This window comes from Cupressus sempervirens, chromosome 11, assembly GCF_028749045.1.
Source record: "Cupressus sempervirens isolate cs-2001-9-10 chromosome 11, ASM2874904v1, whole genome shotgun sequence".
In the NCBI taxonomy this organism is placed as follows: domain Eukaryota; kingdom Viridiplantae; phylum Streptophyta; class Pinopsida; order Cupressales; family Cupressaceae; genus Cupressus; species Cupressus sempervirens.
The window spans coordinates 242,466,644-242,610,822 of NC_143128.1; the positions used below are offsets into that span (position 1 = coordinate 242,466,644).

Genomic DNA, 144,179 nt, shown 5'->3' on the forward strand with positions numbered 1-144,179 from the left:
TTGACCACGGTGTAACCCAGATATTATTTCCCACTCATGTTCTGTAGTATTTTCCTGAATGGCTCTGTTATCTTCCATCTCTGAATCAGTTGAAGGTTCATCATTTTGTGCATGTTCTTGCCTTTGGACATGCCAAGGATTATAGTTGAATGCGTCCCAATTTGCTACTATAGTATCATCATCATGACCAATGTCTCTGTCAACATTACGAAAAGGTTTGTATAGTATCAACTCAGACAAACAAAAGTCCACCCATTTATTAGAATCTCGCGAAGGAATAGTAAAATACCTAGGGAAAACTCTAACAATAGTTGCTTTCTTTCTTGAGTTCCATTTATTATCTCCTCTTCTTTTGGGATTATATATCCAAGACCTTGCTGCATCAATCAAACAAATACCTTCCATAGAAAGTGGTCTTATTTTATAACCATCAACAAAAGATTTTGTGAGTTCTTCCTCATTTCCATCATCATTGATTACGACAGGTTTGAAAACTTCACGTGAGACATTTAGATTAACAAACTTTCTGCTGCACTCCACCAATGGAAGTTGTAATAACATATGACACGTTTCTTGAGCTCCAATATCTCTTTCTATAACTGTCTTAGTTAAAAGCTTTCTATATGCCCGTGATGCTAAATCATCAGGATTTTCAAGATTTGAAAGACGCATCAACATTTGTTGATATGTTTCAGAACTTTTCTCTACTTTTGTTGCATACTTTGCAATATATTTGATAACTACATGTCTTGAAAGGACAGGTTGCCAATCAACATTGGCCCTCCACAATTGCAATATGTACCGATTGTGTGTATTAACTCTATCATCATTTCTTGCTGGTTCAAATTTTCTCTCACCCGAATCTGCATCTGTGTATAACTTTGACCCATCCAAATTTAATTTCCAAGGAGCATTATACCTAAAACATTGATGAATAGATATATTGTCAATCCAACTTGTTGAAAAAGGTGAAATAGATAATTTAGATATAAGTTTTTTTGAATTTGATTGACCTGCAAACCATGCATCCTCTTTTTTTACGAAGGCATGCTCCCTCCTTACATATCGTGTGTCTTTCAACACAATTGAGTATCTATTCATAATCTTGATCTATATCCATCTCAGCGAGTTGTGTTGTATTCTTCAGGCATGGATGCTGACCAAAATTCTGGAAGACCTAAAAATGATAATTTATATATTATTCTATTGGATAGAGGTGAGAAACATATAATAATATTTAATTGATTTATAATATGAAACTTACATGTATATTTCTTTGATGCGGATCATGTCTAGGATTCCATGCATGAATAATGGAGTCAAAATATCTTTCTGCACTTTTTCGTTCATCCTCATTTGACCAATTAATAGTGTCCATATTTGGTGCCCCTTCAAGCCATAAGAAGCCGTGAACATGAGGTGAACCACGATGTTGCCACTCATATCTACACCAAAAGTCCTTTACTTTCATACCTTTTTCAAGTATTTCTTTCCTAAACATTGTATTCCTTAAGTGCATGTAATAAGTGACTATATGTGGATAGTCAATGATATTCTTCCTTCTCCATTTTTGAGCCTCTCGTGGATCAGTAGGTGGTGTACCAGGCATTAGTGCATGTAAATCAGGCCATTGCATATCGGCTGCACTTAATGTAAAGAAAATCGTAGGTGTGCCAAGTTGGTCAAGCAAGTCAGTTAATTCTGCTTTATTTTTTGCCCAATATGACCTTGTTCCTCTTAGACTTGTTTCGAACTGCATTAGCCTATCTGCGAGATTATTAGATGGCATATTCTCCATATGTTCACGCAATTCATTAATGTATATGAGCAATGTTAGTATGCTAATAGAAACCAAATTTAAATAAAGCTTCTACAAACTAAACAAAATTTATAAACTTCAAGATAGACTAAGATGAACTCTCAATTGAGAATATGAGCCATTAATAGGCTCTCTCAATGAGAAGCTCTCTTGTTGAGTAGCTTTGTCTAAATAGATAGGATGTATGCTCAAGCTTATTCTTCAAAAAGGGCTTCAAATGGAGTTGGAATTTGGGTGTGAGTGTATGGTTTTGATGTAAAATGGCTTCTCAAAATGGCATTATGACTTTACTTCATGGATTGTGTTATTTTGCAAAGGGGAAGGATCCAATTTATAGGCAAGAGGCTTGATGGATTGAGGGCTAAGATGCAAGGATGGGAAAAAGCTCATGGAGGGCTCAGATTGCATGAGAAGAGAGCACATGGATTGTGCTTCCTTATAGCGAATCAAGGAGTGACACATGTCACATGGTGAGAGGATGGAGGAAAGGGGAAGGATGAGTCAACAAAGGAGGCTCAAGGGATAAAATCTTCATAAAGACCCTCATAATGACTTGTAAGAGCCATAAAAGGGCTTGTAAGAGTCATTTATGACCTAGTGGACTTCATAAAGTTTTATGGTTGAGATATTTTGAGGGTGATGAGAGCAATTTCGACTTGGACTTGATTAGGAGGGTTTTAAGCTTGCTTAGGCTTGTGCAAATGATTAGAGGATGGATTAGGATGGTTTAGGATTAGCTTAGGGATAGGCAAGTTGATGGCATTTAATGAGGGTGGGTGAAGGAGGAGATATTTGTTAACTTTGGCTTGGGTTAGTAATTCTTAACCCATGTTTAGGGAATGTGACAAGGTTAGGAGGGGATTAGGATTAGGGTTAAAGACATCTTCTAGAAGAGTCTAGACTTTGGATGAGGATAAAGACTTTCTAGAATAGTCTAGAATTTCCTAGGATGAGGATGAAGACTTTCTAGAAGAGTCTAGAACTTCTTAGGATGAGGACAAATTAGATTTTTAGGAAATAAATAAAGTTTTATTTATTTCAAGGGTTTGGGTTGAGGAGATATTTATTAAAACATGAGGATTAATATTTAATCTTAATTAAATATTTTGAGTTGGGATTAGGGGTAGGAAATGATGGGATTAGCCTTTAATTAAAATTAAAGAAGGATTAGAAGATTTTGGAAGAGGTTAGTGGTCTTAAGGAAATTGGCCAAGTTTTGGGCAAAAAATAATTTTTTTATTTATTTTGGATTTTTTGGTCAATTTATTAATTAAACAATTAATAAATAAGGAAATAATGTTTAAATAAGATTTAAACATTTTTGGGAGGGATTCCTTAATTAAATATTTTTAATTAAGATAAAGGGATTTAATGGCATAAAAATAAATAAATAAATTAAATAAATAATTAATTAATAAATGATGATGTCATCGAGACTTTTTCAGAAAATAAAAATACTTTATTTTCTAAAGGTTTTTAGGTGTCTACATGCAATTCATTAATAGTAATTGGCATTTCATGAAAGCTCCTTTTTACAAAAATAGATGCCGAACTTTGCGCGCGATGTCTTATTACCATGTTCTGTGCAAAATACCTAAACCGTGGATGTTTTCCAAAGCGGTGATCCCTGTATTTGATCAAATGCTTTACAAATTCATGCAAGTATACTCGTTTCATTCTAGGCTCTAACCAATCACAACTTCCATCTGGAAATAATGTTGGGAAAGCCATATCCAACAACCCAGCTGTGACATACTCATTGATAGGTGATGCACCTATAGATGGCCACTGAATTAAAGCAAAGGGAACGACATCAAGATTATTAACCCATGCATGAATTAATTCCATTTCCCTTTGAGCATTAGGTGGCCTTGAAGCCATAGAGTTTGTGTGCTCAATTATATTACCTTCATCTGTCTCCATGAGAGGACCTAGGAATACAACTTCATTTGCATCTGAATCAAACTCCATGTGCACCGCCTTTAATCTATGAAAAATATTCTCATCCGTATTTGTAGGCAAGTCATTAAGAGCACTTTCATCTATCCTGACATCTACATAGAATTTATCATTTTCAACTTTGTATTTCAATGCTGTATAAACACGATCCCTATTCACAGTAAAGTTATATTGTGTACCACGTTGATCCCTTCTTCGAACAATAATGATTGGTAAATGATCAATTGTGTGTGGCAAGACTTTTGATAGTTGTTCAACATGCTGGGGAAAACTAATGGTATGTCCTTTATACTTATACTGACCACCAGTTGCATGTGTAACTTGCAATATAGGGTTTACATGTGCAATCAACATCTCTTCAACCTGAGTTAAATTTGCAAGCTCTGGTGTTTGACATCCAAGATCCATATTATTTGCAGATGAAAACCTGTGAATTCCTGTCTCTTGATGACACCTATTGCATATTGGACCCTCACTGGTGCGATATACTTTCATTCCTACATACGACTCATGACAAACATAACACATATTTGGTGTTTTCAAACTATCTATCTGATATCTAAACTGCATTTGGAATCTTCTAAATTCGGACTGAAGCATACCATTTGGGTTGGGCATGTTTTTCGTATCATTTTGAAGCGTACCATTTGGGTTGGTCATGTTTTGTCTATCATTTTGCAACTCTAAATCAACATGTATGTGACTTCCATGTTGTGGTGTTTCTGGTACACATTCTATGGATGGTGAGTGTCCATTCTCAATATTTAGTTGATTATTTGTATTTGGAGGATGGTCATATATGTGGCTTGGTTCTGCTTGAGGATGTTGAACTTGGTAGCTTTGTGAATTTTCAGGAAGGACCCTCTTAGAAGTACATCGACGATGGTTTCTGTCTACATTTTGTAGATCTCAATTTTCAGTTTCCAGTTGTTCAACTGTTATTTCTGCACTTCTTCTGGCATATCTTCGCCTGCGCCCTTGATTTTCTATTACTCTTTGTTGTTCTCTTTCAAGTTCTGTTTGTTGTTGTTGTTGTTGATGTCTACGATATTCTCTACGATACTCTCTTTGATATTGTCTTTGGTATTCTCTCCTTTCCTCCTCCGTCTCAAAATTCAACCCAGGTCTCACCATAGCTAGTAGAAAAAAAACATTAATGAAGTAACATTTATTTATATATACATGAGAAATATTTAACCAATAAATATTATTAAATTTATCTAGGCATAAAAATTATATTGTAATGTTGGAAAATGGCGGCATTGCCTTCCACATTTCAAACATTAAAATTATTTATGGATAAAAATTACATTCTAATATTCTATGAAAAAATTAGATTATAATGTTTGAAAATGGCGGCATTGCCTTCCACATTTCAAACATTAAACTAATTTATGAATAAAATATATTTGAATAAAATAATTAGCAATATAATATAAGAAAAATGATGGGAGTGCCTTCCACTTTTGAAACATTATTTATGGATAAAAATTACATTGTAATATTGTACGAAAAAATTGCATTATAATATTCTACAAAAAAAATTACATTTTAATGTTTGAAAATGGCGGCATTGCCTTCCACATTTCAAACATTAAACTAATTTATGCATAAAATATATTTGAATAAAAGAGTTAAATAGAATTAATATGTAAACAGTAATGTAAATGAAAATACTATTGTAAATCTAAATATTATTAAAAATCTAAATAGTACTGTAAACAAAAGAACTATTATAAATGAAAATAATACATCCATTAACCGAGTGTTACACAATCTGTCATAAAACAATTTTCTTATTGATTTATGCTTTAGCTCTCTTCTAATCTTGATGATGGATTGCAAAGTATATGAATTATATTATAGGATGAACACATTAAATATTTTATTCAAATGGAATGTATACTATAAATATTAAAAACACATTAAATATTTTATTCAAATGCAATGTATACTATAAATATTAAAAACACATAAAATATTTTATTGAAATGAAATGTATACTATAAATTGATTAAAAACACATTAAATAGTTTATCCAACAATAGAAGCTAGGAACCTATAAAGTGATACCTTCTTTCTCACATGTAGAGGATGGAGGATAGATGCAGCCAAATGCATCACCCTAATTAGAATCTTGGTAACCTTATCAAATCTCTGTTGTAGGATCTCTTGTCTCTCTTCCAGTGTTAGTGACCCCCAACCCTTCAAGATTCTTCTAATTGTTAGTAGGAAGAAGTTGTGGGGGATCCTTGTTAAGTGCCTTAGCCGCAAGGGAGGTGAGAGTTTATTATTCTACTGAGTGAAAAAGACATGAGAGTTTCACCTTTCTAGCCCCCTGGCTTTTAAGTTAATTATGAAGATGACTTCCATTACTATTTAATAGATTAAGTTTATAAGTTTATAAAAAAAAATTGTTTATTTTAAATATTTTTGTCTACTAATAATTTGACATCACATTTTTGTAGTATAACACCAAATCTACTACTTACAACATGTGAGTTCATCATCTCTATTTAAGATGTTGACTTGTTACTTTGAATGTTCGTTCTTAAGATTGCACATCCAACATATTCAATTTGTTTCATTTGAGATCATCTATATTCATCCAACTTTAAGACTATGATATACTGACACAATTTATATTTGTATGTGGTTGGACATATTAAACTAATCAAGTAGTAAAAGACATCTCTTTATTATGTTTTATTGTTGACTTACATATGACAGTGAAGTTCTAAATTTTTTGGCAATTAGGGATTTTAGAACTTAGATTTTTTTAGGACTCCGCGTGAGCTTTTTCCTTATGCAATATTTTACATTTGAATGTCTAAATGAATACATAACAAAGGAGGCTGTGCCAAATGTTGCTCTATTAATGTCTTGTTCCTTCAAAAAAAGCAAATAGGATACAGATAAGATCACTGAGATTATCTATAATGGATAGATATACTCACTAACTTCCTTTTTAATCTAGTTCTTCCCATCATACACATCTACGTGTATACTTAAATGAAGATATTATAAATTTATGCAATTAACCAAATTTACATTAATAAAAATATTACTTCTTTAATTGTTAATTATCATTTAAAAATGATAAAATGTGTTTTAAATCATCTATTTTTATTCCACCCTACAATAAAATTATATAAAAAATAATTTGAATAATAACTTTCGTTTAGACAAATTATTATGATTAAAAACAGTTCAAAAAACTATTTTGAATATAATACTAAAATAAAACAAAAAACAAATATTAAAACTGTTTTTTCTCGCCTTTCTGGGAGCAGTTTAAGAAATCGATAATGTTGGTAATAATACATTTCAGAAACCTACAACCTTTCATGAAAATAAATTCGCTTCACTAAGAAGAAACACCGTAAACAATTAGAAGATTTTTAAAGTAGTTATAATTTGTACTAATCACAGCGGAAAAAATGACGATTGTATTTGAACGGAAATGGCTAAAATTTTAAACAATCCTTTTTAGGATAATATCAATCATAGTAAAGCTTTGTTCAGCGAAAGCAAGACAACTAGAATTTGGAGCAGATTTAGCTATTCTACAAAATCATATGAAAAAGAAAGGGATTGTTTGAAAATGCATTGAAGTTTGACACAATGACTATTCTCAATGAACGGGAAAAGGTTTTACCGAGTATATTTGTTAAATTGTACGAAGTCTTGAGATCTGACTCTTAAACTATAGCTAAACCAAAGGCTAAATGAATACAAAGTCCACACATAGACGATGGAGCCATAAAATTAACTATCCCTGGTTACGGAGAAAATAACCAAGACGAAGTGGTTATTGAAACTTTCTATGGAGCTGGAAATATACAGATTGAACGAGAAGTTTGTGCCAAGAAACATTATCGCAAAAATGAAACAGAAGGAAACATATTAAAATTAACAATGCCAAGACTCGACAATCCCTGAGTCAATGCTATGCAATCGAATTGGTTGTATCCTAAACTCCAGACGCGAATTGGCTGTATCCTAAACTCCAGACGCGTTTTTTCGATCTCTATGGGAAGCAGTGGATTATGGCAGAGCAGAAGTCGGATCTGCAACATATTTAAAGTATTGGAATGACTTTATGGCTTCCTGCCGCTAGAAGATTGTAAATCGATTTGCATTCCATCGGTTGGAAAGACAAAATGAAAACGCCAATCGAAATGAAACGCAAATGCATGTTTAAAAGTAACCGCTTCCATTTCTTTTTTGTTGACGGAGAATCCATTTTGACATATTCCTCTACTGGAATGTGTGCTGTGATTGTATAGAACGCCTCTCGACGTAAATATACACACATATATGTATATATACACATTATATATATGTATATAATATACACATATACATATGTATATATATAATATACACATATACATATGTATATATATACACATATACATGTGTGTATATATATATATACATATGTATATATATAAAAAATATAATATACACACACATATATATATACATATGTATATGTGTATATTATATATATATATAATATACACATATACATATGTGTATATATACATATATATGTATATATATATACATATATATATATATATACATATATATATATATGTATATATATATATATGTATATATATATATGTATATATATATACATATATATGTATATATACACACATATGTATATATACACACACACATATATATGTATATGTATATATACACACATATATATATGTATATGTATATATGCATATTTACAAACATGTATATGTGTTATATATACATATATACACACACACATATGTATATATACACACATATATATGTATATGTATATATGCATATTTACAAACATGTATGTGTATATATATACACATATATATGTACATGTATATATGTATGTATATATGTATATGTATATGTATATATGTATATGTATATACATATATACACACACACATACACATATATCTATATAACCTCTAAGAAAAGCTTACAAAAACAAGATCAAAATGAATAAACACAATTTAATTGAAAATCCTATTAAAGTGAAAAATTTCGAGGTCTTGCTTGATGTGAGTATAATAATTTATTAGATAGTCTAGTAAAATTAAAATTTAGATAATGTTTAATATAATATATTTTAATATTTTAATATTTGATTAATATGTAACATTTTTAAATAAAACTTTGTAAAATACACACACACATATATATTTGAACCCAAGATATCTTTAATGAGAGGTTCATAATTTGCCATTGTGTTGTAGACTCTAGCCTAGATATTAATGTAATGTTAGTGTTATAGCTTAGTTGTATTTAATATATGCATATTTTATTTTAATTTAAAAACTATTCAATAAATTTTAAAAATATTCAATAAATTTTATGCTGTTGCATATTTTAATTATTAGTTTTAGACATGATTGTTAAATAATTCTCTTAAAATATTGTCGCTAGTGATTCCTAGAAATCCGTCGGAGTTCACAAATATAATACATTGAAATTAATCAATGAATAAGCAGATGTGATGAAAAAACACCGTTGAGTTTTCTTAATTTTTTATTTTAATTAAAAAAATAAAGTACGGATTCAAAGAGGAAAAGATACGACAGATAACTCATCTAAAAAGCACGTTTTGACTGCCATAATATTCCACCGCGGGCTCTTCCCATCTTCAATGGCTGTGCATGCGCGCACAAATTCTTTCATCTCTCGCACAATCCTGGAAAACAATCAAAGCATACTAATACAAGTTCATCACAATGTCAGCCAATTCAGCCGAAGCTTACGTTTCGTTTTGCCAGCCCTTAGGAGAAAACATTCTTGCTGATTTTTCTGTAATTCCAGAGCTTGAAAATGCACCCATCCAAGACTTTGATACGCAGTTCTGCAATAACATGTCTGCATTCTGAAAATTTTCAATAATTTATTTCAGTGCATTGCTCATGCACTTAAATTTACTTCAGTTTTCGTCATTTTCTGACCAGCTCTAGGAAAATTTTGTGCAGTGGTGATAACAGACCTGCAAAAAAATCTCACAAGGCAGATAGAGAGAAGCTGAGAAGAGAAAAAATCAATGAACAATTTGCTGAGCTGGCTGCTGCACTCGGTGAGTTGAAGGTTCTTCTCTAATTGTTATAAAAATGTTTGCTTCAAGAGGGTTTGCGAGGATGGCTCAGTTCACGATTGGATAAAGAATTAGGGTTTTGTGAAAGTGGAAATAATTTTTCTCCCCTTTATTTGGGAAATCCTTGGCGAGGTTTTATGCAACCTTTATCGCCGTATGAGATGAGCTCACACCTTGTTCTTCAAATTTGTAAACCAGAGTCTCACTTGAATTATGATCTGGACCTCGTTCTTCAGATTTTGTAAAGCTTTCCTCTCATGAATGTATAGTTGGACCTAATTATGTTTATTTTTAATCTCGTTCTATATGTAGCCTGGAATTTATCCTCCAGATAGATAGCCCATGTAACACTCAATTATATCCTTTAATTATTGCAGACTAACCTTGCTCCACTGCAGTTATGGGCTACCTTATTGTGCCTAGTGGAATTTATATGACACTAGAATGTACCTCATAATCACTACTCCATAATCTTGTCACCTCTTTGCTGGAGTCGGTGTCTATCTTATTGCGCTAAAGGCAGCTTTTATCGCAGTGGGATCTACTTATAGTTATAATGTACTTCATAATCAGGTTTGTAGCATACTTGAATTATCTTATAGTCATAATGTAGAACACCCCACACCCTTGCCACATGTCCACTGGAGTTATATAGCATCGCAATGAGGGATTTGCATCACAATAGAATACCCAAATATTAAATAACCATTATTCCAAAAGCTGGACCACCTGTCTACAGAAGTTATAGGACGCTTTGTTATGATAAGGGTGATTTTGTTCAACAAAAACAAACTCCCATACTACTTTTGTATCTCATAATCAGTATATCTGTCATGGCCCCAAATCTAAAGGAACTAAGAAAATTGTCTTAATCTAAGACTTCATGATTTTCTGAAATAAGACCAGATGGCAATCAGTTTAGAAGCAGTAATTAATTTAAAGGCACAGGTGGCATCGAAATTTACTCAGTGATCCATTCACAAGTTAATGTGGTAGCGAAGAGATTAAGGATACATGTTCACGTTAACAACTATTGATTAGGTCGATCGCAGAAACAATTATTAATATTTGAGGAACAGCGATTAAAATCTGTCATGAACCCCTTTTGGGCAGCAACAATATTAAGAACAATTCCAGTAAAACAACAATATTTCTCTAGCAACAGTCTGCTTAAAAGTGATAGTTGAGAGCAGTTAGTTAAGGGAATAAAAGGTGAAAAGATGCCACTTTCAGGCTTTGTGCCTCGCTGGTTGGTAGCTCGCAGGCTTCGTGCCTCGCAGGTCTGAACCCTCCATCAAAAAAAACGACGCCACTCTCCAGACAGTCATAATCACAGTAAAGAACATGTGCCTTCTATTCCAATGAAGAAGACATAAAGACTTCTGAATTGACATTAAGGAGCATTATCAGCAGAAAATAGATACTCAGCATCGGCAATTGAATGCAGAAAAGAGCATTGGACATTATTGAGTAATTTGATAAGAATGGATTTCAAGAAAATACATATATTATTTCTGCAGTTTCTATAATTGTCCATTTCACTCATATGGTGTATGGTGTATATTGTAATGAATTGTATGTTAATTGCTGAACTTGCATCTGACCTTACTGCTGATAGACATATTATATGTTTTTAACTTGCTTTATCACTGCCGATGTATACTATGTCATATGTGGAGACCTCTTTAAAGATTCTCATCCATTGGGCTTTCGCATTTTGGAGTGGAGATATAGCACATACGAAGGATACAAGTAGCTAGGAAGGCTGATGCAGAGTGGTTGAGCAAAGAAGCAAATGATGGGTTTTACCACACTCCAAGGAGGAATATCCTCAAAACTTTAAAACTCAATTCCAAACAATTCACCTTGTCATGGATGTTAAGTTTGTAGCTTCAGTCAGATTGGTTATATTATGAGATACATAGTTGTTTGTTAAATCATCATTTAGATACATACTTATATATATTACATTATATAATATATTTATATTATATATAATATGTAATATATACAATATATATTATTTATAGGTGATCACAAACATTATTTTAATATATATTAACTAATGATGATTAACCGTAGAGACATGTCTCTTCATGAGACATTTTTCCTCTCATATTTATAAGAGATTCAAATCTGCATTTAGAACACACCAATAACACTTGCTAATCCATTTGCAAAAAGCGATCTATAAATATCAACATGGTATCAGAGCCAAACTGCAAGTGTACAAATACAAGGAAGCAACGCATTTGGATGACACAATAAGTAATGGGCGAGATTGCAAGACATCTGAGGATTGTTGTGGTCTACTGCCAAGAGAGCGGCAAGATTATAGACAAGAGCTACTCATTGTTACAAAGGGTATTTTCACTTCTTCCTTAGTTTATTCAAACAAACAATATTGGTATTCGAGCTATTCATCCTAGAAATGGGCATTTGTTTATCGGCAAACAATATATTTATTGCTGCAAAATATATCTATGGGTATTTGTCTATCGACAAACAATAATATATTGTCCATTCAAACTGGTATTTGAGCTAGTAATCTCTGTTAAATATATTCATTGTCAATTTATTTATGACAGCAAAAGGTTAATTGAGATTATTCGTGGTAGTTCTTATTACGAAGTAATTGGAAAATATTTGCTTGTTGTTATAGAGACCAAGAGGGGTATATACAAAAGAATGGAACGATGTTAGGAAGCAATCGTAAAGAATAGAAACTTTATATTCTAGCTAAGAGAAAACTAATAGTTAACTACAACTAACTAAAGAATAGAAACATTCTATTCTAGAAACAAAAAACTAAATAGAAAAAACATACTAATATTTACAAAAGATTACAATAGATAACCATTATACTCTAACCAAAGATAATAGAAACTATATATTATCGTAATACCCTCCCTTAATGGTTAATCTATCCAAAGCATGAAGCTGTCAAAAAGCGTAAAAGGAAGATCTTGTCTGCTCAAGGTGCTCCGCACTATTTGCTATGGGTTGCGAACCATATTGCTTAGATAGGGCTGCTAAGCGCTTCCGACATTCAACCTTCATGTGACCAAACTTGTGACAGTAGTTGCATTGAATGTTCTTCTTCCAGGAGCCTTCTGAATCTGGAGCAGAGGATGTTTGTTGATGGTACTTTGGATAACGATCCAAAACTTTGTAGATGAGCATAATCTCCAAAGCAAGCCGCAAAAATCCACGATTTTTAGGAGAAAATCAAAAAAATCAAACACGATTTATGGGTGAAAAATCAATCAAAACCCACCATGATTTTTGAGGTGAAAAATCAATCAAAACCCAACATGATTTTTGAGGTGAAAAAACAATCAAAACTTGACAATACAAAGCTTCAAATTTTATAGGAAAAAGGGTAAAACCCAACAGATAATTTTTGAGGAAAAAATTACAAAACCCAATAGAGGAATCCCACGCAACTTTGCGAATTACAGAATCAAAGATTTTTAAGGGAAAACTTATAGAAACCTAAAGAAATTTTTTTAGGGAAATGTTTTTTTGAAAACCCATCAAAGTTTTTTTTTAATGAAAACCCACCAGAATTTTTAAGGGAGACAAAACACAAGACTTTGCATGGTAAAGCAACATATACAACAAACATGCAAGTAAATGCAACCCTCAAAATGTAGAGACCCAAAAAATTTGAAGAGTGACCTAGAAGAGAGCTTGAAAAACCCAGAAAGAATATTTTGTTGATTTCTAGATCGTATGGCTCAACAACCAAGGCACCTAGAAAAACAAACAAAAACCCAACTGAGTTCTCAAAAAACCCATCAAGAGTCTGTAATTTTTTTGACCCAGTATAGAAAATTAGGGTTTTCAACAAAAACGACCTTGTTGCAAAAAAACCACAAAAAATGGTAGAAATGTGTAGAAAAAATAGACGGATCTAGACAAAAATGGATTGTAGAACCGAACAAGAAGTCAATAGTTTCCAATCTCACAAAATGGAAACCCTAGTTAGATTATAGAGAGAGTTGGAAGCAAATATGCATGTGAATAATTTCGAAAATAAAGGGCAGATAATTTCAACCATATAATTATTTTTGAAAAAATTTAGAGTATTGGCTTTGATACCATAGTATGAAGTAATTGGAAAATATTTGCTTGTTATTAATAGAGACCAAGAGTTCTATATATACAAAAGAATGGAACGATGTTTCTTTAGGAAACGATCTTAAAGAATAGAAAGTTTCTATTCTAGCTAAGAGAAAACTAACAGTTATCTACAGCTAACTAAAGAATAGAAACATTTGATTCTAGAATCAAAAAACTAAATATTAGAAACATTCTAATATTTACAGAAGATTACCTTAGATAACCATTAGATACTAAACAGAGATAATAGAAACTATTTATTATCGTAATATAATATAGAGCAACATATATGAAATTATGGTTGCTCTATGAGAGCCTCTGAGAACTACGATCCAGTCATGCAGCATGTAGGTAAGAACTGTCTGAAACAAATGGGGGATTTGGGACAGATTGTTCCAATGAAATTTTACCCACCATTATAGTGATTCGACGAATATCGTTGTGACTGTTAACATATGCTTCGTGGAAGAACCGCCTTATTATTTGCTTATCTCTGCAATCATACATCAATATTGAGTTAAGATGATAACATGATATTCACAAGAAAACATCACTATTTTATGTAATCCACAGAGTTCTCTAAGACAGGAAGAATAGCATGGAGGGACCATTATATTACTAGTTATGTATCAAGAGTTGCGATAATCTTGGTGGAAACTGAAAACTACAAGAGAGATAAGATTGGGCTAGACATAGTGGAAATCTACAAATATACTGTCACCCTCAAACAAATGATATACTCTTTTAACACAAACATAGTGCATGTTTCAGGAGATCGGTTCATCACCCATCATACAGGCATCTACAGAGAAGTAAGTCAAGGTTATAAATCACATCATCCTGAACGGGACATACAAGGCTTACGCTGGAGAATCAGTGCTTCTAATTATAATAATAAAAATGAAATCTGAGGAAATATTATTTCGTGTTGTTTCTAAAAAATCGTGATTGTTCTATTCTTTTCAGAAACTGAAGATAATGAGAGTGTTCAAAACTATGCGATGAATGTTAGACTCTGAATGAGCCTTCGCTGCAGTGGTATTTCTACAGTTGTTTGTTGAAGAACACACTATAATTCCTTAAATTATTCTCATTGACAATCGCTATAACTAAAGATGAATTTGACTTATTGATCACCTTATGCGAAAATTTGTACATGAAGCCAAGGATTATTACATACCTAGAAGTGCTGCAATATAATAAGGGGATAGGACTATTTGTATATTATCGAGAAAAGCATCTAAAATTGCAGTGAGAAAAGAGATGCAAAGAAGTCATATCCGTCTTTGGAATTTATAAGTCAGACTGATGACAGAGACGCAACCATTTATGTTCTCGAGAGCCAGTGAACTATACTTCATTAGAGCGAAAATTGATATTTTGAGCATCATTGAAAGGAGTACAAGATTATCATATTTTCAAATAAAGTCACTATCTATTCCAAGTATTGCAAAATTGTCCTGACCTGTGTATGTAGGGCAGAGATCGAATCAAGCCCTGCTGGCTGCCCAGTGAAATATAAGATGAAAATTATTCTCGGGTGAAAGTATCTGTTGTAGCCACATACATTTGAGAAGACAGAATGGGGAGAGGAAGATCATTATCGGTGAACGAAGAAAAGAACATAGAGTCTTACATGGGGAATAGAATGTAAACCAGAGGCAATCAGGAATACCCGCCCAGTCAGAAATTCATATCCTCGCTCGGAAATATCTGCTCATAATTGAGAAAAGGAAGGACGTCTGCAAGGTCATTCATTAGTTGGTAAAGAATTAAATTCAATGATTTGACCTAATCAGTACAACCGACTCTTATAGAGATAACCAATCAAATAATTACATTAAATGATATCATGAACTACACTTCACAATTTCCAATGGTTTTGTGCAAGTTAAGTATCAAGTGCCTCCAAGACGGGAACCTTGAAATTATTTACTGTCAGACTTCCCTGCATGTTTTGTTGTTGCAAGATGTTTCAATCTGAAAGGAGGTCAAGAGATAATTGGTGGAAACTTTATTACATATAATGTGCATATGTTTATGCTAAGGCAGTGAAATTATTCCCAATCAGAATTAAGAATTTTATAAGGCCAAAGTTGTCTGAATATACAAAGACGCACATAAGGTTCAATTGAAAGTTATGATGGAGAAGTTTATCTACACAATTGTTGGTTATTGTTGTAATTGGTTGCTGAGTTTCAACTTCATGTCAGTTACAAACTCTGAACTTTCCAACTGAGTCTACATATATTCTTTTTCATTCATTCTTTGGGAAGATGATTATATGTGAATATTTAAACATAATGCTGTTTGAGTGTGGATTGATATATATAAACACCTCTATGTTGAATGGTTTGAGTAAATGAAAAGAATATGATGAAGAGCTAAATAAATGTTGATAAAATTTTGTGAAAGAAAAGTTCTGAAAGATTAAAGGTTGATAAAATTTTGTGAAAGAAAAGTTCTGAAAGATTAAAGAGATTTTTTGAGGAAAGTTGGTGTAGAAGTTTGATTTGGAAAGATCATTATTTAAGCAGTTGCATTGTTAGATTCAAATATTAATGAGTGGAGAAGTTCTCAAATACATGACATCGATGATGAATATAAAGGGAAGCCACATCAGCATCAACTTCGTACATGGAAGGGAGAGAAACAAGTGAGATTTCAAGGTGTGAGAAAGAGGCTGAAATGAGGGAAATATGTGGCTAAAATTAAGAAAATCTAAAAACAAGTGAGATTTCAAGGTGTGAGAAAGAGGCTGAAATGAGGGAAATATGTGGCCAAAATTAAGAAAAATGCCGCACATATTGCTGGGGTCATTCTTCAGTGCCTGCTTTATGCTGCAGCTTGAGCTTATAACATCGCCCTCCTATGCCTACGAGGCTCTAACGCAACATCTTTAAATTTTCCAAGACTCCAAGTTCAACTTGGAGGGGGAATAAACGAGTGAGAATCTTACATTGTGGGGGGGAATAATAACAAATGTTCCATTCCCACTTGAACCATCTTTAGAAAGGAGATGTTCCAGTCTGAAATGTCTATTGATCCTCTTGTGTAGATAAGTATTCTTATGTTTTACATTTATCTACTCATTATGGTCTCTCTCTTATTTTGTACTATGAGTTATTTGCATGAATCTTTTCCTTTATTTTTGAAGATGTTCTTGTAGGAAAAGAAGGTTGACACTTTACACATGCTACCAAATATTGTGTAGACTCAATCTTATGAGAGTATCTCCAAAGAAGTTGTGATCTATATTTCATTAGTCATCTGGTGATCAAGTTGGATAAGTGGGGCTCTTGAAGCGAATATCCTCGTCGTTTGAAATGATGAGTATTCTTCCATTAAGAGGGAGTTTGACATTTCTTCAAAGGAAATGTAGGAGCTCAAAAGATTAATATTCAGAGGGACTTAAAAATACATGTGTGACTACATGATTTCGATGGGCCTACCCTTGTGTACATCATGAAGAAGTAACAGTTGTCACCAGAAAGTCGGAAGATTTATATCAGATCTAGAGGGAGTCCGACAGTATATTACAGGCATCCTTGGACAAAGAGAGCCTTTAAGGGAGTGGCTAGAGGATTTAACCTCCCGAGATTTTTTTTCATAGGGAGAATTTTGAGGAGCAATTCCTTGTTATTAAGTTCTTATCTACGGAAGAGAAGTTCAAAGTGGAATTCTTTGTAATTCATTCTTCTCTATGAGAGAGAAGTTTGGGTGAAAGTCCTTGTTCCACTCTCTAGGAGCAGCTATGATGAATCCACCCTTTGACTTGGTTCATGGTTGAAATCATGAGACTTACTATTTTACATATGTGGATTATGTCATGAAAGGTGACGATCTCTCATTGAGGGCCCGTTTGGTTGCTGGAATATGATTTGAGAATTAGCATTCAGAATTCTTGATTTGGGATTCTGGAACTTGAATTCTAGATTATGGTTTTGAGAATTTGATTTGGGACCGTTTGGTTCACCAAGAATTCATTATGAGAATACATATTTCCTCCATTTGGTTGCACATTTCTAGAATTAGAATACCAACGAGAATAAGCAATTTTTTTTACAAAAAAATTTAAAATGAATGAAATGTGTTTTTAATATATTGTTTTAGCATGATTTTAAATGTGATTAAAATGTACCTTACACATTACATGATTTTGAAGTGATTTAATTTAATGTCATTAAAACCGTGCTAGACATGGAAAATATTAACTCCCAAAAATAAACTACATTAATTTATAAATTACGGTGACATTAAAAAAATTTCGCCAAATGTTCATATACAAAATAAAAATGGACCAAGTTGCAAGGGAAGTATACGGGATACTGAATTATTTTTCACTCCAAGGAAATAGGAAGAGCACCGAGACAAGATGAAAATGGGCAAGCTTTGCATTCCTGGAAGCTTGAGGCATATTAAAGAGTTTTTCAAACAAAGAGTAAACATGGCACCGCAAAGTTAGGAATAATAGTAATAATTTCTGCATTGATAAAACAAAATCATCGCAAATGGGAATGGAGTGGCCTGATCAAATTTTAACAGGGATTTCATGAAAATCTATTTCGTGCCCAAGACTTGCACAATTCTTGCTATTTGTATTATCTTACAAATCTCTAAAATGGTCTGCAAAAATCAATCCATTGTCAGACTTGAGTTGATGATAGCTTGCTCATTAGAAGGAGAGCAACATCAAAATCACTATGTAAATGATACATGTTGGCGAAATGTCTGGAGTTAAAATAAGAATACCCTACATTTCTACTTTGATAAACCAAGATGCAAAAATAAATAGACTTCGAATAACAAACAGTCCATACATGCAGAGATGACAACGAGTAGAGAAAATATGAGCAGAGGGGGCAAATGCGAAAAAATCCCGTGTTGCGAAAGTGAGCGCCAAATCAAATTTCAAATAGCTGAATGAGCAGACATCAAAAAAACAATTTTATTTTAATAATTTGGAATGCTCGTTTTTGGAAAAATGGAATTAGAATGGGTATTTGGGCAATTCCACCTATTTAGATGGAAGACCGAATCCTGGTTTTGGGGGGTAAATGAGGATACCAGATTCTTTTTTTTTTGAATTCTCATTCTCATTTGAAAGACCCAAACAGTGGATTTGGAAATTTTGAGAATTCAGAATTCTAATTCCTGCTCAAATCCATGATCCAAACAGGCCCTGATGTATTTGTGAGGTCGCTATTATAAGGTGATGATCTTAACAATAGCTTGACCTATTATCATGATTGACTACTATAATTTATTGTCCCGAAATGTGCCAGAATTCATGATAACAATTGTGATCAAGATTGACTACATTAAGTTGTTGTCCTAGACTATGTTAGATATCTTGATTCTGGATTGTTGTGTTTAGCTGTTATCACTAAGTGTTGTCCTGAATTATGTTGGTGATTGTGATAACAACCGTATCATGATTGACTCCTTCAGTTGTCTCGGATTGTGCCAAATCTCATGATATTGAGATAGTTATTTCTTGATCTATTATCATGACAGACTACATTAGATTGTTGTCTTGAATTGTGTCGGAGGTCATGTTAACTTATGTATCAAGATGGACTATATATATTTCTAAGATTGTGATACCTATGATATTGAAGACTTTATTGTCATCTTGAAATCACGATTATTATCTGATAGACTTCATGTAGTTGTTGTCCCGAAGTGTGTTAGAGATAAGATAACTCATATCTTTCTAAGATATATAATAATACATTTGTTGATAAGTATCATGATGTTGATGCTAGTGGTTATATCAGAGGATATGTGATTGATAAGATTGCTCAAATTCAGGTCACCACTCTATGAGATGATCATATTGATCAAATCTCACCTCAAGATCATGGTACTCATCATGACATTAAGTTGTTATCCTTGCATCATGACATTAAGTTGTTATCCTTGAGATCATGACAATTATCTGATAGACTACATTCAGTTGTTGTCCTGAAGGGTTGGAGATTAGATAACACATATCCTTCTAAGATACAACATATTCTTTTGATAGGCATCAAGGATTTGATGCCAGTGCACATAAGAATATGAGTATGATGAATATCATATGATTGATTTTTTTGCTGAATCATACTTTAGATTATAGCATTTGAGTTGATGGATATATTTTGATATCCTTAAATATGCCATTCCAGGAATATCATATTAAGATGATATCCCTCCATATGCTTGAAAGTTTAATGTGTTTTATAACAATCCTTCCTAGCTAAGAGGGAGTGTTAAGTTTGTAGCTTCAATTGGACTGGTTATATTATGAGATACATAGTTGTTTGGAAAATCATCATTTAGATACATATTTTTATATATACTTACATATATATATATATATATTTGATTACATATATTATTTTAGTATATATAACCTAATGATAATTAACCGTAGAGACTTGTCTCTTCATGAGACTGTATAGTGAAAAATAGGGTTGATGAATAGGGTTTAGAATAATGCATATGATAGAGACCCTAAACCCACATTTTACACATACATATAGGTTCTTATGATATGTGATGTAAATATAAGAGACTAATATTGAAATGAAGAAAATATAAGGTACTTACCTCCGAAAAAGAATCTGCTAAAAACCTTGTCAAACGACCTAAAAAATTGTCGATTTTTGCGATCCTGAACTAAAATTGCAAGATCTTCAAAACCTAGAAATCTTTTTCTTTTCTGAGGGTAGGTCGACGTTGACCCAATTAGCGAGGCACAATTGTAGCTCGGGACACAATTGTGCCCCAAAAATTCGAGCTTGACTTGCACTGCTTCAATGAAATTTCTGTCCACAGATCTCGCAAGTTCGATGAAAAGGGTATCGAGATCTACACTCATATTCGCTGTTCCACACTTGTGCCTGCAAGAAAAATGGTTTTGTTTGTTGGATGGAGGGTTTGCCTTAGTCAAACCCCAGTCTGGAATTAACCTTGAAATATAATTGAAATAATATATGCATAAACAAAGTAAATAGAACTATTCACCTTGCTTTTGTGGAAATCCTTGTGGAGGATTGGAATCCTTGAATCCACAAGTACGGATGGTCCAAATGTATGTAGGATGTCTCAAATCAATTGCATTAGATTTTCAACACCAATCTTGAATGGATCTTGGATTAGGAAAAGGCTTGAATGGAAATGGATGAATCTTCAACAAGAGGGCTCCATAGAGCTTGAATCCTTCAATGGCTACTAATGGATCTCCTTGATGAATTAAATGCTTGAAGATGAATGCCTGCTTGAACTTGATAATGCTTGAATGCTTGATATAAAATCTCCTCAAAGCTTCATAGTAAGTGGATGTGCAAGATAACGGTTAGATAAAATGAGAGAGGAAGGCTTCCTTATATAGAGATCTAGGGCACAAACTTCTAGAGAAGGACGACATAGGAGCATTAAATCCCAATTAACCTTAATCCCTAGAAATGGACCTAGATTAAATGTAATTTAAGAGTGTACCATTTCGGAGACCAAAATAGCCGACCCAGAAGTGGAAAAACAACTCTTTCTAAAACTTGACATCTGGAAATCATGGAACCTTGAAATTTGAACTTGGGGTCAAGGACTAGGTCGAATTTGACCTTTTAGGGTCGAGTTTGTCCTTGACCTAGGTCAGGTTCGAGGTCATCCTTGACTTAGGTCAGGGTCAAGGTTGACCCTAACCCTAAGGTCATCCTTGACCTTGAGGTCATCCTTGACCCAAAAGTCAAGAATCTCAAGATTTCAGTCCAGAATGCCAGAAAAGTGCAGAAAGAAAGTGGAAAAGGTTGAAAACAGGGGAAAAAGCCAAATCCAAGCCAAAGACTCACTCAAGATGCTTGACATGATCCCAAACCACTTACTTGGATGGCTAAACACTTTTAACATAGAAGTGCTTCCATTTTAAGACGATACAGAGAGATGCCTCCTCTCATATTTATAAGAGATTTAAATCTGCATTTAGAACACACCAATAACACTGGCAATGTTAGTACATTTGCAGAAAGTGATCTATAAATCTCAACAATGGATGGCTACAAGGCATCTCTTCTTTTCCTCATTGAGTTTCTTCAACTCCTTTTAGAGATGAGAAACAAACAAGGATCACTCTTTCTTAGTGAATCCTATTACACAATCCTTCAAGACTTCATCTTGACCATGGTATGTGTACAAGTCATCAAACATGGGTCCCAGGGATTTTTTAGGGTTGAATGAACCCTGTTACCTCTATTCAAGACAACTCTGACCAATTACCAAAGTTCTGTTGGTCCTATCTTCAATATTGCAATTTTAGGCCAAATTGACTAGGCTTCCTAGTAGCCCTATCCTAGAGGATTTTTCCAATTAACTTTCATATCTTCCAAAGGATCCTATGAACCAATCCTACTTTCAGATACCCTTTTGGAAGACCTGGTAAAATCTAAAGTTTTAGGTTTTGACTCCAATATTTGACCCCATAAATAGGGAGTGATCAGCAAGGTCTAATTACCTAATTAGATCTGTTTTACAAAGGAACTACTCTTTAAAAGCCCCACAAAATCAAACTAACACTAGGGATACATGTGAATCGCCCTAGGAACATTGGATCAACCTTTGGTTTGAACCAATCCATCCCCTAACATTGACTGTACACCAATTTGCTAACTTGGGAACCAAGCACATGGGTCTTGCATGGCCTAGGGCTTGGTGAGAAAATTAGCTGCCCAACTCCAACAGGTCTGCAACTTGGCAGTTAAAGTACATCATCCCTACTTGCATTTTATCAATGGCCATGAAATTTTAATAGTGGAAATGAAAGTTAGGGATCCATTTTTGAGAAACCCTTATTGAATGAGGATTTGTGAGCAATCTGCACAAAAACAAGGATATCTTTCTCCAAATTATGTTGAGTAATTGGGATCGCTAAATGTAATAACATTGCCATTGTATTGATATGTTCCAAATGCAGATTTGATTCCTCATATAAATATGAGAGGAGATATGTCTCTATGGTTTAATCATCATTTAATTAATAATAATATATTAATAAAAATAATAATAACAATATATATATATATTATAGTATAATATATTTTATATATATATATATATATATATTATACAATAATATATAATATATAACATGAATAAGTATATATAAGAAATGATAATTTACTAGTAACAATAATGTATCTCAGATCAAATCAATCCGACTAAAGCTACAACCTTAACACTCCCTCTTAGCTAGGGAGGATTTATAGAACACATTATGCCCTCAAGCATATGGAGAGATATCATCTCAATATGATATTTCTGGAATGGCATATTTAGGGATATAACATATATCCATCAAATCAGATGTAACTCAACTAATGCTATTTCATCAATAGTCTCTCTTAGTGAGGTCCACATGGAACAAATGAACTCATCTGCTAGGGTTTCTAGCAATGGTGGTGTGATGGCTTCTGTATCTGGCAAGGACGCTGGTTATGAAAGTGAGAAAAATGGTGCTAGGGTTTCTGGCAATGGTGGTCAAATGGCTTCTGAATCTGGCAAGGATGCTAGCTGTGGAAGCAGGAAAATTGGTGCTAGGGTTTCTAGCAATGGTGGTGTGATGGCTTCTGTATCTGGCAAGGACGCTGGCTACAAAAGTGGGAAGAATGGTGCTAGGGTTTCTGGCAATGGTGGTTAGATGGCTTTTGAATCTGGCAAGGATGCTAGCTGCGGAAGTGGGAATATTTGGCAATGGTGGTGTGATGGCTTCTGTATCTAGCAAGGACGCTGGCTGCGGAAGCGGGAAAAATGGTGCTAGGGTTTCTAGTAATGGTGGTTTAATGGCTTCTGAATCTGGCAAGGATGCTAGCTGCGGAAGTAGGAAAATTGGTGCTAGGGTTTTTGGCAATGGTGGTGTGATGGCTTCTGTATATGGCAAGGACGCTGGCTGCGGAAGTGGGGAAAATGGTGCTAGGGTTTCTGGCAATGGTGGTCTGATGGCTTCTGAATCTGGCAAGGATGCTAGCTGTAGAAGCGGGAAATATGGCAATGGTGGTGTGATGGCTTCTAAATCTGGCAAGGATGTTGGCTGTGGAAGCAGATCTTTTGTATCCCCTTTGATCCCTACCTGTAAGCCAATTTCTCTTACTCTAGGGGATGAGTCACTTTTAGAAATTGAAGAATGTTCGAGGGATCTGTCCAAGGATTCTATTATTTGTCGCTTTAAAGGTTTTTGGCCCACTCTCTCGAAGCTCCATGCTTGGATTTCAAAGCATTGGGATCCATATATTACGGATTCTGTCGAGATTTTCCCTTTGGTCAAGGGTTTCTTCATTGTTACATTTGTTAATCCAAAGGACAAGAAAGCTATTCTATGTGATCAGGTCTTTTTTTGGGAGAACCGCTTTCCTTTAATGGTTAAACCATGGCATCTAGATTTTAATCCTCAAACGGAGTCTTTCAAAATCCCTACTTGGGTAAGGCTTCCTAATCGTCTTCATCATTTTTGGGTGAATTCTGTTTTTAGGGAAATCAGTGAGGCTTTAGGGGATTTCTGTATGGTTGATTCCCAATCTTTTGAGCATTTCCATTCTACTTATGCTAGGATTCTAGTGGATATTGATGTTTCTAAGGGTCTCCCAGCTGAGATTATTTTAAATCATTCAATGGGCTCTTGGACTCAGTTGCTTGATTATGAGTGCCTCCCTTTTAGGTGTAAAAAATGTTTCAATACTGGGCATATGGCTGCTAAGTGTGTGTATGAAAAAACTACAAACAAACGACCCTCCTCTTGGTGGAAGGGTGTATTGGACCAGCATTATACAATAGACAAATCTTCTTTTCCGGTGGAATAGGTTTCTGGATCTAAGATGGTGAATGCTTCTATTTCCAAGGTGGATGCCCAAGGTGTAAAATCTGGTACTCTTGGTGCAGATTTTGGCCAAGATAATGGTGTTGTGGGTCTTGGTGCAGAATCTGGTTGACATAATGGTGTTGAGGCTGCTGATTCTGGACATGGCAAGTTCCATTGTGCTACGACTATTTCTGATAAAGGTGTTAAATCTAGTACTCTTTGTACAGAATCTGGCGGAGGTAATGGTGCTGAGGCTGCTGATTCTGGACAAGGTAAGTTGCATGGCACTACATCTGTTGGAGCTGGTCATTGTATGTCTGCTGTTGGAATTGGTAATAATTCTACTAGTAGAAGTTCCATTCTGATGGAAGAAGGGATGTTAGCTAGTCCTTGTTATAAAGATGGGTGTCAGACTGTTGGTAATTGTTCCAATTTGATGGAAGAAGTGAAGGCAGATAGTCCTGGTCAAAAGGATGGGCTTCTTTTTGCTGCTGCTTCTAGAACTGGTAAACAAACTAATGGTATCAGATCTAGTATGTTGGATGCAGTGATGTCAGATGATCCTTGTCAAAATTTGGATGAGTTTCCCTGTATTTTGGATTCTCAAAATTGGCAGTCAAAGGTTGCGATGGTAGAGGAGGGGTGGATAACTGTGACTACGAAAAGGTCTAAAAAGACCCTACCTCAATTTGATATGAATTTGCGCTCTCACAAAAAGGGAGTGAAGTTGAATTCTTAGTCCCCTTGGCTGGTTAAGTACTTCTTGCTGGTTTCTTTTCTAATCTTTTTTATGCTGCTAGCCATAATGTTTTTCTGTTGCAGCATGCTTGTTGTTTAGATCCCTATGGGATGTTTGGGCTTTCTTTGAATATCTTTTGGGTCTTTGTTGTAAAGGGGTTTCGGGGTCCCCTCCCCTCAAAACCTGTTTTTACCTTAATCCAAAAACAGTCCCTCTTAGTGAGGGAGGATTTAAATAACACAACCATCTCACAAAATGGTGATCTGATTCAAAACAATCTTATTAATCTCACATCCTTGTGATATGAGCACTAACATAAACACCAAGATGCCTATCAACAATTATGTTATTCTATATCTGAGAAGGATATGAGTTATTTGATCTCCAACACACTGTGGGACAACAATTGAATATTGTCAATCAGATAACAACATGATCTTAGTGACACCAACCTAATATCGTCTCCATTATGACAAGTATCATGACTTCCGACATACACGGGGACATCACCTTAATGTAGTCTGTTATGATACACGTGTTATCATGATCTCCAACATATTCTAGGACACCAATGTAGTCTATCATGATAATAGAGCAAGAACACAAGAACTACACATGTAGAGAAGAAATGGGCATAATCATAAAGTATCAAATAGCTTGTGATATTAGTATGTGTAGGAAATCAAAGATATGCATATATGTATGTATATGTATACATATACATACATATATATGTGCAAACCTATTCCATATACTAATATCAGTTTTATCAAATTCATCCGAGGCTAATACTTTAACACTCCCTCTTAGAGAGGAAGGATATGATCAATTTGTCATTCTCAATAATCTCATATTCAAGTATGCATCAAAACGTTTATTCACAATTATATTTGTTTAAGAATATAGACTATTTGATTTCTAGCACATTTTGGGACAAAACAAAGTCTATAAGATAGTCAGTCTTGATCTCAAGTAAGAAGGATCATGATCTCCGGCTCATTTCAAGACTGAAGTAGTCTATCCTGATTTACTTATTGTTATGAATTCCGGCATAGTCCGGGACAACAAGTTAATATAGTCTATCATGACAATGGATCAAGAATACAACACAACCATGGTCTCATGATTTCCGACACATTCTGGGACAGCAAATTAATGTAGTTGATCATAATACATATTGTTAACATGATTTCCAACACATTTTGGGACAACAACTTAATGAAGTCTATCATGATAACATGGTTAAGCTATTGCTAAGATTGTCACCTTACAATAGCAACCTCACACGTGTGAAATGAAAGATTGTCACCTTTCATAAATCAGAACAACATCATGTAGTAACTCACATGATATCTTCCATGAACCAAGTTAGAGGGTGGACCTACCATAACTGCTCCTAGAGGTTGGAACAAGGGTTTTCACCTCAACCTTCTCTCTCAACGATTTTCACTTCAAACTTTTCTTTCATAGAGAATTCATTAAGAAGGAATCATACCTCAAAATTGTCCCTCTGAAACAACGATCTTGGGAAGTCAGGTCCTCTAATAGTTACTCCCTTAGAGGTTCTCTTTGCCCAAGGATGCCTGTCAGACTCCCTATCAATGTAGAAGAATACTTATAGTCTCAATCATCAAGGATATTTGCTTCATGAACCTCTTTTTTGAAGCTACTATCATAAGTTGCCTAATGTACTATTCTTCTTTTCCTGCAAGATCATCTTTAGATACAAAGGAAAAGATCAAGGAAAATAACTCATATAGGACATATAAATACAAATAATAGAGACTATAATGAGTAGATAAATGTAATACTTAAGGATAACAAATACTTATCTGTATGTCAACATCCTTGAAACTAATTGCTCCAATGAAGGTCCATATGCATCAATTTAGAAAAAAATGCCTCCAACGGGAATGAAACATTGGGTAATTATTCATCCCCCACAATGTAAAATTCCCACATACTTCATTTTTATAGAGTTTTCAATCAATATCAAGTCTAATGAGAGACAATCATCCATGAATGATATCAACCTCTATCTCTGTTAGTAACTTCTTCTTTCTAGTTTGGTCTTTTCATCCAATTAAGATCCAAACATTCATTAAGCTTATTAAGAGACAAATGAGTATTGACATTTTTCTAAACCCATCCACCATATACCAATATCTTGATTTAGAGTGTCCATGCCACAAGAATGAATCTATTACTCATACTTAGAGCTTTGTTCATCAAGGGGATAAAGATAGGTAGTTCAAAAGCTTTGGCAACCATAACCATATGATTTGGATAGTTTGCCCATGTTGTCCATCATATAACACATTCATGATACTGGAGCTTTCTTAGACATTGACATAGGCTTCTTGTCCTCGATCCTTACATCGTTGATAATAATCATAAACTCTTATTTAGTTCTCCAAAAATGAACAATATAATGAAACAAGGAAAGTTATTCTTTCATGCCTCGATGTTCATACACTTCAGATCATCTTTTAAGAATCTTCTTCAGAGTTTGTAAAGCATGTTTAAAAATGTAATTGTGTGTAAATCCTTCAGTAGATGCCATCAATACTGGCTCCTCCTTGCATATGATATTGTGGGTAGAGAAAAAAAACACCAATACCTCTTAGGGCATATATCTCACCTCATCTCTTGAGGATATTAATATCACTTCTCTTATTTAATAATAGCCTTGTCTGGTTTATCAATGGAGAATGTCTTTTAGAATTTGATTTAAGAATTTGATCTATGATCGCTTATAACAATCAGATTACTATTTCTGATATGTTCCTTTAATTGTGTGCAATGACTGATCGATGAGTTCTTTTAATACTTGATGTGTCTGATGTATGTATAGGAATCGCTAACAACAATGTGATCCTGTTTCAGATTGATAATGGAATGTTAGCTTGACAATGGATGAATTTTTGATACACAAATTTAATGTCTGCAATCCATTGATGTCGTTCCTGATCTATATTTAGATTACTTGCAACCGATATGTCACAATGCCCTTGCTCCTACAAAGCAGATCCAAATCTGAATAATAATGCTATTTTAAATTATAATGATAATGACTACCTTCTTATATCTTGTGTTGGGAATGATGAGGCATGGAGTTAAAAGACACCTCTCTTTAGCATCTCTCTTTCCTTAGTGCTAAATGCACCTCTCCATTACTAATTGATTCTTCACTTGTAATCGCTGCCAATGATTATTAATAAGCTCTTAACAATTGATTGTTATTAAGATCACGCCTCTTCATGGGATTGATGTGCTTGTCTTTATGACTTCAATAATGTCAAATCTTATTCATGATGATTTATGTCCATAACCTTAAGGTGTTTAATACTGTGATATTCTTAAAAGACTTAAACAGCAGTATCCCCTCTACTGCTTTGAATTTATTACTCATGAAAAAACTGTTCAAAAGATACATCCTTAATTAATTCACCTCTGCTTGTAATCTGTAGTTTGGTCCCGCCCTTGGCCTTTGTAATTTAGTGAGGATTCCAGAGGTCACCAATAATGGGTAGGAGCTGTATATTTTATTTCTCTTCCCTTCATTCAGCGAGTGTCTTTCCTTCTACTGGTTCGATGCTTCCAGCACTTCATACTGTCGAAACAATTCTACCTTCATTTTCCAGATTTAATAATGATTTAATCTTGTATGATGACTGCCTCAAGGAACCTGATGTGTGGAAACTTACTGTCTTCATCTAAATCCTATATCTCTGCAGAAATTCCTTGGTTGGTGCTTGCAACAAGTTAAATGTACTATCGCTAGTTATACTTTTCTGTGAATCTGTTTCTGCTTATGCTATATCCCTCCAACAATGATAGGGCTGCAGTTTTGATCTGAACTCCTTTATCATCTCATTTACTGATTAGACGTTCCTTAGCTGCCATTCGATGCCTGATGATCTTTGCTTTAACCGCAGCTATATTCAATTGGATGATGATTTCCCTTGTCCACTGGGCTCTCCATTCTTGTCTTTCCTTATTCATTCTATTCTTTTCTCTTTTATCCCTTGTTTGATGATTTGTTATCGCTATCTCTCTGCTTCCGTGGATCAGCTTCCAATAAGGTGATTTCCAATGTTCATGAATTTTGCTGACTTTAATGCTGAGTCAGAGACCTATGGTGATAACCCTCCTGTGTAATTACTTTAGGCTCCATGATGATGTAAGTCTGGTGTTGCTGAGTGTGATTATTTCTGTGCCAATGGTGATATAATTTAATATTCCCTTGCCGAGTCTGTGGCTTCTCCCTTACTTTCGATGATTATGGATTTGCAGTAGTCTTTTATGGTAATGTTCGATGATTTTTACTCCTTATTTCCCAATTCCAATTTAATTTTCTATCTTCCATTTCCGCATGGAATTTTTCTACCATGTCTTAGATTACTTTCTCACATTTACTGTTTGGCTTTGATACCATGTAACTGGGATCGCTTCTGCAAATGTAATAACATTGCCATCGTATTGATATGTTTTAAATGCAGATTTGAATCTCATATAAATATGAGAGGGGACATGTCTCTTGAAGAGACATGTCTCTATGGTTTAATCATCATTTAATTAATAATAATATATTAACAAAAATAATAGTATGCATTATAACATGAATAAATATATATAAGAAATGATGATTTACCAGTAACAATAATGTATCTCAGAAATTGAAGCTACAACCTTAACAAACTACACACAAACAGATCAAACCAATTGTATTGGATTCCTGATTCACTTCTCTGTCTGATCATGCCAAAATTTCAATACAACCAATCACAGGTGACACAGGAGAAGAAGGAAATTGTAGAGAAATGAAGTTGTTTATTGATAAAAAATGTCACCATTCGTACATATTGATGTGTCATCATTAAAGACACTTAAATAGCCTCTTAACATTCTCAACCCACTTTCAAACTTACATAACTGTTAGGAGGTTAGTTTTGCAAGTTTGCACTAAAAAGTCATCAAAGAAACTTCAACTTCTTTATGACTTTAAATTTGATCATTTGAGCCAAACACTAAAAACGTCAAATTTATCATTCCTACACCCCTTTGACCAAGTTTGACCATAGGGTTTATAAGTGCACCCTGTGACAAATGACCTTACAAATGGGGTCATATTATTACAAATGGGGTTATATAATTGCAAAAATGATCCAATGGATCAAGACTCATTTACTCCTAATCATGACTCAATGCATGTTGATCATGCTCCAATCATTTCATGGTGAGGGTGCCCCTGCACCAGCTACACCATTAGAGACCCATAAGTGGGGCTGGCAGGCTGGAAGAAGGTTGTTCATTCCGTGCTCTTGGGTTGGGTGGAATGGGTTGAGATGCCTTGTATGATCTCTCAATTGGTGCTCCATAATGACGATGAGTTTGCTGTATAGAACTTCAACGGAATCCCACATGCATATTTGCACTATTACGATAGTGAACTGAATTTGTGCAATGTTGGTTTATATGTTTTTTTATAATACTATCATGGTTGCATTGTTAAATTTTCTGATTATCTTTTCCTTATTGTTATAACCATTAGAGAAAGACATTCTTCCTTCATATATGTGCATGGTGCCTTGTCACCAAGGGACACCACTATTCATAATAATCATATTAAGGTATGATTATATATAATATATATGTATATTATAATATAATAATAATAATTAATTATAATACAATAATCATATAATTATTATTACTTCTAATATAATTATTAGTATTTTTATTAGAATAACCATATTATCAATTATATTAGCACAACCTCTATATTATCTATGTTGGCTTGAAGGAGACCGGCCATATCTACAATAACATCAACACTCCGTTTTAGCTAGGGAAGAATCCTTCTTGAGAACTTCTAGTTTGTTTTGTTGTCTTATCATTGTGATCCATTTATAAGAGATATATATACAAAAGAGTCATATAGAACAATTGATTTCAATTGATTAATTAATTAATGTTTCAGAAAATACTTCGTAGTACTTGAGACATCATTGCGAATCATATATGTGAGCCTTTTGAAGCTAATTTCAACACTCACTCTTTAGCTAGGGAGGCTTTCATATTAGGTGGAGACATGTTAGTAGATATCAACTTATGCAACATCGACCATAGTGGGTTTAAAAAATTACCATTATGGCAGGTTGTCGAGTATCACAATATGTGCTATCCACCATAAAGGATACAAAATACCTACCATTATGGCAGGTCGTTGAGTGCCACCACTTGCATTACCCACCATAATGGATTTAGGATTGCTACCATTATGGCATGTCTTCGGGTTCCACCACAAGTGTAACCCACCATAATGGATTTAGAGAATTACCTTTATGATATATCTGCGGATACTACCACATGCATTATTCACCATAAAGGATTTAAGATACCTACCATTATGGCATGTCGTTGGGTACCATCACATGCGTTACCCACCATAATGGATATAGGATATCTACCATTATGTAATGAATATTCATTGCTTAATGAGATATCAACCATCATTGTGAGATCGTCACCTTACAATGAAGGTAACTTTGTACAAGTGTCTTATCATTGTGAGATCCTCACCTCACAAAGATATTTACCACACAAGTACAAGAAAATTGCCATGGAATCTCTAACGTGGTGTTGTCATGATATCTACCATGAACAATAGCAAGGATAGAAGTAAAGGGCATATACCTTAAGTCTCTCTCAAAGAGAAACGCATTGACAAGGAACCTTGGATTTCTCCCTCACTGAGAAGAACTAATACTACATGTGAAGGAATCATTGATAGTGAGACTTCCTCGTAGCGAGAGCTTTGTCCTCCACAATATCAACCTTGTATCGAAAATGTACAAACTTAACTCTAGTAAGTAGCTTGGTGAGAATATCAGCCGTTTGATTCTTAGTGTTTATGTACTTCAAATGGATAGCATTCCTTGCACCATATCTCTATTAAAGTGATAGCTGGTTTGTTTTGTCATGAACATAGGGCTGGAGCTTGCATCACTCTTGGTGTTTCCCAAGCTCACCAAGGATCCATCGAAGAAAATCATGAACTAGGTGTCCACATAAAGGTCTTCCAGCCTTGGGACTCTATCACATTAATCATAGTCCTCTAATTGATCACTGGAGAAGCCAACTTGACATGATTTACTCCCTCTGAATCAATATGAACAAGATACTTAGATGTCAATTTAAGTAGATTCTCTAACTTCTCCCTTTGAAACTCCAATTACTAACATTGACCTCTTGACCTTCTCGTCCAAGGTTGCCACTATAGGTTTGTGAGACTCTTTCTCATAATAACCTTTTGACCTCCTCTTCCAAGGTTTCTTGTGATAGATTGTGAGCCTTCTTCTAAATGCAATATCTGATGCTTCTTGGTGCTCATTAAAAGCATTTTACTATTTAGAGATATCATTCATTGTTTATAGAATCAACCTATCCCGAAGAGAAGTACCAATGCTAGAAACATACATGACTTTCTAATTAATGAATTAACTACATAAAATTAATGATCAATAGTCAAAGATATAATCATAGAATACTTATCTCTTTTAGGCAAAGGATAATGCTCCCCAAGTAATACTTGCCCCTTGAGGAACAAAGCCTTCAATCCAAATCCTCTTTTTCTTTTGAATCAATTCATGGAGAGATCCTCCATTCATTAATATAATCATAAAGCACATTCCATGGGTGTCATCTATGTAGATTTTACTTTAACGTCTTTGTTATGGATCACTATCTTTTCATACTGATATATCCTTGGTATTAGTTTTATAATAACCTTCATCCTTAATGATGTTATTCAAGATTTTGATGATATTAATGATATCAATTCCTCAAATAGATAACATTTTCTATTCATAAGAATTTCTCTGTTATCTAGATCAAGTTTGCATCATCAATAATTGGAGATGTAGATTAAAGACTTTCATGGTTAATAATCACCTCCTCCTAGAACTTAGTCATTATTGACTAATTTCATGTGAATTCATTGAAACTTGTATGGAATCACACACTCCAACAAAGTTTAGAGGTTCATCCAAAACATATTATCGACATTTGCAATCCTTATTCCCATAACTTCTCTGTGTTTGTGGAATTAATTACTATGTACCATTGCATTAACAAGCTTTGATTACCCTCTAACCCTTACACATGATTATGTGAATGAATTATTTCCTTCTCAGATATTGCACAATTTTCACACAATTTCTTCATTGCAAATGGGGACTCCCTCTTTTTGGTTTAGTAGTAAGAGTTGTCGTAGGTGATTTTAGTTGGCAATATTTCTCAAGTCTCCAAGTCCAAGGGTGAGTTTGGGCAATTTTGGCTTGCTGGGAGGTAACATTTGATTGGGGTTTGTGTTAGAGTTTTGATGTCCTTTTGAGGTATTTTTATAGTCTAAGTCCTAGTGGAAGGATAGAGTTTTAGTCTAAGTGAGAAAGGCTTACATGCTTGGAAATGGGAGAAGGGTTGTGAGCAAATTCAAATGTTTGGTGGAAATCCTCGCTCTAGAGGATTCCCACCAGCTATCATTTCTCCCCAAAATATCAAGATTTCCCCTTAGGACAAGGTGATGTGCAAGCATAGTGAGGGATCCTCATTACAGTATCAAACTGATCAATGCAATGTTAAAACAATGAAGAAAAAGAACAATGGTAATTTTCTTAAGGATAATTGTCGCAATCATATTTGGTGGAAATCCTCTGACCAAAGGATTCCCACCTGTGTTCCACCCTTCTTGTCAACTCAAAATTGACAGAAGATCATGCTAAGGCATAGCAACTTGAAAATAAATGAAAGAATTAGCTTAAGGGTGTGAGCTAACAAGTGTTTTGGGAGTCTAAGTGGCAAAACCATGTTTGGTGGAAAACCTCTCCGCAGAGGGTTCCCACAGGTGGAAACCCTTTGAGCTTAGGATTTCCACCACATTAATCCTCCAGAACCCAAAATTCCACCACCCTCAAGGCATTCAAAATCCAATTAATGACATGAAGGCAACATCACGAGTAAAGATAGAGCAAGAGATTGCCAAGGAATGATGAAATGGGGTAAGTTCTGAGAAAATCATATTTGGTGGAAATCCTCTAACCAGAGCATTCCCACCAGTAGAAATCCTCTCTCCAGAGGATTCTCACCACCCTTAATCCTCTCAAACCAAAATTTCCCCCTTTTTTACTTTGTGCCAAAATTGATTCCAAGCAAGCATTTGAGGTAAAGGAGGAGATAAAGCTAAATTGATGAGAAACAACGAAGTTTTGGAAGGATGGAAGGAAATGAAGTGTTAAGTAAATTTGGTGGAAATCCTCTAAGCTTAGGATTTCTACCAAGAGAATCCTCCAATGTCAAAAATTCCACCACTCCATTTTTTTAAGTCTAAACAAAGGTTGAGGATGGGGGATGCCGCTTAGGGAGAGGTTTAGTGATAGCGAGAGAAAAGTTTGAAATAAATGTGGAAATAGGTAAAATCTTTTCTGGTGGAAATCCTCTTTCTAGAGGATTCCCACCACAATAATCCTCCCAACTGAAACAAATTTACATAAGGTTCTTGTCAAGTAGGTAGATCATCTGAGCGTGCTCGCTAATCACCTGTAAAGATTTGGGAATCCACTTTTCCCTTTCATGTGACCGAGGCTCTCATGCCCATCTTGTCACCATAATGTTTCAAGGAAAAACTCAAGTCAAACAGAAATTACATCTATAAATAAGCATTAATAGTTTCAGTTTTGCAAGTGTGCTTACTCCATAGTGGAGCACAAATTGTGATGAATGGTCTTGTCGTCATTTAATCATCATTACAAAAGATCATCACTTTCAAGATAAAAAGAATTCTCAAAATCATGGTTCACAATTTTGTAGTTCAAGCCCAAAATTGATTAACAATATATTAACTACCATTCATATTAACTACAAGATTCTGAAAGAGGTTGATGAACCTGATGGCATTGATGTATTCTATGATTCAAATCTTTGGGATCTTGGTGACTCTAAACATGACAATGTTTATATCAGAGTGGCATGGCAAAAGTTTCTTGACAGTGTGACGCAACGAAGGTTTGATGCTGATTCACTTATACCCTCTAGTGGTTTGGTTTGGGACCTTGGAGCTGACAGCCTTTCGTTTGATTACAAATTGCTTGAGGGCAAGTAATCTTTGGGCGGCGAGGATTTGTGATGTCCCCTATTTTAATGTAATTAACTAATTTGTCTCTTAAGTATAATAAAGGACCTTTAATTAATTAATAAACACGAGACCCAAATTAATAAAATAATAGATATTGTCGGTTTGTGCTCATAAATCTCTAGATGCTTCTTTGAGGTATTTATAAGACAATGGCTGGGCATTACATTTTATCATGGATTTGATTTGACTTTTCTTTGTATTTCCGGAGGCTAAAGGCTAAGGGATTGCTGTGCGTAGTTTTGGAGGTGGAAGATCCACCCTATTCTGCTGTTACAGTTTCAGTGGTCTAGCGCCACCCTATTATGTTGTTGGAGATATCATTCAGATATCTCACTATGTGTGCCATATCTACTAATCGTCATTTGACGTCTTTTTTATGTGATCGATGTATGTACTATCATTATTTGAAGATTGATGAAATTGTGTCGCTAGCATTTCAATGACTATCTCTGTAGTTCTATGCCTTTGGCATCATATTATTATGATCATCTTCTATCATGTGACCCAAAAAACGATGTCATAGATCTGGTATTTTTGGAGCAATATTTAGTGACACCCACATTAAGCATAACACAGTTTCTAGATTTCACCATGCAGTTCGCACTTGTCCACATTATGAATCTATAGTTTTAGTCACAAACTTTAGCAATGTATGACCTTGACTCCTTTTCCGTGCGACCTCTACATACTCCATACATTCACTGGCATAAGGTAGCACGTACAACAGACATACCGTATGACCACCCATTACCTACCATACAACATTACCAAGGAGTGTCACTTGTATAGCTCCAACAATATTATCCATAGTGTACACTGTATGAACCATATTGCTAGCACTAAAGACTTTGACAACGAGCCGACCACCATACATATCTCTTCATCACATCCTCTATGATCGTGCAGTTATCTCCCCCCTTGTTGCATGGACACCTCAAACACGCATTGAAGAGGCTCACATCCGTTTGACTACTTGAGAAGGTGTTGTAGGAAGGAACAAATTTAGTTGGGTGATCGTAAGTTAGAACATTATAATGGTATTAGAGTTGGTGATCTTGCCAGCCCTTCTAATCATGACTTTCACGGCGTTGAGTGATGGTTTGGTTGATGCACTGAGAGAGCTAAGTAGTAGTCAAGAAAGGCTCCACAAACGGACAAAGGAAACAACAGTCAACCTCTTGGTGGGCACAAGGTCGTTGATGATGACTTTCACTCTTAGGATCAAGCGTTAGGAATTACAAACACCCGCTTTGGTTGAGTCATTGAAGAAAATCAAACAATATTGGATGATGGGTGAATGGGAGAAGAATATATCTCTGAAAGATTACATAGAATTGCGAATGAAGTACCCATCATTTTAGCATAATATACTCTTTAACAATGAAGTGAAGTGGGAGATTTATAAGTGGCTACGAGATGAAGTTATATCGACACCAGAAGATATGGACAAGCAAAAGACTCTAATTGCTCCATCGAATGGGGAACAAAAACCTCAAGACAACCAGAAGGTTGAAATTGGGGAAATCATTGATGCCAAAGAGAAGAAAGAGGAAAATGACAATATAGATCATGACAACTGAGCCAGTGTTGAAGTGAACTCTCATAAGGTTATCAATGTGCATAACAAGAGCATGACTGTGAATTTTTGAGAGTATGGAAGATGGTCTGGAGACACATAAATGGTATCATAAACCTAGAGCATGGGTAGAGGTTGTTTGTAGGAACAATTGCTATGACTGATGGATTCTAGAATCCTTCGATGGTGCTCATAGCGTGCATAACTTCAATCTTTCCATGTGAGGGACTTCCTTGCGACAGCAATAGGGCCTGCCTATGCTACAAGGTTCGAAAGAGGTCGATGAACCTGATGGCATTGATGGTATTCTATGATTGGTATCTTTGGGATCTTGGTGACTCCGAACACGACAATGTTTATATCAAAGTGGTGTAGTGGAGTTTTGTCGATAGTGTGACATTACGAAGGTTAGATGCTGATTCACTTATACCCTCTATGCGTTTGGTTTGGGACCTTGGAGTTGATAGCCTTTCGTTTGATGACAGATTGCTTGAGGGCAAGCAATCTTTGGGCGGCGAGGATTTGTGATGTCCCTAATTTTAATGTAATTAAATAATTTGTTTCGTAATTAAATAAAATAATAAAGGACCTTTAATTAATTAATAAACATGGGACCCGAATTAATAAAATTATGAAATAATTGATATTGTCGGCCTATACTCATAAATCTCTAGATGCTTCTTTGAGGCCTTTATAAGGCAATGGCTAGGAATTGCATTTTATCATGGACTGGATTTGACTTTGCTTTGTATTTTCGGAGGCTGAAGGATCCTTGTGCGTTGTTTTGGAGGTGGAAGATCCTCCCTATTCTGCCGTTATAGTTTCGGTGGTCCAGCGCCACCCTATTCTGTTGTTGGATATATCATTCGGATATCTCACTGTGTGTGCTAGATTTGCTAATCATCATTTGACGACTTCTTTATGTGACCGATGCATGTACTATCATTTTTTGAAGATTGATGCAATTGTGTCATTGGCATTTTAATGACTATCTTTGGAGTTCTATATTTTTAGCATCATATTAGTACTATGATCATCTTCTGACATGTTATAATCTTGGAATTTCATGTGATACCCAAATAAAAATGTCATAGATTTGGTTTTTTTTGGAGTAGTATCTTTTGACGTCCACATTTAGCATGATAAATTTTCCAGATATCACCGTGTAGTTTGCACCTTTGTCCACTTTACGAAGTCTATAGTTTCAGTCACAAACTTCCCTTAGCATTGTACGACCTTGACTCCTCTTCCGTGTGACCTCTGCATACTCCATACATCCACTAACATAAGGTAGCACATACGACATACAAACCGTATGACCACCCACTACTTATTGCACAACATTACCAAGGAGTGTCACTTGTACAGCTCCAACCACCTCTCCATTGTACACAATATTATCTGCAACGTACACTGTACAAACCATATTGCTAGCACCAAAGACTTTGAGAACGAGCCAACCACCGTTCACATCTCTTCAACGCATTTAGTTGGGTTACAAGATGCAAACTTGTTTAAGATCACCCAACCATGGTATCTTTATATCTCATACTAAGTACCTTAAGAAGTTGTTGGTAAGATTTGACATGGAAAATTGCAAACCAGTTGGAACACTTATGGTTACAGAATGCAAGTTGACTAATAATGATGATTCACCTAGTACTATGCAAACAGCATAAAGATCAATGATTGGTGGTTTACAAATTTTGACTCATACAAGGCCAGGTATTGCTAGTATAGTTGGAATTTTAGCAAGGTATTGAGCATATCCTATGGAGATACATCTTGCAACAATAAAATGGATTTTCAGATATTTGAAAGGAACATTGGGATTTGGCTTATGGTATGACAGAGCTAATGATTTTACATTGTATGCATATACTTATGGTGATTGGACAAGAAATGTAGATGACAGGAAAAATACAACTGGAGGAGCATTTTTCCTTGGAGGAAGGTTAGTATCTTGGTTGAGCAAGAAGCAAGATTGTATTTCTCAATCTACAATAGAATCAAAATATGTAGCAACAATAAACAATTGTAATCATATAATGTGAATGAAACATATGCTAAAGGATATTGGTATTACATTTTTTGAACCTACTATCATGCATTGTGACAATACAAGTACAATTAATATGTCTAAGAATCTAGTTTTACATTCTAAGACTAAAATATTGCAATTATCATTTTTTGAGAGAGGCCACTGAGAATGAAATCAAATTGGAATATGTGAGTACAAAAGAGCATGTAGCAAATATATTTATTAAACCATTTGCTAAGACATCTTTGAGTATCTCAGAGGTATGTTAGGGGTGATTTCCCCACCCAGTGCAAAGTAATTGATGTAGATATGCATCAGTCCAGTATATTTAGAGCATATCTATTCATTTAGATGTGATGCTTGGTACTGCTCCTTAAGGGGAGTGGTCGCATTGAGCAGAGTTAACTCCAGATCTCTTATGTAATGTTTTTGGCATAATAGTGTTTGTTGGCACTTGACATGCTTTTGGTTGTAGATTGGCTAGATTCAATATAGATCTTTGATGAAGATCATCGTCAATGGGGGAGAATTTCAGAAGATTAGTTGATATTTGGCATATTGACACCTTTGCCATTAATGTTAAAGGGGGAGGTAATTGTTCAGTGGAAAACCTAAGTGAACCAAAGTAAAAAGAGGGAGTAGTAGATCATAGAAAAGATTCGTGCAAGAATGTATCAGAGTTGAAGGCTGTATATGTTGAGGGTATTCAAAAAATTGTATTAAGTTGTCAACAGGTTATAGGATACTTCTTGAATTAATGGTTTTTCACCATATGTTGCCATTAATGCCAAAGGGGGATATAGTTAGGAATTGAGGTCTTTGTTGGTATTTGAATATATTGCTTTGATGTTGTATTGATGGCTAGTTTGTCATTGATGACAGCATATGTTTGTGTGATCATCAGAGACATAGATTTTGTATATTGAAGGTTGATTTTTAGTGCAACGAAGTTGGTATATGATAGGATATGTTACATGAGCTCAGATTTGTGTAGCAAAATGAGTATAGATACCATGTCTATGTTTGTTGAGTTACAATTTGTTTGGTGAAGATTGGTAGCAAACCAATGTACATGAAATAATGTCAGAGACAATTGATTGTATTTTTGCTATATCTTATTGGTGAGTGGGAACTAATGTCAGTGAGCTTGGGATATGATAGAAGACTTGTTCGTGCACCTATGTTGGAGAGTGAGAAGCATTTGGGTTTTTCTAGAAAGGTCGTTGTTGTGTAACGTGCAGTATATTTTACTGACCATGGATAGTGTTGAGGATACATATTATTTATCATTGTAAAATGTAATATCTCTATTGTAACTAGTGGGAACTTTATTGTAATATTTGTAATGATGCTTATGAAGGCGTGTATGCCTTAGCATGGACCCATGTAATTGAATATATATTGGGGGAGCTCTAACAAGCCGATCTAATTAATAATTTGTAAGGGTATAAAGGAAAGTCATTTTCCTTGGTTGATAGTCGTCATGTATGCTATATTTGTGATCAATTATGTGGATGTGAGCATGTATGTTGGCTGATCAGAGCAGAGCAGTGGTTATGTTGGATGATTGAGGTGAGTTTCAAAGGAACTGTTTAGGCAAGTAAGTTGCAGATTAGTTATTTCATGATTTTGGATATGTTATCCTGAAGGTTTATCTTTTACACTTGTTGGAGCATTTGGGCAGTGACTCTATTTGTTCCCTATCAACCTTTAACAGGGTTGGAACCTTCTAGCAAGGGTTTAAGGTCTCCTAACAAGGATTTGTCCCCTAACAAGATTTTTTGTACCAAATGCATTGTATTCGATTCCTAATAGGGTCACATCCTTTCACAAGGAACTCATATATTAGTACACTATCTTGTGGGTGCCATCCCCACTAGGGTTTTCCCTTTGATCAATGGTTTCCCTAGTCAATAAATCATTTTGTTATGGTGTATGGTTTCTTATTATTGTGCATCATTGTTTTAATTGTAAGAGATTAGTTTTGTAAGTTTGGTTATAATTATATTTGGTTACAACCATAGTAACGAGACTCGCTGCAGTCGGGCGATTCGTCCGAGTTAGCAAGTCAAGTCACCTAAGCCAGGTCAAAATAACCTGTGACCTTGGCTCGGCGGGTCAACTGAGTTGACTCGGCTGATTTTTAATTTTTTTGCCTTTGTAGTTTTGTAATCGATGTATGTTATGTATGTGATCAAATTACCTTCTATTTTATGATGTTATTGTGTCTTTAATCTTTATTCAGTAATGAGTGCATGGAATTAATTAAAATCCAAAAAAATCTCTAAATTTCAAGGGTTTTATCACTTTGCGAGTCACAAGCAAGTCCAAGCTGGGTCACGAGTCGAGTTAACCTAGCTGGGTCCGATTCTTGTTACTTTGGTTACAACTGATTCACCCCCTACTCTCACTTGTGTGTGGACTTCTTAGTAATTGGTATATGAGCTTGGTCACAGGTTCAAATCTCCTCAGGTAACATTGAGGGAGGGATTGTTGGATTAACTGCTAACATTCGCCTTCGGGATTCGTGACATGGCTTAATTGTTTCCTGAGTTCTATAAGTCTAGTGGTTGTATCGGGCATTAATAGGTCAATCTTTTGGTGCAATGGCAACCCTAGCTTGTAATAGGCACAACCTCAATCTACTAGTCAGAATATTGCAACAGGGGATACTAGTGCAAGGGCTTGAAAGTTAGTCTTAGAAATTAGTCAAAGTTGTCTTTTTGGTTTTAATTTGTATATTTGGTAAACTTTTTTTTGGTTTTGGTTAGGATCTAACTTTTCTTTGGTTAAGGTTAGGATCCATTTAAATGTGTGTCCTTTTGATTGTCAACTATGTTTAAGGACACAGAGAAAGACTGAGTCCCCTTTGGCAAATTTGTGCTTAGAATGATGTTGATGTGTTTGCTGTTTCGAATGGGTTTGAGAAAGGTTTACATACCTGGAGAATTCTTGTAGGTTTTTTAACCCAGTGAGCAGCTCGTGAATTTACTTGTGCTTGTAAGATAAAGGAAATTCACTTGCAACTCATGCCTAAATCTCCAAGAATTTTCTGCGAACTAGGAAAAAACTCACGAGGTACTTGCCAGAAAATTTGTGCGGTCCAAATACGGAAAACAAATATGGTAAATACATGGTTTTTATGCCATTTTTCTCCAAAATAGTTGACGCACCAAAAACAACACAAAGTGGCAGACAAATAAATCTGCAGTTCCATGATGTTTTTTTTACTCGCCAAAATTATTGCAAGCATAATATTTTCCCGGGTCAGTAACAAAATGGACAGCTTGATGCCTGTAATGCTGAAAACCTTGTATGAAACCTGCCCACAGTTGGAGGACAACGAGCACTAAGAGTGGGGATAGGCGGTGGGGCAGGGTGGGGTGAAATAGTGCTATACAAAATCAACTTTAAAATGACCTTGTTGACTTGCTTATGAAACTGAATGAAGCAAAGGACTGAAATGGAACAGCAACAAGTGAATTATGCAGTTTGACACATAAAATTTCATGAGTGGGAAACCCTGTTGGGGAATAAAACCACTTGTAAAGTTGTCTCAATGGCTTATGTGAAAATCTTGAAGATTACAATGCCTCACAGGCTGATTAATCTCATTGACAATACTATCTCACTGATAGATTTATTTTGCCTCACTGTCAATGTACTTATTATCTCAAGTATCTGTAATTATATAGAGTATCATTTCTGTTTCACTCCTCAATATCTTCTGCTCATATCATTTGAGATTCAGCAACACATATCTTAGTTCACATATACCATATCATTGTAGGTGATGGAGCCCTAAATTTCTGCCTCCATTTGTGACATTGGAGACTGGAAAGAAGATAATAATTGATGTCAAAGATTTATAGAGTAGCAAATCATCATTTACCAAGTTAGTGATCTGCATTTTTAATCAATATCCATATCGTAGAAAGACTTCCCAAACCATCAGACTAAGGAGGTATCTGCAATCGAGTATGCTGTATAGTCTCAAAGACAAAGTTCAATATGATTTAGTCAGAGAAGTGATTGCAAAATAAGGCAATACAACAGTTATTTACAAAGATCACCGAAAATATCAGAAATCTATATCATGAACCTTGTTAGAGAAAATCAACATATCAAGTTCTGAATATATTGCTGAAGATGATTATTTAAACCACTGATAATACAAGATGATGAAAGTGATAGCAAAAAGATGCCATTGACATACAACAGCGATAGTAAATTACTTGGTATTTAGGGACTATACAGTGTCTAAATTCCATATGATGTGCACAGTAGTTCATAAAGGCACCCAAAGACTTGCAGAAATGACAGGAGGGATAAAGATTCTGATGTAACGTAAAGAGTCTTCACTGATGTTGGGAGATTGCTTTCAGGAGAAATTGTCCCATGTGCGCCCAGACCACCTGAGCCTACTATTCACGACATTACCTTTGGAGGAATGGATTTATTGTTGGTGACGGTCCTTTGTGGAGGTTTTGATAATCTAGAAAATGGAGTATTCCTGAAAAGCATATAGCGGTCTGAATGTGCAAAGTAGCTAATGTGCAAAGTAGTTAGGAACTGTTCGAATCATTAGAGGAAAAGAGCAGAATATACAAAGGCTAATTGAACTTACAAAAAACAAGGAGTTGTGATGCCATGATGTAAATGCAGAACCAGAACAAGAGAAGATACTTTTGGAAACATTTTTATTTGAATGCGAAACTTCACATGGAATATATGATTTATGGCAACAAATATCATATTGTAAAGTCTTGAATATCTGTGCATGTAAGAAAGACCCGACTAAGCAATTGAAAATAATTAAGGTTTGAAGGACTCCAAGATTGGATGACTTAAAAATCATGCAATTACAATGGCTTTGAAAATTATTTGAACGGAGAATCAATGAACCAGAGTCTATGTGTGATGTTCAGTCAACTAAATGCTTTTATAGAATCGTTCATCTAATGCCCGATTAAAATAGATATCGTATCAGAAAAATTTGATGGCAAACAAGTAAAGTACAGGTCATCACCATCATTGAAAAGTAGCGTTGATGTTCATTCCTCACATATGAGTGATTTATGATGTGCCCACAAAAAGCTGCAATGTCCTGGAAGCGAGTTTCGGCAATAACAGGAAAACATGTTTTGAAGAAGAGTTCCCAACTCTGTGATGGATTGAAACCAGTTTCCTTATTCGATAATGGCCAGATATGAATCAGGAATGAATGCAAAGCATGTTCGATGACCATCGAGGAAACAAAACAATAGGTTTGTGTTGATGCGAGTTTTGTATCACTTACGTAACATATTAGTAATTGGATATCCGATACGGAGTATCAAACATACAATTCCTCTCTTGAAAAGCTATTGCTCATGGGATATGAGAATAACTCCAATGTTCCTTACACTTGTGGATACTCGCTCAGTTTTATCAATGTGATTTGCTGGTAATCACATAGGCGGCCTTACGTTGTTCATTCAAAGATGACTTGGACTTTGGTGGAATGATGGTGATGGTGATGGGTTTGTGAAATATGCGAGTGGTAGATAACGTTGATGGTGGTGATGATGTACGATGTGTCTGCCAATGATGATGTTGATGGGAAAGCGATGGTGGTGGAGGGTGAATGGGTGTGTTCTGATACTTGACTTACTTCTCTAACTTCCTTCTCTAAACTTCGACTACCTAGCTACTCACTATTCTACTCCTACTCTTATGAATGGAAGGTTAGCAAATGGACAGGGATCGAATCTAATGAAGGTTAACCAGCGGCCCCACCTCCATAGATGCAATGATTCAAAGGAAAATGAACTAGTTTACCACACAAGGCTTCCCAACCAGCTGCTAAGATGCTAGTGGCCTAGTATTAATCCCTATCAAACATCCACTAATGCTACCATACAGCTATCCATCTACTTTACTCTTGCTTAAACAACTTGAAATGCAACCAACTTTAACAATTTGAAAAGAAATCTAACTATGTGGAAGTAGAAACCATGCAATAACACCCAATGTTCTTAATCACCATGCAAGTCACAACAATGAAAAAAAGAGAGCGATTTTGGTATTATCTTAGCAACAATTTCTCCGACGCTTTACAAATGAGAGCAAATGGCCTTATATAGGGGCCAAAAATACAACGGACAGTGGAGATCAAAACAAGATCAACGATCCAGATTGGATCCTCAAAACCCTAATTAGGGTTGCCACCCCATCGGCCAATGAGAAGTTGCCACCTCGTCAATGGACCAATGGAAAAAGTCTAAAAGTGGCAACAATGAGAAGGCACCAAAATGGTGGCCAATCAAAAATAGACACTTGTCCTATTCTAAAAGAAAGAGAAATTGCCACCTGGGCTTACATAAAATGATCTTCTAATATAAATCTTCCCTTTTCTTTCATTTTCTTAGCTAAGACAATGAACTTAGCTAGCCTTTTATTAACTTCTTCCATAGGAGGACAAGGTGTGTGCTTCGCCTTGAGTTCCGCTGACTTCACCACGCTGCTTGCTGCTTGTAGTATCTTTTCATGATCCTTCTCATATTCTTTCGCAAATCCAATAAAAACATTGAGAGAGGAAAGGGTGCCCAAATGCTTTTTTTTGATAGTAACCTTTACTAACTTAGCCAACCTCGATCCAAAATTCGTCTCATTGATATCTCCTCTGATGTCTTCAAAATCAAGCGCCACCCCAACGTTGCTCATCATGGTTGATATGGAAGTGTTGATGCTTGTGTTGCGATGTACCATCGCCCTCTGTATCTTCTTTGCCAAGGGGGATTGTCCTTCCTTTAGTCTGTGCATCCGTATCATGTCTACTGTACCGATATTGGTGTCGGTTATTCGCTTCATTTTTGAGAAGAAAGGTGTTTTGGGCATCATATCCTCTTTGTCTTTCTTAGTGTTTGTTCGCTTGGGATTCTTACTTGCACTAACATCCTCCAACTCGTTGCCCTATTACGGGATGGTAGAGTGGTGGACCAGAAGGCTAACAAAACCAAAGGAAGCAATCCTTAGACTAGAACGAAAGAAGGATGTCAGCTTAAGGACCCCTTTCAACTCTAAATGATTAACATTCACCTTAACCAATAGCCGGATAGTGACTTTTCAGAATTTAGGATCAGACCTCAAGAACTTCAAATCCAATTGCAAATCAGAAATTTATCATGTAATTCACCTTCAAATAAAATTGCCCAACCTAGGGCAAAAAATTGCAGCTCCTTGCAAAAAATCAGAATTTGCAAAAAATTGCCAACACCATGAAAAATTTGCCTTTCAACCAAAAATCACCCAAGACAAGGGCCAAATCTGCCCTCGAGAAAAATAGCCCAAAAGCAAGGAGGAGAAGATGAGAAGTGAGGAAAGAAGAGGAAGGAGTTTCCTCTTATAGCCAACTCCACAAACCCTCCCTAGCTGGCCGACTTGGACCCTGGGAGAAAGAAAAACAAATAATTAATGCAAAATTATGGCCCACAATTAAATACTTAACCAAAATTAATTTTGCCATGATGAAAATTAACTTTTTAAATTGCCAATTGGACCAAAATTGCAAAAGAAAATAAATAATGCCCTGGAGGTGTTAAATATTTCCATTTAATGAAGATTTAGTAATTAATACGTCATTAAAATTGGATTTTGGCTAGCCAAAAGCCATTTTTCAATATTAAATTACTAATTTCATTAAAGACTTAGGAGTTTTCAAGGCAATATTAATCCATTAAAGCCAATTTTTGCAATTCATATCCAAATCAATTTTGCTATGCCAATAAATTTTTTTGACAAAAATAAAATTACCTTCAGAGTCTAAAATCAATTTTGCATTTTGATTTCACCATCACAAAATTAATCCTTTTCACCAAAAATAATTAAGATTTTCCAAAAGACCAAATTTAACAAAAAAATTATTTTTTGAAAATTATCCAAATTTACACAATTATATCCAAATTTTCAAAAGAAAAAGTCTAAGTACAAAATTTACAATTTTATCCTGCCAAATTAGGATTAACTTTGAAATTTGTTCGGCCTAAGGATAGAATTGGTGGCTCTGGAAAATCAAGATAAAAAGACTGGGTGAAAATAAACCTAACCTTCTCCCCACTGGCCCTGAACGTGTCCAAGGCTTAAAGTTTTCAAAAAATCAAATCAAATTTTTTTGGACAACTTCGAAAAAATTTGCCAAGGCGATTAAAAAGGGGGTCCCCAAATTTTTGGGGCGATGGTGTGAAAACCTCACAACAGTTTGCCGGACAAATCATAAAATCAAGGACATGGAACGATGAGCCAAATAAAGTTTTATGGAAATCATAAAATATTGAATAGGGCCCATCGGGAGCGATGAAGCTCCAAAATAATTAAAATTGTAATCAAGATTAATTAAAACTATATTAGAGGTGCGATTTGTAGGATATTTCATTTGAAAAGTCATAAGTTTAAAATAAGGAGATATAAATAATAAGTGAGGAGAAAAATAAAAAAACATTCGAAAAACACATTCCAAAGAAGAAATATTCTATTTTTATTTGTAAGGAGGGATAAGGTGCTTATATTATGACTTTATAATGTAAATTCGAATGTTTTATTTTGATAATAAAATAAAATATCCTTTGTTTATTTTTATTAAAGGCATGGAGATTTAAACCGCAGTTGATTCATCCTTTATAATTATTTTTAAAATCTCATAAATAATTTATGTTAGATAAGTGGACTTGGTCATCTATGGCATTTTAAATTCAATCATCACAGTTATTGTGAAATATTTTATCGTTTCCGAATCTATGTCTAGTCTATCTCCCCGACCTAGGAGTTAAAGCGCAATTTGGACTAGTTTATAATTGTGTATATATATTTGATCCGTTGCATCTTGATCATTAAATTGATTATAGTGCATGTGCATAGAACATCATAAAGTTGTACGTCACAATCTTCATTGTAGTTGACTTTGTTGCCTGAATAAGCTAAAGCATTGGTCTTTATCATTGAAGTATTGGATTTATATTTGAAGTTAGAAAATCTATAATTCCCTTCTTACAAACCTCAAATCCATTGTTAAAACCTTATACAAAACATACAGTTCAAACATTCAATACTCAATTTCATATTAATCGAGTTCAAAGACCTTGCCAGCCAAAGAACTCTAAAGCTTAAATTCGCTATAGAAAAGCCTTGAACCAGGCAGTTGACATTTGAGGTGAAGGTCTACCCGCCTAGGTGTAGCGGACCCTGAAGTGCAAGGGAATTGTAGGGTCCCTTGTAGATAGTATAAGTTCTATAAGATAGATACTTGAATCCTTTTGCTTAATTCCTTTGATAACTCAATATTTTAAGAGTGAATAGTCAATATTACTATAAGAATGGAATTATGATAAAAATGTACTCTTAAAGAAGAAGAGACTATTTAGGATTAATCCTTTTCTGTTTCAGATATGTAATTCACAATATTAGATGTCCCTAATTTGACGGGGTAAGTTCTTACAACTGTGAGATTGTCATAAGAGATCTTTAAGACTTATGCTACAGCCAGGATTCTTGTAGACTCTGAGATACTTCAATATTATACAAGCGGTCTGATAATGTTGTGCCAATTGGATACCTCAACAATATGGAAGTGGTTGAGTAGTGTCAGTCTGATTTTTAATCTACTTAGGTTTGTGCCCTCTTGATATGGAGTGTATCTTCAGTCACATTATCTGGAACTCATGCGTTATATTCGGAATTTGTTCTAAGTAGACTTATGTGGGACTTCCTATTCAGACTATGATCTTTGTTTAGGGGCTCTCCATGGTATATTTCTCAAAGACCGCTGATGTATGTGTTCACTGGTCAGCAATGAGCCGATTCCTCGTCTAGTGTGAACGCAAGAGTAAATATAAAGGCTCGATCATCTCCCTAACTTCAACCTTCACTTGTTGATTCTTATAAACTCTATGACTGGAGACTTTGTGTGCGCTGAGTTGGAATTGAATATGTCTTATAATTGATATTGATAGTAGATGAGTTACGCACTGTGAATTATATGGGTCTGTCATGATCGCTTCTGCCATGAATGCTTCATATATGTCTCCTGTATTGTTTCCTCTCCGCTATGACTGGGATATGTTGTTTGCTGCAGATTGTACTTGTTTATTCCTCTGACTGTTCGTGGGCTCTCCTTCTCTATCCCCTTGCAATTGGCCTTTAAATGAATTCATCTGCTCTTGTATTTGGACTGTATGGTCTTTGTTTGTTTGCTTCTTATAAACTGTTTCCCTATTTGATATATTCAATTTTCCTTGTCTATGTTCATTGAAATTATATATAGAGGATGTAATAATAAGAATGTATTGTTTCCTCTCCGCTATGACTAGGATATGTTGTTTGCTGCAGATTGTACTTGTTTATTCCTCTGACTGTTCGTGGGCTTTCCTTCTCTATACCCTTGCAATTGGCCTTTAAATGAATTCGTCTGCTCTTGTATTTGGACTGTATGGTCTTTGTTTGTTTGCTTCTTATAAACTGTTTCCCTATTTGATATATTCAATTTTCCCTGTCTATGTTCATTGAAATTATCCATAGAGGATGTAATAATAAGAATGTATTCTGTCCTTCCTTATATATGTGTGGACCAAAGGTCATGACCATTCATATATTGGTTTGGTTTATATTACAATATTTGATTAATATAATTTTAGTGAAAATATGTAATTGAGATAGTTAGTAAATGTACATAATCATGAATTATATGAATCATATTAATTATATATCTTTACAATAAAAATATATTTTTAATAATAATAATAGGTTTATTATTAATTATATATTTATTCAAGAATTCATCTATATTGTATTCAATGGGTATAACATTATATTACATCAATTTGATAAAAATGATAGATTATGTTATAATACTTATTTATTATTTATTGTTAATTATTAAATTCAATCTTAGAAATAGAAATTATTATTTATTTAACTTTATCGAATGCAATTATAATTATATTATATTTATTTATTCCTTATATCAACTCTAGTATTAAAATTGATCTGGGAAATTGGGACATTATAGGAATCGAGGTGATTCTCATTTGTTGGCCAGAACAGATTGCAGAATCCTATTGGGGAAGTGGCAGGCTCTTGGATTTCCAATCTGTGGTTTGGGAACCAACATATTGGCGACTCTATTGGGGAGAGTTGCTCACAATTTATATTGTTGAGTTACTTAGAGTTTCAAATTTCGTAGACCACAATAAGAAAGTAGTTGTATTAGTTTTGTTTGGAAGTGTACTCTACTGGAAGTGAGAATCCGAAAGATCAACAAATCAATACATTCCTCAAAAGAGTTGGCGACTCTATTTAAAAGGATTTTAGTTGGTAGCTCTGCGGAGGGAGAAAACTCAGAAGGAGATGGTGGATAGTTTTTTCAAATGTATCGATCATTTCATAAAAAGCCTTTTATTCTAGATGGCATCAGTCCATTGGATTTCAGCAATTTTGATTATGAACCTAGTAAGTTATCCCCAAAGCATTCACAACTTCTACCAAAGTTTCATGGAGAATGGAATGAATCGGCAATTCGGCATTTGGATGTGTTTTGTACATTCATAGAGGACTATGAGGTTTGCATAGAGGATTTGGTGATGAAGTTGTTTGTTAGAACATTGAAGGACAATGCGAGACATGCGTATGAATCATTACCTACCACAATGGTTCCTATGTGAATTTCATGATGGTAGTGTGGAGTATAACATGCATTATGAACTAGGGGAAGACCAATATTGCAACATGGAAGAGGATCTTGACACATCTCCACTTGATGCCTTTAGTTTAGAGAGATTTGAAGGGGAGTCTTCGGTGCATTTGTACATGAGGATGACAAACATTTATCATGAGATACCATTAGACATCATGCCCCCATACGTGGAATTTATAAAGAATTTCTTTGAGTTGGGAGTCTCACCAAGGGACCTTGATTTGAAGCTTCTTTTTCAGATATTGGAAGAAGGTGATGGAGATAAAGAAAGATATACCAAAGTGCTATAAGAACATAACGATCTTTCAGATTTGAATGGAGAAGAAGTTTTTGGTCAGTCTGAAGGAGAATCTGATTATGATGATATTTGTATGACAACGAATGATAGTGAATGTAAAATTGAGGAAGAAGATTCTCTCAGTGTGGAAGAAATTTCAGCATTCTTAGATTTAGAATATCAGAAACATGTTGAAAGAAATAGTCCAGTTTTTTTCTCAATTTACCACGGTGAGCAAGTTGACAGATTAGTGCATTCTCAAGGGGTACTTGAGGAAGGAGATGATAATTTTTAGGAATCAAGTCGTGAAGATGAAATAGAACTGCATACAGTGTATGAACAGGAGGAAGTTTCAAGAGACAATGTCAATGAAGATATTAGTCTTATTGATGAAACACTTGGTGATCCAGATGAAAGCTCTCATGAAGATATGCCTAAGTTCTCTATGTTCTTGAACCCATTGTTTGAAGAGGAAGCAGATAAAGGTATGTTTGAGTTCTCTATCTTCTCTAATCCATTATTTGAAGAGGACTTTTCATACAATCAAGTCCATCAGCATCATGTAGCAGGCCCAATGATGATTTTGAAGTTGATGAAGCTCAGGATGTTCAGAAGATGAGACATGCATTAATGAGCAGGAGTTGTTTCAAACATGCAAAGGAGATATGGAATCAAATAGGTGTAATGAAGAAGTGCATTGGAGATTAGTTCTGAAAACTTTCCAAGTGTCTTATCTAATCAAACTCCTCTCGATGAAAGAGAAACTATAGTTCCAAAGTGTGAGATATCTTTGAAACCATCTTGTAAAGAGAAACAACATTTAGCGTGTGAAAATGCAGCACATTGCGTGCAAGGAGACATTCAAAACCTTAATCTAGATGTTTGTATAGCTGATCAAATGCGTGGAGATCCTTCATTCGGCACAAGTCATGGTGCAACTGACAACCTCTTGAAGGCTAAACAAAAGTTGGATACCAAACCCAACATTGATGAAGCAGAACAAATAAGTGTTGTCCATAAGGATGATGCACCTAATTCAGCGAGGAAGTTATTGCATGATCAAAATCGGGAGTTCGATAGAGGGAAGAATAAATGTTCATTTAATGGGGGGCCTAGGGCCACCCAATTCACCTTGCATCATTGTTAAGCATGGATGCTCGGTCTGCTTCTCCAGAGATAGCTGGAATCTCATTCTGCCCACAAGGGGCATATGTCCCCAACGAGAGCCATTGATGAAGCCCTAAATTTTTGCCTCCATTTTTGATATTGGAGATTGGAAAGAAGATAATAATTAATGTCAAAGATTTATAAAGTAGAAAATCATCATTTACCAAGTTAGTGATCTGCATTTTTAATCAGTATCCATATTGTAGAAAGACTTCACAAACGATCAGACTAAGGAGGTATCTGCAATCGAGTATGCTGTATAGTCTCAAAGACAAAGTTCAATATGATTTAGTCAGAGAAGTGACTGCAAAATAAGGCAATACAACAGTAACTTACAAAGATCACTGAAAATATCAGAAGTCTATATCATTAAGCTTGTCAGAGAAAATCGACATATCAAGTTTAGAATATATTGTTGAAGGTGATTATTCAAACCATTGATAATACAAGATGATGAAAACGATAGCAAGAAGATGCCATTGATATACACCAACGATAATAAATTACTTGGTATTTAGGGATTGTACAGTATCTAAATTCCATATGATGTGCACAGTAGTTCATCAAGGCACTTGAAGATTTGTAGAAATGATAGGAGCAATAACGATAGTGATGTAACGTAAAGAGTCTTCACTGATGTTGTGACATTGCTTTAAGAAGAAATTGTCCCATTTGCGCCCATACCACCCAAGCCTACTATTCACGACATTACCTTTGGAGGAATGGATTTATTGTTGGTGATGGTCCTTTGTGGAGGTTTTGATGATCTAGAAAATGGATTATTCTTGAAAAGCAGTAAGTGGTCTGAATGTCCAAAGGAGTTGGGAACTATTTGAATCATTAGAGGAAAAGAGCGAAATATACAAAGGTGAATTGAACTTATAAAAAAAAGGAGTTTTGATGCCATGATGTAAATGCAAAATCAGAACAAGAGAAGATACATTTGGAAACATTTTTATTTGAATGCGAAACTTCACATTGAATATATGATTTATGGAAACAAATATCATATTGTAAAGTCTTGAATATCTGTGCATGTATGAAAGACCCGATCAAGGAATTGAAAATAATTAAGGTTCGAAGGACTCCGAGATTGGATTACTTAAAAATCATGCAATTACGATGGCTTTGAAAATTATTTGAATGGAGAATCAATGAACCAGAGTCTGTGTGATGTTCAGTCAATGAAATGCTTGTACATAATCGTTCATCTAATGCCCGATCAAAATAGATATCATGTTAGTATAATTTGATGACAAACAAGTAAAGTAAAGGTCACCACCATCATTGAGCGGTAGTGTTGATGTTCATTCTTCGCATATGAATGATTTACTATGTGCCCACAAAAAGCTGCAACGTCATGGAAGCGAGTTTTGGCAATAACAAAAATACATGTTGTGAAGAAGAGTTCCCAAATCTGTGATGGATTGAAACCAGTTTCCTTATTTGATAATGGCCAGATATGAATTAGGAATGAATGCAACGCATACTCGATGATCGCTGAGGAAACAAAACAATAGGTTTGCCCAACAAATCATAAAATCAAGGACATGGGATGACGAGTCAATTAAAGTTTTATGGAAATCATAAAGTATTGAATAGAGCCCATTGGGAGCGATGAAGTTCCAAAATAATTAAAACTGTAATCAATATTAATTAAAACTATGTTAGAGGTACGATTTATAGGATATTTCATTTGAAAAGTCATAACTAATAAATTAGGAGATATAAATATGTAATGTCCCCTTTTTGGGACATTAGAAAAATTAAAGAACACATTCATATGATATTAAAATTGACTATGAAAGTGTGGACTCATTCTAAAAGGTCATTTTAATATTCAAATTGGGCTAAAGATGACAAGGAGAGATAAGACAAAAAGCCAAGAGAGGAGTCGAAGAGTCACAACTGTGAGGATAAAAGAAGGGACTCTTTCATTCGGTATGCTTAGTTTATGATTCAGATTTCAGTTTCTCTCTTGCGAGAGTTATTTGGAAAGCTTCAGCTCTCAGCCAGTGTGAGGACGTAGCCCCTCGTGTCGGCAAACAGTGGACACAGACCCATTGTCCGTGGGGACGTCACTTCAGGTGTCTTGTATGCGCTTACAAATTTTTCTCTTAGTGTTCCAATCTGACTATAAAATTGTGGCTAAGATTGGATTTGAATGCTGGTTATTGTATTGCTGTTGTATAATGCAATAACATGTTTTTGAGGAATTTTATGAGAGTTTACTGGTCTTATACTGTTAATTTGTGACGCATTTCCATATGCTTGAATCCTGAATATTATTTTGAGAAAGAACAGGTTAATATCTATTGGAGTATCTACTGGTTTCTATTGTTGTTTCGTAATACATTTGCCTATGTTTAAGATCTGAATATATTTTGAGGAAGAAATCGGGTCAATATCCGTTTGGGATATTTCAGTGGTATCAGAGTTGTGTATTTTGCCAACCTGTGTGGGTTTTGGAAATTGTTTATCAAAGATTTCATTAGAATTTTTTTACGAAAGGTTTAATTTGAATGGTTTAAATTTTTTGATAAATGTTTTGAAGTTGTATTCTTTTGGAGGTGGAAGAGTATTTCTTTGTGAGAAATAATGTGAAGCTTATTCAAAAAATTTAATTAGAGTTGCCAACTTGCGGATTTTAATCAGGAATTCCATTAATAGAAGCTCTATCAATAAAAAAGTTGCAGACTTATTGCTGTGGAGTCCAACGTATGGTATTTTATGTGAGAAAATTCGAAATTTATAAGCCCGTTGTGGATCATTTGATATTTGGGTAATATTCTAATGTGCTGAGAGATTCTACAAGTCTTGAAATAATATTTTTCTTCATGGAAGCCAATGTTTGTAAATTTGTTCAGTGATTGTTCATCAAGCCTAAGCTAAACAATACAAATACCAAGGGAGCATTTGGGACCCCGACAAAGAAGAGTTGAATATTTGTTGCAAAGTTTTGATTCAAACATGAGCGGGAGTCTCTTGGCTAACCAACTGGAACCTCTATTTTATTTCACAATGGGATATTGCAAGAAGATTTTGTAAGAGTTTTCCTAGAACGAACTTGGAGAGTTCTGTTGCAGAAGATGCTCTTTGAAACAAATTTTGAGTTCTAAAACTATTTTGGAGGATAGGCATCTCAACACTCGAGTTACAGAGGTAGCCCTTGCATTAAAAATAAGTGTTACACTAGTACTGGTTTAGCCGTAGTGGTGGATCCTCCTAAACTCAGAGTCAACTGTAGTGTTATGTTGGAGTCGGAAGCAATCAGTCAACACCATTCTCAATAGACAGTAAATCCCACACGGGAGTTCCTACAGATCAGATTTTGTTAGACAGTGATGAGGGTGAGACTTGAGCACAACGTCACCATAGATAGTGAGCGACTCACAATGAAGTAACAGGGTCCTCTCATGACAACAACGAGGATTTTATCTCGTCAACCAACAACAACTGCTTACAACCCATGAAGAATATCATCTAATTTTAAGACTTAAAACAAAGTTATATTCGTCATGTAATTCAGGAGGTTCTTGATTTATGTTAAACGGTTCAAAGCAAATATAAAGTCCAAGAAGCATGATAATTATATTCTGGGTGACTACATGTTTTAGGGAATGAGGGATTAATTAAAACATTGAAAGTTTTAATATTCAGTTGGAAAATTATTGGGCCCCATCGAGCAAGCTATTATTTTTTGACTTAAAATTTCTTAGTAGAAGACCCTCTAATGAAGTGATTTCGTTCCATGGTTGGAAAACTAGGCAAAATTTGAAATTTTAAACTATCGGTTTGTATTACAGGAAATACATGGTAGTATCAAATTATTGATTGCAGGCACTTGAGTTGGATACGAGTGCAAAGTAACATGTTGGTTCTTGGCGGTAGACGTTACTCACCAGATTCAACTATCATTTCAAACCAAGTAGACGGGTGTCGGGCTTCAGTCATACTAAACCACACAAACCAAGAACTGTTTGGGCCACCGTTATTGCCAATAGATTACGTCCATGGAAATCTTAAGAGCAATGTGCAGGGTGGTGTAAAGACACTGAATGCAAAGATTGGTGGAAGAATACGGTGAAAGTATTCAACCTCGCATATTTTTTTAGAACTGGAAGATGCTTTTTGAGTGGCTTAGGCTGTAAGAAATTGCAGAGACGTCTAATTGGTTTGGTTGTTGTGTGGGTAGGACCTCTGCTAAGATAGTCACTATATTCGGTATTGAGAGAACACCCCTTATAGTTAATAGACTTGGTAGAGTATGTAGAAGTTGGTCATAATACAAGATTGGAGCAGCTCGCATAGACTTATCGGCAAAAGGGAGGAGGAACTAGCAGTTGCAAATACTAATTCACTACCAGGTATTGGTAATCGACGATATGGCAGGTAGGAAGGGTCTTAGAGTCGGTGGTCTTGAGAATATCTTAACAAGACCAAGAGAGAGTCTAGTTATAGAAAATGCAGAGGGTCCACAAGATGATTGCGTACCTTTTAATTTGGATGAGTACATACATCATGATAGTTCATTTTTTGCATCCACGAAAAGCATATCCATGAGCTCTAACTTGACTAGTTACACAAATAGTAATGCGTCTGGCAGAAAAACTGTCTGGTAGAAAAACTGAATTTGGTAAGAATTCTTCAAAAAGTAAATAAGTATACCTTGATAATGCACCCATTGGTGCTAATCCAGGAGCATCTACTAGTAGTTATAATTTTTGAAGGTCTTTTGAAAGTGAGTACAGCCAAAAGTCAACACTTGAAGTCTCTCAAGCAACCTCCAAGAGCAAGAGTGAACAATTCAATTCGCAGCAGGAGGATGGTGCTGTGGGCTTTCCTCTTGAGCCTCCAAGGGCAATGAATCTTTTAACTAAAGCTTGTGGTAATGCTCAAACCCACATCTTGCAAAATGGAATCCGCTCTTCTGACTCAATGTCAAATCCAAGAGAAAGTGTTTTGCTGCAGACAAAGAATCAAAATGAGGATGATGCTTGGATGGACTCTATGTGGGCACCAAGTAGGTCTACAAAGTCATTAACCAAACATGAGCCAAAATTGCAGAGTGCACATGGATCACTGGCAAGAGAAAATTTGTCAAATATTTCAATTTCATTGGCAGCCACAAATGTCACAGATGCATTTACTCACAAAGATGGCAGAAGTTTGCAGCAATGTGATAATGGTGATAAAACAGGGAAGGTAGGAAAAGAAAAGCATCAACTATCACAACTTCCTAAGCATTCAACGATAAAGGAATTGGTTCCTTTTCAGCCACCAGTGTCAGATTATTTGAATGAATTTCTCTTGCAAGACGTCTCTATGAGTAATTACAAAAGGGATGAAAGGCAAGTCAGTAGGCAACCCTTCATGGGTTATAGCAATCCTGAAGAAAGAGTTGAATATTCTAGACCATTGGTGCCACAATTAGCAAATATAAGAACATAAATACTCAACATTTATAGAGAGTATAAAAAACTTCCTACCCGAGTTCAGAATGACATACCGTTCAGTGATTACATGGATTTTCATCCAGAGCAAAAAAATAAGACTGATATGGCAAAATGAAGTATTTGGAATTGGTTCATGATTTCCTTGCAAAGGACTACGACAAAAATGTGTATGAAGAATTTCTAGCAGACCAAAATCATCGAATAGAGGGTCTTGAAAAAGAAGAGTAGTCAACTACCATTGATTTGTAGCCTTCTAGCGATCATGTAAAAGATGTTACATAGGGTGCAAGTTTTTGCGTTGGTGAATTGGAGGTTAGTTTTGACAAGCAAGTTGATGAGGTTGGTTGCGCACGAGGTAATAGTAGGTTGGGGTCCTTGTATGATGAGCCATATATTTCTGATACCCATGACATGAATATAGAAGAACAATCCAAGATGACTCTATAAGATGATGAACTACTTCAATATGACAATAATGAAGTGCATACCTTAAAGAACTAGCTGAAGTTTAGTAAAGACATGGTTGTGGCATCTTTGGTACGTTATGACAGCATTCACAAGATGGTTGATGAGGTCGATTGGGCACGGGGTAATAGTAGGTTGGGGTCCTTGTATGATAAGCCATATATTTTTGATACCATGACATGAATATAGAAGAACAATCCAAGATGACTCTACAAGATGATGAACTGCTTTAACATGACAATAATGAAGTGCATACCTTAAAGAACTAGCTAAAGTTTAGTAAAGACATGGTTGTGACATCTTTGGTACGTTATGATAGCACTCACAAGATGGTCGATGAGGTCGGTTGCGCACGGGGTAATAGTAGGTTGGGGTCTTTGTATGATAAGCCATATATTTCTGATACCATGACATGAATATAGAAGAACAATCCAAGATGACACTGCAAGATGATGAACCGCTTTAACATGACAATAATGAATTGCATACCTTAAAGAACTAGCTGAAGTTTAGTAAAGACATGGTTGTGGCATCTTTGGTACGTTATGATAGCACTCACAAGATGGTTGAGGATCTCTATAGGAAGGCTCAAAGGGAAGTGGAAGGAGATTGGCTTGTTGCTGATTTGCAGGTAGTTAAAACAGCCCTTGAATCTATGAAATCAGATTACTTATGTTTGCTTTCCGTCAGGGATTATACTCGTAAGATGGCTGAAATGTATGTTGATCAGTTGAATAAAGAGAGGAATGAGGTTAAGGAGCTCAACAGGGAGTTTAAGTATGCTCGTGAGGTATTAGATGATGCTCGGATTTCTCTTCAGGAAGCAGGAAATCAGATTAGGATCACGAATCACTCTCGAGAACATGAGGGTAATGAGGTAGGAGTTTTTCCAAGAAGTAATTGATGAACTTTATAGCATTTAGCAAACATATGACTTGGATAGCTGCCCCAAATGATCAATTACTAAAACTTTAGATTACATTCAGCTTGTAGACAACACTTTGTTTGAAGTAGATGCTGATTGGACTTTCGATAATCCCCTTTTTGAGATAAACGAGTGAACTCCTTTTGATTGTCATGAAGAAGATGATTTTGATTTCAGAATATTGAATCCGGGTACCGTTCCTAGCACTGAATCTTGGTCACAGGGTGGGAGTAGCGAATTGACTACTGTCGCTTGTCATTGGATCAGTCCAAATATGGTTTCCGATTTCACCCCATACAGGAGTTGGATGCATTTTTTACATCAGCCATTGAATAGGTCTTGGTGGAGTATTGATGAGAGCTATGTTTCACTCATAGCGAATGGCTTTTTAGCTTCATGCTTACTCATAGCACCTATGAACTTGGGGGTTCTGTAAAGTAATGACGATGGTATGGATTTTGTTGTGCTTGTGGTGTTAGTTTTGAACTTTTGAGCAGCTCGTTTCTTACATCATCTTTTTAGGTCTGGTCATCACTATCTATTGGGTTATACATAGCCCCTTGATACATTTCTACCTCATCATATCAGCCGGTCATGACAATAGGGGGTGGGATCCAAGTGTTGATCGTATGTATCTATGGCTTGTTGAAGATTTTGTTGTAGTTCTACTCAGTTTGAGGCTAGATGCGATGATGATTAGAGTTGTACAGTTTATAGGTACAACGTTATATCATAGATTTATATGGGATCTAGGAATCCGGTTGATGGATGGATTGCAGAGTGACATCTTGCTTCGTAGTATGGCCGGATTTGTTTTCAGATTGGGCTGCAGAGCTACCTGTAGATTCATATGGGATCCTGGTACTAATTGCTTGAGGACAAACAATTTCAAGGAGGGGAGATTTGTAATGTCTCCTTTTTGGGACATTATAAAAATTAAAGGACACATTCATATGATATTAAAATTGACTATGAAAGCACGAACTCATGTTTTAAAAGGTCAATTTAATATTCAATGTGGTCTAAAGATGACAAGGAGAGATAAGACAAAAAGGCAGGAGAGGAGTCGAAGAGTCACAACCATGAGGATAAAAGGAGAAGAGACTTTTTCATTTGGTATGCTTAGTTTATGATTCAAATTTTAGTTTCTCTCTTGTGAGAGTTATTCAGAAAGCTTCAGCTTCAGCTAGTGTGAGGACGTAGCCCCTTGTGTTGGCAGACAGTGGACACAAACCCATTGTCCGTGGAGACGTCACTTCAGCTGTCTCGTATGCGCTTACAACTTTTTCTCTTACTGTAAAACTGTGTTTAAGATTGGATTTTGAATGCTGGTTATTGTATTGCTATTGTATAATGCAATAACATGTTTTTGAAGAATTTTATGAGAGTTTACTGGTCTTATACTGTTAGTTTGTGACGCATTTCCATATGCTTGAATCCTGAATATTATTTTGAGAAAGAATGGGTTAATATCTATTGGAGTATCTACTAGTTTCTATTGTTGTTTTGTAATACATTTGCCTATGTTTAAGATCTGAATATATTTTGAGGAAGAAATCGGGTCAATATCCATTTGGGATATTTCAAAATAATAAGTGAGGAGAAAAATAAAAATACATTTGAAAAACACATTCCAAAGAAGAAATATTCTATTTTTATTTGTAAGGAGGGATAAGGTGCTAATAATATGGCTTTATAATGTAAATTCAAATAATTTATTTTGATAATAAAATAAAATGTCCTTTTTTTTTATTAAAGGCACGGAGATTTAAACTGTAGTTGATTCGTCCTTAATTATTTTAAAAATTCCATAAATAATTTATGTGAGATAAGTGGATACGTTCATCTATGGGATTTTAAACTCGATCATTGCAAATATTGTGAAATATTTTATTGTTTCCGAATTTGTGTCTAGTCTATCTCCCCGACCTAGGAGTTAAAGTGCAATTTGGACCAGTTTGGAATTGAGTATAAATATTTGATCAGTTGCGTCTTGATCATTTAACAGTTTATAGTTTATGTGCATAGAATATTATAAAGTTGTATGTTATAATCTTCATTGTAGTTGACTTTGTTGCCTGAATAAGCTAAAACACTGGTCTTTATCATTGAAGTATTGGATTTATATTTGAGGTCAACAAATCTATAACTCCCTTCTTACAAACCTCAAATCCATTGTTAAAACCTTATACAAAACATTCAGTTCAAACATTCAATATTCAATTTCATATTAACCGAGTTCAAATACCTTGCCAGCCAGAGAACTCTAAAGCTTAAATTCGCTATAGAAAAGCCTTGAACCAGGTAGTCGGCGTTTGAGGTGAAGGTCTACCTACCTAGGTGTAGCTGAGCTTGAAGTGCAGGGGAATCAAGGTGAATCTCATTCGTTGGCCAGAACTGATTGCGGAATCCTATTGGGGAAGTGACAGGCTCTTGGATTTCTGATCTACGGTTTTGGGAACCAACAGTACATATGCATAAGATACACACAATGATATAGTATAGTGATACAGTGTAATTAAAATGCTGCTATAAAATCAGAATGATTATACAGTAGAATCACTGTACATCAATATCTCTGCTGCAGAGTATAGTCAAGAAAGATATATCCTTCTGATACAATTATTCACTCTTATCTTGAATGCCTTCAATAATTTACATTTGTAGCGCTCTTTATTGGTAAACTGAAACACAATTGTCATGATAACTGATGGTAACGGAATATACAAAATGTAACCTTGGATGTCTTCACAAATAATAAACTTCTTTAAACTGTTCTCATTGGTTTTGACAAGTAAATTCAATATCAATTGCTCTAAGTAGGTTCAACCAAATGTATGTTAAGCAAACTAAAAATCCCATACCTGTACTACACAAGGGTTTACCCCTTACAAGAACCTTAACAAGAAAAGACCTGAGCAGGGGTTACACAAGATTAGATTCAACAAGCCCTAACAAGGGTTATGAAAAAATAAAGAAATCAACACCTTAAACCAAAACCAGTTATCCTTTTTCCATTTGTAGAAAAGAAAGACCTGCACTAGAGTTAATATCCAAAATAATAAAATTTGAATGTGTCCGAAAACTAAACATTTGAAGCTTCATACCCTAGCCAGGACTAAGAGAAATATAAACTGAAACTGGAAACAACGTAATAAAATGAATCTTCTAACCAATCCTCCTTATTGCTTAACAAAACTGAGATATGGAAGTGAAGAAAAGAAAATTCTGCTAACCCAGGCAAAACATAAAGATCTTTTCAAGATTTGATAAGAAAAAATGATTAAGTATACGAAACACCTGTTTGTCCTTCATTTCTCATTCATCTCTCTCCAATTATATCGAGTTGGCATAGCTGCACAAAGCCACAACTTTTGAAACCATGCCTCAACTCAGTATGAGGGCTTTCACAACTCAATCAAAAAAATAATGAAAAGAATAAACTTTGTAATCCCTTTACATATCCTTTTCATTTATGACTAATGTCAGTAAACTCTACAAACTTCAATGCGAGATGGATTTTTATCCCTCTCATTTTATTTCACGTTTGCAAAATGCTGATATCCATTTCCTTTATCACAGGCTTTGGTAATATGAATAACTGTCAATCGTTATGTTTATTGAGTAACCAAAGACTTTATGAAATGCTCATATACTTTGAAATAAATCTATAGGTGACATGCTTCCTTCAATAGATCACTTTGATATAGTAATGGATTCCATTACAAACCTTGTGATCAAACTTCAACACTTTATACACACAAGACCAAAGTATGATTCAGACTTCATAATCTTGTATTCAAGTCAAGCAACTAAAAATATTGCAATGGAGTTACTCATGAGGATAGACTTGAGATATAACCATGAGCACTATAGCATCTTACGTTTGACACTAATGCCAACTCATGACGGGATTACAATACCCTCCAAACAGGAGCAATCTGCTGTTCAATACCTCCCAGCAGGTGTGAAAACTCTCCATCTTCTGTCTAAACCCTTGCCCCATTTCTTTAGAGTTTTCCAATGATAATGCATTGTAAGAATCCTTGCTAATTCTCAGTCCAAACTTCATTACAAGCACAAGCTACATTCTTCAGAGGCATAACATCAAACACTTGTCGTAGTTCCTTTAGACCACAAAGAACCCTTGCTAAACTGAACCAGATTCCACAGCACAAATCACAATTGTATAGAACAGGCATTTGATCAAACACTTGGTTGAATATAACAATTAGAGCCTATTTTTAAGTGCCAGAGTAGTTCTGTCAAATATTTTGGTACCTGCCAACTAAACATAGTTTTTGCTTGTAGCTGATGGTTACTTTCAGATGGCAGGCCACAATCAAATGATAAATATTATAACTGTTATCAAACTCCAATTCATAGACAGATTACCAAATACAATGTCTTTTATTACCATTGGAACATACAAGGAAGTAGAAATGACGTATAGCAGCAGAGAATATAGTGACAATGTTTGCACCTGGAAGCTGCAATTTCTTTACCTTGATCATACAATTCCAAAATCTGCCTTATCAGATGGAATAGATGTTCAGAGATCTACTTGCATTGTCCAAGTAATGCTGTGCCACCTTTCCAGGTTCCTTGCCATAGGAGTCTACGGATAGTGCCATCTTATGCCAGGCAGCGATAATACTATTATGCAAGAGTCTTCAACATTGGTTGGGTGCAATCACATTCCAGAACATTCCATGATCTGTATTTTCTTGCTGAACGGCTCGTGTATATAATATATGCCTCATGTAAAGAATACTAAAGCTCAGCATATCGAAAAGTGCAATCGGATAAGAGTGAATCTAATGAGGGTCTGGTGTATTCAGTTCTTGCTCCATGGGTTTCCTGTTGTCAAACTCTTATTGAACAAGACTCATACACATACCATCAAAACAATATTCAACCCATACTTGACTTATGCCTCTGTACATTCCATGAGATGGTGGCTTAATTGGTCATTCATATGTAACTATTGAACTGCATTATGGTTCTTATTTCATTCAGGACTTTCTGCAGATAAGCCCAGTAGTGAATAGTGAATGATTCCACCTCACAATGAAGATTAGGTTTCCAAAGGGGTTTTGTCCTCTGAATTGGCTGTCACTTTCAAATAGCAACTATGAAGAAATATGAAAATGCAAGAAATCACATAAAATGCCCATGGAGAAGGTAGGCTCTTCAAAAAGACTTGTTAAGTCATCGGTGAACCTCCCTGCTGAATGTGGGATAAAAACTCACTTTACTTTTTATTTCTCCTTATAAAGTAATAATGTTATGTAATAACATAAAGTAGCTTTAATAATCTTAATCCCCATAAATCAATATTCTATTTTCTTTATTTCTCCACCAAAATAAATGATGTGATCAGCTAATCGTCCCCTTTGTCTCCTGATTGGCCTATCAGGATGTTCATAATACACTAATCAATAATCTCATGTGTTCACTGAAAAGAAGGTGACATTATGTTGGTAAACAGATTTGTCACGTTTAAAAATTCTTAATATCAACCCAATGGAATATATATGACAAATTGCTTCACAATAGTTGGATAGGCCTTTGATATGTGATCTTCCTTTGCTTTTGGAGGGGCAGCTCCCTTGTATGATATAATTTTTGATTTTTCAAATAAAGGTCCACAAACTTACAAAGATTTAATTAAAGCCACTGACAGTGAATACACAAACAACTTTCAGGAACTTTGGTGTGTTTGCTTAAACTATGAATGAAAACGTTCAAGATCTATGTTTAAAAGCCATCATCAGCATAAACTTGATTCAATATTTAAAGAACATTCACACAATACTATGAGAATATGCATCACAATAAGAATCAATATCTTGACAATTGATATTTATGAAAAAGAGCTAAAAATTGTATTTCTTCTCATATCCTCGTACCAAGAATACAATAGATGTACTTGATTACAAGAGCAAGATTCATAACTGCTTTCCAAAAATTGCTTTGTAGCTGATTATGAAGCTATAACTAAGTGTTCTCTAATTTAATAAGTGTCAAAAGTCCCTTTACATGACTGTATTTCTATCCATTTCTTTAATTTCTCTAAGGTTACCAACAATTTCTTTCCAAATAGTTGTTACTCCTTAATAATTTCCAGCTCTTTTTGTATTCCCTGTTCTGGTTGAGTCCCCATTACATACATGTGTTTCATATCATTAAACCAATTAGATGCCTGTTCATTCATATGGGTGATCCAATCATCCACCATCTTACCATAGGTTTGGCATTTTTGAATATTCTCGGTGGTACCTTTGTCCAACATCCCTTTAGGATCAACAATTTCTCCTATAGAAGATGACTCGAGAGCTGGAAGCGCATCACCTACCACTGATTGTAGACATAAAGATAGAACTTGGACTTGATGCTTGAGTTGGTCTTTGTTTCACTGTTCAATAAGAATTGCTGAAGACACTTGAAAATTATGAATTTTGCCTTCATGTGTAATGCGACCTAGATCCACTTGAGCTATACCGAAATCAGATTCACTTACCTCATTAACATTCTTCTCTAAAATGGGTTGTGCAATTTCAACCATTAAGTTACATGTAGTTGGGTTCACTTAGCACTGTCAACCTAGAATCTACTTTAGTCATTTTCTCTTTTGCACCTTTATGCATCCTAAGTTGCCATATTAGCTCAATCACCCGTGAATTCAAAATTTGATTCGCTTTGAATTCTGGTGTGGTGCGAATTTGTCTGAAAGTCGGCGACAGTTTGTAAAAGTCGGGTCAAATTCCCCAAGCAGGACCCTGGACGATTGTGGCACAAATTCAATCAAATTTGTTTTTGGTCACGTGAGACAAAAATGAATGTTGATGAGTGCCAACTGAATTTTGGTTTTGTTGACTTCTCAACGATCTTTTTAAACTTTTTTTTGGCCATGTCAGCCATCGAACGAGAGCTTTAGACCCAGTTTTTGCAATTTAATAAACAATTGCTTATCCACGAGCTTTCCACCCAGTGTCGGCTGAGGTTTTAGCATTTGGCTGGGGCTGCGGTTTGTGTTTGAAAACAATAAACACAGGAATTGCAGAGGAACAACGGGACACAACAGAGGCATACTCATGAAGCAAATCCATTGACGTGCATTTAATTAAGAGTTTAAGATTCCACGAATGTTGAGAGCCGAAACAAACAGTAGCAGGAAAGGAGCCTTGCAGAAATGATCTTCATCACACCCTAAATCCATTCGTTCATGACCTGAATTTATTTATTCACGTCGTGCGATGAAAATGAATTCCTTAGTGCCCATGGTGTAGACAAAGTCTTTTTAATAATAGTTTTGAACATATGTTTCTTATAATTTTTGTAGATATATTATTACATGTTTAAAGTTAATAATATTGTTATATTTTCCATACATTATAATTTAATGAGTATAATATTTTTATAATAATCTGATTTTAATTTACTTTAATGGAAAATAAATTTGATTATTTTATGTGGTAATATTATTTGATTTTGAATTTGTTTTGTAGTATTAAATTATATAGATAATATTATGGATTTATTATATATATATATTTTTGCCTTCATCAAACTTCTAAATTTTATTATTGACGAGCTCCAGTTCCAACTTGAACCTTGTGACTTAGCTCATGACGTTCACTCCATTCACACTCAATAAATATATCTCTAACTAATTTAAAGTTTTTAAACAAAATGTCTCTAAATTTTGCTACTAGACAACTCATCTAAGAGACAGTCCTCAAACCCGAAGTGTTTGTGTCTTCTTATGCTTTCTTGTGGCCCCCTGGGAAAGTAATTATCTAGGTTGTGAGAATGTTTGGTCTATGGAAAGTATATATATCTGTGTGTGTGTGTCTTTGGTCTATGGAAAGCATATATATATGGATGAACCCAAAACGAACCCGAACCCGAACCCAATTCAAAAAAAATTAGGACGAATTTCGAACCCAAATCTCGAACCTGCATCCGTATCAGAATCCGAACTGGCAACTTAGTATGCATCAAATCAGCAACTGCATCACTGCATGGTATCTCCAACCGAATAACCCTCTTTTTCTTCCTCTGTAAACTTTGTTGCAGCTAAAAGCTTGGAAAAGTTACTAATGATTCCATTACTACAGGAGCATTGAAAACCATAGGTGAGAGTACCTGTTGAGCTGTATTGTCCACAGCTGGAATTTCATGATTAGCAGTGGGGTGCCTGTAGGAGAAGTCAAAGAGTGAATTATCTCATCCGCGAATGATGATGGCAAGCTGTTCATTTCATGGGCTTCATCTATCATCTCTTGTATGGGATTAAGGGTCTTTTCTTTAGGCTTGGACCTCTTCTTTCTAGTTACGGAATTAAGTTCACATGTTGAAATTAAATCCACTCTTTTGTTGGGATCTTCATCATCACCCCCTCCTCATGCATTTTATTGTGAACTGACAGTAGCAGGTGAGACATGTGAGCTGGCTGTCCTAGATGTGTCTTCTTGTGAATTACCGTTCTTCGCAGAACTACCCTTCCCTGCTGGCTTAGTAACTCTGGCCTCTCTGATTTTTCCTTTTAACTGTTTCTCTGTTCTTTGGATGACATTGAAAGTCCTTTCTTTTAGATTCTTCGTTTGTGGTAGAGACAACTGATATAAGGCGACTCCAGCAACTGTATCCTTTCAAAATAGAAAGGATCAGTTAAATCTGATCCATCTTCCTTTCTTTTAGATTCTTCGTTTCTGGTAGAGACAACTGATATAAGGCGACCAGCAACTGTATCCTTTCAAAATAGAAAGGATCAGTTAAATCTGATCCATCTTCCTGCATACTTGTCACATCTCATCCCATTTTATAATCAATGACCTGTTGGACAGTGAACTGCATCCAGTCTCTTTTTCTTACCTCAAAGTCATCTTCACAATCCTCCCAATAGTCTTGTATTGTTAGGAAATGAAGGTATCCTATTCTTGATGCCAAATTATTCTTAACATATCCTTTGCTATCAAATGGGAAGTGACTCTCAGAAGAGTAAAGAGTCAGTCTGACAATGGACTTTACAATATTTTGTGCATCCCATGAAGAATTGCAGCTATAGTGTCCTATGCCGATCTGGAAAGGAATAAGATTCACTCCCTTGTTCTTAAAATTTTTATTCGCTTGACCAATTTGCCTGCAAATTTCTGTAAATACCAACTTGTCATCAAAAAAGTGAGGTAGCATAAGGGGACATTTCTGAAAGCCTCTAAACCGGGAATAGATGAAAGTAGGAAATTGTATGAAATAACTCCCACATGTATTGACAAGACTGACTGCTTCAGGAGATATTCAGAGCTCTATTTTTTTGTGAAATTCTCTGGCTGTGAGCATGGCAAAGGCATCATTCACCCTGCGAAGATGTACAGTACTTTGTTTTAATTGCATTTTGGGGGTAGTAATTTTAGATCTGAGTAGTTTCATTATATTCTCCATGAGGACCGAGACCTGACCAAGCTTTCATGTTGACAATCACATACACGAGGAAAGAAAGTCAACTGGATATGAAGACCATCACTGATTATCTCTCCCCAATTAATAAACTGCTTGCCACTATTTATTGTGTTGATGTATAAAAACAGCCAATCTTGAAAATATTTGACATTCATTTCCAATCAACCTGTTAAGAAGATCAACCATATCAGAGATGTCCTCAGTTGAAATTGTCCTGCAAAGTGTTTTGGGAAATTATGATTGTCCTTTCCTTGGTGGATCTGACAAACTCTTGGCTCAAATGCTGCTTCTTGTTTTGATAATAATAATCTTGAGCACTTTCCTTGTAGATATTTTTAAACTCTTCTCTGATTGGCGACCTGAATGAAATGGAAATTAAAATTTGGGTCAAGCCTTGCTATCACATTGCCTTCTGATGTCTTAACGGCTCTGGTATCCGGATCATAGGCTTTCATACATTCTGTAATTAACTCAGGACATTGAACTGCTAAGGTGTGACCGGCTGCGCGTACTAACCCATTGTCTAATATCCGCTGTGCCAATGGTGTTCTGTCTTCCTTGCTTATTGCTTGCAAAAAATCTTTGATATCAATGTGTCCCAATTTTGTGTCTACAATTTTGGGAAGTGTGCATTTTAGTATTGAGGGTGGTTCTTGATCTTGAAAATTGTATTTCATTGTGTTTGACTTTCGATTACTTCTTTTTGGAAATCAAAAAAATCAGTTCAAAACTGAATCACTGATGAAAAAAGAGAAAATGAAAATATTGCTGCTTGTACAGAAGTCACTGCATCGTTCGATAAACAAGCCCTAAGTATGCTCTGATGGATGCTCATTCGCCATCCAAAATGGTAGATGCTGATAAAGTTTGTAACAATTTGGTTTTGTATCTGCTGATTGCATTTACATGAGAATTTTCAAAACTTCTTTAACAACTCTATTCAATGAACATTGTGCAATAATTGCGTTGTATGTTCATGAAGTGTCCTTACGGTATGACACTGTCAAACAGTTACCATGAATAATCTATTTAGAATTACCTGCAAATGCTCAAGTTGTTTGTTCAAACATTTAGTGCTTTGTCCTGTTTGACTTTCACCTCATTTTGATTGAGATTATGTAATACTATCCTGCCATACAATTTCGTTCATTCTTTCGAAACCATTTCACATGTCATCATGCCGTCACCTCTCTGCAAACTCAAATTTGTCTCAAATTCGTCATTTTTGGAATTCACTGAAAATATCAGCATAAAATCTATCTTTAAACCACCCGGGTGCATTCATTTAAAGGTTCCCTTTTACATGGGCAATAAGGTGGAGCATCTGGTACTATGCTATTTGCAAACTACCTTTTCTTGAATTTTTCCTTGACTCCTTTCAACATGCCCATTCAGCACTTACTGTGGAATTTCCTTTCATGAATTCTGTCAAAAAATTCAATGCTTTGGCTATGCTTCCACATCTTGAACCTATGCATTGACAAGAGCATCTTCCTACTAGAAATATAGTTTCTAGGAGATGGGTCATTTTTGAGAGGTTCTGCAAACAATTTGGGTTAGTGTATATGAATCTGCATTTTGCATGCATGAATATCTAGAGGAGCATTCATGACGACACAATCTCGCAATAAACTTTATATGTAGATGTTTTGTACAAGCATCATAATTTGTTTCAAAGCTTTTAATTTGTGCACAGCTTAGAAATATGTTTCCAGAAGTTGCAGAAGTTGTCTCTATCATTGGCAGGCGACATTCTGTCAAACAGTTTGCGTGCTTTGTCAACGCTTCGGTTTTTTGCAAGCATGTAAACCAACGGCATTCCCAATATGAATTTGGTGTCTGTGTGACCCCATGCTCCAACTTGCCCTGAACCTTTATACCTACTGGTGGCTTTTCTAGTTTGACATTTTGTCAAAACATGTGGCATGCGTATTGTATAACTGTCATACTTCAAATTTTGGTGCTTTAAATCCATGGTTTGACATTTTGTGTGAATGTTTGGTAGTATAGTGATTACTGTCACACCACGATGCTTAACTCTGCTGTTAACATGTTATTGACGGGTATTAGAGAAGACACTCCACAAAGTGAGATCTTCTTGATGCAATATGCCGAACTGTGTTCTGCATGTCGAGTAGAACATAATCCCCATATATTCCATTTAACATTAGCTTACAAAGACAGTTTATCAAACAATTAGCGTGTCCTTCATACGATTCTCCTTTGGCATTGACCAGAAGAGACAAAGTTCTTAATGCATGTGCACAAAGTTGCCATATCAGCAGCACTATGAACATATGAGGTTTGACTTCATAAGGATTAATTAAACTTTCCTTTAATAATAAAACAATTTTCCTCGGATGAAGAAGCATCGTTATGTCATATGCATAGACTTGATCATGCATTTGTTTGTAGCATTTGACTAACCAATTCAATCTCTATCAAAAACCCCAAATCTTCTGTCAAATGGGCTGTTACAGGCTCCATTGAGGGCAAGATTTTTCTTGTATTACCATATAATTCCCTCTGTTATTCCTTAATGCTGGTGTCTCTGTTTCAACAACCTATTTCTCCATCACTGTGTTCTGTCAACTACTTCAAATGCATTAATTGACTTTTAGCATGCAGATAACTAACAGTGCCATCAAAATTATTTAAGAACTATATTACTCCTAGGCAGCGTTTTCAATTGTGTGCATTTCTCCATCATTTGTGGGTGGCAAGTATGTTGGGAAGAATTATAGATTTACCTTTGTAATAATTGCTGCTTCAAATGTATCAAGATCCACCAACAAGCTGATGCATATTTCCTTTGTCTTTTGCCCAAATCATGGAAGTATGTATATAAGGTAATTCACTGTTTTCCACTTCTAGAGGATAATCTAAAAGTAGTTATGCAAAGTTGGAGTTGGGGTTTGGATTCTTGAAATTTCACCAGGTTAGGATTAGGGCACAAATTTGGCCAGAGTTGAGAATCTAACCCTTAACTTATTAAAAGTTAAGGTTTGGGAAAAAGTTGAGATGTTGACCGAGATAAAATTTTGACTCTTTTCAACCTTTGGGCTTTTTTGCTTTTTCACAATTCAAATCCCAACCACTAACCGTTAACCTTATCTTAAAAGTTAAGGTTTGTGATCAGGTTGCGATGCTGGCCGGAAAGAATGAAATGTTGACCCTTAACCATTAACTTTTGTCAAAGTTGAGATTTTATTTTTCTTGAATTTTAATTCTAAATTTTAAATGAATTTAAAATTAGAACACAACCTTCAAGATAGCATAACTTTTGACTTGCAGCTCCAATTTGAGAAATTCAAAGACACGATGCTGACAACAAGCTGGAGAGTTTGGAGACACAAAACCACCCGGAATCCCATGAATTACCATTCTTTTTGAAGCTCAAAATGTAACATATTCTTGATCATTTATGACCCCAAAATAATAAAATTTGAAAATTTGATTTAAAGACCATGGAAAAGCATATGCAAACACACAGATACATTGACCCCAAAAACAACTGTGTGTATGACTGACAAAATTTTGAAATTTTGGGCCTATGAAGAAATCACAGTGACGACTGGCACTATCTGGGGACAAGGACTGTGAAGGACGCAGAACAAACCTAGATTCAATAGGGACAATGCTTTATCAAAAGGGCCATAAAGTCACTTGAAATGGACTTGCTTCAAAAACAAGAGCAATCACACCAAATTGGAAGGACCACCCATTTGCTAAAACAATACAGAAAAACTCCTAGCTAAACTATGTACAAAGGGGGTGGACCACTCACCTTACTGATGATAATGCTTTAAATGCTGCCCATTGTAGTGTAAAGGCAACTATGTACCATCCAAATAAAAAAGAATAAAGGCTTCTTTAGCACAAACCTCTTTGATTTGGAAGGAGCCCCTCCACAAGGAATCAAACTTGCCATGCAAACCCTTTGGTTCTCGATGCTTATCCCAAAGAAGAACCAGGTCACCTTCCTGTAATACCCTTCTTTTAGCCTTCTTGTCAAACAACTCCTTTACATGGGCCTGGTGTTCCTGAATTCTATCCATAACCATTTCTCTTTCTTCCTCTAACTTGGTTAAATGTGATATTTGCTTCTCGAGAGCTTTGTTGAACTTCAATTGCATCTTGCAATTTCAGAGCAGAGAGCTCGAGAGGAAGAGGCAACTTAGCTTCTGCATCGTATAGGATCTCAAATGGGGATAGACCCGTAGCTCTCTTCTTGGTTGTATGATCTGCCTATAATGCTTTGTATAGATGCTTGTGCGAGGATCTCTGATTTTCATTGATCAACTTCCACTGGATAGACACAATGTTTTTATTACTCGCCTCTTCTTGACTGTTCCCATGCTGATAGTAATCTGAAGAATGGGACAGTATAATTCCATACTTATGACAGAAAGCTGATATCGCTCAAGATGGAAAGTTTAAGGCATTCTCAGCAACTATTTTGGTGGGGACCCCAAATCTGACCAAGATATTTTGTTTCATGAAATCACACACTACTGTCGAAGTTGTCTGCTTGACAGGGATGGCTTCTAGCCACTTAGTGAAGTGGTCAGTTGCTATTAATATGTGTGTCCTGCACTTGAGTCATTCACCCTGATCCTTAAAATACCAGAAAGTTGCATTCAAGAAGATTCACTCGCAGGAAACTGAGTTTTCTTGTTGGTTATGATTTATCATTATCTGAAGGCATGGACTAGGGATGTTAGTGCAGGGCAGAGTGTGCCGCAGAGGATAGGGATTGAGTGGAGTTAGTTTAAGAGTTGGGTTTTTATGATTTCTGGAAGTTTTTAGAGCCCTTCAAAACTTCCAGCAATGTTCCTGGAAATGCTCTTGAAAAAACTTGTCAACATTTTTCAGAAACACTTCCCTAATGTTTCTGTACTTGTTTTCTACCTGCAGTTTACCTATACTTTAAAGTGAGTGGTTTTCAAAGTTCCAAAGAATTTATCAAAATACTCTCTGAATAGATCTTTTACTAAAAAAGCAAAGAAACCAAAAGAAATCTAGGAAAGTCCAGAGTGAAAAATATTACTCTTTGTATATTTGCATATCATATATCTTTGAATTTGAGTATGGATCCAGGGCAAGGCAGGTATCTGTTCTTGGCCTTCAAGCCCTCACTTTTGACCCTTGCATCCCCCAGACAGCAGGATGGCAGGAGATATCTCTGGATGAACCTATTCACCAGGTTGGGGATGCCATCCCTTTATTGGTGTCTATGTTGGTCTAACATCCCCAAAGATTCTAGGGTTTCCCAAGACTCTTGTGTCATTTAAATGCCCCCCCACCGCTCTACAAATTGTTTTCAACAAAAAAATAAAAATGCTCGCAATTGTAGAAAGGTTGAATGGCTACAGACTAAGTTACCGATGCGTTGGCCCATGAGGAGGGTGCGGATGCGCACTGGTGTGTGGATGCATCCAGAGGCGTGGTGGATGCTGCCAGGAAGCGGCGTTGTTTCCTGCGGATGTGCGCGGGGTGCTCTGGAGAGCATCTAGAGAGCATTTGACTGTTTCTAGCGTCCAATCACTTAAGTGACTTAAAAAGCATGTGCTCAAAATGATTTTTTAGTGTTTTTTTTTTCTTCCTTCTATTTGCCTCACAACCCTAAAATGGCCCTAAAAGAGGCCATTCATTGTCCATTCTTCCCATTTTGTTTTCAGCTGGGCTCTCTTCTCTTTTGGTCTCCATTGTGGAAATCTGAAAGCAAGGTCATTAGTTTAGAGGATCATTTGTAAGGTGTCTATTGAGCTTTCACAAAGGACGAATAAGAATCTAAGGTAAGCATTTGATCCATTTTATGAGTTTTTAAAGTGATTTTTTTAGTACTTCATGAATTTTTCAAGTTCTAGAAGAAAATTTTCAAGATTTATATACTTTTTTTGTAAAGAAATGGAGTAAGTTTTTTAAAAACATTTTTAAGTTATTTTTTTCTATTTTCTTATTAGATTCATAGTTTCTATTGTGCAAGAATGGCCACTACTGATAGTCAAAGTTCAATAGCAGGGCAAGAATGAAGTGATAACTTTAATTTTGATGTGGCATCTCCATTATGGAGACACACCACAAGATCATCACAGGTTTTCAGAGGTGGGTCATGCATTTGGAGATGCAATATATGTCATAGTAAACCATTCAACAACTCATATTCTCGGGTCAAAGCTCATTTTATGGGCCCTACTGGTAAAGGAATAGCATTGTGCAAGGGAAGTAAATATGGAAAAAGGTTGAGTGATGCACAGTTAGCTGGATTCATAAAAGAACAAGAGGCTGCTGATCATTTAGTGAGCAAATGTACAAACCTTCATCTACAAAGAGCAAAGTGAATGTACCCATTGATCATGTTGCATCCTCCAAACATCCATTCTTGGAAGTGGGAGAGGAGGATGATGAAGTAGAAGTTATTACCCGCAAAAGACGTCCGTTGGATCAAGCGTTCAAAATGGAGGCAAGAGAGATTGCTGATGAAGCAATTGCACGTTGCCTTTATTGCAATGCTCTTCATTTCAATTTGGTAAGATTGCCATATTGGAGAGAAATGGTTACAACCATCCTTAGAGCCCTAGCTTATTACATTAGCCCCGGGCATGAAAAGGTGTGTACTACTATTTTGCAAAAAGAAAAGATTTCTATAAACAAAGCTCTTCAATCAATTAGGACATCTTGGACAACTTCTAGCATAACTATTGTATCTGATGGATGGAAAGACACAAGAAATCGACCACTGATAAATGTGATTGCAATGTCCCCCAAAGGGGCAATGTTTATGAGGGCTATTGATTGTGAAGGACAAGTTAAGGATTTAGAATTCATTTCTACAATTCTCATCGAAGCAATAGAGATGGTGGGTAGTGAGTATGTGGTCCAGGTGGTCATAGGTAATGCTACGAATTGTAGGGGTGTAGGTGCTTTGGTTGAGTCTTGATACGACCATATTTTTTGGACACCACGCACCATACATTCTCTCAACTTGGTGATGCAACAAATTGGCACCCAAATAGATTGGGTGAAGCAAATATACCAAGAGGGAGAGGAGATACAAATGTTTGTGACAAACCACCACATGTCACAATCTATATTCAGATCATTCTCCAAGTTGGTTGTTGAAGGTAGATTTAAAATTGTAATTATTTAGTTTCATTTATTTATTTATTTTGAATAAGTTTTATATTCATGTTCAATATCAAATTTCTTGTTTATAACTTCATTTTATATTTGATGTCATATTGTCAACTTGCTTATAGGTAGCTGAGACTAGATTTGCATCTCATACTGTTGTTCTAAAACAACTCCTCAAGGGGAAATCAGCATTGGGCTAAACAGTTATTTGTATCCAATGGGCTATATGGAAGGCTTAAAATTCAGAGAGAGCCTTGAAGGTCAGGGGTATGATCTTGGATGAGCATTGGTGGGCTCGTGTGCAATTTGTATTGGATTTCACTGAGCCTATCATGACTATGCTATGCTTTGCCGATACAGATGCACCTTGCTTGGGGGGATGTGTACAATGGCATGGACACCATGGTAGAAAAGGTAAAGCTTTCCATACAAGCACATGAGACTAACCCCACAAAATGTGAAGCCTTGTGCAAAAGGTGGAGGATATCATTCATCATTGTTGGGAGAGGATGACTACCCCATTGCACCTTCTTGCATATGCCTTATCTCCAAGGTACTATAGCTAGGAAATACTTGCTATGCCGGATAGAATTGCACCATATGTGGATGAAGAAGTTGCTACTGGGTGCTACACTGCATTTGCAAGACTCTTCCCAGATGATGAAATACACAAAAAGGTGAGGCAAGAATTTGGCTTATTTGCTTCAGGATCAAAACTTACTCCATATTATTAGGGACCAAAATGACATGGGAGCTATCACATGGTGGTACATGTATGGTCAGCCATTCAAGCATCTACAACCGCTTGCAATCAAGATCCTCTCACAAGTAAGTTTTCATTCATTTATTTATTTAGCAATTGCATTCTACACTTTAGTGTTTAACATTCTCTAATTTGTTTTTCATTTGTATGTTTAATTTTAAATTTTTAAATTTTTCTGAACACTATTTAGGTTGTAGGTTCTTCTTCGGCTGAATGGAATTGGAGTACATACTCCTATATCCATTTAGTGAAGCGCAACCAGTTTGGCTCAAAGAAAGCTGACTTGGTTTATATACATACCAACTTGCATCTTTTGTCACGCAAGGAGGATGGATACAAGAAAGGGTCAACCAAGCTTTGGGATGTAGCCCCTGAATCTGCATACTTGGATGCAACACTTCAAGATTTTACTGTGATGACAAATGATGATGTTGATAACATCATAGCATGTGCATCTAGCACAATTGGATAATGAATTTGCAAGTGTTGCAGTAGGAGGAGATGATGAGAATGTTATGATTCTGAATGACTAAATGTGATTTGTGAATTATGAGCCTTGACTCTTGATTGATCAACATTGAGCCATGAACTATTTTTGATTTTGTAATTCAAATTGCATTGGAATCTTGATGTTTTGATTATTGTTATTTCAATTTGATGATGATAATGATTCAATGAATGGTTTATTTTTGTATATTTGATATTTGTTGTATTTCTTTGCATACATTGTCATAAATTATAGTTGACAAATATATATATATATATATATATATATATATATATATATATATATATATATATATATATATATATATATATGGATGCCCTCGCATCCAAAATCCCCCCCAAAAAATCCACGCATCAGCACCCCGTACCCGCATCAGCATCAGAACTAGAATTGGTAACTTAGGCTACATAGAGCTATAGAAAGGTATCATTGACTGCATAGAAACTTAGAATGAAAGTGTGGTGACATCATACATTTCTTACTATTCTCATCAATAGGAAATTTCTGTACTTAATACAACTATGGATTTTTCTTTTTTACAGCTGTTGCATGACTGGATACAGCTATGGAATGAAAAATGTACTCCTATTGAATAGCAACCTACAGTCATTACCATAGTAAAACGGAGATGAGTCCCCCCCCTTTCTGCCCCACATCTTAGAGACGGGGATGCATTGGGGACTCTGTCCTCTCATCTCCAACGGTGCCACCAAATTCCACCACCTCTGTTGAGGACGGGGGGACATCCTGGTGTTAACTATTTGCTGATTCAACTATTTATGTTCAATGTTCGATGTTCCAATTCAATGCAATGTTCAAGTATTTACTCTTTTACATCTTTATATCTTATATTGCAATCCATCTCTTCATAACTAGCATTTAAGTGCCATATGTATATTATATATAACCCCCCTGTTTCCTGCCATCATCCCCCCGCTGTACCCAAATTAAGGCCCCTTTGTCACCCTATCCCAGAAAATTGTCCCGCCGTCCCTCTGTCCCCAAGGATGGTGTAACTATGGTCGTTACACTTTCCTACAAATATGAATTCTATGACTGCATGCATCAGTAGGGGAGCAAACAAATTTAAAATAGAAGAATACTAGAAAGGAGCAAAGCATCGTCATCTATAGTTGTACAGTGAAATTGTGCTGGGCACAGTGGTGTAGGAAATGTATGTTGATATTACACCTTCATTTATGATTTTAACATTAGGGCTTTCTGTCATAATGGAAACAGTGGAGAATGAAATCACAAATTTATAACTTTTATTGCTGCTATACCTGAGTCAATGAACATATTATATTAAAAAGGAAATTTGTTTTGAGGCTTTTGTTGTAATGAAAACTTTAAAGAATGATATCATTTTTTTTCATAAAAAAATCGCTGCTATACTAAAATCAATGAACATATTACATTGCATATTGAATTAGATACATTATATGAATATCGAAACTTGAACTTTAAGGTAATGTATAACTTCTAAAACCATTTGTTTCTGAATATGTGCATATGTTGCACTGGTCCTGGTGCTCCGCATACATGTATCCAAAGGTTTGATTCAGAGGATCCATAAAATGATTGTTTCCCATATTTATATCCAATTTTGTTTTTAAAAAACTTACATGTGTTCAATTGTTAATGATAGTCTTCAAAATTTGTTTTTGACAGATCCTGATCGGCCAAAGAATGACAAGGCATCGATACTCATTGAAAGCACACAAGTTGTGAAGGAGCTTAGAGCTGAGCTGAAGCGGCTGCAACAAGAGCATTCTTCACTCCTGAATGAATCTCGTGAAGTGGGTAGAAGAAATGCCGATCCTTGATTGCATTTGTTGATAACTTAATCACTTGCTTTAGAAGTAATTAACTTGCACACAAAAGCATCACAGAAATGTTTGGTAAAAAATGTCAATTATTTGATTAAATCCTTATTATATTACTGTTCTTTAGCCTATTTTTTTTATTAAAATGATATCTGTTGAAGCAGTTAACTGAAGAGAAAAATGAGATAAGAGAGGAGAAGGTAATTTTAAAGAATGAAACAGAGAAGCTACAAGATCAGTTACAGCGACAATTACAGAGTCTCTCACCATGGATGATGATGGACCCTGCAGTTATGATGACTGCTACATCTTTTCCTTATCCTGTGCCTGTTCCTCAGGCAGCAACTGTGCCTTCATCAAACTGTCAGCAGCCATTTGCATCGAGTCAAGCTCAAGTGCCACTTGTTGCACCATCTGCGTATGTTCCTCTGGGAACTGTAGGTACTTTCCCAGTGCATCCTGTACTGCATGCATATGCTTTTCCAACCTATGGTCCATCCCTGAATGGTCATTCCCATGTTGAAAGGCCATATGCTCAGTACCCTTCTCAATTGCATCCCATTCCTCCATATCTTTCCCAGATGCAGCCCCAACAAGAGCCCCAACCTGCAGTTTCATCATCGGGTCCAGCAGTTTGTCAACCCTTCACATCTGTTGCACCCAGTTCTCCTTTAGAAAATATAACCCAGCCAAATATTGTGAATTCATCGAATCTGCAGATTGAAGAAGTTGGGAAACATGCAATTTCCCCTGCTGATGTTGCTGCTGCAGAGCATAGAGCACCAAGTGTAAGTGCAGTTAGCTGCAGTTCTACGCCTTTGTCAAAAGATGTAAATAAGGAATTTCTATCTTCACCATCATCTTCCTCTACAGATGTACATTGTGGATCTAAGGCACAGGTTAGTGCCTAATTTATCATATGGTACATTTTCTGATTTTCTGTGACTCTAATAGTTCTCTACAGCATCTTTTGTTAGTGTCTAACTTATCATATGGTACATATTCTGAGTTTCAGTAACTCTAATATAGTAGTCTACAGCATCTTTAAAACTGATCATAGACAACTATCTTAATTGGAAATTGTTATAAAAAATGACCGCTCCATTTTACTTGACCAAAAAGCTAGGAATGTCATCCATTTTTCAGGTTTCTGATTTTGAAGGAGAAGACAGGCTATCTATTGAGCTAGGATCTACAGAACAAGTACATGTAGTAACTTCCGAACAGGGAATACAGGAAGCTGAAGTGGATAAACCAAAAGAGCACAGGGTGGATCATGCCTTCTCTTCTCCTGCTGTTTAATGAGGCTTATATGATACTAGGTACTTCGGTGAATGTGTGAAGGTCTATATTTCTGGAGGATTATAGGTGAACAATCTTGTTTGTAGCTTCAATGTACTTTCAAATATGGCAATATACGGTTCACTATTAGTGTCAAAACATTTGCAAATATTCACATATATATTTATTTTTAAATAACTAATGATTACTAGGAGCAGTTTATTATTAGATTGGAAAAGTTTGGAAACATTCATTTGTATGTGTACTGTCTTGTAAAGCTAAATTATTATAAGAAGATTGCTTCTGGAAAAACGTTTGATTGCAGTTAGGCATTGGATTGATCTATTGTTCAGTTAATGAACACCAATCTATACATTGTATTTTACTTCTATTCCTAGAAATCTAGTATGGTTTCTGAAATTTGATGAATTTGAAATTTTGTTTTATATCTATATGATTTCTTGAAGGAAAGAGTAACAAAGATTAAAATGCAGTATTCAGGTGTGGGGTGGAAAAATAGAGAAAATGTACATGTTGCAGTCATTTGCAACCACTTGAGTATTTTATAATATTAATCAAGAAAACTGATTCATGTTTATCATTTTTTGAAGGCAACATCAGCAAACAAAATAATGCAACATTACTCAGGTACGTAGTGTACAAGCAAAGCAAGTTGATTAATGTTTTGGACACTCTCAACCATACGAGTGTTTAATAAATATCTGGGTGTAGAGGGGACTGTAGCTGTCATAGTCAGCAGAATAAGATCATATTGCATATTTGTATTTGTTAGGCATTTCCATATTTGATGCAAATTTCAATGGTTTAAGAAATATTGTATTCACACTTGAGCATCATCTCTCGAGTATTCCTATACATGCATGTGAATTGAAGGAATTGCTTGCTGTGTAGAACTTTTGAAGTGCATATGATGGTACAAATGGAGGTTAATTTTGTTTTTTGTGAAGTGGGAAAACATTCAGGAATGAGATGTAGGATAAGTAATATAACATACACGAATGGGAGATTTGGACATTCCATATAAAGTAGGGTAAGTAAATCAATGGTTTATAGGGGTGAATATTCAACAAATAGTGTTTAAGCAGTCGATATTGAATGTATACAATTTATTCACATGAAACAGGTGGTTTAATGGGGACATTATTAGTATGGTAAGCACAGCTTTTCTTCTTTGGCTCATTTATATGGACTAGAGCTTGTGGCAGTTATGAAGTGTCCAATCAGTAAGCTTTGTTCATCTCTTTGGAACAAGTGTTTGAACATTCTCTGTCTCTAAACAACCTATGCTGTCTAACCAGGCAGAATCTTACGAATCTTATCCCTTTATTGAATCATGATGCTGAACAAGGATCAAATTTGTTGTTTACTGGATTTGAATGTAAAAAATAGATTTTCCCATTGGAGGTGGGAATAAATGGAACATTCTCATATGTATAAAGAACACCGGGGGATAGCTACTGCAATGAATTTTAGCAGTAGTCTGTCTCAATCATTCTATACAGAAACAATGTACGCAATTTAGAAAATACCAAATTTAACCAATCCAGCAGAACAGCAGAGCTGTTTAGTTCTCTCTTTTATTAATTGGAGGGATGGAGCATTTACCCATGGATAATCTAGGGACTATTAGTGAATCAAGAGTATGAGCATAGTGCCTCCCATGTTTGCATTTTGCCATTTGCTTATTCTTTTGATTTGAGCAAGACTATATATGGTTTTATCATCTGACTGTTTGTATGTTATTCTTTTGTATTGGCATTATCATGTGACTCTTTGTAATATGTATATTATTCTTTTGTATTGGCATTATCATGTGACTGTTTGTAATATGTATGTTATTCTTTTGTATTGGCATTCTTGTGACACATTCAGTTGTTGTTATATTCTTTTGTTCATATCGTATAATTGTTGATGTGGATAAGATTATACTTGTGATTTCAGTGAAGATCATATATGCTTGATGACTTTGGGATGATGTGGCATGATGTTATATGATGCTGTTTGGAATCTGGATACATTTACATACGTAGATGATATTTTGGTCTTTTTCAAGTAGCTAATAATTTCATGACAAGTATTAATGTTATGGCAATGATTTGATTTGATGTTTCATTATGATCATGTTTTGTTAGTAATTCGGTTGAGGGATCTATTAAATAATATTCATTTTTGCTGTTAATTGATATTTAGTATAATTTAATGATAATTACTGATGGTTGAGGTTAATTAATGATTATCGTTCTATTTAACTTAGATGAAATTGTTAATGTAGTGTTTAGATGATTATATCTGAAAAGGAGTGTTGTAACAATCAAATACTTAATAATTGATTATGTCGTTAAAGCTCCCTTTTCATGTTTAATGATACTTGATTATTTTGTGTTTCAAATATATATACATATATGTATCTATAGGCACACTCAGACTTGGGTTGCGAGGTGAAGCTAAAGCCCAACTTGCCATCACTCTAACATCCACACATCAAGTGTATAGTACACTTGACACATGGATGTTAGAGCGATGGCGAGTATTAGGCATTAGCTTCACCTAGCAACACAAGTCGGAGTGTGCCTATAATATCCCCGATAGTGGTTAATTGGTGTTAATCATATGACCAATTCATGCTGTCCAACCTGAGTGTCATTCATAGTCTTTACAAGGGGGCTGGAAGGCGTTATACTCTTTACAAAACAAGTGCAGGAACGCAGAATTATGGGATTGGACGACCATGAAAACTCTGTTTGGTTTGCTGGTCACTCCGGTTATTCTATACGGATGTGAAGTGTGGGGCGGTAGTATGTCCAAACAAAAATGGCGGCAAGTAGAAAGAATTCAAAAACACTTTATCACATGCAATCTTAAAGTCAAGACCACAGTTCCGTATGAAATCCTTTCGGCGGAGGTGGGTTCCTTTCCATTAGAAGCCGTCGCATTGATCCAAATGCCAAGCTATTTAAAGAAAACCCAAGGTCTAGAAACACATCGTTGGCCCAAGTTGGTAATAGAGGAAAAACTTGTGAGGCAGAAAAGCACATGGATGAAACAAAATGACAAATGGATGCAAAAATGGGATATCAATATCCAAGCTTGCCCGGATAACATTAAAGAAATAAAAAAGTTTGTCAATGAAAAATTTCGCAATATTCTGTGGACAAGATACATAGGGAGGAAAAAATCTTATTACATTAAAGAATTTAATCCCACTTCTAGTCATGATGAAAAGGCCTATATAAGGGCACCTATTAACTAGAAAGCAAAAATGTTGATGGCACAAATTAGAACTAGTTCACATCAGCTGCGATGTGAAACTAGTAGATGGCAAGTTCCAAAGGAAGAGTGGGCAGACAAAACATGTTTATTCTGCAATATGGGAACAGTGGAGACAGAGCAACACTTTGTCATGGAATGCTTGGCTTACAACGACATTAGATCTGATTATACAAAAATTCTACAGAACAAGGACTTCAACTATTTATTTGAGGAAGATCAAGTGAAGAGAACAACGGATTTGATTATCAAAATTCAAAGAAGAAGAGACAAGTTAACCAAAACTTTGCAACTGACTAGTTTGGCTCCTGACTCGGGAGAGCGATTGCATGGGTCCCATAGACTACTTTAGTCTCGTGGACGTCATTAAAATCTATCATATCATATCAGTCTTGGATGACAGTTGTTTTGTTGTGTATATGCACTTGTCTGGTTTCCACGTGGTAATGTTTAATCACTTTTGCATATGGTGAGAGACCAATAATGAGTGAATTATTAGTTGCACACAGATGTCACATTTGAAGTGTTTAAAATAAAATAATAATTAAAATTAATTGTGTGGTACTTTTTTGTTTATTGACAAATACGAGGGCCATCATTTAAGCTTTATTTATAATTTATAAATTAGGAATTTATAATTTAAGCTTTTGGAAGTGCTAATCATTCGATATGGAAGCCATGAATGATAGTCTTCATATTGTAAGTTTTTGAACAAGAACTTGATTTCAATTGCTAAATTTAATAAATCCAACGTTTTATAAAGCTTTTTAGTTTTCTCTTTTATTAATTAGAGAGATCGAGCTGTTACCCTCCAGTAATATGTTGTTTTCTCTTTTATTAATTAGACAGTTAGCATTTGCGCATGGGTAATTTATGGACTATTAGTCCTCTATACGTGGGGTACGAGTGATATACATGGCAATGTCCCACGTCAATTACCTTGCTATATGAGATTACATATGCTACAATTATTGAACACGCCTTAAGTCTTGTGAGGAGGGGGATAGTGGGTTGAATTAGTCTTAATAAATTCTTAAACCTTTTCTATCACAAATACATATCAATTGTCTTATCCAATTAACTATCAATGAAAGATGTTGTAATGAAAATAGAAACACATGAACAGTGTAATCTATGTGGAAAACCTAATGTGGGAAAAACAATGGTGAGAATTACGCTCATTACATGAATAATAGATTACAAAGATTTAGACCATAGGCTAAAGAGCACATTACTTTTGAGAAGAACTTGTAGGATAAGGCACACATCCTCTGAGAGAGATACAAGGGTTTGCAATGCTAAGTAGCACGATCCTATGACAAGATATATGTCTATAAAAGTTGTCAAAAGAACTCATTGAATTCTAGCAATCACATGGAATAATTAATTGAAAAGATGTGGGATCTTTTGATTAGTCATCGCAACAAATTGTTGTAGAGCATTATTTTTCACATTTTAATTTTTAGTATCTCATTTGTTTTATTTTCGAACTTGTTAGACATTTTTTTTTGGTTAAACTCCTAGTAGTTATTCGGATAAGTTGGGTAATTGTTGATAATTTGGTTTTGGTCTTTAAAAGATTAAATAGTTTTTCAAAAAGGGAGAGGAAAGGGGCCATGTATGAGTTGATACCATTGACTGAGAAAACCCTCCAATTGTATGTAGTGAGGGTCAGATCAATAAGTTAGAGGGTTGACATAGCTTTGAGGAGAAATCACAAAAAGACTAAACAAACCATTTGCCTTTTTTTTGTAGAATAAGAAGAATATTAAGTTCTTCCCCTTTTTTTATAAGTTTAGTTTTACGTGGGTCCCAATTTTAAGAAGACAAACCTTATCTAAAGACTCAAACTCACATTTTAAGTCCTATACATGGAAGGTTATTTTCCATGTTCTGTGTGTGTACGCAAAGTGTCAACATCCTCTTAAGGAGGATAAACTAATATTCTTTAATAAGGAAAAATAAAAGAAATTGCTTGTTTTAACAATGCACAAGAGGATGAAACACGTGTAAGAATTTCAAAGAAATATCCCCAACAAATACAAGAGGAGTAAAATCAAACATGGTAGATGTAATAATAACTAGTTCCAAAATTGATCATGTTGTGAAGATAAGTCACTTTGTTCATCACTAGGGTTAACATATAATTGTTGTGTGAACATAGCTAGCAAACCATGATTAATATCAATAAGTCTCATATACATATCATCTGAATAGCTCATATGAAAACCATCATTAATTGTATTAAGAACATTTAAAATATTATAATAAAGAGTATCTTCTTCATCCAAATTAAATTTAGTAGAATTTAACATACAAAGAAAATTATCACCTTTGTTCAATTTCATCTTCTTCAAGTTAATTTCCTCCTTTGGGTCATGTATAGGTTGATCAAATGGAATCAAAGCAATATCCCCAATAAATACAAAAGGGGTAACTTTTACCTAGGGGGTTTCTTAAAGTTATCATTGGTTGAAAATATCAATTAAAGAGATAACATTCAATTAAAATATTGGTGCTATTTCTAGAGATCACTACCACTTGACATAAATGGACAACATACACGAGGAAAGGGGAAGAAATGTGTAAATGGATAAATCACTTGTCCTTTCCATGAACTGCACATTTCAGAAGGAAGATGTCCCACTAAGTTTAAGAGGAGACTCAAAATGCTAAGTAGGACAATGATCACTTGAAAATATGTCAACAAAAAAATGATGTAATGTAGATGATTAACTAGACAAGTTACCAACAAACACAAAAAATAACAAAACGATATATATTGTCAAAGAGCATAAATGTTTAGAATATAAAACTAGAGCACAAATATGTTATAAATCACCCTTTACCCAAGTAAAGGATGCCAATAGTATTATGTACTTGCTAATTTTAGCTAATTATTTTTGGGGCATTCTAACTATATTTGATCCTTTTTCATATTTCATTCAATGAATACGTAATCCACGTTTCTAGATAGAAAAATAGGGAAAATTGTTTGAAGGGGTTTTCCTTGGTCAGACCCTTATTTAGGAATCGACCTTGAAAATGGAATGAAATTGCATAAATGAAATTTGTAAAAAAGGTAAAAATTAGATTCACCCTTCTTAAACCTCCATGGACAGATGCAGGAATGATTGATGGATACCCATGAAGATGCTTGAGTTGACTTGGAATCAAGAAGATGACCTTGAAATGTAATGTAGAATAAAGGATTCTCTCACAAATGCATAGATATATGAATGCCACTCTTAGATTTGAATGCAAATATGTTTGATAATCACTTGCAATGAAAGAGAAAAAATGTAAATGCAAGGAATAATCTTCTTGTTTGATTGAGGATTCCTCTACTTGGCCATCATGAGAGACAAAATTGCTTCAATTGAAGAAGATTGATATTAATTTGAATTAACCTTGAGGAATTAGAGACTTGAAGAAAATTGAGCTTCGATGCTTGCCTTCCAATCTTAAATCCAATCACTCAATTGCTCTTGATTGTATGAAAATCTTGATTGTTCCATTATTTTGGGATTTAAAAATTATCCAGGTTGTTCACAAGATTAGATTTCTAAAAAACACCCCAACATAGGGCCTTGAGCCAAATGTGAGCTCAAATCCTTGGGAATAGGATGCCACTTGCATTTTGTCCAAAGGATAAGGCTCTAATGACATTCTATACCTTGGAGAATGGGCTAAATTTTAGAAGGGATATCAAGATAGGTGAAAAGATGCAGGGTAAAGAAGAAAATATTGCCAAGATCAAGCATATCAAGCATAGCAAGCATTTAGACCTCAAAATCTGTAAAATGGTGTCTAGTAGGTCCTTATAAAGCATCTAATTATGGGTGCTAACTTTTTAGAATGGTACATCTAGTCCCCACCTCAACGAGAGTATGGGATAAACCCATGCTCAAGGTAAAGTAGATCAAGGCATAATAAATGTCTTATTAAGGTTAAGGAGACAAAGAAACATTAAGGCTCAAAGTGGCTTAAGTCCTCATCAAACCCAAAACCAAGATAAAAGAGTCATCAACTGAAAGGGGAGCGAAGAGAAAGAGGGATAAAGAGAGAGGTATGCCAACTAGCCTAGTAAGGTATTGCCTTACTATGCATCATACAAAGAGCAAAGTGCTACAAAAGATGATATTAAAAGTACATAATTTTTTTTATGTTAGTCAACCAATCAAAGAAGATCAATCCTTGAGGAAATTATTTTCCATACCATGGGATCCAAAAGGAGTGACCGGTCCTAAGAAAGCATTGTCTCCAAAGGGATCAATGAAAGGAAGATCAAATTTTAAGGAAAATATTGTTTCCATTAAGGGATCTAGAAAAGGATAGTCAGACATAAGAACAACATGGTTTCCAAAGGGATCCAAGGAAAGGAAGATCATTCCTTAAGGATAAGATTGTCTCCATTAAGGGATCTAAAAAAGGTGGTCCAACCCAAGGAAAGCATTGTCTCTAAAGGGATCTAATGAAGAGATGAACACAAGAAAATCATTGTCTCCAAAGGGATCTAATGAAAATATGAATACAAGAAAATCATTGTGTTATTGACCATTTGTAACAGAGATTTTGCTGGATTATTATGTATGCGTGTGAAATATGAAACAAAGAGCAAAGTTTATGCCCCTAAAGTGATTATAAACATCTTAAGAAGAGCAATGAATTTAACAAAGCATACATGCACCCATAAGAAATGTCTCCACCATCAGAATCCTAGAGGAAATGACATAACCAGAAAATTGAATACATGAAAAAAAGACACAAAGGGATCTACTATCTCAAGAATCCATGTGATCACCAAGATCATTATCATCATCTCACTAAGTAGAAATATAAGAAGGGCATGTAAGAATCACATAGAAGAGTCTTTTTATGCCATCACAATAGAGACCAAAAAAAAAAGGTAGCTAATACATCATTCCTAATTAGACAACAAAGCCGCATGTATGAATATTGGCACATGCAAGACATAACATGTAACAACATATAGAATAAATTAGACAAAAATAGAGGAATATTATAGAAGATCAATTCATTTATCACCTTGCACCAACAAAGAAACAAGGGTCATCTGAGGAAATGTAAACAACACACATACCAAGAAATATGTCAAAGGGGAACGCATTTCAAAAACAACACAAAGAATCCATTGTACAAGAGGATCGAGTCCAACATATTGCCTTCCCCCCTTATAGGTCTCTACCATTTAGGGAAAGTGGGAAACATACAAGAGGAGTAACATCAAACATGGTAGATGTAATAATAGCTAGTTCCAAAATTGACCATGTTGTGAAGATAAGTCACTTTGTTCATCACTAGGGTTAACATATAATTGTTGTGCGAACATAGCTAGTAAACCATGATTAACATCAAAAAGTCTCATATACATATCATTTGAATCTCTCATATGAATACCATCATTAATTGTATTAAGAACATTTAAAATATTATCATAAAGAGTATCTTCTTCATCCAAATTTATTTTACTAGAATTTATCATACAGAGAAAATTATCATGTTTGTTCAATTTCATCTTCTTCAAGTTAATTTCCTCCTTTGGGTCATGTATAGGTTGATCAAATGGAATCAAAGCATTTGTTTATGTTTTAGGAGAAGAGAGGTTTTGAGAAACATGTTCATTGACTCTAGCATGCCATTTATGAAAATGATCATGAATACAAGGGTTGCATTTGATTTTGCTAGAGATTTGGTTTGGTTAAGATCAATCAACATCAAACCCTTTTCAAAAACATCAAACCCTTTTCTTCTTTAGAAGGAATAATATAAGAAACTACAAAAAATTGAGATATACATTTGACAACATTTACAAGATATAAGAGGTGAAATTGAAGGATATAGAGGAGGTGTAGGGAGAAGTTTGGGTTCAGGACAAGGAGTTCGAACACCCTCAAGATTGCTTTTGGATTTTTTTGGTATGATCAAAAGAGATCATCTTTGTAGGATTGAGCTGGTTGAGGTATAAAAGGACAAAATAAATCAAGGTCAAAAAATTCTCAAGACTCTAAAGGATGGTAGAGATTATGATTAATATCCTTTGTGAGGAAACTTCAAACATTGATGGATAGGAGAGGGTATGACTTTCATGGAAGTAATCCATGAAAGACCAAGTTTAACTTGAAACTAATTGGAAGTTGAGATGACAAAGTGACATTTAAATTTTTATCACCAACTTTTATAGTAAATGAAATAGAACCATGTGAATGATAAATGAAACTATTGCAAGTCTAGATCATTACATTAGATTATCACAGAAATCACATTGCATTTGTCTATTGCTAATATGTTTTTCAGTCATAAATTTACATGCAAGTAGGATCAATAAGGACATCACAAGATATAGATCATCAACATTTGAAACAATATAAAGACAACCATCGTGTTCTTTAATTGTCTCACTAGGACCAAGGGGAATATATGTTCAAATTCTGGTTGGGATTGATAAATGAGATTGAAAAAAATATTGACTTTAATACACTTATTGCCATAGTCAACAATTTAAGTTCGAGAAGAAGATATTGATTGGGTAGATTTAACAGTATTAGTCAAATGTGATAACTAAAGATTGGTATAGATTTGTAAGTTTTGATTGGAAGGTTCTACATATTTTTTCCTTGACCATTAACACCATCAACAAATATAGTACTAGAATCAATGAGGTCTTGAATAACACATTTTAAATGAAATATCTCTTAGAATCATGATCAAGCTGACAATGCTATTGACAAAAGCTTTGCGATCAAAGGATTTAAACAAATATTTTGATGTGTTGGTTGGTTTATCTCTACTGGCTTTTTGTAAATTAGAAATGAAAATACCTTGTATATTAATATCCAACACATGATAATAAAATTGAGCATGCAAATGCTTAAATCCACTAGGGAAATCAATCACTTTTATTTAACACGTTGTTTACAATGCATCCAATCTATCAAAAAAATATTAATACTAATATTATTTTGAAAATTTTGGATGAAAGCATTAACAAAATTTTGAAAGGAGTGAATAAAATAAGGAGGCAAAGAATAATAGCATTGCAAGGATTTATCTCAAAAGGTTATAGTAAACAATATTTTCATGAACTTATGATCATGAGAGGAATCAATACATAATGTTTGAAATCTTTTGACATGGATCAAAGAATCACCTTTACCATTATAAACCTCTAGGTGAGGAATCTCCATGTATTGAGGAATATTGACACAAATGAAATTGAAGGAATACGTACTAGAAATATCACAAGTAATAATACTGAACAAAAATGGGGTTATGGAAGAAATTTTTTATTTCAAGGATGCCACAATTTGGGCCAAGGTACAAATATTAGAATTGGTAGAAAGAGTGGTAAGGGATATGTGTGAAATGTTTGGACCATAATGAGAAACATAAGGGATCACCGAATATGAAGAAAACCTATTATAAGTGGACATTGACAAATGTAATGAAATGCACAAAATAATTGAAGGAACAATGATAACAATAGGATTAGGAATGCTAACGTGTGTAGGATTGATATTCTTAATGAAATTAATGATAATGGGTAGAGCATAAGTGGACACATTGGGAATGGAGCTAGAAATGGGCATGCATGTCTTAACATTAGTGGTAGGTGGAATGAAATCAAGCTCTTGAGAACAACCTCTAATAGGAATGACATTATTACTAATGAGATGAGAGATACTATGCAAGATATTAATACTGCATTCATCACTATGAATGATTTTCCTCAAATCCTCTACAACAAATATGACCTCAAAATTAGAGTTTTCATTTCCTAAGCATTTCTAAGTTTGTAAAAAGTCATGAGAGTTTTTGAAATTGAATATAATGGACCGTTGAGGCTTCATCTTCATCATGGGAAGAGAAGAAAGAGTTGTTTCTAATAATAGAAGGAATTTCATTAGTAGGCATGTTGGTCTCATTAACAATTGTACTAAAAGTAGAAGACTCAAGATCCAAAGAATCTATAAGTCTACGGATTCTTCTATCTAGAATGCTATATGTAGGAATAAAGGTAATAAATTTAATGCATAAGAGAATGAAATAACAATAGATCAAATGCAAATACATTTTTTGAAAGAGATATACAATTTAACTAAGAAAATCAGAAAATTTTAATGAAAAAATCATCTAACCATAAAGTAACAAAAGATATAATGTAGAAAATGCACAATCAATCTAGATATACAAAGAGGATATAAATATCAAAATTAGAAGTATGTGAGAAGAGTCAGGTTCACTAGAAATATACAATAGGTGAACTGATATATCTAAATGCATATAATGTAATAAAGGTACAATCTAATGCAATGCATACAAGGATATCTAGACATCAAATCAAAATTGAAATGTTATGAGTCAGACTCATGAAAACTATATAGAAAAGAAAGGGAAGCAATGCATAAATTGGTAGATCAATTCTCCTTTTTATGAATTGCACATTTCAAAAGGAAGATGCTCCACTAGGTTCAAGAGGAGACTCAAAGTCTAAGTGACAATGAACCTTATCAAAAATATGTAATGATAAAATGATATAATGTAGATGATTAATTAAACAAGTTACTAAAGAATAGGAAATGAGAGGCTAATATACATTGATAGAGAGAGAAAATGTTTAAAAATGAAAACTAGAGCATAGATCTAATTTGTGGGTGAACTATAAGTTGAAATGTAGGGACAGGAAGGAGATAACCTTGTACATGGGTACAAGATAGCAATACTATTTTGTAAAGGAGTATGTGTAGGATCATGGTATGTTAAAAAATGGCGATGTGGAAAAAATCCTCTTTTCACTCATCCAAAAATGTACAAAAAAGTCTGCTGACTTTTTAGTAGGCCTAGGTGTTAGTACACATGGCCAAAGGTAATTAGAATGCATAAGCCTAATCGAGTATCCCATACACAATTAGATACTTGATAATATAGGATAATTTAATATTATCAAATATCTAATTTTGTATCAAATGCCCAATATTTGTGACTTACAAAAAAAAAAACCCTATGGCCAATGTATCTCATTTTTCATTCAAAGAAGCATGTCTGAATAATCCAGGATGAAAAAGGAAAGATCCTTACACTGTTCATGTCCTAGTTCAATTCTCTTACTTAATACTGGGAAATCTTACCATCCCAAGATACTTAGACCTTGGAAGCCCTTTGGTGGAGGTTATCATTAAAGGAGTTAGAGTAAGAAATTCTTTAGTAGACTTGGCGCTATTGGAATCTAATGGGAAAGTAAGATATTGAGGGGGGGGGGATGAATCAAGATCTTCAAAAATTTTACCACATCTAACATAAACCATGCTTAACATCTTCACTATAAACTTTATAAACCTTAACCTTGAATGCAATTAATTGTGCACTGTAATTTAATACTAGGTCTAACATTTACATGCATGACTACAACACATAACACATAATAAACACATAAGACAAGATTTGATAACAAAAAACCCTCCAAGGTGATTGTAAAACCGTGATGGGGATATCTCCCACAAAATATTCACTACTACAACAATAATGTGTGCTTGTTAGGCTACAAGTTTTGGTCACTTCTGATGATCTACGTTGTGAGGGGTCTTCCCTACTAAGAGATTACAAGGCTATTAAGTCTACCTTTATTAAAGGATCTAAAATACACAATAGTGAGAACTTTGTTAAGAGATTTACATAGGCATGTTAGGACCATTTTGTTAAGAGATTTTCCCTAATACACATGTTAGAATGTAACAGTACCTTGATCCTTCAATTTGCAATTGATTGCTGATGACAAATCACCTCTATCCAAACAATAATCACCTCTATGTGATTGATATATAATAGTTTCTCTCTACACTTGCTTGGTCGCCTTACTTCACAACTTGCTAATTCACCTTTATCTTTGCACACATGCAATCCCTCAAATCTCAAGAATAAAATTCTGGCTTAGAATCATGCTTAAATACAAATCTTAGAAGTTTATATATCTCAAGAAATGATCTAGATTCATCCTTTTTTTCCGATAAGTCCTTCCAATGTTATGATTGGTTGATCTAATTGTATAGGGATTAATGATGCATAACTACATTCACAATTACCTCCTTGATTAACTCAATAATAAAAACATGTTTTCAACTTGGAAAAAATGGTTTACATAAGAATTTGTGCCATTCCAAACATTTATATAGAAACTATAGTATCGACGCATATACCTTGTAGTGCTCGATCATGCTTTTTCTTTATGTTGTCCCTTGATGCACACCATTCTCAGCTTCTACAATATTGCTTAGCTTCTATAATATTGAACTCATGTTTTTCTTCCTATATAACTCAAAAATCATGGTACACTTGGTGATAATTGATTTTCTCAGTGGTCACTACTTCTTGGAAACTACTAAATGTATACACTTTTTCTTTACATAGCTCAACCTATGTAGAGTAACTTGGTTGCAGTGTTGACCGACCAACTTTGCCTTGTAAATGACTAAGTGTGTTGCACCAATTGCCAATACTACGATTTCCTTTAGAGTCAACAATCTCCTCCTTTGGTGTCAGTGGTAAAAACACTCAGTATGGTTAAAACTTGGGATACCAAAAACTTCAAAAATATGTACTCCCCTTAGAATGTACACTATACCTATAGCTCAGTCTACATATTTTTCTATAACTTGTATTTTCAAAATCTTTTCCAATTTTGTTTTTGTTTCCCAACATAAAACATAAATATCTTATTTCTCCATTCCTTTTGAGTAAAAAAAATACATAACAAAATATGTATACATTATTTATTTCCCTTTACATGCTTGTACTTACTTGATCATAAAATTTCTCCTTATTTTTGGCACTACTGCCTAGGAGTGATATTCAATTGTGGCTCAGGGAATATACCAAAATCTTTCAAAAATGGATGGTGCAATATGATAATTGTAGCCATTGTGTTGTCCCAATTAGTCTTCAAATTTTCAAGGACATGCTTCTAAATTTCTATCTTGGCCACTAGATTCACCATGTTAGCTGCAATAGATAAGTGCTGGTTCTGTACAAGATCCTTGGTAGTCTATAAATGCCTTTGCATTACTTCCATATGAGGTAGTAACCACGCTTGAATAGATTTTACCTCATTTCTAATGTGAAATTCTTCATGTAAAAACTTTGGCTTCTTACCTAGCAAGAATTTGATCTATGTTAAATATACTAAGTTGGAACTTGGACCCATGCTCAATGTTTTGCTATCCTTCTAAAGATCAAAATCAATCTTATCCATTCTCTCCCTTATTGACTTGCAATATGAGGGGATATAATTACACAACTTGAAAAATAATGTATTTGTATTTGTAACTAATTGTTCCAAATTATTGATGAGAGAAGATAGCTCAACATTTTTTATTGCTATCTCTTTTGATACCTTCTCTAACACCCTATTTTTAAATTTCCTTTTTGACCACTGCATAAGTTTCTCTTAAGTATCAATGTTAGGGTCATTGAATCTCTCCACTATCTTAGTCAATTGCTCAATTATAGGAGCTTTCTCATTTAAGTCATCAATAACAACTATATCAAGAAATGTCTTTGATGTCATATAATACCTATTTACGTTGATGCTCTCTCCTCATTTCTACTTTTATTGGCCTTCCTTGCCAACAAATCACTTATTATTATCATTTTCTCTTCACTCAGATTGGAAGTATCCTAGTTAGGAATTACAATCTCCTCATCCAATGTAATATTTTTACCTTTGATTATTGATGGAGACTTCATTTTCTTCTTCAATCCAAAGATTACTTTAGTGGTGAATCTTCACCATTTGGCAATCCCATCTCATGGGTTGATCATCATTTAGCAAATAGTGCATGCAATGTAGGTCAACCACGTCACCAGATATTTATCAGATTTGGGTTCAATACTTGTGGTATTCACCCATTAGTTGTCACATGATTGGTCAAAAATATCGGTCCAATCGCCAATGGAATATACATTTTGGATACATTTATTTTAAACATTTCGCCATCCTTTGCATGTTGTTTCTTATTGGCCCACATTCTTTTTCCATTACTACAACCAAATAATTTTCCATTGGGTTGGGCATTGCCTACCATTTTCCTATTGTGTGTTGACCACTAACCCCATTTAGCCAAATGTTTCCTATTGTGGGCTTGCATAGGAAGGTGTATTTTTCTTACATTTGACATTCCCACTTGTTAATCCTACATAATTTTCCAACCTGGATTGGACTATAAGATATTATTATTCTACACAATTCGCTCTTTTATGGTCTAGAGACTGGCATTTCTTATTGCTGCCAAAGTTTCAGAGTGCTGAGTGCATTGCCCATTGACTCGTGGACTGTGGTTTTTGTAAAAGGAAAGTGGTTTTTAATTTATTTTTTATGTTGATAGTGGTACTAGTTATTTTGTTAGGATTACTATCTAGTGTCCACTGGTGACTGGACATCTCACATGCTAAGATAGCCTATAGGTTTGCGAATTATATTGGGTAGTACTGTAGACTATAGTATCATAGCAATAGTACCCTTTTTTTGAAAATGAATCATATTATTGTTATTATATGTAGTCTAAGTAGTCTACTATCATTGTTCACAATCTTTGATTCATCACTATTTGAGTCTTTTGTTCAACAACTAAGTTGATTTATTTTTTGTAGCCTTTATTGGTTTTCAATGTCAAACAAGAGGGGTAACAAGGGTTCCAATAGGATCCTTGAAATCCAAGAGAGGCCACCATTACCAAAACATAGAACCATGTCGACATATTTTGGTGGTGGAAATGTTGGCAACCTAAAAGATTGATAAATTAGATCTCCAGTGCTTATTGAAAAAGGAGATTCATCACAAATTGGAGACTTAGACTGTATTAAAGAAGTTCAAGTTGGTGAACCTAATATCTCAATCTAGGACAAAATTGAACATGATTTGGAGGCACTTCCCCTGAGTAGGGAGTCACAAATTGATATTATAGACTTGGAGTCAGTTCTAGACCAGTCAGGTGAGAAAATCAAAAGTGATTCCATAAATCATGTTCTTGCACAAAAGGGGAAAAGAAAATTGGAATCAAAGAAAGATCAATCTCACTGGGATCTTTTCAAAAGGAATTTTCAATTAGAATGGGTGGAAAAGTACTGGTTCATTGAACCAATGGCCAATCTAATTGATGGTGAGCCTCCTATAGAATGCAGATGTAAGATTTGCACAGAGATAACAAAGAAGGAGAAGAGGTTGCAGCTTAAATTTGATACCATAGAAAAGAATTTCGGAAAATTTTACAAAAAGGAAACTATAGATGGAGTTGAAAAATACATACTAACTTGGAAAAAAAAGGACAAATGTTTGTATATTAGGAATGCCCAAATATATGAGTTACACTAGCAATTACGGGAGAAGCGTTCTACAATAAAAGGTTCCATTGAAGATTTCATTGGGAAAGCAATGGAAGTGAAAAATATGGGAAAAGTAGTTCAATTAAGTGTGGTCTTTTATATTTTGAGTAGAGGATGTCTTATGACAAACCACCCTTCAATTACTACCTAATTGCATTTTTTCAAAATTTGAAACTATTTGAATAGTCACTAGTCAGTACACAACGGGTGGGAATGGGCTAGATGTCTTACACATGTTAAAAAAGAAGATATGAAGGAAAAAATAAAACACTCAAATTTCATTGCATTGTCTCTAGATGAAGTTACAACAATCGATAATACTTCCTGGGTGTGCATGCATGTTTATACTGTAAACGATCTTTGTCATCAACCCTTTCTACTATTTGTTGCTAAATTTAATTGTAGTGCCATAGCTAAAAATTTATATGATTTATTAAAGAGTACTCTAATTGAATGTGGAGGTTCAGATAACATGGAGATTGCCAAAAGGTTGGTGTGTGTTGGAGCGGATGGAGCTTCGGTTATGCAAGGTCATAAAGGCAGTCTTTGCAAAAAGATCAAGAATGATTTGGCACCCTACGCTATTTCCATTCATTGCATGGCCCATCGAATGAATCTAGCTTTTTGAATTGTCAGTGATTTTGGTTGTGTAAGTAAATTGAAATCTCTAATCAAAGAGATTTAACAATACTTTTTTTGAAGTCCAAAATGAGTCCGGGAATTTCAACACTTTTCTCAAGGACTTACTGATGGGAGGAAGCTTCTTAAAGACAATGATACTATATGGATCTCTTTGGATGGACTAGCACATTGAGTATTCTCTGAATATCTATCATTGCTTGGACTAATCCACTCTGTGCAAGATAGATTCTCTCGGCTATATTCAAGTCTAACTAATGTTAAGATACTCTTAACTTTAGCAACTATTCTCCCCATGTTGTAGGACATGAGAAATATTATAAAAAAAGGTTCAACAAAGAGCTATGTACATTGTAAAACATAATAAGCTAAGTAAAATGACATGTAATAGCCTGGATACTCTGTATCGATTACTACCATTAGATGAATCAAAGTTTGCAAAGTGGATAGAGATTATAGATTTGAACAATCCTAAGAAATTTTTACATATTGGTGCAAACGATGAGGTATGAGCCAAGGTACGTGAAGTTGAAAAACCAATGTAGTACTATGCCCGTGTCAACCTCGACTTGAACCCCAATGAAGTAGGAAGTGAAGTAGAATCAAAACCAGAGAAGGTACTTTCACATTTTACAAGTGAAGACTTCAAGAAGATCAAAGACTCTATGCTTGACTCTGTCAAGCGAGTTTGCTACTATTGGTCAAATAAATAGTATTGAAAAATGAGTGTCAACACACTTAAACCATTTTCACTATGTATGCCAAGTACACAATAGATGCTGAGCCAGGAATTTCAATAGGTGCCAAGTCACAGTTAGTGCCGAGTAGATTACAGTATAGTATGTGTTGAGTGATCTAGGAATTGTTCATGTGCCAAGTAACAATCATTTAGATGCCAAGCTACTCAAAACAACTTATGTTGAGTGATACATGATACAATAGGTACCGAGCAAACTAGGAAATGTAGTTGATGCCAAGCAATCCAGAAACAGTATGTGCCGATCATCAGTAATACTTCATGTGCCGAGCAATGCAAGATCAACATAAGAGTTTGTACTTGCACAAACTAAGATGTAAACCATTTTTGGAGCCAACTTAGTGAAATTTTGAAGGAGAAAAAGGATAAGAATGAGTCATTTGCATTCCCTATGAAATCTGCATGCAACCAATCAGAAAAATGGTGAAGGCATGCAACCAATAAGAAAAATACAAAGTATGAGCGAGAATTTGAGATTCAATTTGGATTGTATATCCATACCCAACCATAAGTCTTCGTATTCTTTATAAGGAGGAAAAATGAACCATTTTATGTATGGAAGAAAAGAAACAAAAAGGGAGATTATAGTGAAATTTTAGTGTGAAGAGAAAAGACCTAGTGGAAGGGATAACATTTATCTAGTTGATTAGAACAGAACAGGGGACATATTTAGAGATAAGATGAAGCAAGGATCAGAAGAGAAAGAGCAGATCAAGTGCTTGAACCCAACAATTCAAGATTGCATTCAATCAGGTCAAATATTCTAATACTCTCTCACAATTGTATTAGAGGTTGAAATCCTATGGTGTTAGGTTAGCTTAACAGCTAGGTAGGAGAGCCTTTGGAGAAGGTCAAGAAAATCCTATGTATTAGGTAGGTTTAATAGCCTTTATGTAAATCCTTTAATAGGGTGACACTTCATGTAAAGTGTTTGTAAATCCTTTCAACATGTCACATTTAGCAGTGTGTTGTAGCCTTTAATAGGGTAGGCCTTTAACAGGGAAAACCATCAGAAGTGGTTGAATTCATTGCTGCAGTAATTTTTCTGGGTGTCATCCTCACCGCAATTTTACCTTCTTATTCCTGGAGGGTTTCTGGGTCACCAAAATCTCTTGTGTTGTGATGCATGCTTTGATTTTATGATTGTTTACATATATAACTTGCATGCATGTTAATTTTAGTTATATGTTATTAAGGGTAGTAAAGGATAAAAACTGGTTACTTTTGATTCAACCCCCCCCCCCCAGAAGTACTCTTCCCATTTGAACATTCCAACAATTGGTATCAGAGAACTGGTTCTCATAAGGAGAAGCCTAACAACTTTGAGAAAAAGATCAGAAGATGGAAGTTTTCAAACTTGGGAAGATCATTGACAATTAGGTGATTGATGTGCAACTAGCTCTACACAAAGTAGAGGAAGCCAGGGAGGAACTGAGAAAATCTTTGAAAAGAATAAAGGAGATAACCATAGCTGAAAATGACATACATTACAAAGAGATTGACACCACACATGTATTTTCCAATGAAGAGTCCAAGGAATTTGATGCAAAAATAGCAAAATTAATGGAGAAAAATAGAGCACAAGTTGAAGAAATTAGATTACTCAAGCTTTAACAAGAATCACAAGCCATATTGCTTTGTGAAGTAACTGAACAAAAGAAAAGAGCTATTAAAGACAAGGCCATGATAGAATATGACAAGAGAAATCTCATCAATAGATTGGAAGAGAAGACAATTGAATTTGAAAAGATTTCAAATATGCAGTTAGATACTTTGAGCCAGATGATGAATGCTCATCATGAGTTAAACATAAAGGATATTGAGATCTCCACCTTGAAGATAGAGAATGAGAAATTGTAGAATGAATTGAAGAGAGAAAAGGAAATAGTAGAAAGTTACAATAAACCCAATGAGGCCATCAAGTATTTTGAACAATTGCTGAAATCACCAAGGGCAAGTAATGACACTACAGGACTTGGATATATCAGCACTGAACAAGGAGAATCATTCAAGGCTACAGAAGAAAGAAGCAACAAAGGTAAGAACACTAAACCTACTTGTCATTTTTGTGGTAAAAAAGGACATACCTCTAATATATGCAGAATCAAGACTAGTCATCAGCATGATAAGCCTAAAAATGCAAACTTTTGTCATAAGTGGAAAAAATAAGGACATTTAGCACAAGACTGTAGAACCAAGACCATGAGGACACCAAAATTTGAGGGTCACTGCTACAAATTTAAAAAAAAGTGGACATAGAGCATTTGAATGAAGATCAAAGCCTATGTGGACACCCAATCAGCCTACAAGAGGAATCAATCATGCACATCACTACAATTGGGATTACAACACTAGGTATAGTTGTCACTATTGCCAAGAATATGGACACATTCCTAAAAATTGCATAAGGACACATTTTAAGGGAAACTACAGTAGATGGTTAAATCAAACTACTTGTTTTAGTTGCTTGAAGATTGGTCATATTAGCAGGAACTGTCCAACAAAGGCCAAGGCACCCGAGACTAAAGTTAACAAGGGCAAAGAAAAAGTTAATGTGGAACATATCAGGGAAGATATGAAGAAGACATGGCAGAAGAAAGGTGAATGCAACACATTGAATGGAGAGATCACTTCACCCAAGAGGTCAAGTAATCATACCTCATCAAATTAAGCACTAGAAAGGCACATGGGGCTGATACATATAAAGATGTATCATACATCAGCCCAAAAGAACATAGGAACATTGCAAAGAAGAAATTTGCATAAGTTAAGATCCCAGGATAAAAGTTGGAAGATGATGCAGAGCTACCTTTGGTTGCCTAGTTAAACTCTAGTACAAGCTGAGTTGAACAGTCTAGTAGCTGTCGAGTAAGACTTGATAGTGACTATTGAGCAATTAGCAAGATCAATAGATGCTGAATGGAATGAGATAGTAGTTGCCAAGTGAGTGAAATACAGTTGATGCCAAGTTGGAAAAACCTTTTGAAGCCGAGTGATAGCTGTAAGCACAAAAGCAATAAATGCTAGGTTCGAGCCTTATAAAAGTGAAAATCACTTATTTTTTGGTCATTCAAACAAAGAGCAAAGATGAGCGGAGCGATTAAGCAATTTTCCAGTGATCAAAAGGTGATTTACATCAATTCAACAACAACCCAACTCTATTTCATCAATCTACTAGGTATTTCATTCAAGTGTCGAGTTATGTAGTTTGAAAAATTTGTAAACAGTAAACCCTAGTTTGGCTAAAGATGGCATCTAGTTCTAAATCTGAAAAAGAAAAGGAAGGGTTGGAAATTCAACTAGTTAGCAATGAAGTTAGACAACCAGAGTTCAGACCCATCCCTGAAGTTGCTTACAAAAATGATCCCGCTAGTGCCCTATCCATGATTCCTGATAAAGTAGTATGGTTCAGGATGTATGCAAATGCTACAACTATAAGATAGGAGCCATAGGAGATTTGGAGATTTTCAATGCATTTGATAAGCTCTGTGAAAATGGAAAACTTAAGGACGAATTCTCCATAGCTGAAAAGAAGGGTCTAACCAAAAATCCAGTTTTTCCTATTGTCTTTAAAAAAAAATGGATACACATTGTTCTGAGCAGAATCCATGATGGATTTTTTTGGCTAGAAACTGGGCCAGTAAAGTTCACAAAGAAAACTATACATAAGGTCACTGGTATCCCAACCCTAGATCGACCCAAAACCCTAAGGAGTGATAAGAGGGAGGCAATTGAGAAAAACACTAGTGCCAAGTGGAACAATAGGGGTATGACAATTGACACCATCAAAGACCCCCTACTAGATTTTGTTGTCAAGATCATATCTCACAAATTTTATCAATCTAGCAGGTTGAATAGTGTACCCTGCATAGCTATAGATGTTGCCTACAAGCTAGTGAAAAAGGATCACACTTATGATCTTGAATAATTGATGATGCAACAAATCAATGAGAACTTGGGAGCCATAAGGAAATCCAAAGGGGCTCAATGCAAATTTGGTGCAGTATTGATCTGCATGTTCTTCTATATTATGAAATAATTCCCCTCAATAGGCAAGGTGAGATGGGATCTAGATAAGATTATTGTTGATCAAATAAATAGATTCATTGAGCAGATGGGTGAGAATTTTGATGCCCAAATGACTAGTTATTTTGAAGATTTCAAACAATCCATGAAATAGAGAATGAGAATTCCAGTCTTATTAGTGGAGCAACATGAAAAAGATATTTGTTTTCTAGTGGATATTGACTATACCTACATACAAGAAGTCATCCCTAGAGTCAGATGGATTAGACCACTGGGCTATGAACTTGATGTGGATTAGGCTTCAACAGTTATTATAGCATTACTTACAAAGGGAATTGATAAAACTATAAAGCACTTTGGAACATATGACATTGTCAAATCAAGAGTGGTTATAGACCTCAAGACATTAAAAATAGTCAAGAAGAAGGACAAGCTTGTAAAGAAGATAAAAAATAAATTAGGTGTTGAAGAGGTAGGCACAACAAAGAATTAGATGACAATGAGGATGAGCTAGAGCAAGGGCCACTTCAGTTAACGCAAGGCCTAGGTGAAGATGAGGATGAGAGTGACAAGGAAGAACAAGCCAAGGAATCATCCACCCAAACCAAGGTCACCAAAAGAAAGGAAAAAGCACCACCTACTCTTCAGTCCAAGACAAAGAAAGTGGCAAAGCCTACACCTAAGAAGCCTACTACTAGAGCTACTAGAAGGGCTACTACACAAAAGGAAAAGGAAGAGGCAACAAAGAGGAAGGAATCCACTAAGAAGACTGAAGAAGAGCCAAAGAAAAGAAGAAAATTTTTGGCTCAAACTGATTCAGATGAAGAGAGGATGAAATCAGAAGACCACAGTCAGTTTAAAGTGGTAAGTCATCCACCTAAGTCTTCTATTGACAAATTATGTGCTAAGATTAGGAATGGTGACTTGAATGATTTGAAGAATGTAAATTTTAATAAGCTCACAAAGGATGAGTAGAATAAAATAGAGAAGTCTGTCTATAATATGATGGTAGAATATAAACATACACCTCTTAAACTAGATAGTTCCTTGCCAGAGGAATTATATAAGATTGTAGAGGAAAAATGGCATTTTTGTCTATAAAATGAGAAAGAAATAAGGGAGTCTACCTTAGCAAGGATGTTGCCTGATTTGACTAAAAGTCAAATAAAAAATGCAGTCAAAAGGCACAAAAGTAGATTTACTCCCAAATATAGGGCATTTAGTATTCTACAAAATAAAATTGAAGAGGTTGTGAGCAAAACCACAAAAGTGTGGAAGATTATTTACAAGAAAAGTGATGATGTATTTGATGAAGAATACAAGGCAGAAGCAAGTGCCAAAACAAAAGAGATAAAGGAAGCAAGAAGGAAGAAAGTAGAAGAGAAGAAAGTGGAAGAAGAAAAAGATGAAGAAGAAAAGAAGGAGGAAATAAGTAAAGAAGAGGAAAAGGGGATAGGTGAGCAACAAGAATAGAGTGTGCAGGACACACAACTACCACCTCCTAGCCCTCCTCATTCTACCATCACACCAGTAGAGACAATCAAAATAAAGGATTTCATTGACACTTCTGGTCAAAACATCAATCCATCAACTGCAAAGGATCTAGCAAAGATCATTGACCAATCAACACAAGCAGCTAGGCTATGTTCAAGCCCAATATTGGTCAGTGTTGATGAACTCCAAAAGGTAGTAGTGAAATTAAAGGAAGTCAAGGTACAAACATAAGAACCACCTATGACCACACAATCTACTAGACTTCTACTTCTTCCACCACCATCTCCACCAAAAGAAGTCACAGTTGCACTTTAGGAGCTGAGTGTAGTAGCAGGGGGTAATAAAGTCAAATCAATACAGTCATCAGGTACACCCCCAACCAGAATGAAAACAAAAGAGAATCAAAATGAAGAGAACAAAGAGACAAAAGACAAGGAGAAATCTGCAATACAAACTTTGGTTGAACTACCCAAAATAGGTACTCCTATAAAAACTCTTCAACAACTGAGCACTCGAAATCTAGAATTGTAAATTAGAACACCAGGCTCGAGCTCCACTAGGGTAGCTAGGACAATTCATTATGGAATTCCTGAGCTTGATGAAGAAATAAAGATACCCTATTATGAATCTAGTACTCTCACTAAGGAGAAGATGAATGAAATTCAGAGTGCATTGGATAGAAGAAGGAGACAGGAGGCACTTAGAAAGGACTACAAATATAGGCAAGAATTGAATGAAATCAAGGACATATTCATGGATGCTTTCAGCCTAAAATCTCTAGATGAATCAAGACCAATTATAGAGCAACTATCAGATATAGTTGATTAGGTAACAAATGAGGACCATGACACCAATGCAAAACAAATGGAATGGTCAAAGAAGAAGTTCCAAGGTAAGGTCAATAAGAAGATATCAAATGATATCATTTTGGGACAAGTTGACCTGGCTAAGAAAATAGATAGAGTCAAAATTGTACTAGGGAATATATTCTCCCTTTACAATAAACTGTGTGATTTTTCAAACTTCACACATGAGACTAGCCAGAAAATAATGATCTTGGAAAGAAATCTAAAGATTTCTAGTATGCAATTCCCAACCAATCCAGCTCAAAGTGAGAAGCATTTTGCTTAGACGCTTCACACTCAAAGGGAAATAGTTGTATTATCAGCAGAGGAGGCTAATATAAAAGCTAAGTTAATGCAAATTCAATCCTCCATCACCCCTCACTTGGAAGTACTCCACAAGGAGCAACTATATGTAGAGATAGTCCTGAAGAAAGATCCCAATCTTTCTACACATGAAGGACTTGTAGACCTATCAGCAAAGCTTGCAATCCAACACAAGTTATTGGATACTACATTAAAGAATTGGGATGTAGCTTTGAAGATACTCCTGGAGGTTTATAGCTCATTTTTGGCTAAACATGGTATTACTCCATAAAACCCTTTGACATCATTGTCAAAAAAGGGGGAGACATATATATTATAGGGGGAGAAATAAGTAAAGGAGGAGATATGTAACAAGTAAAGGAGGAGACATGTAGATACTATGGGTAATTAAATTACCAAATCTTGAAAAATTTTGATCATTCATTCATTTTGAGAATAAAGTGGAATGATTGTAAATAGCCAAAAAGTGGAGACAAGGAATAAAGGAGTGAACAAGAGATGTAAAATTTTGATAATCATATGCAATACAGGGACATCACATAGATCAGATACAACATACAGGCTCAGAATGCAGAAACAAGTCAAAGAGCAGAAAGGATCAGGCATATTGGCACATAATTTTAATTTCAAAGGGATAATCAACTTAGGGGGAGTCATAAGGTATATTGCTACTCACAATTTTTTTGAAATTTTGCATGTAAGTTGAGTGAGTAAAGAATGTACTCAATAAGGTTAGGATTATCAATGCTTAGTTAAGTGTTTTTGAAACTTATGTCAAAGGGGGAGATTGTTGGTCAAATAAATAGTATTGACAAATGAGTGTCAACACACTTAACCATTTTTAGTATGTATGCCGAGTACACAATAGATGCCGAGCCAAGAATTTCAATAGGTGCAGAGTCACAGTTAGCACCGAGAAAATTACAATATAGTATGTGCCGAGTGATCTAGGAATTGTTCATGTGCCAAGTAACATAATCATTCAGATGCCAAGCTACTCAGAACAACTTATGCCGAGTGATATAGGATACAATAGGTGTCGAGAAAACTAGGAAACATAGTTGATGTCAAGCAATCCAGAAATAGTATGTGCCGAGCATCAGTAATACTTCATGTGCCGAGCAACGTAGGATCAACATAAGAGTTTGTACTTGTACAAACTAAGATGTAAACCATTTTTGGAGTTGACTTAGTGAAATTTTGAAGGAGAAAAAGGATAAGGACAAGTCATTTGCATTCCCTATGAAATTTGCATGCAACCAATAAGAAAAATGCAAAGTATGAGCAAGAATTTGAGATTAAATTTGGATCGTAGGTCCATACCTAATCCTATCTCTTCACATTCTTTATAAGGAGGAAAAATGCACCATTGTATGTATGGAAGAAAAGCAACAAAAGGGGAGATTATAGTGAAATTTTAGTGTGAAGAGAAAAGACACAGTGGAAGGGATATCGTTTATCCAGTTGATCAGAATAGAATAGGGGACATATTCAAAGATTAGATCAAGTAAGGATTAGAAGAGAAAGAGAAAATCAAGTGCATGAACCCAACAATTCAAGATTGCATTTAATCAGGTCAAATGTTCTAATACTCTCTCACAATTGTATTAGAGGTTGAAATCCTATGGTGATAGGTTAGCTTAGCAACTAGGTAGGAGAGCCTTTGGAGAAGGTCAAGAAAATCCTACGTATTAGGTAAGTTTAACAACCTTTATGTAAATCCTTTAATAGGGTAGAACTTCATGTAAGGTGTTTGTAAATCCTTTCAACAGGTCACATTCAATAGTGTGCTGTAGCCTTTAATAGGGAAAACCATTAGAAGTGGTTGAATTTATTGCTGCAATAATTTTTGTGGGTGTCATCCCCACCCCAGTTTTACCTTCTTATTCCTGGAGGGTTTTTGGGTCACCAAAATCTCTTATGTTGTGATGCATGCTTTCATTTTATGATTGTTTATGTATATAACTTGCATGCATGTTAATTTTAGTTATATGTTATTAAGGGTAGAAAAGGATAAAAATTGGTTACTTCTGATTCACCCCCACTCTCAGAAGTACTCTTCCCATTTGAACATTCCAATAGCTACAATCTTTCATCAGGAATTAGATTCAGATTCCCTCAAGAGGAACTGCTTGAAGCAATGTCAATTGTTTTTCCCCAATATTGGTCTCTAAACTGTCCAACTGATTTTCGAAGAAAGATGACGACTTTGATTCAACATTTTTGCAAACTTAAAGTAATCAATGAAGTAACTATAAATGGAATTGTAGATGAATATTGACTGAGAGATCAACCATATTCTTTTGCAAACATAATGAGGGAACAATATGTTCTTATGGAGAATCCAAATGAAAAGGGAGCGGTAATAAAGCTTTGGAAAAACCTTGGTGAGAGAAATTAGTTGAGAGAGTCAATACCAAAATATTTCAAGCTTACCTATTTATGTTTGACAATGATATTGGGTTCAGTGGAGGATGAGAGAGTTTTCAATATTTTGGGCTTCTTGAAGTCAAAGGTTAGAAACAAATTAGACAAAAATTTGGATAATTATTTGAGGCTCTATAATTCTAGCTATGAGGTAGATAGTTTCCCTTATGTCAGGGCTCTCAACATTTGGAGAAACCAATTTCAAAGAAGAAGGATGGCCAACATTTCAAACCCAAGTGGCAATGGTAGTGGTTCATGTCCTAATATTGGAAGCAATGAAGATGATGTTGACTTTGGCATGCATATTGACACTGACAGTGAATCTAAAGAAAACACAATGAACAATGAAATGTTATATGAAATAAATGAGGATGATTTTGATGATAGTGATGCTGAGCCAGTCCAGGCCGAGTGGCAACTGTAGGAACTTCTCAACTTCAAGTTCTAACTTCTGTGTGAGTCAAGTAGTAGGTTAGTAGCTCTGATCCAAGAGTCTATCTACTAATTAATTATGTTTGTATAAGTTAATTTATATCCTTCATTCACTGTCCTTTTATAGATGCTTAAGTTATTTTAAAACATGTTGATGTTACAAACTTACATGTTGAGATTTTCATTGAAACTAGTTTTTACTTTTAGAGTCTACACATGTTGAGATTTTCATTGATTGTATTTTTTAAACATGTTGAGATTTTTATTGATCCTAGTTTTAATATGATAGTACATGTTGAACTTGAGATTTTCATTCATTCTAGTTTTTAGATATTTTTATTTTTAGATTTTCATTGATTCTAGTTTTCAAAAAATTGTAACATAATGCATTTAACATAATAAGCTCTATTTTAAAAAATTGTATTATAATTAATAATTATAAATGAGCTTGTAACATAATACATTTAACAATTACAAACAATTACAACCCTTTGCAAATGACTCAATGTCAAATTGAAATGACCCTGAATTCCCTTTTGCAGATACAAGGGAGCAACAATAGCTATAGGTCAGTTTGTAATTGTATATATAATCAGATTATTACTACATAATACATTATGTGTGTACTTGATCACATTGCCAATTTTCCATCTTGTCAATTGTACAATTTTTTCAAGTAGGAGTAGGGAAATTTTTTTCATCTGCTCTATGTAGTAATAGTATGCCAGTGCCTGGTTGTCCAACTATCCTGATATGCTGGCTCTTAATTCCTGTAACAGTTAACATTAAAAAAAGTTGAAGTTAAATCTAAAATTTGAAATTAAAGAGTAACAAGTAACAAAATTATTATAGTACTGTCACTTACTAAGTTGTTACTTCTTAGTACTATCAACTATGACTTCCAGTAACAATAATAGTAACAGTTTGAGAAGATGATCTAGCTCCAATGAAGTTCTTTAGGGTGCTTCATTTTGCATCATTTGAAAGCTCTAGTTGTTTGAGGTTGTAGCTAAATAGTTGTAACCTCGTCAACAATAAATACTTCACAGAGATAGTTTTATATGAATCGAAGAATTTATCTATAACTGCATTCATTGTTGATAGTGGTTTGATGCAACTTGCAATTCTTTCTGGAGTGGTTTCCTTAGGCAAGTTGCCTAAATCAGAATTCATGGTGTTTTGCAACTTTTTCATCTAATCTTCTTTTTCAATGAATTTTCTGTTTGAGTAAGCTAGATCTAGTAATCCAACATTTAGCAAGTTCAGTATGTTGTGATTCATCTTCATCAAGTCTTTGGAAATAGATTTGAGAGCTTCATCTATTTCCATTACTTGTTCACAATTCTAACAAACAACAAATGCCATTATAGAGGCATCCAAGCGATTGTTTATTCCATGGTTTGCCAAATTTCTATCACTGGATCTCCGTACTTTATTCAAAAATTTGTTTAGCAAGCTTTTTTTAAGGAATTGGTGAAGATTCCTCTTTTACCCTCAACATCTTTTTTTACATTTTCAAAGATAGGTCTGAGATTGCTATTTAAATCAAGCCATTCAAACAAACTATCACTATTCCTCATTATTTTATCCTAATTTTCTTGTTTGATAAGCTTAACCGTGTTTATTATAGTATCCTTGACATGATGGTCTTCGAAAGATGTTGTTCTATTTTGTGCAATTACATTCTCCATCTTTTTCTTCATTTCAGACATCTCTATTTCACTCTTTTTCTATATTTCCTCTAGTTTTCTTTGCCAATTAGTTTCTCTCTTCCTCTCATCCTCCAATTTCTTCTTCAAATCTTGGATTTTCTTTGCAACAGTTACCTCTTTTTTCTTCTCATCCCCAAGTTCCCTTTTCAAATCATGGATTGTCTTCGTAGTGGACTCCTCCCTTTTCTTTGCATTGTCCAATTCCTTCTTCAAATCATGGAGTGTTTGAGAAGACTCCTTGATCCACCTCATAATAGGTGTATCATAGTCATGCTCTAGGCCATGCTTAGGAATAATATATTCAAACTAAGGACTATTTTTCTTGCTATGAGGTGCATTTAATCTTATCAACCCAGAGCTGTACACTTGAAATGGTCAACACAGTATGTGCACTAGGTCTCTTAATGAGTCACTAAGCTTATGCTGTAGGAAAGTAAAATGCAAGGAAAAGAAGTTACACTATTGCTATAGGAAACTAACACACTTAACTCTATGAATATTGGGAATAAAATGAAAGGATAACAAATATTCTAACTTGGTTCATCCACAATAACTGTTCTCACATATACTGTAGGAACATTGACAAATAGCGATGCTATAGGAAGGAATGTACAACTTCTACTTACAAAACTAAGAATTCTTGGAAATAAATCTATTCTATCCTAATCTAATCCACCTTCCAAGTGGGCCCCCTTGGTCAGCTTCACTAAACTACTAACACAAGATAAAAGCCAAAAACTATTTCATTAGATTTCAGAAATTCATTACATAACACAAAACTAGAAAAACACAACTGTAAAAGTCAACAGTGTATTCTCATAAACTATTTCTTCTATTTGGTTAAAAACTTAACACACTTGGGTCGATTCCTATATATATAGGAAATCAACACTTATTCTATAATAGAAAAGTAAATGCCCTAGCTTTAAATCCATACGAGAGAAAATAGGAAGATAACAACTGAAGGTAGGAAGAAGGTATAATGGCTTGAGGTGGGATTAATAAAGTTTGAACATCCCCTCGCCATAGAATAAATGCAAAGAAGGGAATAAGTCTTCATAGCTCCTCCTTACTCATTGCTGTGTCTTCTGGAATCATTGCAACTTCCCTCCGCTGTTGCTGCTCCTTAGCATTCTCTTCTCCTTGAATGTTGTTGGCACTCAACTTTTGAATTCCTCCAATCATCTTTCAATCTTCATTAATAGGTTAGTTTTAATACAAAGACATTTTTGCAAGTAAACATTTATCAAATTAAATTGAAATATAAGAATGCACATTTTGATAACTATATGAAATACTGCATACTATGTATAATACTAGCAAAAAGGTGGCATAGTTTCTACCCATAGGTCCACAAATGTTTTGACAAAGATAAAATAGAGTATCAACAAAGTATCTTAAAACTATTATGAAATAAAGGAAAATTTTGGTCTCATCATCTGCCCCCTGCTAAACTAATGCTTGTCCTAAAGCATTGCACTTCCTTGTCAATGACTTGAATTCTGCAATTTTTGTCCTTCCTATAACTTGTCAATTTTATCAACATTAACGTCATATAACAACCACAGAAGCATTGGAGGCTGCATGGTTAGGGGATACCACAACTTTGGTATGATCTACTTCCCTAACTCTAAATATTTTGGAACCTTGTTAAGTGCTTCTTCCAAGTTAATGTGACTGTGTGGTTCTGACTTTTTAAGAGATTCAGGTACTCTAGCTCATCTACTCTTAACACCAGTCATAACTCTCTGAAGAGCAAAGTAGGGTAGATTTTTGTAATCAGCATAAACTTTAGCTCTAACAACAAAGATCCTATCCCTTACTTCTGGATTCTTCTTTCCATAGGTTAATGTGAACCAATGCTTAAGAACTTCATTTGGTTTGCTACTCTTTGCTCTTAAAGGCAAAGGTTTTGTCCTCTCCTCATCCCTGTAATTATTTAGTTGCATGTCATAATTTTCTTCATTGGAAATCCAGGACATGAGGGCTCTTAAGTGTATTTCTCCTATGTAAAGCAAGGGATTCCATTGAGTCTTTGAAGGGATAACAAAATTATGAACATATAATTCACAAAGTAAATTCTACTACCAAGGTGGTAGAGTCTGATATAGTCCATATAATTCTTGTGCTGATTTGAACTCTGCATTAACATTCTTAAGAGTTAACATTAATTGAAACAAAAGAAATTGCTCTTTCAAATAGAGAGCATAAAATCTTGGTGGTGGTCTACAAGCAAGGGCCTGATCAACTAGCTTGAGGGCATGGTCCATTTTTCACTTTTGGCTTGCTAACTGTTCCTTTAAATTTGCAATTTCTTGACCTTGAGATACTATAACCTTATTCATCTTTTTCTTCTCTTCTTTCCACAAGGCTTTAACAAATAGATGCTGTGCATACAATTGAAAAAGGAGATTCTATAGTGTGATAGAACCACTATCTTCTTCATGATCTCTTTTCCTTTTTCTCTGTTCTAGCCATAAATGTTCTACAATAGCTGCAATCCATGTTGACTTATGGGGAACAATAGTAGTGTTTGGATCAACATATTTAGGAACTGGTTCATCCCTACAGCTAGAAGTATTTGGTAGGTCTGTTGAGGCATTATCTAGACTTTCTTCAACTCCATCCCCTCATTTCTCAGTAGGATTTTAGGGAATACTTGTAATCTCAGGATGGGGAGGAGAGTGGTCTAAAAAAATTTGCATAGGGGATTCCCTAGTAGATGTTTTAGATAGAGTGGAATCTTTAGAAACTTTCCCTCTCATGCCAGGGCTTCTCCTTACGGGGGTTTCTTCTTGCAACACAACCTTTTGCCTACTTTTCACTTTGGGTGTCTTTGCTACATGACTTTTCTTTGTTCTCTTTTGTCTTACAATTGTAGGGTTCAACTCTTCCTTTTCCTGAATAGATGTTTCTTTTGTCAGTTTTCATTTCCTCTTAGCTTTGCTAGTAGTAGGTTTTGGGGCCTCTGCATAGGTGAAGGCACATTTTCTTGAGTAGAGATAGTTTCTTGTAGATTTTCTTGAATCTTTTCGGCTTCAACCTCTTGGGTATTTTGTTCAGTAGGCTCACTAGTGGGGGCTAGATTTTTCTCACTAGGCTGTTCGCTAGGGGTTGCAAAGTTTTGGCTTGCACAAATTCGTCCCATGTCATGGGAGACACATCCCTAAGTGACCTCTCTATCAGTAATTTTATTAAAGCACGATAAGTAATAGAATCATCTTTTCCTTTCTAAGTCTCTTTTGCACTAATACAAAGCATATTATATAGGAAATTTGGAATATTTACTACAAGATTATGCCTTACACAACTAAGTAATTTGAAATGGTGTGCATGCAAGTATGAGAATTTTCCTCCGCATGTAAAATACCTGATTATGTCCATAGCTAATTCATTGTATGGTGGTGATAGTGACATTATCTTGCAACCTTGCTTTGTAATGTCCATTTGAGGATCATGTAGTCTAGTAAATTGAGCTCTTGCTGACCTCACATCATGTGTGCTGGGGTAATGTTCTCCAACTGTAGGCAACCCAGTCACTTTAGCAACGTGTTCCTCTGTTGCAATCACCTTTAAACCCCAAATGAAATCTTCACCCTCGTCAAATATCCTTGTAAATTTTGTGGCTGCTTCCTCATCAAATGTGGTCAAACTCAGAAAATACCCTAGCCATATGCATGCATTAAACCTTCTCACAACTTCTATGTCCGAAAGTAACATAGTGTGTTCCACTAGTTCTCTCCTCTACAGCTGTCCAGCCATTCTCTTAGCACTTCCTCTATTTACTATATTTTCCCCTTTTTGAATTCAAGCTTCAAACTGCTTCATTATTTTGCAGACTTAACTCACACTTCTTTGTTTAAACCAGGCAATTAAGAACATAACAAATTGTTATGCGCAATAATATGTCTTTTAATGAAGGAAAATCATGAATATGTGTGAGAATCATCTGAAAATGGGGTTCGGATCACAATTTTTTTAAAAACATAAGTCGCATCATAGCTTGACACAGAAAATTATTCAAAAATAGAGAGTACAACACCTCACTTGTGTACTTATGGCAATTAATTTTCATTAATGAAAGGAATGTGAAGATTTGGAAAAATCTTTATAAGTAAATAAAAATACCATGGGATATTAGTGACCTTCCTTGCCCCCTGCTAAATTTGGACAAGTGTCCTCACTTGTAAGACCTAGTACAGTTAAGGGACTGGCATAACGCCACCATCATATAAATTATGTAGTATTAAATATAATTAACAAAATCTATGAACTATAAGTGAATGATAATTTGAAAATGTTATACCTATCATTCTAATTATTACACATACCAAAAAGGTGGCAGAAGTGATATCATCATTGGCAACATCTGTTAGCATCTTGTGGTGTTTATTGAAAACATGAAAAATTGATGACATGGAAAATGGATGGATGGAAGATCAAGAAATGAGATGAGGTGGATGGGTGGAAGGTAGAGAGATGGGATGGAAAGAAAAAGTGAATAGAAAAGTGAAATTTATGTGAACATAAAGTCTTTATTATGAGCATGAACAAAGAAACTGATGTTGAAGGGTGGCAGTTGGAAGGTTGACGCCTTTAACTATAGGAAGAGTTACTTGATTTGTTTTTGAATTTGGTCGTTGAAACTATTGCAGGAACTTTGCTTTTGTCTGGGGCTGTTTGTATAATTTCAATCTGTAACCATTGACTAATAGTTTGAAGGGTATCAGATCAATAGTAGTTAGTTGAATAGCTCCATTATCAAAGACATGACTAATTTCATATGGTCCCAGCCATCTTGTCTATAGCTTTCCTGGCATATCTTTGAATGTGGAATCATATAGGAGTGCCCAGTCACCAACTTGAAATTGTTTATTGATAATACGAGAATCATGCCATTGTTTCCTTTGTTTCTATATCAATTCAGTATGTTCCAAAGCAACTTTTCCCATCTCATCCAAAGAGTTAAGATGCAAGAGACATTCTCTTTGTGCTACAAGAAGTTCAATATCTAATGCTAATGCTGTCCTTAGAGTTTTATGTTCAAATTCAATAGGAAGCATTGCTACCTTACCATATAAGAGCTCAAACAGTGTGAATCTTGTAGTAGTTTTCTAGGTTGTTCTATAAGACCAAACAACTTCTTGTAATCTACTGGTCCAATCCCTACGGTGCATATGGACTATTTTTGTGAAGATGCTCTCCAACTCACAGTTTGTGACCTTTTCTTATCTATTAGCTTGAGGATGATAAGGACTAGATTTTCGGTGCCTAATATTATACTATTTCATCAACCCTAATATTAGATTAGAGGTGAATTGTGCACCTTGGTTAGTGACTAGCTCCTTGGGTACACCATAGCAAGTAAAGATCTCTTCATATAGAAATTCAACAACTTTTTCATCACGAGCATGCTTCATAGCCTTAACTTCAACCCATTTTGTTAGGTAATCAGTGCACACAAGAATATAGGATTTCCCATTAGATGGAGGATCAATTGGTCCAATGAAGTCCATGCCCCATTTGTCAAATGGTGCTAATGTCATCTAAGGATTAAGAGGCATTTCATCTATTCTTATTGTCCTACCCATCCTTTGACACTTGTCACATTTCCTTGTATAGTTGATTGCATCCTTGTGAATTGTAGGCCAATAATAACCAGTTGTCAAGATTTTGAAAGCTGTTCTTTTCACTGCAAAATGTCCTCTGCATGGTTCATTATGACATGCATGTAGAATGTCATATGTATCATCTTCTCTCACACATCTTTTGATAACTTGATCAGGTTTTGTGTAGAATTAGATATTGTCTATCCAAGAGAAACATAAACTTTTCTCTAGAAGCAGCTTCTTTTCCTTGTAAGAAAAATGTTCTGGTATTTTATTGGCTGCAATGTAGTTAGCAATGTCTACATACCATGGAGTTTGAACAACAATATGAAAAAAATGCTCATTCGGAAATGCATCATCTACCAAAGTAGTGTCAGTATCATCATGATGGATTCTTGATAAATAATTAGCTACAACATTAGCTTTTTCAGGCTTATCAATAATAGTTATATCAAACTCTTGAAAAAATAGTAACCATCTTGATAACCTACCTATTATAACAGGTTTGTTCATGTGATATTTAATTTTTGCACGATCAGTATGAAAAAATATGGAATAGCCAGTTATGTAATGCCAAAATTTGTTGAGGGCATAAACTATTGTTAACAATTCTTTTTCAGTCATAGTGTAGTTCAGCTCTGGTCCATGAAGGCTTTTACTGATATAATAGATTGCATTTTCAAGATTTTGGGATTGCTGCACTAAGACTGCACCTATGGCATAATCAGAGGCATTTGTATATATATGAAAAGGTAAATTCCAATTAGGGCCTTGTAAGACTGGGGTTGTAGTTAGAAGTTTCTTAAGATGCAGGAAGGCTTCATCACATTTGGATAACCAACTAAATTCAGCTTCTTTTGTGAGTAACTTATAAAAGGGACTAGCTATTTTGCTGAAATCTTTTATGAAACATCTGTAATATGCATCATGACCTAGAAAAGATCGTACATCTTTTGATTTTATAGGTATGGGCAATGTTTGAATTATCTCTATCTTAGCTGGATCCACTTGTATTCCTGTAGTGGATATGAAATGACCAAGTACTACACCTTCCTGCATAAGCATAAAACACTTTTCACTGTTAAGTGCCAAATTATGTTCTTGACATTTGACCAAATTTTTTTCAAGATTCACCATTGCTTCCTCAAAAGTGACTCCAAATATTGTGAAGTCATCCATGTAGATTTCCATACAATCATGTGATATATCAGCAAAGATGCTAATAACTACTCTTTGAAATGTTGTAGGAGCATTACATAGACCAAATGGTAAAATAGAGTATAAAAAAGTACCCCATGGACATGTAAATGTGGTTTTTTCTTGATCTTTAGGACCAATATTGATTTGATTATAGCTACTATATCCATCTAGAAAAGAAAAATACTTCTTTCTAGCTAGTGTGTCCAAAACTTGGTTTATGAATGGAAAAGGAAAGTGATCCTTCTTGATAGCTTTGTTCAACTCTTTGTAATCTACAAAAATTCTCCATTTTCCTCCTTTTTAAGGCACTATGACCAGAGGTGACAGCCATCTATTATCAGATATAGGATAAATAAAACCAACATCAAGCAATTTTTGTAATTTAGTTTTAACTATCTCTCTAAGGCTTGGATTTATCCTTCTCTGGAGTTGATGGAGTGGTAGACAACCTTCATTTATATATATATATCCTATAAGTGCATAGTGTAGGACTCAATCCTTTCATATCACTATAGTCCCATGCAAAAGCCTTTTCATGTCTTTGAAGCAATTCTTTTAACTGTTCCATTTATGTGGGTGTTAATTTAGGATTAACATGGAGATTATGATCTTTAGTCAGCTCAACAGTGGTGGTGGACTCTATCATAGCAGTTTTAGAGATTGGACATATTGCTAATTCACAAGGTAAAAGTGGATAAAGAATTTTAGGTTCTTTGAGAAAAGTACAATTCTTATCACACTCTTCATATGTGATTAATTCCAACACATAACTTTCAGATACATCTTTTTCTACCACACAACTGTTAGTGAGGATACTCTAAAGTATTGAATCTTCCTCTTGCAATTTTAGAAAAGACTATCTATGTAACATCATGAGCTATACTATGGAATTTAACTCTTCTTCTTCATCTCCTAAATTTGGCCAAACAGATGTACTTAGATCTGGTAATGGTTGGGCTGGAGGATATAAATCAAATTTCTTTGTTGCTTGGCCATTTGATATAGTCATATTCCCTGATCTACAACTTATGTTTGCATCAGCTATGGCTAACCATGGTCTACCTAAGATGACAAGGTAATTAGATAGATTAACTTTGGGGAGATAAAATCATGAAGTCTCTAGGATATTCTAGAGAATCTAGGGTTACAACTATGTTTTCTATCATCCCATCAGGGGTAACAGTAGAACTATCTGCAAGTTGTAGAATTGTTGGTGTAGCCCTTAATCCTTTTATTTGCAACTTCTTCATGGTATCCTTGGTCATAAGATTTATAGCAGCTCCAAGATCTATTAAAACATTTTTAACAAACTGACCATTTATACTGACATTCACTACTGGACTTCCTGGATCAGAATATTTCGGTGTAATCAATTTCCCTAGCATGATGTCAACCAATTGTCCCACAACATGGACTATTGTGGGGTCCTTTTTCTTCCTTCTCGGCTTCTTCAAGCAGGCTTCTTAAATAGATTTTCCATAAACTGGAACATCCTTAATGGCTTGAAACAGGGGTATTTGGACATGTATATTTTTCAATTGATCAACAATATTAAAAGGTTGTTCCTCTATTTGTTCATGTTTCTTTTGTATTAGCTTTTCTAGAAAAGGAGGTTCTATTGCTAGTTGAGTTGGGGTTGACATAGTAACATTGGTTGAATCAACAATTTCAACAACTGAGTGTTCTGGTACTGCAAGAGAGTCTGGTATTTCAGTTATAAGAGGCAATTTAGGCACTGGTAAAGTGGTACCAGATCTCAGATGTATATCAAGAACATTCAGGGTGTAAGCAGGATACTACTGAGCATCATCACTATACATGGGCTACTATGGCTGTTGGCTATTTGGGTTTGGCTGAGGTTGTGTAGGTAACTGTGTTTGCTTTTGAGGTCCAAGATTTGCAGGTGGTGGCATTAAAGCAAGTTGTTGAATTGGAGGTGGTAATCACGGAGCACTAGTATTTTGGTTATGCCATTATTGGGATCCCCTCCATTGGTTCGTAGATTGCCAATTCCCTTAGGGTGGTTGCCATTGGTTCTATTGGTTTTGCCATTAGTTTTGTTGGTTCTACCATTGGTTACTCTATTGGTTAGGCCAAGATGGTTGAGAATTTTGAGACCATTGGGATTGTTGTGGGTTGTTTTTCCCAATATTGTTCCAATTGGGTGGATTTTGTGGAGGACCTTGGGGATTACAATTTTTCCATTGATTACCGTATGAATTGGAATTTTGCAAGGGATCTTGAGGCATACCTTGATGTTGGGCCCATCGTCAGCATTGAGCAACAAAGAATACTTGCCCATCATCTCCATCTATCTTGACGTACTTAGTTAGAAGATGTTGGTTCTCCATGCTTATGACCAGTTTATATTAGCAATCCTTTTGCTTCCAACAATGAGAGTAGTATTTAGCTAGCTATGACTCAACTTAAGCTTGCTTCTTCTTTGTAGTCATTGTGTCCAGATGTGTAGCAACACCATTGATGATATCTTGTTTGAAATCTGACAATAGGTTAGATATCTCAAGCTTTGAAATGCCTTGACTAATTCCTTTAGTGACTGTGGAACAAGGTCCTCACCCTTTCTTCATTTTTGAACTTGAATAGTTCTGATAGATCTTCTTGAGATCATCCTAGGAAGCTGGATATACATCACCACTAGCCATCAAGTCCAATGCTTCTAAACAATCATCATTCACACCTCTCAGAAAAACTAGCTTTTGTGAATCTTTGAACAACGTGTGCTGAGGGTTCTTCTGCAATGTATATGAGAAATGTGCAACATAATATTCCAATGTTTCTTCCTCATTCTATGATATCCTAAAGATATCATCCCCTCTTGAACTAGATGCTTTGCAATATTCTTTATATTTATCTAGAAACAGAGCTTGCATCTCATCACAACTTCTTGCTACATTGGCACCTAAGCCCATGAACCATTGTAGAGCTGATTCTTTCAATGTTGCTGCAAACAATTTAAGCTTATGGGCATCAGTGTTGTAGTCAAAAATATGAAAAAGGATATCAAATTCAAATAAGAAAGTATTAAGGTCTTTAGTTGGAAGGCCATAGAACTTTGGAAGAGCAATGAGAGGTATGTTCTTAAGATTAGCATTGGTTACATGACTTGGAAGAGGAAGTGGAAAAGTAGGTTGTGCCATGACTGGAGGTATCAGACCATGAGGTTGGTGTTGAAAAGGGACATTGGGTACTGGATGATTAACAACTGGTGGATTCAGAGTAGTGTTATCAAAAAAATTGGCCAATACTTTAGTGAAAGGTTGAAGACCACTTGCATCTATTGGTTTAGCTTTTGATGATGATGCTGTGGGAAAAATAGGGCTTCTGTCTTCAAAATGTAACTCAACTTCTTCTTCAATTTCTTCATTCAAATTAACAGACTCTCATGGAAGAAATCTTCTATACTCATCTCGTCATCTTCTTCTTCGATGCATGCAATTAAATTTTTCACATTGGTGAAAGAAAATTCAAACTGGAGATTTCTAAAAAAAACTTTATCTAAGAACTATGACTCAAAAATGCTCCTAGCTTGACACCATCCCTAGCAACGATGCCAAAAATATTTTGCCTCACAATAGGTGTATCATAGTCATGATCTAGGCCATGCTTAGGAATAATATATTCAAACTAAGGACTATTTTTCTTGCTATGAGGTTCATTTAATCTTATCAACCCAGGGACATATACTTGAAATGGTTGGCACAATATGTGCACTAGGTCTCTTAATGAGTCACTAATCTTATGCTGTAGGCAAGTAAAATGCAAGGAAAAGAACTTACACTATTGCTATAGGAAACTAACACACTTAACACTATGAATACTAAGAATAAAATGAAAGGATAACAAATATTCGAACTCGGTTCATCCACAATAACTGTTCTCACATATGCTGTAGGAACATTCACAAAGTGTGATGCTACAAGAAGGAACTTACAACTTCTACTTACAAAACTAAGAATGCTTGAAAATAAATCTATTCTATCCTAATCTAATCCTCCTTCCAAGTGGCCCCCCTTGGTTAGCTTCACTAAACTACTAGCACAAGATAAAAGCCAAAAACTATTTCATTAGATTTTAAAAATTCATTACATAACACAAAACTGGAAAAACATAATTATAAAAGTCAATAGTCTATTCTCATAAACTATTTCTTCTATCTAGTTAAAAACTTAACACACTTGGGTCGATTCCTATATATATAGGAAATCAACACTTATTCCATAACAGAAAAGTAAATGCCCTAGCTTTAAATCCGCAGGATAGAAAATAGGAAGATAACAATAGAAGGCAGGAAGAAGTAATAATGGCTTGAGGTGGGAATAATAAAGTCTGAACATACGCTCGCCATAGAATAAATTCAAAGAAGGGAATAAGTCTTCATAGATCCTCCTTACTCGCTGCCGTGTCTTTTGGAATCATTGCAACTTCCCTCCACCGTGGCTGCTCCTTAGTGTTCTCTTCTCCTTGAATGTTGTTGGCACTCAACTTTTGAATTCCTCCAATCATATTTCAATCTTCATTAATAGTTTAGTTTTAATACAAAGACATATTTGCAAGTAAACATTTATCAAATTAAATTCAAATATAAGAACACACATTTTGATAACTATATGAAATATTGCATACTATGTATAATACTAGCAAAAAGGTGGCATAGTTTCTACCCATAGGTTTATCACATAGGTCCACAAATGTTTTGACAAAGATTAAATAGAGTATAAACAAATTATCTTAAAACTATTATGAAATAAAGGCAAATTTTAGTCTCATCGCTCCTCTTTCTTCGCGTTCTCCAATTCCTTCTTCAAATCCATGATTTTCTTTGTAGCTGAATCCTCTTTTTTCTTTGCATTCTCCAATTCCTTCTTCATATGGTAGATTGTGTTACTGTTTGTAGTAGCACTAGACTCTGTCTTCTTCCCATTCTCCAATTCTTTCTTGAAATCAAGGATTATTTTTGCAGTTGTCTCCTCTTTTTTCTTCATATTCTCCAATTGCTTCTTCAAATCGTGGATTGTGTTTGCACTAGACTCCTCTTTTCTCTTCTCATTCCCCAATTCCTTCTACAAGTTATCAATTATCCTTGCCTTAGACTCCTTATTTTTTTTTTTTCATTCTCCAATTCAATCTTCAAATTATTATTTTCCTTGACAGTAGAGTCCTGTTCAATTTTCAATTATTGTTGACCTATGCACTACTCTCTACAGACTTGAACAACTGTGCAATAGAGGCTTTTTCATGGTAAATTCTTTTTTGGCACTCATCCAATTCTTTAGTCAAATTTTGCACTTGTTCATTCATCTTTTCTTGCTAGACAATTTCCTCTATAGAAGAAGAATTCTTTATCTTGTTTTGCAATTCTTTGAACCTATTGTCTACTGCTTTCTCCTTGGCCTTCACATTATCAAGGTCTACCTATAACTTTTCTATTTGCTTTGTAATCCTTTTGTTTTCCCTCTCCACTTTCAGAAGTGTAGAGTAGAACATTTTGTTGCTCTCTTTTGATATACTGATTTTGTCAATATTTTTCACTTTTGACAAATCCATTTGAAGACTGGTAACTTGTACATCGTTATGATTTATTATATTTTCTGGTGGATTATTATCTCTAGCCAGGGGCATAATAGCCATGAAGTTCATCATTTCATTGTTTGGATCATATGTTGGAAATATTCTGTTTGTAGATCCTTGACATTTAACAATTGCATCACTTTTCAAAGTCTTCATAATTTGCCTATTTCTTTCATTTTTCTGATCAAACTTTGATGCAAACTCGTTCAAACTAAAATCTAGGTTTGCTGACACAATTGAGTGTTTGAAAGGTGAATTATTAGTTGTATTGTTGTATGCTCCTCCAAATCCAATTAAACTTACTCCACCTATAATTTTATTTTGAGGATTGCAAACATATTGAAGATGACCCAATCCAAATTTTGACATTTTAGGACTATTTTTAGGGTTTTCTATAGAAGCTAGTGCTACTAGTGCATACATTGGTGAAGTAACCACTGACATTTCTTGTGGTGTAATTGTCGTAACTTTTTTCTTTTTTGCACAAGGTTCATCCATGCTAGTGCTAGTGCTAGTGCCAGTGGGATCAACTACAACTGGATTTGAAGATTTAACAAATAATGTGTTGGGATTAATGGGATGACCTTCAAAATCATCTTCAATCTCATCGAAGAGTCCAATGATTGGTTTTCTTCCTCTTTTGGGTGGGTCTAGTACTGGAATTGGATTCCAAATCCCTTCACCACTTGCACCAATAGGCCCTATACCTTCATAACCCATTTTTTGTATCATAGTTGCCCCTTTACTATATGTTGTTTAAGAGAGTCACTGATTTGAAGATTAACAATATGTCTGCCTCTAGTTGACCTGGAATCCTGAATACCTTGAATGTCAAAATCAAACTTGATGTCCTTTTGTCTTTGAATATCACTGTCATTGCAACTGCCAAAATCATATAGTACAATTAGATGCTCTTTATTCCAATAATTACTGAAAAGTTTATCCTCCTCAATTTCCTCAAAACTTGCCGATGTCTTTGATCCACCCAAATTTTTGCTCATTTTCCAAAAATCAGTCATCTTGGTTTGACACCACAATTCAGATGCACATGCCTCTTTAATTTCTTTCGACATAGATCTCTTAGAAGGTTGAGATACTTTCTTGTAGAAATTTAAGTATGACAGAGGCTTTGATTTGTGTGACTCTAATATGTGCAATGTCATAATTTGCAATGATAATTCTTGCATTGAAATATTATTCTCTGTTGCATGTTTCTCCATCTCTTTCTTAACCTCATCCCACGAATCCTTGTTTTTAAACTTTTCTATCAATGGCATCTCCTGATGTTGATATTTTCTCATAGAGTTCCCATTGACAATAAGTCTTATTTTTATTATTTTCAGTGGATTGTAATTCCAGTGACTGATAAAATCAAAGCCAAAAAAAGTTACCAATTCATTTGCCACTTTGAAAGCCTTTCTCTCAAATGTGAGGCCTCCAATTGCGAAAGGAAAGGAAGGAAATATACTTTTCTTTTGTTGTCTAGTGAAAAGTTCATCTATGCTCTCCATTTGTCGTACATATTTTAGTGCAAAAACCCTTTCTATAACATGCATTGGAAGTTTTTAGGGTTCAACCGTTGAACCATTAAACCTTAAGACACTATAGTCTTCCATGAAGAACCAGTCAACCAATTGAATCTAACTTCTCAGTTGAATGCAATCTTTACAAGACATAGGAAATCTAGGCATCAAAGTGCCTATAATTTTTTGGTAAATAGGTGACAAAAAGAAGTCTACAAAATGGTTGTAGTTATTAATGTTAGCAGTCATCCTCATCTTATGTGTCCACTCATATACTAGACTTGGATTCTTTGATTTCTTCTAGGTTTTCTCATCAAACTTATAGACCTCAATATCAAGCTTTTTGTTCTTAGTCTCAAATATTGGGCAATGCTTTGCTAAAAGAAGGTAGCACAAGTAACTTGTGTAGCTAAATGTCTCTGTCTTGCCTGTAGTTGTACTTTGTTTTATAATTAGTAATTTTTTTTGCATAGATTCAACAATGCACTCAACAAAATTATATCTTACATCTACCTTCTCAACTGAATGACCTCGACAATGGTATTATAAATCATTTCAAGAACACTAGCCCCCACTTCCTTGTTACTATCCAATCCCAGACAAAATGGTAACAAAGAAATATTATTATGAACCCATGGCACAAAAATATCATACTGATAAGGAGGCTTATGGTCTATGTCCAGTGTAACACTAGTAGATGACTCTAAGTTTATTAAACCCTTAATATATGAATCTTCAAAAACTCTTTCTAGTTTTTCATTAGCCTATGCTAGTTTATCGAAGTCAATGCACTCGTTAAAGCTTTCTAGTTTAAACCCTAGTCCTAGGTCTAACAGAGTGAAAAATTTACTCTTAGTTATGGATAAAATTTCCTCCTAAGTGTTTTGGTTTACAATTGCCTTTCTATTTTTATCATAATTCTGAGTGCATAGCATTACAGGGAAAGGGAATACTTTGAGTACAACAAGGTTTGCTAATCCAGTAACCAAAGCAGCTAGTTTATTTGTATGTGCACAAATACTGTTGTTATATTTGTAATAATTTCTCCCCTTCTATGGATCTTTCCACTTATTAAAAAATGAATGTCCAATTCCCATGATTCCAAAATCTCCATGGATAACAGGATAAAAAATATCATGACATTCATCGGTGAAACCTGGGGTTTGTAGCTCTTGCCTAAGTTCTATAATGTCTTTCTTTTCCTTTATGCTTGCACTTGTACTGGAGGTTTTTGACTTTGTTTTGCCCATGCCTGCTACTGGTTATTACACAAAATTCTTCTTCAAGCCCTATTTAAAAAAATTGTAAAGTGTAAACCTAAGACAATTAAAATCAAGATTTCTATTGTTGCAAATTGCAATTGAAAAAATCTAAAAAATTTAAATACTTGAAATTGAGATTTGATAATTGGTGTTTTCTTGTGATACTGAAGTTTCACACTTCCGGTATTCAGAACACAAAATGGAATTCAGTTAGTCTTTGAAAAGTTGAAATTTGAAAACCCTATTGTATCAGACTCTCGACTTGGAGAACTTTCAACTTCATACTTTAAAAGCATAGAAGGTGAATAGTTAAAAGTTAAAGCGAAAGTATTAAGTAATTAATGATTTTAGGTACTTTACTAATAGTATGTACAATGTACATGTAAATGACATAAAAACTCAATAATATAGTAATGTACATAACTATAATAATAAAAAGTAAAAATTTATTACATTAATATACATTTGGATTTTGAAAATTTTTCATTATAAATAAATAAATTAATAAAAATTGAACTTAATTATCGATATGATTTTCGGATCAATTTGTGGAATGCTATTGCTATTGTCAAGAGTCATCTAGAATCGTGACACTTGTCAAGGACATGTGTCATGATTCTAGATGTTTCTTGACAATAGCGATAGACAACCCAAAATTTACTCGAAATTGATCTTGGGCGATTGCCGTTGGCGTTGATTTGCCTTTTACTTAACAATTGCGACATCGCTAAGTCGAGATTAAGTAATAATTTTCTTAAAAGACTAAAAATAATTATTATTAATATTAATCGAGTCCTGACACTTAATTGAGCTTTGTAATGATCGGACATGTGTCATGATTTCAGATGAATCTAGGCACATGGGAAATCATTCCCCAAATTAGCTTGAAATTCATCTTGGGCTGTCGATCTTTATTTTAGTCAACGGTCAGGATTTCAGGTAAAATCTTCGAGTACATGTGTCTCAATTTTGGGTAGAAATAGAATTTAACTTCAATCTTTTAAAATTTGGCCCAAAATAGAGTTGTGGTTGTTGATCTATCATTCATTGAACGATCCAAATTAAATCATGAATCGTTACAACTTAAACCTTTCGAATAACTAATATTAATTATTTAAACAAGGTTCCATAACAACTAAGTTCGTGGCAAAAAAATTGATAGAATTAGTAAAAAAATGATTTAAAAAAAATATTAGCATAAAAAGAATTTAAATAACATATTAATTAATATAGAGAAAAATATTGAAATAAATATTGTTAAAGAAATTAATATTAATTAATATTATTTTATTTTTAAGTTTGAGCAATGAGAATGCTAAAATCATGATGTTAATTTAATTATTTATATAAAATATTATATATATAAAATATAATGTATAATAATAATTATAATAGTTATAATATAATATAAATAAAGGATTTTCTTTTCTATTATAGAAATGATTTTCTTTTCTATCATAAACTTTTTATTGTAAAGATGATATGAAAAATTTCATGAAGATATATTAAATTTTATAAAATAAAACTAGTGCAAGATATGAAATAACAAGTGCCACATAGTAGCTAAGTACTTGCCTATTAGTATTATAGTAAAATAATAAATAATAAATATAAAATATTTTTTCAATTGTTTAAAGCTTTGTTAAAGTCACATATAAGTTATATAATTTATTTTAATAGTTTAAAATATATTTATATTAAAAATAATAAGATAGATTGTAATATTATTCAAGTGTATTTCAATTATCTATAATATAATTTTGTAAATTTTTTATTATTAAAATTATATAAGATGATTATTAATATAAACTAATTAAAATAATATTTAATATCAATCCTTATAATAAATAAAAAATAAATTAATAAATTTCACAATTAAAATAAAATAATAAAAAATGTACAAAGATTAGCTTTATATGTTCAAAAAATGAAAAGCATTTGAAATCAATAGAACATAATAAATATTTAAAAGTATATAATAGTTATAGATATAATACTATTTAAGCTAAAAATATAATGTACCAAATTAATTTGAAATAATAATTCACTATATTGCATTATAATAGTTTGTACATATAGATAAAAATATGGTACTAAAATCATTAATTTTTAATATTTTAGAAATTATTTATATAAGATTAAAAATTTCATAATCAACATATTGCTAAAACTCTAGTAACATAATTATTAGTTTTATATATTCTTCAAATTGCCCATATAAGAGCAAAACTTTCATATCCAATCACATAATCAATAAATAAATTTCACAACTTATTAACTTAAAAAATGTGCATGTAAACTATAAAAAAATTATTATTTTTTGAACATATTTAATTTTACTTCATAAAGATTGGTTAAAAAAGAATTATACAATAACTAGTTAAGAGTAAAGATTCAAAAAGTGATGCAATAGTACTTAGCCTATTATCAAGTACTAATAATGACAATAGTTCAATTTAAATAAAATAATTAAAAATTATAATTACAAATGCTATATTTATATTTATATTTATTATTTAGTTTCAAAATTAAAATGTAATATAGTTTAATTATCTATAAATTATTAACATATATTAATATTGTGATAATTGTTTATAAATATAATAATTATTAATATTAACTGAGTCTTGACACTTAATTGAGCTTTGCAATGATTGGACACATGTCACGATTCCGGATGAATCTAGGCACATTGGAAAACATTCTCCAAATTGGCCCAAAATTCATCTTGGGTTGTCGATCTTTCTTTTAGTCAACAGTTGGGATTTTGGGTAGAATCTTCGAGTACAGGTGTCCTGATTTTGAGTAGAAATAGGATTTAACTTCAATCTTTTAAAATTTGGCCCGAAATAGAGCCGCGATCGTTGGTCTATCATTCATTGAATGGCCTAGATCAAATTGTGAATCGTTAAAATTTAAACCTTTCGAATAACTAATATTAATTATCTAAACAAGGTTCCATAGCAACTAAGTTCGTGGAAAAAAAAATGATAAAATTAGTTAAAAATTGATTAAAAAAAATATTAGGATGAAAAGAATTTAAATAGCATAATAACTAATATAGAGAAAAATATTGAAATAAATATTGTTAAAGAAATTGTTATTAATTATTATTATTTTATTTTTAAGTTTGAGCATGTCAAAATCATAACGTTAATTAAATCATTTATATAAAATTATATATATATATATATATATATATATATATATATATATATATAATATAATTTATAATAATAATTACAATAATTATAATATAATATAAATAAAGGATTTTCTTTTCTATTAAATTATAGAAATGATTTTCTTTTCTATCATAACCTTTTCATTGTAAAGATGATATGAAAAGTTCAATGAAGATATAATAAATTTTATAAAATAAAATTGGTGCAAGATATGAAATAATAATGACAATAGTTTAATTTAAATATAATAATTAAAATTTAAAAATATAATTACAAATACTATATTTTTATTCATATTTATTATTTAGTTTCAAAATTAAAATGTAATATAGTTCAATTATCTATAAATTATTAACATATATTGAAAATTGTGATAATTATTTATAAACTATTCTTCATCATTTAAAATATTTCATAATGAAAAAAAGTTAGGTGACAAGATAGGTATGAAGTGAAAATTTGACACATAATTTATCAAAATTTTATTTAACTTTGTTAAGGTTATAATCTTTAGTTTTCTTTGAAATCCGCTCTTATTGCTCCATTTGTTTTAACCAATCAGATTAAAGAAAAATAGTTTTAGAAATTACAAAACTTTTAATTGGATAATTTTCAATTGAATAATTATTTTACTATAAATCGTTAATCAAATATGAAACCATAAAGGGATTGTTGAAACCCTTTTTTTTGTTTATAAGTTCTAACTTTATAACTATTAATAGTTAATTTTTTTATAACAAAGTTGCAGACTAACATTTCAACAGTGCATTGAGATGCCAAAAACAAAGTCATAGACTAATAGGAACAACGACTTGAGAAGCCAAAAACTATTGTTTTCATTGATAATATTTTAGAGTGTACAATGTACATAATACTAATTCATAGCATAGATATTCAAGATAGCTAATTAAATCATCCTAGTTTTACTATTTCATAATTTACATTAAAGGGCAAGGCCCAATCCAAAGAAAAACCAGATATCTTAAAAACATTTTTTTGCCCAAAGGGCAAGGGTTAAGGAAACAACATTTAGGAAATAGGGAATAGAGAACTGGGGAACAAGGAGGCTGGAAGAATTAGTGGGCTAAGGGGCCGAGGGCTGAAGTCTTCAATCAAAACGGTCTTCAAGTCCCTCTACGAGGAATCTATTGGAGAAAATGATCTCGCTGAACTCGTCCAACCATGTGAAGTCAGTCTTGCTGACATCGTCCAACAACAACCACTTCTGTAGAAAATCCCTTTTGAGCCATGCCCACTTTTGATGGCGAGTCAATTGCTGTTCATTCATGCCAGGCAGGAAAGGATGCTTCTATACAATGCTCCCTATGCCTTACTCCCAACACTTGTCTACTACATTTGTAAAAAGGATGTCAATGCCCAGCCCCGGTACCTTCTCCACCAATACAAAAATATTAGCATCATCATCTAAAAATATTTCTTTAACAATGTTATGTAGAAGCATCAAAATGTCTATTTGACTGCCTCCAAGGTCGAGAAGAGACGCAAGGAAGCAGGAGGTAATATTCATGGACACACGACACCTCTTATCGTTTCTTAAGAATTCATGGTTGAGGGCCATGAATATAGCATGGCGGATAAAAGGACTTTGGGCATTTGGCTTGCAAACCATGGCAAGAACATTGTTAGGAATCCTACCCAAAAGGGGTTTTTGCAGAGCCATTGTAGTGCATTTCAAGTGAATTGGCATATCCATGACTAAGATTCAAGAAACTCTGCAAGCCAAATTTAGATTAAAGAATTTGAGAAATTATAATGAAAGAAGAATTGAAGAGGTATTTAATGGCAGTTGCATTAAATTGTTTGGCATTCACGATCTTTCATATCTTATTTTTTTGTATTCCTATTAATTTTCAAGTGTGCGAAATGTACTCGCATTAATGTCAGATAGTCGAAAGTGCCTGACATTGAGTACATTCCAGTTAATGATTTCCATGCAAAACTTCCCACGTGTCTCCATTCTAGAGAATTTCATGCGACTCCAGGTCTTTTCAAGCGAGTGACCCTGAAATGCATCTTCTATCGTTGATCTCTAATTAATCAACAGTCGATAAAACTATTGTCTTAACAATACAAAACTTGAAAGTGACAGTAGCCAACTTGGTAATAGTGATACTTGTAATGACATTATTAATAATAGACCTAAGACAGTATACAAGTTGAAACTTGAAGTGACTACTAATTTTCTTTCAGATTAAACAAATTTTCAATTTACCACTAAAGATTAACCAAGACCATTATTATTCATTTTCCTTCAAAAAAAGTAATTCGCCTTTGACATTATTAATTATTTTTTGGCAAGGAAAAAAATAGACATCATTTATTTATATGTCAACAAGAAAAAATATTAATTCGCCACATTTAAAATGATTTTTGCTAGGGAAAGAAAAAAATTGCCAACATATAATATTTTATTTCCCTATATGGAACAAAAAAATCACCCTCGACATTAAAATTTTCCTACCCACAAAATGTTGGATTCACCAACATTTTAAGCATTTTTTCGAGAGGGGTTTCTTAAAGTTATCATTGTATTTGAGATATTCCACAATTCAACATGGTTAAACAATGGGCTGAAAGGACATTTCTCTTGAAACATAAATCAAATTTTGTTTCTGATGATTTCTATTTTTTCTAATTCTAATTTTGCTGCATTTGATACCAAGATTCTGTTAGATGGTATCAGGTTCTTTTATTTATGAATTCTTTTATGATATTAAAATGGGATTTGATTTAATGCGTTTTATGACATAAGTCCATTACTATAATTGATTCACGCATTGACTAATTGGAATGGAAAAAAAATTCCAAGAATTAGTTAAAAATTATTTTTATATGGGAAGTTTGAATTGGTATACATTTTGGTTAATGACAGTATCTAGAGAACTAATTTTGTCAAGTTTGAATTTTGATTTACCATTTTGCAATTTTTTTGTGCAATTAGTTCTCAATGGTCATGGCTTATATCACTTAAATTTTTTTAATGTTATTCAATTTTGAATCAGAGATGGAGAGTTTTTACTGATAAATAGTGTCGGCATTGGGGATTTGTATAGTTATAGAAATAGATTGGAATCCAGGTGTGAATCATGTGGATTCTAAATGGGCCTTGATTAAGATTCTAGTTAATTATCAATAATAATGGGAGAAGTTTAAAGTTTTTTAATTTCTTATATGCCTCTCATAGTGAAGTTATGTTTAAGAATATATATTTGGAGGTATTGTTAGATGCTCTACAAAAAATTGGTATTAGAGCCCAGTGAAATATTTGGGCTAAGTAGCAAGAGATTTTTGCTGGGATGAGTATTAAGAGATTTGGTATTTGATTCTTATATGAAGTTTTGATTGTAGGTGTTGCTAGAAGCATGAATGCTGATGATATTCCTATGGGGAAATATTCTAGATATGTTACTATGATGATATGTTACATTCATGACAAGGTTTGTCATTGATGTCAACATAGCAATTTTTTGTAGTATCTGACAGAAGAACAATGGAAAGATTAAGTTGGTATAGATGGATAGTTGAGTATTTTAACTATCTGAGATTATGGGAGATATGTTTGAGTATTTGGCATAAGAAATTAATGTCAGATGAAGAAATGATAAGTTTGGAAGAAGTTACGTAAGTTTTGGTGATGTCTATTGTGAGATAGATTTTACAGAGGCATGTATTGGAAAACTTGTTATATCTCTCAGTAGAATTATTATTCTAAGAATTGAGGTTGAGGATGTGAAGAAGACATGATGGTAATGGCATGGTTAAGTTCGTTCATCATAATATTATGTGTATGAAAAGATATTCAAGTTGTAAGGCAAAAGATTAATGTTATCACTAAGTATAACGTGTTCTTAATGTGGTCCTATAATGATTAATTGAGAAGGTCTAACAGCAAACTCAAGGAGTTTTTTTATGGAATTGGTATAAAGGAAGGGCATTTTCCTTTATCAAGAATGACATGGAGAAGTGATTGTAAGCATTAGAGAGAATAAAATGAAAATTTGAGCAGAGCAAAGCAGAAGTGAAGGAAACTTCATTTTTGAGCTTTTGCTGAGTGATCCGAGGTTCATGATGTACTCTTCAAGGTCTGATAGTGATTGGTTCAGTTGATAGAAAAAAGGAAAGAGGAACATAACAATAAATTGCATGTTTGAGCAGTGAGCTCTTTTTGTAGTTGAAATTGCATGTTTGGGTAGTGGGTTCTTCTTGCATACATTGTACTAAAAATCCTAACAAGGTTGGCACAACTCCTAATAGGGTTGGAACGTCTTAACAGGGATTCAATATTTCCTAATAGAGAATTATATGTACTAAATGTTGTGATAGACTCCTAACAGGGTCTATTCTCTAACAAGGAATATTTATATTAGTACATTATCTTGTGGGCATCATTCCCACTAGGGTTTTTCCTCTGATCAAGGGTTTCCCTAGTTAATATAACTAGTGTAATTGTCTATGTGCATCTTATTATGGTTTTTGTTTACTTTGGTTGAATGATTAAGTTTGTTTAAAGAAAATAAATCTTTTAACTATTCGATAACTGATTCACCTCGGATCCCCCTCTTAGTTATCTTGGTGGACTATTATTTCTAATAATTTGTATCAAAGCATCAGGTCCTTGAAGATAAAGTTTAACAACTTTGGAAGATCCATGGCAAGCATGTTCAAGAAAGACAATTTGAAGTTTGATGGAACAAATTATGATAGCTAGAAGGAAAAAATGAAGACACATCTACTATGTATAGGTTTGGGATATTGGATCTTGACAAAAATAGCAAAGACAATCATTGCTGAAAAAGATTTTGAAACTTGTACTGAGGTAGAAAGAGATCTTTTTATGTGCAGAATGAGAGCTAGAGAAGCATTATTGACCATACTTCCTAAAATTGAATACAATCACGTAAAGTCACTTGCTACTCCACATTTGATTTGGAAAGCTTTGGAAAATAGTTATGAAGGTGATGAACATTCTAAGAAATTGAGGCTACAAAGTTGGATTTGTGCATTTCAAGATGCTAAAATGATAGAAGATGAATTTGTAAGAACATTTTTGGGTCAAATATTAGAAATTGTTGCAAGTATTAGATCTCAATGAGGAACCAAAGAAGATGATGAGGTTATATGGAAGATATTGAAGAGCTTAACACCACCACTTAAGCCAACAATTCAAATGATATAGTTGTTGATATCTTGTACCAAAGATTTTGCAAAGGAAACATTTCTTGGAAGACTTGAAGCAGTTGAGAATGATCTTAGACAGTCTAGAGAGTTGACTAAAATAGAGACATCTTTCAGTGCCTTGAATATGTGACCTAGTTTATCAAGGAGCACAAGTGCTAGAGGATGTTTTGCTAGTAGCAACATATCTGATGAGGATGGAAAGATTGAAGAAGGAGTAGCCCTTCTGGTAAGAAGAGGAAAATGAGGTAAGAAAATCTTTAAATGTTGGACTTGCCATGAATATGGTCATTATGAATTTGAGTGTCCTAAAAGAGAGAAAAAGTATAAATGAAATTACAAACCTAGAAAAGACAGAGAGTGTTTGTATGCAAATGAAGAAAATGATTCTGATGAACAAACATGAGTACTAGTGATGATGAAATAGGATTTGTGGCAATTAAAGAAGAAAGTCTAGAAAGAATAGCATTGGTGTCATAGGTTGAGAAGTAATTTGATTGGATAATTGAAAGTGGTTGTTCACATCATATGATTGGTGATATGAATAATTTTGTTGACTTCAAAAGTTAAGATGGAGGCATTGTTAGAGTTGGAAACAATGCAACATATCATGTTAAAGGTATTGGATCTATAACTCTTGATGGTAAAACTAAGACAGAAGATGTATATTTTGTTGATGGTTTGAAGCACAATCTTTTGAGTGTTGGAAAATGAGTGGAAAAAGGTTATTAGTTGCATTTCACAGAGAAGACATGCATGATCAGAGACAAAGATGGAAAGGTGATTGGATTAAGAACTAGATACAGAGGTAGTGTATTTCAGTTGAATCCTATTGAAATGACATGCTTGGTTGCAAAGGTAGATGATAGTTGGTTATGGCATAAGAGATTTTTCCATATAAAATTTGACAGTGTTGTGAAGACTAGTAGTATGTTTACAGTTAGAGATTTGCCTAAGATTGTGAAGACTACTAGCACAATTTGCAAGGAATGTGTGTTGGCAAAGCATAAAAAAGCTTCTCTTCCTAGAAAAAAGTTTACTATTGAAAAAAAATTGGAGATTTTACATGCAGATCTTAGCGGTCCTACAAAGACTAAAGGAATCTATGGTGAAAGGTATTTTATGATTCTAGTTGATGACTTTTCTAGAATGATGTGGGCTACATTTCTTAAAGAGAAATCTAAGGCATTTGATAAATTTGAGATATTCAAAAATAGAGTTGAGAATTAATCTGGTATGAAGATTAAATGTTTAAGATCAGATAGAGGAGGATAATTTACTTCAAATGAGTTTAACATATTTCTTGAAGAGAATGGAATCAAAAGACAATTATCAACTCTAGGAACCCTTGAACAGAATGACATTACAGAGAGAAGGAATAGGTTAGTTAGAAAAGTGGGAAGAGCTATGTTAGTAGAGAATGATGTATCCAAGATATTTTGGAGAGAAGCTATGAATATAGTAGTCTACACTAAGAGCAGAGTGCAAGTTAGTAAAGACACAAATAATACCCCTTATGAACAGTGGTTTAGTCACTCACCTATAGTCAAGTATTTTAGAATTTTTTTGGAGTAAGTGTTATATCAAAAGAGATGATGATATTGGTAAGCTTGATGCTAGAAGTGATGGAGGTATGTTTCTTGGTTATTCATTGAAAAGAAAGACTTATAGATGCTATAATTTGAGAACTAAGACTATTATGAAAAGTGAAAATGTGAGAATTGATGAGAAATTTAGGATACAAGAAAGAATAGCTGATTACAATTTAGATGATGATGTTGATACTAAACCAAGGAATGATTAGGTATTTCTTGAGACTAACAATGATTTGTAGAATGAAGGAGAGCCAAGGGAGGAAAAAAGCTTGAAACCTTCAGTAGAGCCAATAGTTGAGATAGAAACTCCTACTTCAGTAAAGAATATGATAAAGAATCACCCATTTGAGTAGATAATTGGAAGCAGAGATAAAGGTGTGATGAAAAGAAGTAGAATCAATGAAGAACTATGATATCTCAAGTTGAACCTAAGAATGCAGATGAAGCATGTAAAGATGATTATTGTAAACAAGCTATGAAAGATGAATTGGATTAGATATTAAAGCATGAGACATGAGAATTGGTCCCCACACTAGCAGACAAGAATGTGATAGGAACTAAATGGGTATTCATGAACAAGATGAATGAGCAAGGCTAAATTGTAAGGAACAAGGCATGATTGGTATGTAAAGGTTACTCACAGCAAGAAGGAATAGATTATGATGAGACCTATACTCTAGTGGCTAGAATAGAAGTAGTAAGATTATTCTTAGCCTATGTAGCACAAAAGAAATTCAAAGTGTATCAGATGGATGTCAAGTCAACATTTCTGAATGGAGAACTTGAAGAAGAAGTGTACATTGAGTAACCTAAAGGTTGTCCTTTGATAGATGATAAGGACATAGTATGTGTTGACAATTGGATAATAGTGATATGTAATTATTGTCATTTATGACAACACATGATGTACATGCTGACAGGAAACCTCAAAAATTAAGATACTTAATGTTTGGTTATAAGAAAATTATCTAAGTATAGAATTTTTTTTTACAATAGTGTATTGTTTTATTTATAACATGTTGCAGATGTCATATTATGATATGCAAAGTTACATTGAGATAGTATACATGTTGGTCATGACATGTACAACCTAAAAATTTTGTAAGGACTGTACATAATAGAGTTAATCATGTTTTGATGATATAGGACAACAAAATTGAAGGAAATAATTATTTTGTTTACAAAATAATTACTTGTCTAATTAGGGCCAACATCCTAAATGTTTACTCAAACTTGGTGAATTGTGGTCTTAGCTGACCCAACAATAATTTGTGTAAAGGAATGGTATTTATGAAAAATAATTCTTGCGATAAATAGTGTGCTATCTTGGTGTATTATGCATGTGAAGTGCTAGTATGAATTGCAAATTATGACTATATGTGAAAGAGATATATGTGAAGTTTCATATGAGCTATCTGGTGATCTAAGATCAAGTTAAAGATCAGAGATCAAAGAAGGAAGGAAAATAATAGTAAATTGCTTGATTGAGCAATGATCTCTTCTTGTAGTTGAAATTGCATGTTTGGATAGTGGGCTCTTCTTGCATACATTGTACTACAACTCCTAACAGGGACTCAAAGTCTCCTAACAAGGACTGCTTACACTGAATTTTCTAATTGATTCCTAATAGGGTCCATCCTCTAAAAAGGAACACATATATCAGTATATTATCTAGTGGGTATCATCCCCACTGGGGGTTTTCCCTTGGCTAGGGTTTCCCTAATTAACAAAATATGGTGTTATGAATTATCTTTGTGCATTGTTACTTTTACTATTCAACCTTACTTTATTGTTTTTTTATGCATGGTTTGAAGTAAGTAATAATATCCAATTGATAACTAAAGTTTGTAGATTACTAATTCATCCCCTCTTAGTATCTCCTATTTCTAACAATTGCTATCAAAGCCTAGTTACTTTGAAGAGGCTTAACAACTTAAGTAAGATCCCTATGGATATGGAAGAGTTGATGAAGAACCTTGAAGAAGCTCTTAAACAAATTGGTCTCCTTACTAAAGAAAGAGATAAGCTAAAGGACATATATAAAGACTCTAAATTATACATTAGTTAGTTGAAAAAGAAAATTGAACATATGAAATCCAAGCCTAAATCTGGAACTAGTGATGACGACTATTAAAAGTTGAAGATAAAATACAAGATTTTGAAGCATGAGTTGAATATTGCAAATCTAAAGTTGACTTTGAGAAATGATCCTAGCAAAGTTGATTATGATTTGAAGATTAAAAATGTAGATTTGAGAGCAAGTCTAACAAAAAGAACATTTGAGTTTGAAACATTAAAAGAAGATCATGAAGAAATCCTTAGGTATAATACTATTGTGAAAGGTGAATTGACACAAAGAAAATAGCAGCTTGAGAAGCTTTATTCTAGTAGAGAAAAGCTTGATGATTCAATGTCTATACAAAGACCTTCTTATGATAAGATTGGTCTTGGATATCTAAGTAACATGTTAGATCAGATGTGAAAGGAAAAGACAAATTTGATGATAAGATTGAATCCAATCAATCTTCTGAGAAACCTAAAGAAGTTGAGCAAAACAAGGAAACTGAAATCTTGGATGAACCAAAGCAAGTGGAAACTCCTTATAAGACAACCAATTATGAATTTAGAGGTAAGTGATTTTTATGTAATGAAATAGGTCATATGAAAAGAGATTGTACTAATAAGTAATTTAATCATGTTAAGGACTTTTATTTTCATAATTGTCATGGTATGGGTCATAATGCAATTGATTGTAGGAAACCTGAGTATGATAAAGATAGGAGAAATAGTAGAATGCCTAGATATACTAAACCTACAAATAGAAGAAGATCTAATGAAAGGACATTGAGTGAAGGAAGATCTTATGAAGATAAAGACAAATTGTGTGTTATAAGTGTAACAACTTAGGACACATTGCTTGGAATTGTCATGCACTTGATGATCAACAGAATCCTAGAAGTAGAGCACTTGTATGTTAGTTATGCAACAACTTTAGACACACAATGAAGTATGACAGAATGGACACAAACTTTAGAGACAGAAGGAACAATGGAATGAACTTTCGAAATAGAAGGAATGATAAAAGGAACCATGGAAGGAACTTTAGAACTAATAGTAAAGAACAAAGAAACATTGTGAGTGAACTTTGAGAAGAACTTAATGAAGCATTCGTGAAAGGAAAAAATATCTCAAAAGAAAAGTTAGATGATGATAAGATAGGAAGATCAAAGTCAGTCATTGAGTTTGATTCAAATAAGTTGAATTAAGCTTGTTCACAACATCCAAATTTTAGAATTTCAGTCTGAAACTGAATTAGAGGTAGCGAAGTTGGGAAAAGGTGTATCCAGTTAGGTTTAGATGGTACCTAAGTTTTCTTGTAATTTGAAGCTCCTCTAAACAAGTTATGAAGGAATTCAGAGCTACTGGTATTATAGTAAAGGTTGATTCTATAACAAAAGATGAAAAGTAAGTTTTTACATAAAATTTCATGATGTGAAGTTTTGAGGATATTTTTCATGATGGAAGGAGGGTATAGTAAACCTCGGGTGATATTTGAAGATCAGATAGATGAGTTTGAGTAGTTATCTGATTACAGAACATAATTAACAACTTTTTCATATTTGCAAAGTATGTAATTAATGCAAGTTCAAGTTGAGGGATAAATGGAGTAAAAAATTGGTTTTACTTTATTGTGAACACATTCAAAGTGAAGAGCATTCAAAAGTGACTTGCCAGAACAATTTTGAAGCAAACCCTATTTTTGAAAAGAGGTATTTTATCATTTTTTTGAAAATTTGCTCAGTAAGAGTTCATATTGATAAAGATCATGGATATGTCATTAGTAAACAATGTTGAAAATGAGGATAGACCTAAGTTTAAGATAGTTTTCATAAAACCTAATGAAGAAAATCCTAACTCTGCGTTGTCTATTACTCCAAACAACACAATTTACCTTGACGACATAGAAAATTATTTGAATTGCAAGTTTGAGTCAATTGGTAATGAATATATGAATTAGGATATGGAACTAGTCTTTAACCTTGACATGACTATGAAGCCCAAATTTGAACATTTAAAGGAATTTGACTTGTTTAAGTATCATTTCTACCATTAGCCAGATATAGATGAATGAACTCAAATCATATTGAGTAGGATACATGATGGAAAATTATGGATGCAAGATAATGTATTAGACATTTCTATTGACCTTATTCACAAGGTGATTGGTCTTAGCAAACAAGGCAGTGTACCTATAGGTGAGAAGATGGTTAAGAAGAAAAAGGAAATTCACACTAAGGCACTATACACTGGGAAGGCTATGGTAATCAGCTCCATCAAGCAAGATGTGTGAGATTTCTTAGAAGAATTATTACTTATTCAATTTGTGCAAGTTCTAGGATTGATGAACTTTCAGTAGGATTTATATATGCAGCTTATAAGATATGTGTTGAGAAAGAGCAAGTAAATCTATGTGAAATACTAGAACCTTGAAAAGATTAAGAGAACCAAGAATGGTGTGTTTAGATTCCAATCATTGATAAATCACATATTCTTCTATGTACTGAAGAGATTTCCATACTTATTAGTCATAGACATAATGAGTAGTGACAAATACACAATGGATAAGATATCAGAGTTATGTAGAAGACACCCTGCAAACAAGATATTGGATAGTGGAAAATTAATTATGAGGACTTTTCAAAATGATATCAAACAAAGATTTAGGATTTCACTTGCAATTGTGGATAGATTCAAGGAAGACATTTGTATATTAGTTGATACAGATCACACTTATATTGAAGTAGTGGAACCTCGGGAGACATTTCTTGATCTCTTGAGTTATGAATTGAGTGATGATGTTGCAGTTGGTTACATTAATTTGTTGTTCAATTCAAAGAAAGATAAAGCTAAATACATATTTGGCATGTATGATGAGATCACACGTCATGCTCATCAAGAAACCTTGGAGAAGGCATCACATAAGAAGGTTGAATCAATAATGAAGAAGGCACTATTAGAGGCCAGAATGACAGAGAGTGAATCTAAGGCTGTGAGACAAATAATGAAGCAAGGTGTATTAAACATACAAACCTTGTCAGTATCAGTTGCTGAAACATCTTTGAAAAAAAGCATACCATATGCAGTAGTGTCTAATTTTTAGCCCAGTGAGCAGAAAAGAAAATCAAAGAGATTAGTGGAAATAGTATCTTTAAAGACTAAAAAAGTAAAACAACTAGCCACAAGACCTGGTAAGAGGTAGAAAATATTGTTGACAATTAAGTCAAGTGATGAAGAAGATGAGGAACAAGAATCCAAACAAGAACAAAAGGTGACTCCACCTAAACAAGCAGCAGGAAAAGCTTGGCAACCTTGGAAGCCAAATATTGAAAAGATAAATATAACAATTGCCAATGAAGGTAATTTTGTTCAGATGAACAAGTTTTATGATTTATATAATAATTTTGAGAAGGATCAGATTGATATATCTACTGTAAGATATATCATAGCAAATGATCTAATTTTGAAGGACATTGAAGGAGTAGTGAACAAGAAAGTCTACGAGAGACTTATAAATAAGAAGACTCTTGCAAGAGAACAAGACCTTGTACTTTGGAAGTATATGCTGAGGACTATTTGCAAGACAAATGATGAAGATGAAATAAAAGAATTGTTGAATAACCTAGTGCCATACTTAAGAAATAAGTTGAGACCATTTCTATTCATGGTTGGTGAAAAGGATAAGTTGAGAAAGGAGAATGAAACATCTATCAGTTAAATGTTGATAGAATCACAAGCAACATCTCCTCCAACTCCTAGAACCTTAGAAGTTTCAGTAAGTGGTGACACTATGTAGATTGATCAAACCAATGTTACAATTAACATTGATGATACCAATCCATTAGGTGGTTCTGAACCAAATGTACTTGACACTGAAGATATTGAGGATAAGTTAAGGCAAATTAGGGAAGAGAAGAGACTGCTCAAAGTAGAAAATAAGAAGATAGATGAAGCTAATCAGCAATTAATTTTGGAAGAAAGGAAAATAAAGGAAGATGAAAATAAAAGGAGGATTGTAGAAGAAGAAAAGAAAAAGAAAATAGAGGAAGAAGAGAAGAAAAGACAAAGAGAGGAAAAGGAAAAGAAAGAAGAGGAAGAGAGAAGAACCAAAGGAGTAGCAAAGAAATAGAGGGAGGATGTGACTAAACCATCTAGTTCATCTACTCCACTCTCTCTTGCTAGTTTATCTATCGATGATGATGATCAAACAAATTTGATCTCAGCCCTGACTAAGCTAATTGAGAAGAATAGGAAAGTAAATTTTTTACAAAGAACATTAATGGAAGTGATAGATAGATTGCACAATAAATTGGCAGTTAAACATATTGAGTCAGATCCCGAACAAAGAGCACAAGCAGTGCTAAAATTATTCAGTGAAGAATTCACAAATCTATTGAATGTTGCAAAGGTGAAGGCTCAAATTTCTCATGATGCTAACTTGTTTGACACCATATGCCAGAATATAAAGAATGACTTAGTTAATCTTGATACTTGTATAAAAGAACTTTGGAAATGTCAGTAAGAAGGGAAAACTCTGTATGTTAAGTGTACTTTATCATACATGTTGACTAAAGACTTGGATAGTCAGATAGAAAAAAAAGATGAGTGAGCTAAAGGCTTTATCCAACCAGATCCAACATCCATCTAGCAAAGTTGATGATTTTGAAAGTCAAGTTGCTAGTATTCACAATGACATCAGGAAACGAGAAATTCAGAAAGAGTAGATTTTGAAGAGAACATTTGATTTTGGAAAATTCTTTGCTCTAAAGTTATCTTTTATTGAGAAGTAGCTAGAGGAACGTGTCAAGGCAAATGACACATATTGAAACTTTTTTTATTCATATATCAATGTAGTTGAGATTGCATCATATGCTTTATGCGCAATTCTCACATCAGATGAGTCTACCAAAGAGACATGGACCAAACGTATGGATAGTCCGAAGACTAATTTTGATGATTTTATGAAGATCATTTTAACATAAGGAAAGACAATAGTTTTGGCAGTCTTTGGACAATTTTTGGACAAAAACTTGACATTTTGACCTTTTTCATTAATGTCAAAGGGGGAGAGATGTGAAAATTGTATACATGAAAAAAGTAGAGATTGTTGGGAGAGATACAATGGGAAGAAATACATGTGAAGATTGTAAAAGTAAAGTATATTGTTAGGGGGGAGCATATATGTTAAGTTGAACAAGTTATAATAGATGTAATGTTTATTTTGATAGTTAAGTTTTTGTCACTCAACCAATTTTTCATTTTTTTTGCCATCAATGCCAAAGGGGGAGATTGTTGACAATTGGCTAATAGTGATATGTAGTTGTTGTCATTTATGGAAACACATGATGTACATGCTAACATGAAACCTAAGAAATAAAGTACTTAGTCTTTGGTAATAAGAAAATTGTCTAAGTATAGAATTTATTTTACAACAGTGTATTGTTTTGTTTATAACATGTTGCAGATGTTATATTATGACATGTGAAGTTACATGGTGATAGTATACATGTTGGTGATGATGTGTACAACCTCAAAAGTTTGTATGGACTATATGAAATAGAGTTAATCATGTTTTGATGATGAACGACAACAAAATTGAAGGAAAGAATTGTTTTGTTTACAAAATAATTACTTGTCCAATTAGGGATGACATCCTAGATGTTTACTCTAACTTGAAAAAGTAAATTGTGGTCTTAGCTAACCTAGCAGTAATTTATGTAAAGGCATGGTATTTATGCAAGGGACTTCTTGCAATAAGTAGTGTGCTATCTTGGTGTATTATGCATGTGAAGTGCAAGTATGAATTGTGAATTTTGACTATATGTGAAAGCGATATATGTGAAGTTTCACATGAGCTATCTAGTGATCCGAGATCAAGTTGAAGATCAAAGATAAAAAAAGGAATGAAAATAATATTAAATTATTTGATTTGAGCAGTGAGCTCTTCTTGTAGTTGAAATTGCATGTTTGGGCAGTGGGCACTTCTTGCATACATTGTACTACAACTCCTAATAGGGGTTCAAAGTCTCCTAACAAAAACTGCTTATGCTGAATTTACTCATTGACTTCTAATGGGGTCCATCCTCTAACACGGAACATATATATTAGTATATTATTTAGTGGGTATCATCCCCACTAGGGTTTTCCCTTGGCAAGGGTTTCCCTAGTTAATAAAATTTGGTGTTATGGGTTATATTTGTGCATTGTTACTATCACTTGTTGTGGTATCCACAACACATGCTGCCCCATTCCTCACTAGGAATGGGGACCCCCTACTTTTTTTGATTCCCAGACTCATAGTTCAGGAGTCAGGAGAAAGAAACTCGGTTAAATAAGTTAAACTTTCATAACTTAAACTTGGCATCTCAGAAGGATAACTACCCTCTACCCTCGTTAGATGAAGTGTTGCAAATTGTGAATGGTTCAAAGATGATGTCATTCTTGGACGGTTACTCAGGATATAACCAAGTGATGGTTGATAAAGAAGATAGGCTGAAGAATGCTTTCACAACCAAGTGGGGAATGTTTGCCTACAGAAGGATACCTTTCGGGTTGATTAATGTGGGAGCTACATTTCAATGAGCAATGGATGAAGCTTTCAAAGGATTGATAAATAGGTGTATAGTCATCTACATGGATGACTTGACTATCTTTTCAAAGGATCAAAGTACTCATATTGCTGATCTAAGGCAAGTGTTCAATAGATGTCGTAGGTACGACATATTGCTCAATCCAAAGAAATGTTCGTTCGGTGTTACTAAAGGAAAGCTCCTGGGACATGTCATTTTTGAAGTTGGAATTTCCATTGATCCAGATAGAGTTGAGTCTATTTTGAAGTTAGTGCCTCCTCATAGTCGAAAGGAATTGAAATATTTCTTTGGAAAGATAAATTTTGTACGCAAATTCATAAGTGGTTTTGTAGAGATAGTCCGCCCCCTCAATGATTTACTCAAAAAGGGGCTAAAACAGAATGGGTACCAGAGATAAAGAAATCCTTCCAAGATATCAAGGTTGCTATTTCCATAGCCCCAATTTTGGTAAGTCCAAATTACAGGTTACCCTTCAAGATCTATTCCTTTTCTTTCAAACATTCTTGCACAGGGATCTTCATGCAAAAAAGAGAGAAGGAGGACGAATGACCCATTGCTTTCATGAGTTGTCCTCTAAAGAACACTGAGTTGAAATATTCAAATATTGATAAATAGTCCTTTGTGTT

At 34.4% G+C, this 144,179-nt stretch overlaps 1 protein-coding gene and 1 long non-coding RNA gene across 3 annotated transcripts; both read left to right on the plus strand.

Annotated features, from left to right (window-relative positions):
- Positions 1 to 9,432: 9,432 nt before the first annotated feature.
- Positions 9,433 to 80,719, plus strand: LOC149529056 (uncharacterized). The gene is made up of 5 exons (XM_089809211.1): positions 9,433 to 9,677; positions 9,787 to 9,887; positions 78,972 to 79,099; positions 79,291 to 80,025; positions 80,273 to 80,719. Exons 1-5 carry the CDS (start codon positions 9,541 to 9,543, stop codon positions 80,426 to 80,428), a joined length of 1,257 nt encoding a protein of 418 aa, XP_089665337.1. The 5' UTR covers positions 9,433 to 9,540; the 3' UTR covers positions 80,429 to 80,719.
- Positions 80,720 to 80,940: 221 nt separating this feature from the next.
- Positions 80,941 to 81,634, plus strand: LOC149529057 (uncharacterized). Of its 2 annotated transcripts, XR_016358561.1 has the most exons (3): positions 80,941 to 81,055; positions 81,376 to 81,458; positions 81,552 to 81,634. It is a non-coding gene; the product is annotated as an uncharacterized LOC149529057 (long non-coding RNA). The 2 variants fall into 2 exon arrangements; XR_016358560.1 differs by lacking the exon at positions 80,941 to 81,055 and having other exon boundaries at positions 81,323 to 81,458.
- The last annotated feature ends 62,545 nt before the right edge of the window (positions 81,635 to 144,179 follow it).

Excerpts from the sequence above, each read along its gene's own strand:
- LOC149529056 (XM_089809211.1), top strand. The coding sequence starts at position 9,541 with ATGTCAGCCAATTCAGCCGAAGCTTACGTTTCGTTTTGCCAGCCCTTA. Across the intron at positions 9,678-9,786 it reads ACGCAGTTCTGCAATAACAT|TGGTGATAACAGACCTGCAA; the intron begins GTCTGCATTCTG and ends AATTTTGTGCAG. Across the intron at positions 80,026-80,272 it reads ATTGTGGATCTAAGGCACAG|GTTTCTGATTTTGAAGGAGA; the intron begins GTTAGTGCCTAA and ends TCCATTTTTCAG.